Source organism: Leptodactylus fuscus, chromosome 5 (assembly GCF_031893055.1).
Source record: "Leptodactylus fuscus isolate aLepFus1 chromosome 5, aLepFus1.hap2, whole genome shotgun sequence".
In the NCBI taxonomy this organism is placed as follows: domain Eukaryota; kingdom Metazoa; phylum Chordata; class Amphibia; order Anura; family Leptodactylidae; genus Leptodactylus; species Leptodactylus fuscus.
This window is the reverse complement of record NC_134269.1, coordinates 191161288-191305466: the sequence shown is the minus strand read 5'-3', so window position 1 is coordinate 191305466 and position 144179 is coordinate 191161288. Positions and strand designations below refer to the sequence as shown.

General features: G+C 43.5%; 3 protein-coding genes across 3 annotated transcripts in view; 2 read left to right on the top strand and 1 right to left on the bottom strand.

Moving 5' to 3' along the window:
- The first annotated feature begins 42543 nt into the window (after positions 1-42543).
- TNIP1 (TNFAIP3 interacting protein 1) lies at positions 42544-98582 on the top strand. The gene is made up of 18 exons (XM_075274954.1): positions 42544-42667; positions 62793-62921; positions 65144-65281; positions 66278-66378; positions 67956-68024; positions 75681-75875; positions 76925-77019; positions 79825-79948; positions 81799-81888; positions 82216-82281; positions 83597-83728; positions 84603-84731; positions 85917-86045; positions 90217-90342; positions 91030-91095; positions 93660-93830; positions 93908-93995; positions 95254-98582. Exons 2-18 carry the CDS (start codon positions 62822-62824, stop codon positions 95295-95297), a joined length of 1863 nt encoding a protein of 620 aa, XP_075131055.1. The 5' UTR covers positions 42544-42667; positions 62793-62821; the 3' UTR covers positions 95298-98582.
- Positions 98583-98906: 324 nt separating this feature from the next.
- Positions 98907-117387, bottom strand: GPX3 (glutathione peroxidase 3). Its single transcript, XM_075274962.1, has 5 exons — positions 117249-117387; positions 106067-106220; positions 101831-101948; positions 100708-100807; positions 98907-99453 (listed from the first exon to the last, which is right to left on the bottom strand). The coding sequence occupies exons 1-5, from the start codon at positions 117327-117329 to the stop codon at positions 99208-99210; spliced, it is 699 nt and encodes a 232-aa protein (XP_075131063.1). The 5' UTR covers positions 117330-117387; the 3' UTR covers positions 98907-99207.
- A 13161-nt stretch (positions 117388-130548) lies between these two features.
- Positions 130549-144179, top strand: part of LOC142203856 (protein NDNF-like) — a 15232-nt gene continuing 1601 nt past the window's right edge. The window contains exons 1-4 of the mRNA XM_075274944.1: positions 130549-130635; positions 134687-134901; positions 142572-142672; positions 144109-144179. The exon at positions 144109-144179 is cut by the window's right edge and continues 1601 nt beyond it. Coding sequence (XP_075131045.1) covers positions 134726-134901; positions 142572-142672; positions 144109-144179 — 348 coding nt within the window. The 5' untranslated portion in view covers positions 130549-130635; positions 134687-134725. The remainder of the gene's footprint in view (positions 130636-134686; positions 134902-142571; positions 142673-144108) is intronic.

Below are 144179 nucleotides of genomic sequence, written 5' to 3'. Positions count from 1 at the left end.
CCCCGTGGTGGTTGCTCTGGAGCTCTGGGGTTCCACCATGGTGAACAAACGCATTCTTTTTTGGTGTGATAACGAGAGCGCAGTGTCCGCCATTAATAGTTTAACGTCTAGCTCTCTTCCTGTTTTGTCCTTTTTGCGTCGTCTGGTGCTCAGATGTTTACAGTTAAATGTGTTCAAGGCTTGACATGTGCCTGGTGTTGATAATGTGGTGGCTGATTCCCTCTCTCGTTTTCAGTGGGATCGCTTCAGGGATTTCCACGGGGCTGCTAGTGCCCTCCTTCACTGTGGGACATAGTCCGTCAGTGTTGACTCCGCTGCTTAGAGATTCGGTCACGGCTGCGACATGGTCTGCTCATGGTAAGGCGTGGTGTGAGTGGTTATCCTTCGGATCTCCTGAGCGGGTATTGGATTCCGACTATTGTAGAGATCTTACATATGCTTATCTGGCATGCTTGCGATCGGATGGTGTGACGGCGGCTACTGCCACTAAGTGTGTTTCAGGTGTGGCCTTTGGTTTAAAACTGCTGGGCCTTCCAGATGTTACTAAGGAGTTTTCTTTTCAGTTGATACTCCGGGGTTGGAAGAAGGCAGCGAAGAAGGTCGACGTTCGCAGACCCATTTCATTGTTTCAACTCCGGTGTCTGGTTGACGCTGCAGGTTCTGTCTGCTCGTCTAGTTACGAATCGTCGCTCCTGGGTTATGCTTTCGTCTTGGCCTTCTTCGGTGCCTTACGTGTTGGGGAATTGGTTTCGCCCTCCCGGCATACTCCGGGGGGTTTGGCTGCTGCTGGTGTTGTCCTCCTCCAGGACTCCTTTAGCGTTAGAGTTCAGCGTTCTAAAACCGACATTTACAGTCAGGGTTTGTGGTTGTCTGTTTCTCACTTGGAGAGCCCCCTTTGCCCGGTTGAGACGGTGCGTCGTTTTTCATCCATCCGTCCGCCTTCTTCACAGTTTTTTGTTCATAGTGATGGCTCCCTTTTTACAAGGTTTCAGTTCGAGTCCTTGTTCAAACATTGCCTTGAGTTTTCTGGGGTCCCTCCTTCCGCGTTCGGCATGCACTCTTTCCGTATTGGCGCAGCCATGGTTGCCGATGCTGCTGGTTTAACAGAGGCTGAAGTCAAGCGCATAGGTAGGTGGCACTCTAATTGTTACAGGCGCTATGTCAGGCCTGGTTTGCTTACCACATAGTACTTTTCTTTCGCTGTTTTTTTTTTCAGTTGCTGTAGGTTTTTTCTACGCGCAAGTATATTGAATGGAGATAAATATATTTTTTTTAAAAAGTTAATTTTGGTTTGCACTGCTAATGGTTCTTGTTTTTTCCTTCTTGCTTAGGCATGTCTCTGATAGTGTGGATCATTGGCCATTCCTACATTTATTGGGCAGCGTGTCGCGCAGCAGTCAGACCAGGCGGTTTGCAGCTCGGTTTTGAAAATGCTGAACTGCGATGGCACGTAGTGCGCGGACTGAGTTGGTTGCAAGTCTTGCCTTAAGTTGTTTCTATTGGTAGAGCCTCCCAGGCCCCGGTGGTGCTGGTGATTCATGCTGTGGGCAATGACTTGGGGGTTGTACGACTGTCCGAGCTGATTCCGCTGATCAGGTCGGATTTTGACCGTTTTCCATTTTTCTTTACGGACTTCTTGGTTTGGTCGGAGGAACGAGGTACAAAAGTGAAAAGGTCGCAATTTTTTTGTGCAAACTGACAATTTGAAGTACAAGGTAAAGTAAGTGTGCCCCATTGTTATCGATAAGAATGCCATGTAATGCTTCATTTGTCCTGCGGTGACGCTGTAGGGAAGATGAAAGGTTGATGACAGACTGCCAGGCTGATTGTATGTGGACACTACAAGTCCCAGCAGAAGGATACCCTATGATCAAGGCTTATATCAGGGGACCCTTCTCATAATGACAATGGGCTCATAGACAGGTTATTCTGCCTGTGTATAGCTGGCAATAACAATGTTTTATTTCATAAATAAATCATATATATATATATATATATATATATATATATATATATATATATAGTATATATATATATATATATATATATATTTATATATATATATATATATATATATATATATATATACACACACACACACACAAATGTAGCAGAAGTAACCTGAACATCCATAATTGGTTAAAGTGCTGCTGAATGATATCTTATCACAGAAGACAACAAAAACCGATGATGAGTCATATTGGCAAAATATTTTTCGATGACTCTTCATTGGTTTTTGATGTTCTTCTGTAATAAGATATCATGATGCAGCAGTTTAACCAGTTATGGAAATTTAGGTTACCTCTGCTACAGATATGTATATATACAGTATATATATTTATATTGCTGAGTATTTCCCATAGGCTAATTCTCTTGAGTAGTAAAAGAAGAAAAACTTGCTGCTAGACAAACAGGCAAAGCTCCCTTGAAATTACTGTGTCCGGTCAACCTGATATGATAGATGCCGGATTTGGGGTAAGGTTCATGTAACCTAAGGCGTCCTCACCCATTGCTTAGACCTATTCTTTCATCTATTGTATTAGGGTCTCTTTCTCTTCACACAATGTATTTTGGCTCGTAATCTGGCACGTCTACGCCGCAGGAGTTTTTGTGGGCCGTATACGCTCCCATTGATTTCAATGGGAGCCGGGATCGTATACGCGGCGCTATCACGGCCGCAAAATTGCGCCGCGTATACGATCCCGGCTCCCATTGAAATCAATGGGAGCGTATACGGCCCACAAAAACTCCCGTGGCGTAGACGTGCCAGATTACGAGCCAAAATACATCGTGTGAATGCACCCTTACTTGGATTTAGACTTCTATTTCCTTGCTCTTTCTTACCATTGGGCTTATAGCTGTCCTGTCCAGTAGTTCCTGCTCTGTATACTGTACACACCTACATAATGTCATTACCACAATGCTTTCTTATATACTAACTAGATATTTTCACCAGGTTAGGTCTTTTGTTTTAAACCCTTGAAAACGTCAGTAAAAACTTTCCAAAAAGCAAAAAACTTTTACTGTGAAAAAAAATGTTGAAATACTAAAATAATATATATCAGAGAGTATAGAACATTTTGTGTACAATAGATACCGTGTGTGTTATATCATACGCCATGAGTCATTACACGGTGTCTTGCTCATGTGATGGTTGTGTCATAGGAGAATGAGTTTTTACTATAAATACTAGGTCACACGCCTTGTCAGCATAATGTAGAAATTATTTTTATTATTTATAATGAATCATAGACTAAACATACGGCCAGAGCTGACATTTAGTCCTGGCATGTTATCACAAAGGTCGTCTGTGGGGAATGGTAGAATATTTGGGTTGTAACTTATCAGGTGTATATCACATTTACAGAATACAGACTGCTGTTATATGTAGACAAAGCCAGATTAGAACCATGTGGGGTATGAACCTGCCCCCAGAAGGACATCATTAGAATCTGGGATAGAGAACACACTGACAGATGTATGCCTCCTCGTAAGTGAACTGCACTCTCCGCCAGTGGAAGGGATATGAAGACACATTAAGTACAGTTTGCTATATCCTGGGTATTTTTTGAGAATTTTTATCCTTTTTGGGCTGGGGCCCCATATGGCGTAAACACCATAATTTGGCCGCATCGAAAACGCTGCATAAAAAAACGCGGTCATTGCAAGGTGGATGGGATTCTAGAGAATTCCATCGACACCCTGCATAAAAATACGCACAGCGAGTACTCTGCGATTTTCCAAACTGTCATGGTTTGAGAAATCGCAGCATGTCGATTATACCTATGGGAACATCAGCAGTTTCCCCATAGATATAATGGAAGCAGAAAGTCCGCAGAGGAAACATCTGCAGACTTTCGGTGAAAAGCGTTGTGGGAAGAAAGAGATGCATTGCCACCACACTTTTTCCCGTATTGCCACGCACCGTGGGGCCTTAGCTTTAAACTCAACACCAGAACAAATAAGGTCGCTACATTGTCATAATGACAATGACAAACCTTTGCAACGCGCTTTTCTCATGGGGACTTGAGGCACAGGGAGTGTTGCAGAGTAGGGGTGTTAGTGGCTGCCATACTGGTACTCATCCCCAACACCCACAAGGGTCTGGGTTTTTTTCATATGAGGCCAATTTACCTTTTAGTATATTTTGGGCATGTGGGAGGAAACCCTTATAAACGTGGTGAGAACATACAAACTCCTTGTAAATGTTGCCCTTATTCAGAGTCAAACTCAGGCCCCCAGCTCTGCATAGGCATCAGTGCTAATCACTGAGCCACCATGCTGCATACAAAAACACCTCTGTAGAACGGTTGCTTTAAAAAAATGAAAACTATTCACGGTTCACTATGACCATGTTATAATCTTGTGTCTACAGGAATAAAACTTTGAGCTCCAGATACACAACCTGGGAATTTCCTTTGAGTCACACTTCGGTATAATCCGCAGCTCCTGTTGCGAACTTCTTTCCAAATCTCCTCTAATAATGGCTGCAAATGAATGGAGACAGTCACAGGGTGAGGGTCACACTAACCCAATAGCAAAAGTATTAGCATCTAATCCCGTCCTTTCCATACAACTTGCCTTGTATTTACTTCATTTATATATAAATAGTCATAGTCAGCAATAAACTGGAGTTGACTCATTGCGGTCTATGGGATATTCTTCTGGGCATGCTCTGTGTAGGGAGGGAGCTGTGACATACTGTATATTGGCAGAGTGGATGTAACGATTAGCATTATCTGGTATTATCTATAGAAGTGTTAGCTTCTATTGTAATCCTGTATTGCCAGAGATGTAAATGAGGTGACTGCTGCGAAAAAAAAGAAAAAAAACCCCACAAAATTGTCATTTGCCAGTGTATTAGACTTAGTGATCATCATGAATATTCCCCAACATGTTATAAATAGAAGGTACATCTGGCTCTGTAAAAAAAAATACACCTAATACAGGAAATTTTAAAAAGTTGTGAGTGACAGAATATGGTAGGTGACATGGTGGCTCAGTGGTTAGCACTGCAGCCTTGCAGCACGGGGGCCTAGATTCAAATCCTGCCAAGGACAACATCTGCAAGGAGTTTGAATGTTCTCTCCGTGTTTGTGTGGGTTTCCGCCCACAGTCCATAGACATACTGATGGGGGGGGGGGAATATATGGTAACTCCAAGAATTTATTGTTTAAGCTTTGGATTTTTTTAAGGTATTGAAAAAATAACACAAACTAAATAAATCCCAGCCTCTCCCCAGAATGACATCAAAGGCTGAATACAAAATATTTCTCATAGACGGCCCTATTGGAGCGTGTACTGTACCACCATTTACTGACACCCTACCCTTAACATGAACCATGTGATGCCCCAATAATACAGTGCACAGGGCGGTGGTGGTTACATTATAGTAGGGACCCACTATACAGAGGTGGCGGTGAAGTGGCTAGTGGGCTTATACACCGTGATCCATATGTACTGTATACTAAGAACCTTGTGTTTGGTTTTGTAGGTTTTGCTGAGAAGCACAAGATCAATGTACTAGGTTGGGACTTGCAATTCGTGTCTGTTCTCTTGCTAGTTCTGATCCACAGCCGGTTCTGGCTCTTGCATTTCTTTTGTTTTTCCTTGGTACCAGCGCTCCTACTATTCGGCCAAGGCGTTTTTAATTATGGGAGGCGTCTCCTGGTTCAGTCCTCTGTTCACATGATGCGGTTTTCTGACTGAGACCATATAGTAATGTTATTTGTTTGCGATCGGCTGACATGGGGTGGTGCTGTGCAGTGTCTGCCATTGCTGTGGTGCGGTGCCTATGGGGTGATGTGGCCTGGGGGCTTAGCCTGGTAGTGGGGGTGTTGCTGGGCCGCTCTCCCTGTGGGCACAGTGTTGCAGTGGTGGTGGGTGCTGTGCAGTGCTGCCCCAGTAGAGACCACTATACAGAGGTCTCTGTGAAGTGTCCAGTGGGCTTATACACCCAGTTTTGTACATTTTGCTGAGAAGTCATTGTATAAGGTTGGGATGTGCGGCCCCTGTCCTTTTTTATACTTGTTGGACATTTTGGTGCAATAAAGTGCAGATATTATAAAGTGCTCAACAGTCTACTAGACAACACCTGTTACATGCCATTTATACAGATCTTTTATAGCATACGCAACCATTGGGCCTCCATAAGGCAACAGGGCCTTGGTTGAACTGTAACCTCTATATTGCCTATGGCATTGCCAGGCACCTGCCTACATATGTGTCCTATCAATAAACCATGACTAGTGCGGCTGACTGCATAGATTCAGCCATCATGTACATTCGGGGTGCAACCTCCGCCATCAGGGCCAGATGCGCCCCTTTCTCTAGTGATGTGCACAGGTCGCACCTGACTAAAGCCAGTGCACATATATATTTGGGGTGCAAATAAGACAAAGCTTTGCAAGGGCAGACAATAGAAAAGCGTTGAGCCAGCAGCTTCAGCGTTGCAGCCCTGCTTGTGTAAAGCTGCTATTGCTTGTCTAGATATTTGCTTATGTGTGACAGCGTGAACTGGAAATTCCCTCATATGCTTCCTCTTTAACCCTAAACTTCCTGATGCTGGTTATAGATGTAGTGAGAGCTTTGCACGTTCTATTTAGCGCTGACTTTACTGCATGAAACCTACAGCGGTCTGACCGGAGTGTGACTTAGTTCAAATGCTACTAAGCCCTGTAACAATGGAGGGCACATATAGGGGGCGCAGATGTAGCACTGGTATATAGGTACTGGTGCCCCTTTAGCACATATGACATAACTTGTACAATAAATGGCACTTCCTACCGAATTGCATTTGAGACTGTGGCCCCACGTGATGTAAACGCCACAGTATAGCCGCTGCAAAAACGCAGTATTTTGCAGTCCGTGCAAAATAGATGGGATTTTTTTTTATTTTGTGGCCCGCTATGTGAGGCTTTAGCCTAATGGGGTTTTCCAGGCATTGCTACTCATAACTTTATAATTGGTCATCAGTTGAAGCTCTGAGGGGATTTGGCGCACTGTCATCTTCCTAGCAGTATATAATTCCGCCAATGTTAGGGGACATGAAAGGCCCTCTTTAGGATGACTATATGTATACGATATCTGCAGAACCTTGTTAAGATAAGGCTATATTTACGCTGTAGTGTTTACGACCGTTGTTTGGATTTTTCAAAGCATCAGAACAACGGACAGAAAAACTGACATGGCAGAGCACCCTCCATCCATCATTGGTGTCATTAGCAAGGATGTATTACATTGTCCTTGGTTTCAGAAGTTCCTCCCTGTCAGAACTTCCTACTAATATTTTAAATGTGAAAGTTTGGATGTTTGTTCCTCGATCACGCAAAAACGGCTGAACGGATTTGGATGAAATTTGGCACATAGATAGTTTGTAACCTCGATTAACACATAAGCTACTTTTTATCCCAGTAACTGACATGGCTTCACGACTGTTATGAATTTATGTTCACATACTATAATACACTGTTCTTGCAGCAGCCTTATCTCTGCTTCTGATAACACCAGGTCAGTTATTACTCTGTGTAAACACGCACTAACCCTCAGTGGATTGTATACATGCATTTACATATTATCTGATCAGCTCCAGACAGTGCTGACAAACTGACATGGGCAAACACCTTTAATCCAAATTGGCAGTTTGCCAATTTTAAACATGCCTGGAAAAAGAAAATCACATTTGTCGCAAACAATGAGAGCTATGAAGGTAGCCAGAAGTCAACAGAGTTCTCCTCAAGTGGAGCTGAGGGGGATCATCAATGCCAACAACACATGCATTTTATGATGTCCCAGCGAGCTGATGAAATGCCGAAACAATCACAAGCACAGAGCGAGAAACAAGTTCAGGGGGAGGCCAGCTTGAGAGCTACCAAAACGCAACGCTAACAACACGCTCATTAGATGACTTCCCAATGAGCTGCAGAGATACCCGAACAATCACGGGCACAGTGCGAGAAACCAGTTCAGTGGCAGGCCATCTTGACAGCTGTCGAAACACTGGCGCAGGCGGATCATCAACACCAACAACACGCTCATCATATGGCATCCCAGCGAGCTGCTGAGATTCCGGAACAATCACAGGCACGGCGTGAGGAACAAGTTCAGCAGCAGGACAGCTTGAGAGCTGCCAAAATGCCGGGGCAGGCAAACCATTGACGGCAGCAATTTATTGAATATAGGTGGATCATCGACGCTAACAACACGCAGACAGAACAGAGGCTAGTATTATATATCCATGGCAGGGAATGTGCTAAGAGTTTATTCAGACAGCTGTAATATACAGAATATATCTTGGCTGCAAATCCAAGGGATCTATGAGGCTGCAAATTCAGGTCAACTTACTGGTGGTCTAGACAGGGTTTTGTGGCCATAACACCGAATGCATAATACACCCACATTATGGCTGTCTGAATTCAGCCTGAATACATCTGGTTAACTTTTTTTTACGTATATCTCTAGATAAAACTGTCACCGCACATGACAATATTATCTCTGCACATAATACAGTCTCACTCCTACACAAACCTGCTATAACATAAGCTGTCCCATAAGGAAGTAAGAAATCTGCCCCAAAATACCAGAAGTCCCATTATAGAAACACGTTACTGTAGTAAACATTGACTACTGTCCCTAATAAATATATACTGCTGTAGTTCTTCCTGGCAATGGATGATTTATGCAAAGATCAGGACAGAGATGGTATTATTGCATCTCTAGCACTCCGTGCATCAGCGCCTTGAGAATAAGAGGCTTCCTTTACACTCCTATAATGTTAGGGCCCATGGAATCATAAGGAATGGGCCCCATGGTTTCACAGGCCCTGGCACGGTGTCTTAATGATGAATTTATGTTAATCATATGGTATGGTATTTCTGTGTGTTTCTCCCTCCCTATTTTATGTTCACAGTGATTTTACCTTATGGGAGGTCATCTTCGGGTCAGCTGTGCCATGGCATGAGCAGGTTCTAGAAGTTTCTTGAAGTTTGCCCAGCAGCAGGAGCATCAGCTGATTGGACAGCTGGAAGCTGTGGCAGAGGTTTTGATTGGGTCAGCTGTGTCTCTAAGGCATGAGCAGGTTATGAGGGTATTCTGCCTGGTAGCGGATACGGCAGATGATTGGTCCGTTGGTTTCAGTGGCGGGAAAATGGAGCTTTATAAGGAGCAGTTTGTGAGGGATCTGTGGCAGCTTACCCAGGATCCAGATGGAGCAGCACCCGCCCCCCCTCCCTTGAAGATCCTATTTTCCTACCTGTCGCGATGCTTTGTTAGTGGGGAATTGTCCCCCAGCTAATGCTGGGGGGACTGTGTTTAATTAATTGATTTGGTGATCATTAATTGGTTAATATTGATTTTGGTTAATTATTGGTTATTTATTATTTAATAAAATATTTATTTTATAGTTATTTAACTTTTCATGTAACCCCTTAATAAAGGCATCGCGGCCAATTTTTATCCAATGAAGAATTTGGTGTGTTTGTGATTTATTTCAGGTAATTGGTATAAATGGTAAGTAATAAGTTGTGCAAATGGGGGGCGTGGCCTAGGACATGGCGTTGTAAAGACGTGGTCTCCCTGAGCTCCCGGACCCCGTCGGCAACTTACCTCTCTCCACCGGTCCTACCGCTTCTCTGCCTCTTGCCTCACGATGGTCCGACGGGTGGGCCGAAAGACCTCCACTCCGGCCCGCTTGGAACCCCCGATAGCGAGGTTTCTTCTCGCAGCGGCCTCCTCCAGCTCTCCGGCGGGGACATCCAAAATGGCGCCGGCGCGCGCCTCCGACCTGCAGCCTGAAGTTCCGGCTCCCTCCTCGCTCCGTCTGTCAGTGTCGGCTCCAGCTCCGGACCTGTCCGGCTCCTCTCCTGCCTCTGCTCGGCTCTCCCCTGGCATGGGGACTCCTGGGGCTGCTGCTGACAAGGTAGGCCTGGCTCCTGAGACTGTCTGCCCTGACCGCATGGCGGCCCCCCTCCCCCAATCACTCTCCACTGTGCCTGGCCCTGGCTGTCCCTGGACACTCCACGCTGACCCTGTGTCCCAGTGCAGTGGTATGCCTCAGGATCATGGCTCCCCTCTCCCTCTGGACTCTGCTGGACTGCCTCCCCCCCGGGCCCTTTCCTCAGTTTTGGCTCATGACCCAGATGATCCACTGGCCCAGGTGGCCCAGGTTTTGGCCCCCCAGGCCTCCTCCACTCTGCCTGCAGTTCTCCCTCCTGGGACCCCTCCTGGGTCTGTCTCCCTAACTCTGCAATCCTCCCTATCCTCCTGGGCTGACCCCCAAAGGCCTCAGCGACCCCCGGATTGTGATATGGATTTTTCTTCTACTCCGGCAGCCCTCCGGGTCCCTGTGGACTCTGATTCCTCTGGCTCTTCCTCACATGCCTCCCTGTCTCAGGGACGACCTAAACGCCCTAAGTTATCGGATGTCTTGGAATTGCTTCGTGCTATGCCTACTAAACGAGACATCGAGGCTATGGTGCGCAGAGTGGAGGAGAAACAAGACAAGATTCTGTCGGGGTTCAAGGCGGACTTGCACACCCTTTCGTCTTCTGTCACGTCCCAACAGCAACGCACGGATTCTATCGATCAACGTCTCCTTGCAGTGGAGGACTCTCTATCTGCTCAACGCATGTTTAATCGCCATCTTATCCTGCAAGTAGACGATCAGGAGAATCAGGGTCGCCGGAACAACATTAAACTGAGAGGCATCCCCGATGCTGTTGCTTCCAAAGAGCTTCGCTCTATTGCAGTTTCGGTTTTCAACACCGTTCTGTCCCGACCAATGGATACAGAAATCAATATCGATAGGATCCACCGGGTGCTTGGACCTAAAAGAACCTCCTCCTCTGACCCTCGGGATGTCCTATGCCGGGTGCATTTTTATAAAGAGAAAGAGGACATTCTTCAGGCGGCATGGCGCCATGGTCCGGTTCCGTTTCTGGATGGCTCTATTTCCTTACTCCCTGATGTTTCCCGCCGCACTCTGGCGATGCGGCGCCTGCTGAAGCCTACTCTTCGTAAAATCCTGGACTCTGGAGCTACTTATCGCTGGGGTCACCCCTTTCATCTCCTGATCCGCCGAAATGGCGCTAACTTTGCTTTGCATTCCCCTGACCAGGTGGAGGATCTCGCCCATTTTCTGGACATCTCCGATTTAACTTTGCCGGACTGGCTGGAGTTCCCTCTTCCGCCCCCTTCATCTGCTGCTGGCTCTTCCTCACCCCCACTGCCCCGTCAGGGACGCCGTGGGAGGGACCCCTTGGGGGCCCCCCTGGAGAACGTTTCATCTGAGCCGATGGTCTAGACTGTGCTGGGCCCTCCGAGGCCGCCTAACTTCTATTGTTTTATGCTCTTTTGTATTTTTTCGTTAGTGTCTCTATGTCTACCCTGTTATTTGCTCCCTATGTCCGGTTTTGCGCCCTGGGGGTGCAAGGGGTGGATTCCTGTCCCCCCCTTCCCCCTAGCTGTAAGCTGTTTTGCCTGCCTTCCTTCTTGCCCCCCGGCCGACCAGGGTTGCTCCATGTATGCTTTCCCTACGCCGTGGTCTCTGCCTGTTGAGGCTTCGTTGTACGGTGACCTGTTTTGGGAACCCTTATTGTGTTTGCCCTTTCCACGGGGCGCCAGGATTGGCCGGGGGGTGGGCTGTTTGTTCTCCGCAATTGTGGCTGGCCTCTTCAGCTGGCTTTCCATTGCGACCCCCGTTGTTTTCTCAATTGTTGCCGTGTTGCCGATGTGGGAATGGGTGGCTCTGTGTTTTGAGTTACCTCTCCCCCATCTAGTTAGGTTTAGCGGCTCTCTGGGTGCACTCTGCGGCGTGCCCCTGAGACCTGCTCTAGTGGGTTTTTTCCCACCGATTGGTGTTTTCCCGAGCTTGGATTAGCTAAGCTCGGTCTTAGCAGTTGTTTGCTTTTTTGTCCTCTTGTTTCTGTTTGTCTGTCTGCTTTTTTCCCTTGTCTCTCCCAGTTCTTCCTCCCTTTCCCCCTCCCCCTGCCCATTCCTCCCACCCCTCCTCCCTGGTCCCCTCCTCCCTCATCTGCTCCCTCCCTCGCCTTCCTTCCTCTCCCTTCCTCCTGGGGGCGGTCCCGGGCCCCCTGCCATGGATTCTTTAACCTTCTCCTCCATTAATGTGAATGGGCTTAATACTCCTGAAAAGAGGTCCTCCCTTTTGCGATTGCTTTGGAGTAAGAGAACGGCTGTGGCTTTCGTGCAGGAAACACACTTCAGGGAGGGTTCTGTCCCCTCTCTCTCCTCTTTCAGATACCCTGACGTATACCATAGCTGCTTTTCGGAATCCAAGTCTAGGGGAGTTAGCATTTTAGTGGGGCGTTCGGTGGCTTGGAAGTATCGAGCAGCTCTTTCAGAAACTTCGGGTAGGTTCCTGTTTGTTAAGGGGGAGCTGGCGGGAACCTTGTTTACCTTCGCTAATCTTTACCTTCCCAACTCGGATCAGATTGGTTCCCTGGAGCGCATCTTGGATAGGCTTTCCGATTTTGCTGAAGGGACCCTTTTGGTTGGAGGAGATTTCAATCTAGCTTTAGACCCCGCCCTGGATGTCTCTCGTGGTGTGTCGTACATGTCTTCTCGTGCCTTATGCCGGGTCCGTAAGCTTCTTCATTCTCATCAACTGATTGATGCTTGGCGCACGATCCATCCGGATGGTAGGGACTACTCATTTTATTCGCACCCCCGAGATGTCTACTCGAGATTGGACTATTTTTTCGTCCGTCATTCGGATGTCCCATTGCTTCGGGGTTCCGTGATCGACCCTATCACTTTCTCTGATCACGCGATGGTCCATGTTGAATTGTCGTCCCCCTTGAGGAGGCCTAGATCTTGGCAGTGGCGCCTCAATGAGTCGCTTCTGCAGGATGTCCCGACTTCCCTGGCAGTCACTTCTGCTCTGGAACTCTATTTCAAGGAGAATAACACACCTGACACCTCCCCTGTTATGCTTTGGGCGGCTCATAAATGTGTTATCAGAGGGGTGTTGGTCCAACATGGTTCTCGCTTGAAAAAGGAGAGGTCTAGGGATCTTGCTGCTCTGATAGCCGATGTGGTCTCTCTGGAGCAGTCTCATAAGCGCTCGCATGCGCCTGATGTTCGCGCTGCTCTTCTTCTGGCCCGCAGGAAATTGCGTGAGAGACTCGACGTTCGCACCCGTCGCCTCTTAGCTAGGGGGCGCCGACATTTTTATGAGTACGGTAACAAGTGCAGCAGAACGTTAGCCCGTTCCCTTCGGGAACAACGCTCGCGTAACTTTGTCCCCCTCGTCGCTGGGCCCTCGGGTACGCGCCTCACGAATCCGAATCGCATCGCGGAGGAGTTTGCTAACTTCTACCGGCGCCTCTATAATTTATCTCCCCACTCCGAGGTTCCTTCGTGTCCCCCGGTCCTCCCGTTGATTGATAGGTACATACGTGAATCGGGTCTACCTCGTCTTTCGGAGGAAGTGCTGGCGTCCCTGGAAGCCCCTATTTCTGGTGAGGAGGTTGCGCAGGCCCTTGGTTCTATGCAGCCTAGTAAGGCCCCCGGCCCGGATGGCTTCCCCGCCGCTTTCTATAAAAAGTTTGCGCCTTTGCTCTTGGGCCCCCTGACGGGTGCCATTAATGCGGTTTCTGATGGTGCGCCATTACCCCCAGACATGACCAGGGCCCACATCACGGTCATACATAAGGAGGGTAAGGACCCCTCCTTGTGCTCCAGCTATAGACCCATCTCCCTCCTTAATGTTGATCTAAAGGTTTTTTCCAAGGTCCTGGCCACGCGCTTGGCTCCCCTCCTTCTTGACCTAGTGGATTCGGACCAGGTTGGTTTTATCCCCTCTAGAGAGGCCAGAGACAATACTGTTAGGCTGCATTCACACGGAGTAAACGCTGGCGTTTTTTGTGTGTTTTTTGCACATAGCGCCGCGTTTACGCCGCGTAGCGTCGCGTTAACGCCGCGTATACGCCGCGTTAACGCCGCGCTATTTAGCGGTGGCGTTGCCCGGCGTTAACGCAGCGTATACGCGGCGTTAACGCGACGCTACGCGGCGTAAACGCGGCGCTATGTGCAAAAAACACACAAAAAACGCCAGCGTTTACTCCGTGTGAATGCAGCCTTAAGGTCCTTAATGTTGTTCATTTCGCCCGCTCCCGCAATCGCCCGCTATGTCTTCTCTCCACTGATGCGGAGAAGGCATTTGACCGGGTAGGTTGGCCCTTCCTCTTCGCGGTGCTGGACCATATTGGCCTTGGCCCCTCTATGAAGACTTGGATTTCCTCATTGTATACTGACCCCTCCGCTTCCACGAGAGTCAATGGGTTCTTGTCCTCCCCTTTTCCGATCCGAAATGGCACTCGCCAGGGCTGTCCGCTCTCCCCCTTGATTTTTGTCCTCACTCTGGAGCCCCTTCTCCGGACACTCAGAGCTAACCCTGCCTTATTAGGTGTTGAGATGGGGGGCAGACATGTGAAAATAGCGGCTTATGCAGACGATCTTTTGTTCTTTCTGCGCGACCCTTCGGCCTCGCTTCCGGTCCTGATGTCGGAGTTGGAGGTGTTCTCCCGTTTGGCTAATTTTAAAATTAATTTCCAAAAATCGGAGGCGCTTGACGTCTCGCTCCCCCCGGGCCTCAGGGCATCTCTTGCCCTTGCTTTCCCTTTCCGTTGGTCTCACACTGCCATAAAATATCTCGGTGTTTGGATCCCTAGTTCCCTTGACGAACTCTTCTCTCTTAATTATCTGCCGCTTCTTAGGACGGTCCGCCTTGATCTGAAAAAGTGGTCCAGGGGCACTTATACTTGGTTCGGCCGATGTGCCATCTATAAAATGAATGTCATGCCCAGATTTCTGTATTTGCTACAAACCTTGCCCGTCCATATTCCTCCTAGTTTCTTCAAATCGCTCTACTCGGATCTGATTCGGTTTGTTTGGCAGGGTAAGCGTGCCAGGCTGGCGCGTACCATCCTGTCGCTCCCAAAGACTCGGGGCGGCCTGGGTCTTCCGGATCCTCGCCGCTACTATGAGGCTGCCCTTTTGCACAGGGTCCTTGACTGGTGCCGTCACTCTCCCTTCAAGCAGTGGATATCTTTGGAGGGTTCCTTTTCCCATGTCCCGTTGCATCTGCTCCCCTGGCTTGACTCGGTCCCTGCCCCTGCCCTCGCCTCTCACCCCACGATTGGACCTACCCTTCGGGTGTGTCGACTGCTCTTTCGCAAGGACGGCCTTTCTCCCTCTCCTTCCCCCCTCCTTCCTGTTTTGGGCTCTCCGTCTTTCCCTCCGGGGCTTTCTCCAGGCCCTTTTCGATCATGGTTGAGGGCTGGGGTGCAGAGGGTGTTCCATTTCCGGGCCAATGGTCAATGGCGCCCCCTGAGTGACATTCAATTGGACTTGGCTCTCCCTTCTCTGGGGCCCTGGGGAGGCCTGCAGCTTACCCATTTTCTCTCCTCCTTCGCCGACTCGACCTCCTTTGATAGATCTCTTACGATCTTTGAGAAAGCCTGTGTTGGCTCTGGTCTTCAACGCCACTCCCTGTCGGAGTTTTATGCCCTTTTGGTCTCCCCTCCTCCGAACCACAGACCCTCTTTCCTCTCCAAGTGGGAGGCGGATCTTAACCTCTCCTTCTCGGATGCGGACTGCTCTAGAATCTTGGAGCTCGCTCACAAAAGTTCATTGGCCTGCAAATACCAAGAGGCGGGCTACAAGATCCTTACCAGGTGGTACCATGTCCCTTCCCTTCTACATAAATTTTTCTCGTCTGCCTCTCCTCTTTGCTGGCGGTGTGGTTCGGAGGAGGGGACGCTCCTCCATGTTTTCTGGAGCTGCCCAGCTCTGAGGGAGTTCTGGGATGGTGTTCATCGCTTGACTTCCCAGATCTTTCAGATCGACCTGCCTAACTCCCCGGCCTGCTTCCTCCTTCACTTGTCTGGGGTCGCCCGCAAGGCCTACCGGAAGTCAGCTTTTAGGCACCTGATTAACGCAGCTAGGGCCTGCATCCCGGCCTTGTGGAAGTCCCCTCATCCCCCGTCTCTTTGCCATTGGGTTCGCAAGGTGGAGGACCTCCAAGCTATGGAGGATCTCACGGCGTCCTTGCACGATGCCTATGACGCCTTCCTTGGAGCTTGGACTCCTTGGATCCTTTTCCAGGGCTCTGACCAATACAGGTCCATTGTGGGCAGTGGGTGAGGTCTTGGAGTGGGTGTTTCCCGGGACTCCTCCCCTCCCCCCCTCTCTTTTTCTCTTCCCCTTCTTTTCTATTTCTTTCTCCTCTCTGTTGACTTCCCTCTGTTTCTCTTTCCCCTCCCCCCTTCCCCCCCCTTGTCTACCTCTCGTCCCCCCCCCCCCCTCCTCCTCAGGCGGTTTTTCTCCCGCTTTGTTGTCCCCCCCTTTTTTTACTCTCCCTCATTTTTTGTATTGACTCTGTGTTGGCCCCTCCTCCCCCGTATTGTTGGTTGTGGTGAGGTTTGGCCTCTGATTTTGTCGGGCGACCCCGCTTATGGTCGGGTCCCCCGTGTTTTGCTATGTGTTTGTTTTGGATTCATATATCCTTTATTTCCTCTTTTATGTGACCTTGCTTTCATAAATAAAGAATTTATAAAAAAAAAAAAAAGTTGTGCAAATGGGACTTTGTGAAACCATGAGATTCCCAACCAAAACTTTACAAGCCGAGTCCATGGACCAATGGTTTTGTGTTAATGGTCTCTCCTTCAACTATTCTTTTAGGCTAAGGCCCCACAACAGTGTCCCGCAGCAAAAAAAGTAGAGAAAAAATTTGAAGTTGCTCAATATTTGGATGTAGTGCATGGCGTCCCTGGAAGTCGAAGTAGTCAGCCCTGAACAGGATCGGCGATTGGTGAATGAATATCAGAATTGCCTGTAGAATTAATCCAACACGTTACAGCCTAATGTAGGTGCCATAAAAGGGGTCAATGTACCATGTGGGGACTATAAAAGGGAGAGTTATACATACTGTGCCGGAGCCATAAAAGGGGACAATATAGCAGGCAATAGGGGTCAATGTAACATGCAGGGGCCAATTCAAGATAATAGCATATTGTTTTGGGGCCATAAAAGGGGGCAATGTACTGTGTAGTGGACATAAAAGCTGACTATATACTGTGGGGACTTTAAAAGGGGGCAATATAGTGTGTGGGAGTAATATATAGGGGAGCCAGTAAAGAGGACACGAGGGGCCAATAAATGGGTATTTTTAGACCTGCAAATAGGTGGGCCTTGTAAGTGACCTAAACATTTGAGGTGATGAGGCAGCCCCCCAGACATAATTTTGCTTAGAGCCCCTGAAATGACAAACCTATTCTTGGTTACACTGGGTACTATTTCTAGAATAAAGTGGCAGGTGGCACCTATATCACCCTATCACATATAGGTTTAGTCACTGCGTCTTTGTTTTTAGTTGGAAGTTATAAAGTGTTGCAATGTGGCCTTCTCCACCATTAGCCAAGACCTGGTGTAATATTTCACAATGAAGAAACAATTAGAACACACTTAGAAATAAAACCATTTGTTATGTAAATGAATTGTCATTTGTCAGAGCCTTCTGGTGCCAGAAAATCTGACTTATGCCTCCAACTGAAGGCTCAGACGTAAACAGAGACTTATTAGTAAGTGGTCCCCCAAAATGTATTTTACTGGTGGGCCCTAGGCACCCCAGTCTGACCATGGATGTGTCAACCTCTGTAAGCCCTCGTGGGCAGGGCCCTCTATCCCATTGTGCCAGTCGGTCATTGCTAGTATTATATCTACCTGTATATTTTGTGTATTGTATGTAACCCCCAAATGTAAAGCACCATGGAATTAATGGTGCTATATATAATAATAATAATAATAATAACCTTCGAGCTGCTGAAGTGCTGCCGTAATGTGACCCAAAACAGCCCAGCTTTTCATCAGTAAGGGCATTGGAGACACTCAAAAAAGTCCCAAAAGTTGTGCAAAAACAACTTGCACAAAAATTTGCAACTTTACACCAGAAAAATGGCATGGGGAAACCAATTCCCTTTCATATGTTCTGACTATACTCTTATGTCCTTAACAGATGATCTGGGTTCCGTGAATATATGTGTCATGTTTTATCACATACTGAACATACCGTACAGGCAGTCACTTCCTTTTTATCTTGCCAACTATTTTCCCATCAAATTATGAAATGCCTGAAGTGCTATCTCTGAGTTTCCTTCTTGTTTTACTGAATTTCTTTGACAAGGATCACTTGGCTTTACAAGTACAATATGGTTAAGTGTCAATGGCACTGTGTTTAGCAATAAATCTAAAAAAAGATATTTACGGGACTCCCATGGTAAAATATATATACATATACAAAAAGCACCAACTTCCCCATCGCAATAGTGTAATATGGGAATAATGGGAACGCCTGTATTTAATCTCTGATATCAGAGGTATCTCTTGTGTTCTCCTTAAAGAGAATTTGTATGACATTTCAGGCTACGCTATAGAGGAGAAGAATTTCATAGATAGAATCCGAGCTTTGTGACCTATAGTTTCTGAGTAAAAAGCAGAGTATGTCATGACAGCACTCCTTGGAATACAATGAAAGCCCGGATTACTCTGCCCATGCACAGTGGGAGAGCTGTCAATCACTGTGTGTGCGCGGGGTAATTAGGACTCTCATTTTTCCTTCTAGGAGTCCTGTCAGAATTTACTCTGCAATTTACTGAGAAATCCTTCTCCAAATCTTATAAATCTACTGTGTATATATATATATCCTCTATCATATATCCCTATATATCACAGAGCTCAGCTTCTCTATTGCTATAACAACCTGCTTTGAGTGGGCAGCAGAAATTACCTGACAGGTTCACCTTAACCCCTTAAGGACCCGGCCATTTTTTGGTTTCGCATTTTCGTTTTTCCCTCCTCACATTTCAAGAGCCATAACTTTTTCATTTTTCAGTTCATAGAGTCACATGATGGCTTATTGTTTGCGGGACAAATTGTACTTTGTAATGGCATCATTCAATATGCTGTGCAATGTACTGGGAAGCTGGAAAAAAATTCAGAATGAGGCGCAATTGGAGAAAAAATGCATTTGCGCTATTTTCTTATGGGTTTAATTTTTACAGCGTTCACTGTTTGGTACAAATGACATGTTACCTGTGTTCTACGTGTCAGTACGAACGCGGTGATACCAAATTTATATAGTATTTGAAATGTTTTGATACTTTTAAAAAAATGATAAACTTTGCAAAATAGAAAAAAAAATTTGTGTCATCATGTTCTAACACCTGTAACTTTTTCATATTTCCATGTATGGAGCTGGTTTTGGTGTCTTTTTATGCGGGACAAGATGACGTTTCTATTGATACCATTTGGGGAAAGATCTGATGGTTTGATCACTTTTTATTCAATTTTTTATAGGAGGCAAAGTGTTGAAAAAAACGCTTTTTGGCGGTTTTTATTTTTTTTGCCGCTACGCCGTTCGCAGTACGGGATAAATGTTTTAATATTCTAATAGTTCGGGCATTTTGGAGCGCAGGGATACCTAATATGTTTATGTTTAATGTTCTTTAATTACTTTTATAGCTAATCTAGGGAAAGGGGGGTGATTTGAACTTTTATATTTTTTTTATTTAATTCTGCTGTTACATTTATGATCAGACCCCTTAGGTACCTTGAAACCTAGGGGGTCTGATCGCTCATACTATTCACTGCAATACTACAGTACTGCAGTGAATAGCAGAATCGCAGCACTTCTATTAGACGATACCTCTGGCCTCTGGCATCGTCTAATAGATCTAGTGCAGAGACAAGCCTGGAAGCCTTCAATAGGCTTCCGGCTGTCATAGCAACCGATCACCGCCCTCATGTGACGTTCAGGAGGGCGGCGATCGGCGAAACATGCCGCCTGCGCTGTTTACACGCTGCGGTCACATTTGACCGCAGTGTGTAAAGGGTTAACAGCAGCGATCGGCTCGGGCACCGACCGCTGCTGTTAGTGGCAGGTCCTGGCTGTATGATACAGCCGGCATCTGCCGTGTATGGAGCGAGCTCAGCGTGTGAGCTCGCTCCATACATCCCCATGCGACCCATGACGTACAGTTACGTCAAGGGTCGCTAAGGGGTTAAAGTAAATGTTCAACCTTCCTTTTTTTTTTTTCCACCCCAGCTGGTAATGGACCCTATTTATTTACCAATCCTGGCTCCTGCTCATGGACACCTGCGCTACTCCTTCTGCAGAGGCTGTGAGCAGGAGCCTGGATCGGTAAGTAAGGCCGCGGGTCCGCAAATCCCACAAACACCGCAATCATTATACTGGGGGAGGGGGGTCTTTTCAGACCCCTGAGTATAATGATCGGAGGGCTAGGAGAGGTGAGGGAACATAAAATACACTGTTACTCACTTTTCCTGACTCCAGAAGGCTTCGGGCCTACTTGTGTGATGTCTGAGACGTCATGTTGGCCTGGGCTTGCACCATCATGCGTTGCGACGCAAGCCCCTGCTGACGTGACGTTCCTACATCATTAAAGATGGCCGACATCAGTGGGAGTGGTCCGGAGCAAGAGAGAGGTAAGTCAGATGGAGCTATATATACTGTCTCTTTATAATGATTTAAGTTCTAATATACAGCTTCACATGAATATGTCTGAGTTTTCTGGCGTGTTTTTTTACACGTGTAAAAAATGTCATTGAAGTCAATGGGAGTCTTATTTTTACACGTGTATTCTTTACATGTGTATTGTGCCAAAATGAGAGCACGTTTACTCCGTGTGAATGGACCCTTAGCTTTGTTAGCTGTGAATACATGGATCAGCAGTCCTTGGAAACTGCAGGATTATTGGTGACTGGGGCCCCTGTAGCAACATCGAGAAGGCAGATCCTTGGAGGGGGGACAGTGATCGTCTTGCCTGTGTGCCGTGATGTCACCGGTGTACCAAAGAGGTCTAAATAATAAAGCGGTGTAGTTTGTTAAATATTTCACCTAGTGCATGACGTGTGTGGATGGGCTGATTGAAATGCTCTACTTTCTGTATGTAGTACTGTGTCAAGCATGGCTTACACGGAGGGGATAGATAGAGGGGTTTACATTGGCTCAGGTGCCCAAAGGGGAGCGTTCCTACTTCCCTGTGTGAGAATCTGAGCCTGGCAACATGCACTAAACTTGTATTTACAGTATCGGTTTGTACAATGATAGTTCAGGCCATTTCAGTCTTCTCCAATAAATTTTTTTTATAGGAGGAATAGCACCTAAAAATGCTGCTGTAACCACATAAAAGCAGGCCGCTTATTTATAGATAGCAAGGCTTTATATAACAACTACTAAAGTGGTGATTCATAAAGTGAACATACTTAAAGGGGTTGTCCAAGAAATACAGGACTGGGGCAGGATGCTGGGGGAAAAAAAACATACTTGCCTGTCTCTGAGAGCTCCAGTCTCCCCACCACAGGCTGCACATGGGGGCTTGTTCCGGTGGAAGTCCTCGCTGCACGTGACCATTGAGATCAATCAGCGGCCACAGGAAGGGGCCCTTTCCTGTGACTGGTGAGTTCAAGTGTGGCAAAGACTTCTGCCGAAACAAGCCCCTGTGCACCGCTGGCCCAAATAGAGGAAGGGGACGTTAGAGCTTGAGTATGGGGTTTTTATTATGTTTCGCCTTCCCCTGGCCTCCTGCCTCAATTCTGTATTTCTTGGACAACCCCTTTAAGTACAGTAACCTAAGAACAATAGATTTTCTGTCCCAGTCAATTAACACAGGGAACTGATTGGTAATTACTCCAGGACAGGTGAGGTACACACTACTACTGCTTTTTCTACTCCTTCTACTCCTACTACCTTTACTTCTATGGGCTCATTCACATGGAGTTTTTTGGCAGCGGATTTCAGGTGCTGTTCTGGCCTTGGGCAATTTGTCCTAGCTTCATTAAGAGTGATCTAATTGTGAGCCATCAGTCCCTGCTTCCCCATTTCCCCTCATTCCTGAGGCGTTTCGGACACTGGTAGGAGGACTATATCCTGCCTGCTGCTCCAAGATGATATGAGAATGGAGTAGACTTCAGGGAAAAGGTGTAGCGTGATGATGCCAAATTGAGATATCTCTGCATACAGAAGGTGGTGGAGTTCTTTGAAAAGAACCACCGGACGCTGGTATACTGGTTTTTGAGTTTAGATATAGAGTAAAGACTTGCATAGCACATGTTACAGAACAATTCACAAGCATTTCAGTTACCACTACCCAGATCTTCCACATAACAATGTACGTCACTCCTTTGACCACAGACAATACTTCCATTCTCTCTCGTGGACAAGGCTCTTCATGACGCAGTAGCTACTTTCCAGGATAACATGGACCAGAGCACTGGATGGGGCGGTTCCAGCAAAAAACATTTGACGACTCTCATACTACTCAAACCTATCCATATGTGGTCTAACCTCATGGTTACAGAGGGGGGGTTCATGAGTGAAGCCTCAAGAAGACCTATTACAATGTGGAGGGCACAACGAGGCATTACACTATGTGCAGACTACAAGGGAGACATTGTCCTATGTTGAGGCAACAAAGAGGTATTATATTATGTGGGAGCCACAATGGGGCACAATACTTATTGTACTAAACAGTGCAAAGAGCTTCATCTTAAAGAGACACTTCACTTTTGCACAGACTCTTTTGCAAACTTTTGTGTGTTTGGACTGAGCAACTCAGGAGAACCATGACAGCCCCCTAAGTATGCCACAAAACAAACAGTCTTAAAAGAACACTTCAAATCCTAAACCCTCATACATGGATGACTTCAGTGGGACATCTATTTATATTAAGGAGAAATAAAGGCAATGAAGTTTGGGAAATTATGCAAATTTGGAAGAGGAAGGGGCATGTCTGTGTGTCTGTAATAATTTATTTTATTAGGTATGTTTTTTTTCATACTAATTGGTTGGAGAGGGCCTCTAAACTGTTCCATCATTACACCCAGCACACAAAAAAGTGAGAAGTGCCACTAATTTAAAAAAAAACAAACGTGTAAAAGATGCACCTGCTTGGTAACCCATCTCAAATTAGATCACGCTCCCAACACTCACAGACCAAAAGGTACTAAGCAGCCAAGGGCTGCTCTGCTCAGTTTCCACAACCTAATCAGGGCCTCAAAGACCCCACAAGTGCAGGACACACTCTATATTTAAGAATGGGCATCCTCAAAGGTACAACCTCATTGAAAAATTCATTTAACTTAAGGAGAGTTTCAGGCAGTGCATTGTGGGGATTCATGCAAATTAGAATAGATGAAAATCTGTGCATTAGTGAGAAGAGGTGACAAAGCAGAGGCAATGCACTATGAGGCTAGACCACCAACTCCTTCTATAACACAGTCTTTTTGTGCTTAGAGTATTATCATAAAAAGCCTCTTCACTTTAGTTTGCTTGGACTTTTGGACTGACCAACTCAGGAGAACCACCCATTGTGGCCCACTAATCAGACCACAAAACAAGAAGTCTTAAAAGAGGACATCAAAAGCACAATCCTCATAAATGGGGACAGAGGGAAATCTATTTAAATTAAGGAGAGCTAATGGCAATGAATCATGGGAGATTATGCAAATTTGAAGGCAGAAAGGGCATGTCTCTATCGCTATATATATATCTAAAGCTTTACTATAATAATTTTTTTTAGGTATCTTTTTTTTGTGGTATGGTTGGAGAGAAATATACCATCTCGAAGACTTCTCTCGTGCATCCCCCATACTTTGGAACTCCTTACCGAGACACATAAGACTAACCCTGACAATCACAAGCTTCAAGAAGGCCCTGAAGACTCACCTATTCAGGAAGGCCTACAACCTCCAATAACACTACTGTCACCGCACTGCCATCTGAACAGTCTCCCCCCTGACCTTCTGTTTCTACCCATCTACCCTCATAGACTGTAAGCCCTCGCGGGCAGGGCCCTCTATGTCACTGTGCCAGTTGCTCAATGTTAGTATTATATTTGTTTGTATATTTTGTGTACCATATGTAAACCCTCAAATGTAAAGCACCATGGAATTAATGGCGCTATATAAATAAACAATAATAATATATATATTTATTTTTTACACTTTTATTTAGTAATCTATAGGCCAAAGATGAATAGATAGCAACAATTTCTATCACCAGTCCATCACTTATTCAGGACCACAATGAGCCCCACAAGTGCAGAATATACTCTATATTTAAGAACAGGCATCCTCACAGGACAACCTCAGCCTAAAATTCATTTAACTTAAAGGGGTTCTCCCATACCAGCCTTTCAGCCAGGCTGTATGCAGAATCTGCTCCTCACTTCCTGTATTTCTCCCCCTCCCTCCTGCTGAACAGGACACAGAACACTCCTGCAGTAGGGATAATATTCATATTCTTGTACAGAACATACAAAAGTGTTATCTGTGTGTTTACATAGAGAGATAACAGACTGGGATTTATCAGATAACTGCAATTATCTGAACAGATTGTCCTGGTGGCAAGAGCAGTGAGTGATGTCACTTGTTCTATAGATCTGTTGTTATAGCAACACTATGTAAACAATAGGGGGATAAATTTGCATAGCAGGCAAACAAAGCAGTATTTCTAAAGCAATATATTTAAGAAAAGTCTTCAATTTACATAAGCTTCCAGTATAGATAGGATCCTTGAGTTGGGACAACTGCTTTAAGGAGAGTCTCATGTAGTGCAGTGTGGAGATTTATGCAAATTAGAATAGATGGAAATATATGCATATGAGAAGAGGTGACAAAGGAGGGGAGGTGGACAATAAGGCTGAGGCCACCAACTCCTACTATAACACACTGTTCTTGCACTTACTGTACTGAACAGTGTAAAAAGCTTCATCTCAAGGGGCTACTTCACTTTTATAGAGATATGTTGACAAGGTCCACAATCAGTTTTCAACAAGCATACAATGTAATGTGACACAGCACAGGCACAATAAATACTATCATCATACCTGACAGTGTGATATACAGTTCAAGTCACGCTACACTAACATCCATCTACATTCAACATTATACATAAACACTCAACAGTATTCAGACAAGTGACGGAAAGGGTTAGGGAGGGAGGAAATCTCAGGCCCCAAGCTTTATTGGGGGACAACACACAAGAGGAATGAGGGGGAAGGAGAGGGAATTTGCCTTCTTCTTCAACATCTAGGCTGACCAGGATGGAATAGTCCAGTGATGGCTTACCTTTTGAGCAAGGTGTGTAAATAACCTAGTTTAACTTGGGTGGCGTGTCACATCTAGATATATCCATAATTCTGTGATAATTGTAGCTCTTGTAAAAACAGAATTATATTTTTGATATATGTATTTGTATTATGTGTAGTTCTGGCCCATCACACAGAATACGACCTTCTTTTTGTGGCCCAACACACCGTGTATGACCTCCTTTTTTTTTTAGCCCCCCACAAACTATGCCAAAAAAGCAAACTCCAAACAATTATATTATAAAAATAGAAATTTATTGAAAAAAATACATAACAATCACATATGTAGGACCAATCCATCCACAGTAAAAAAGATACACACATAGAGAGACCAAATCACAATTCACAATTTCATACTAATAGTGTATAAAGGAACATAAAAAACAATCACCAAGACCACATGCAAAAAAAAAAAATGCATATAAAGAATATATAATATAATGAAAATGCAAAAAGTTCATATAAAGAGTACATAGAAGATGTGGAAGTAATGAAAATAATATGTAAATAATATGTAATAAATGTAATAAATAATATGGAATATGTAACACTAGCAGGATGCATGTAAAGAAATATAACAAAAAAGGTCTCACCAGTGGGTAACGCATTCCATTGTGCTTTTTACCGTGATGCACAAGGCGTGATGCACTGCCGAACGCGTCTACAAGTCAGAACGCAGGCGCCAGGCCCACACAAAACATCGCGAGACTAACATCACTGCAATGAGCGAGGCCAGCACATGTGTGCAGAGACAGCAAGCGGAGGACATATAAAGACATCACGGACATAAAGCACTGGTGAAAGAGCGCATGTCAAAGCAAATAAGGAATATGTGAGATGTGGCTGAGTAAAAATATAAATGGCCAGCATGATAGAGCGCAAGATCAAAGCGGCATATGCAACAAATGGATGAAGATATCACAGACTAAATGTGAAATATATTAAAGTATATAATATGTTTAGTCACCAATATATAAATATAAAACAACTCAAAACCAATGATATTAAAAAAGAAAGTGTCAATAAACATACACAAAATATATTCACAAATAACAAAAATTAATGAGTGAAAAAACCACATAATAACAATAAATACACATAAAAACGTATAAAAAATGCATCCAAAAACACATCATGTGAATAAGGACTAAATAGTATATACAAAGAAACTATATGTAGACAATAATAGCCAATATGTAGTGTGAATATACAATCAATAAATAGTGAAAAACAAAAAAATCAAAAATATGTTAAACCAGATTAAAAAGTAAATAAATAAATAAAAAGTGCGCAAGTGAGGTGCTCAAAACAAAGAATCACACACGAATAAAGATATATCCAAGGAAGTCCATCATTTTTCATAACTGTAATAAAGATCCGCATATAAGACACAGAAAGGGAGTCCATCATCAAACATAGATAGGAAACCACTAACAGAAAAGAGACCAATGCCATGGAAGTAGCTAAATATGGATGAAAAAAGACAAAGTTACAACCAATTAATAATAAAAAAAAAATAAAAAACAAAGAAAAAATGCTAAGCCAAAATATAAAGCTAAAAAGAAAAACTAAAATAAATAAATAAATAATGAAATAATAATCATCATCATCATCATCATAAGTAAACAATGAGAAGTCTTTAATCAAAGAAAAGGGGCAAAACTTAGTTGTTCATTAAGACCTTTGGGTGGATGGTGTCTAGAGAAAGAAATCCATCTGCTCACTTTCTGGGCGTAACATCCAATTACCTGAACGTGGTCCAACCAAAATTTGATCTATTGTACAAATTCTTAAACCTGAAAAATCTGAATTATGAAAAAAAAAAAATATATATATATATATATATATATATATATATATATACAGTACAGACCAAAAGTTTGGACATATTTTCATGACTATGAAAATCGTGGATTCACACTGAAGGCATCAAGACTATGAATTACACATGTGGAATTATATACTTAACAAAAAAGTGTGAAACAACTGATAATATGTCTTATATTCTCGGTTCTTCAAAGTAGCCACCTTTTGCTTTGATTACTAGTGCACTAGTTCATACTTCAAATTTTTGGACCTGTATGTAACTGAGAGCCAAGAGGTAACATAATTATGTATAGTAGGATCACATGTCAATAAATACCAATATTTTTGTAAGATGTGCTTAGTTTCATATGATCTTGAATTATAAGTTGTAATAAAGCGAACATTGTTTTGCTCTTGTGAAGATCTGTCATGAACTCTGAAGATTTCATTACGATTTGAAGAAAAAGCTCTAACAAAACCCTTTTTTTATCCATTGATCATGGCACCCTAGTTCACGAAAACGATGACTCAGATCGTGTGCTGATTTCTCACAAGAGTCAAATGTAGAACACATTTTGCCGGCCCTCAAAATTTGCTCTTTGGGTGTGCTGTATGGAAATGTAATAATGAATTAGTGTCATTAGCCTTGTGATAGAGATCCGCCTGTATCCTACTATCTGCAGCAACCCGTAATTTGACATCCAGAAAATCCACTTTGGTTGTAATCCAATTGTATATGAGCTTAATGTTTTTCTCATTTTGGTTTAAAATGCTCATAAATCTCTCCAAATCGATGATGGAACCCTGCCAAATTATAAAACATCATCAATAAATCTCCCACAAAACTGTACCTTTTCAAAGGGGGAAATTCTGAAAGAAAAATACAAAAAATTTGCATATGAGGGCGCACATGATGCCCCCATAGCAGTTCCCTGGAGCTGTAGGTAAAAGCATTCTTTAAACATAAAAAATTGTGTGAGAGTGCAAAAGAGAGCCGATTCAAAATAAACTGACCCAAGTCCTCATCCAACTGTGACATAAAGACTGACTCAATGTCATAAGTCACCAAAATCATATCAAGGTCCAAATGTATTTCATCGGTCTTCAGGAGAAAGTCCAAAGTGTCAATGTATGAAGGCAAATTTTACATCTAAAAGCCAATCAGAAGATACGATGTATAGCCCGTGCCATTCAGGAAATGAAAGCTGGATTGTGATTGGAGGGTATGGATAACATGGCCGTTGCTGCTTCGGGAATACAATGTTCTCCTCTTACAATCGATTTCAGGGCTGAGGTCAGATTTTCATTTCTGACCCTTTTTATGAGTAATAGGAGCCTCACCCTGATATCCAGTTCACTCCGATCCCAATAGTGTTGTGGTTCCCCTCAAATACTGCCTGGTCAGGTTTGAGTCATGATAGTACTTATACTACCAGGCTCCATGGTATAACTCATTGCAAAGTTACTTTCGTGTGTGTCACTGTCTTTTATGGAAAATTTGTCATTTCTGTATAAGGTTAGAGAGTCCTCTAAAAGAGAAAGAAAGAAAGATGGAGGTTAATACAGAGATCCCCAAGGGTAGTGATATCTGCTCTGGAGTGAGACTGGAGTGAGTGTGACTCCGCCCATTCTCATTCATTTTCCATGTGCCCCCACACAGTATAATCCTCCTACAGTCACCCATAAATTATATGTCCCCCCTCTATCTCTCCCCCAGTTTCATATACACCCTTCATCTGCCCCCAGTTTCATGTTCCCTCCATCTCTGTCCCAGATTCATGTTCCCATCTCTGCCCACAGTTTCATGCCCCCCATCTCTGCCCCAGATTCATGTCCCTCCATCTCTGCCCCCAGATTCATGTCCCCACATCTCTGCCCCCAGCTGAGCTGTGACAGCTCCTTGCTTTAGTCGCCTATGTATTCAACTCAGATCTGCGTCCTCCAGACGCAGATCTGAGTAGAGATCGGGACATACCTCCCTCCAACCGGGACTGCGGGACACGTCACCGGGACGGTTGGGAGGTATGCTAAAGGCAGTGAAACCCCTTAGTGGCCTCTGTCATATATGCCAGCATAAAATATAATTATTGTAGTGTAGAATATCACTTTATAACTCATCAGTATACTCAGTAGAATACACATCGTAAAGCAAACCGTAAACAACACAGTTAGGCTGGGTTCACATCAGCGCTGGCTCTCCATTGGGGGATTCTGTTCCCTTCACTGCTTGAAAAATGCAGAGAGAAAAGCATTGCACATTTTTCTCCCTTTTCGGGCGGAAACCTAGCAGACCCCATTATAGTATATGGGGTCCGTAGGTTTCCGCGGTAATTACTTTTTTATTTTATTTTAAATTTAGTTTTTATTGAGAAATTTTTTTTCAAATACAGAAAAGGAAAAAGAATGCAGGCAAAATAATAATACGCTCAGTAATTACTTTTTACGCAGATTAGGTTTTCATTTGTGGGGGTCCCCAAGCAGGTGTGAACCTAGCGTTACACAAGCAAAACTTAAGGAAGTCACTTTCTTTTGAGGATGTTGGTGGCTCCATAACACCTCAGCCATCACTAGGTAGATGTCACATTCCTAGCAGGCATATAATTTGACAGAATGGTCATTCAGGATTCTAGGAAAGGTGGGTGTCAGGAGCCATTTAATTGCCCTCAGTGATGGGTTTATAACTAACCTGCAGATTCTCACAAGAATCAGACTGTACCCAGCAAGCAAGTGTGTGCCTCAAAGAATAAAGTGAATAAGGGATAAGTGTGGATGATAGAGAAATTAGATATATTAACTCAGAGCTGAACTTTCCTTGCAAGGGACTAGAGGGTGACACAGATATTGAGTAAGGAAAGAGGGTGACATGGGAGATAAATTATTACTATATTTTACATTCACTGGATTCAATATATTACATTCACTGTACTCAATATACTACATTAACTGTACATAATTATATTACATTCACTGTACTCAATATATCATATTCCACCTAGTTCTGAATTTTTTTCCAGCTTCCCAGTACATTGTACAGAATAATACAGTAGATGGTACCTTTATGGAGAACAATTTATTCTACAAACATTAAGCCCTCACATGGCTCGGGGAGTTGAGGAGTAAAAATTGAAAGAAAAAATGTCATTGGTATGAAAGGGTTAAATGCTGCCATTTGGTGCGGGGAAATAATAGCTGTGTATAGTAATACCGCAGCTTTGTTCCTATTTACTTAAATGGGAGCAGATCTGCAGTACTCTGCAATGTCCAAAGATGTAGCTATATGGGGTGAAGAGGTAGTAGTTACTACAGGGACCTGAACCCTGAGAGGTCCCAAATGTCCCTTTGCTACATAACATATAGCACTATTCTAAATGAGACAAGGTAAGTAGGGGCCCCATTCCAGATTTTGCATTTGGGTACCAAAGCTTCATGTTATACAGCGGACAGAATCTGAGGCTCCTTTCTCCATCCCCTGTGTAGGATCCACCTTTGGAGGCTACGTGGAGCAGCTGATCCGAATGCAGTTTAGGTGTTGGACCAGAATAATAATGTGATACTGATAACCTAACCTTATGTTACGTCATCATTATCAAAATCAGAAAACACTTTCAAAGGGGTTGTACAAAGTTAGAAAAATATGGCTGCTTTCTTCCACAAATAGCATCACACCTGTCCATAGGTTTTGCTTGGTTTTACAGTTGACTTACAAGAAGAGAATACACAGATGTGTCACCGAGTTGCAAGGTATGTTTATAGTGTTGATAAATGTCTCCTGCAAGTCACGATAATTGTCATTGTGTCCTACATTGACACGCAAGCCTAGTGATCCACCACTAAGGCCTTATTCACGCTGTGCAAAACAGTCCGTTTGCCAGATTTACCAGCCTGAACACTACGCGGGGAGATGGACTCCTAGCATTCCACTCTAGCTATATATGACGCTAGGATTCCCTACCTTCCTGCAAAATACTGTCGCATACTGATTGCCGAATCACAGTCAAGACTTGGTCATGTGAATGAGGCCTAAGGGTAAGTTCACACAGGGTTTTTTGGACCGGAACCTGAGGTGGAGGCCGCCTCAGGTTCCAGTCCAAAAGCCGCATAGCCGTGACTGAAAGCCGGTGCACTGCACCAGCATCCATCCACGCACTCCACTCCGGATTAGACCCAATGAATGGGCCTAGTCCGGAGGAGGGAGTGTCTTCAGGCCGAATAGCGACTCGACTCAGCCTGAAGAATGAGCTGCGGCTTCCATTGATTTAAATGAGAGCCGTCTTTTTGGTCAGGATTTTGAGATGGATACGGCCTCAAAATCCTGACCAAAAAACTCCATGTGAGGTGGAGTGGTCATATAGTGCTTGTATCATCAAAAACCCTTATGTGCATTATTAAATGGATTACACAGCAGTATTGGGAGTCTGTCATGTCTATGGCGGGATCCTCACTGATTCTGGAAATGTAGCAGCGTTTTTTCCCCAACATTTCCCATATATATATATATATATATATATATATATATATATATATATATATATATATATATATATATATATATACGATAGACCAAACATACTAGCCTGGCTAAGAAAAAAAACACTAGCTAAAATAAAAATCAATTTTAAGGAAAAACCTCACAAAATTTCTGCTAAAAGAGGTGCAGTTCTTGCTGCTCTGGATCTATCAGTGCCCTAAATTCCCAATTTAACCCTTTCTTCTATGGCAGCTTCTTCATTCCATAAGGTGCCTGCTATGCAAGGTGTCGCCTCCTGGGTGTACAGTACATTACATACATTCCTTTTTATGGACATACCAGGCCAGCAAGTGTCACTCAAAATGAAGAAACTCCATTTCAAGCAGGTTGAGCGTGGATTTCCCCACTGCCTCGGGCAAATATCACAACCAGACAACAAAGCAGCCACCACAGGACAAAAACATCTCCACTGGCTGAGACATTGCCTTCCCTATGTAATATGTCCTATCCAAATAAGTACCATGTTCTATGAAGGAAGACAAAGGCGAAAACTCAAAAGGTTGGCAAGAGTTTGCATAGAAATTTCCAACTTTCTTATATCAACATATTTGACGTCCGTTTTCGCCTCCGTATTCCGTATTCACCTCAAAATCCTGACCAAAAAGACGGCTCCCATTGAAATCATGCCTAATCACGTTCATGTACGTTATTTTACAGGAAGGAGTTAAGAAATCCCCCCACTAACCAGACTTTTTTTTTCTTTATATTTTCTACCTTTAGCCTAAGGCATTGTGTTTTTTCGGCAGCGTTTTTCATTGCATTTTCACTGCGTTTTATTTGTGGGTTTTTTTCTCCTTTATTAAATCTAAGGGGAAAACACTTGTGTTTCCGCCACTAAAATTGATACACTGAGTTTTTCAAAAACACTACTGTTTTGCTGCAGCTATTTTCTTTTGCACTGTATGGTTTTCTGAAAGCACATTTTAAAAAAACACACAACAGAAACAACTTTTTAAGAAGAAAATGGTGATTTTAGCTTTTTGTTACTTGCAAAGTCATAAGTGTGACCTCCACTAAGCATAACCCTGTCTCAGAAAAGTGGCAGACTAAGGCTAAGTTCACACAGAATTTTTTTTATTTTTTTTAAATGTAGATTGTGAGCCTGCATAGAGCTCACAATGTATATTTTTTCCCTATCAGTATGTCTTTGGAATATGGGATGGAAATCCATGCGAACACGGGGAGAACATACAAACTCTTTGCAGATGTTTTTTTGCCCTTGGCGGGATTTGAACACCAGGTCTTCAGCGCTGCAAGGCTGCAGTGCTAACCACTGAGCCACCGTGTGGCCCCCATACACAGAATTTTTTGGTCAGGATTTTGAGGCCGTATTCGCCTCAAAATCCTGACCAAAAAGACGGCTCCCATACAAGTGAGGTGCTCATTCTTCAGGCGGAGTCGCCTCGCGATTCGGCCTGAAGACACTCCCCTCCTCCGGACTAGGACCATTCATTGGGCCTAATCCGGAGCGGAGTGCGCGGCTGGATGCCGGAGCAGTGCAGTGCTTCGGCTTTCATTCGCGGATACCCAGTTTTTGGTCCGGAACCTGAGAAGGCCTCCGCCTCAGGTTCCGGACCAAAAAACCCTGTCTGAACTTACCCTAAAGATGAGAGCTGACTATAATATGCTTTAGGAGATGTAGAAGAATCTTGGTATATGGCTGGAACTCCTTTATCAAGATGTTCTCCATGTGGATAGTGTCTACTTAAGAAGATCACAAAGTATCCCTCAGCCGAAATCCTCACCTGTAATCACCGATCAAACATGGAAGAAAGTGTGCAAATTTTCCTATAGTGCCACCTCAGGGAAAATGAAGCATTACACAGTGTCAGTCAAATCAATAAGAAATTCATGCACTGCAGGACATGACAGATCCTCCAGAATGAAAGAAGCTATTCACTCTGCCCAAGAGATGGGGATACTAAACAGCCCCCTCCTCTTATAGGATATAAGAAGATATAAGAAGATATTTCTTTTTAAGTGGACTTTTACCATGTATTCTCAACGTATCCATTGTTTTCTTTTATAGTAACATAGTTGAAATTCTATGTCTTGGGGAAATTTTCTCCCGTTCATCAGATCACATCTCAGGCATGATGGGATGACCATGTTATGTGTCACAAGGGACAATTTTATGGGGTTGTCTGCGAACTGGGTAAGAACCACAAAGTCATCAATGGGGTTTTCCTTCTGCATGAAAATAGCTTCGGTTTCCAAAGAGTCACAACTGCTTTCTGATCATGTTCACATAGATATGCACAGCTGAAAGTGACTTGCAAAAAATGTCTAACACTAGGGTCACACTAGCGTTCGGGTTTCCGTACTCCGGAAACCCTATCTGTTTAAAAAGCAGTGACTCACGGCAAAATGCAGACCCCATAAACTATAATGGGGTCCACCTAGTTTGCTCCCAGAACTTTTCTCTCTGCCAATTTAAGTGGAATGGGGGAAGGAGTCGCCAAATGCTAGTGTGGACCTTGCTTAACGTAAGTCACATCTATGGTGTTATGGGAAAGGAAAATACATATAAAGAATAGATAATATATTAAAATAAATAGCTAGATAATATATTACTCCTATATGTGTATTGTCTGGCTCTAAGGGTGTGATTTTTAATTTTGGTGGAGATTTATGAAGTCTGGCATTATGAAAGCCAGTTTTCATATTTCCAGCACTGGTGGAGGTTGCACCCTATTTATGACGTGGTGCACGTGGATTGAAATCTACCCTCCCCTTTTTTGGACAGTTGCAAGGGTGGCACAGAAACACTTCTTGCAGTAGTTTATGCTGCAACTGGCATTTAGAAAAGTACAATCCTGAAGTTTCTAGAAATCTGGCATCAAGTGATATTAAATCTGCACCAGTACAGTACTTAAAGAGAGTCTGTCACCAGAGCCCCGCAGATAAATAGGTTAGGATCACCTGAATCTAAAGGTTTCGCCCCTTGGGTGCCTCTGTCGCTGGCATATGTCTGTTCTTGTTGATATGTAAATAAGCTCTTGGAGCAAAGAAAACATCTTAATTGTTCCATAAGGCTTATTTGCATATTGACAAAAACAGTATATCAGCAATGGAAGCGGCGAATAACAAAAATACCATTTAATTCAGGTGACCCTAACCTATCTATCTGCTGGGCTATGGCTAATAGACTGGACTCTAGTGGCATACTCCCTTTGAGCACATTGTTTTACCAATCTAATATCTTGATCAATTTTATCTAGCTGGAAAACCCCTTTAACAAAAAAAAAAAAAAAAAACCATTAAATTTGACCTTATAAGTGGATTTTGAGCTGATAGAAAGACGTCCTCTCGCTCTCGACCATTACCTATTCGCTAACATGAAGAACAACTAAAAATAGGGTCTCTCACCCTGTAGGACTTACATTACGTACATTACACAATCATCCCTTTTTATTCAATGAGAAATGTGTAATCCTTCATTTAGCCTGTGGGGGTGCTGCAGGGAAATAAAATACTTACTTGGTATATTATAGATAACTGATTGCAACCCACCTGATAACAGGACACCCTGTGTTTGACTTGTTGTCAGGGGACACTTAACAAAATGACACCAGACTACCCCTTAATGTCTCAGGGAAAATCCCAGATGTCATGCTTTGTTTACTATAGCAAATGATAGTGGCACCTTGCATATCTTGTAAGACTGGTTGTCTAGGTTCAGTGTAAACAGGTTTACTGAACTTCATCAGGCGGTGAAATTCATTTTATAATGCTATAAATCTGTAAATGTTCTTCAGATGTAGCAGAGCTGAGTATAATGCTGTGCTACATCTTAGGTGCTATGAGTTAGCAAGCAGCAAATCCAAAACGGAGCTTTGTGCACTCTTTCTGACATTTTTAGATTTTTTTTACACTGACCCATTGGCGACACTGTCATGACAAGTCTTCAGCTTTTTTGTTCCAGATTTTGCTTCGGTTTTTGAGCCAAAGCCAAGAGTAGCTTCAAAAGGAATTGGAAACATATAGGAAGTTTTTATGTTCTTGCCTTGTTTGCTGGCTTTGGCTCAGAAGACTGCAGTAAAATCTGCGACAAAAAGGAGCTTTTTTGCACCATAGAGCCTGGCTCTTATCTGCGTTTGGGTTTCCATTCGGGGAGTCCGCTTGGGGGACCTCCCGAACGGAAACCTATATGCATAGAAAAGCAGGTAGCTTGGAAAACACACGGACCCCATAGACTGTAATGGGGTCCATATGGTTTCCGTACAAAACATGCGAGGAGAAAAGTCCTGCAAACAACACTTTTATCTCCGCATGTTTCGTGCGGAAACCAAACAGACCCCATTATAGTCTATGGGGTCCGCATGTTTTCCCAGGTAAGCACTTTTCACTCCTGTGAGCGCCATTTTCCCAGCAGCGTATGGGTGCCGCCATTTTGACGGTGATCGCCGGCGCCTGGAGCAAGCTCCAGGGCCGACATCACGTTTCCATGACAGCTGGGAGTCTTGTAAAGGCTCTCCGGCTTGTCTTCAGTGATTTTCTTTTGCAGGCTGGTCTATGCAGCCTGCAAAAGAAATAATGATTTTTTTGTAATGCATTGCAATAGTGATCAGACCCCCTGGGGTTCAAGACCCCTAGGGGGTCTTATAAATGCAAAAAATAATAATAAAAAAAAAAAAGTAAAAAAATATAATTTTTTAAAAAAAGTATTAAAAATTCAAATCACCCCCCTTTCCCTATAACACATGTAAAAGTAGTCCAAAATCGCTCGTTCTACAAATTTATAAAAATATTTTTCCTGTACGGTGAACACCATAGCGGGAAAAATAATCAAAAGTGCCAAACTGACGTTTTTTCACTGTTTCAATTCTGATAAAAATTTGAATAAAAAGTGATCAAAGCAAAAGCATTTCCCCGAAAATGGTAGAAATAAAAAGTACACCCGGCCCCGCCAAAAAAGACGTCCTATGCATCCCCGTACACGAACGTATAAAAAAGTTACGGCTGTCAGAATATGGAGACTTTTATAAAAAAAAAAATTTTTAACACAGTTTTGGATTTTTTTTAAGGGGTTAAAATGTAAATAAAACCATATTAATTTGGTATCCCCGGAATCATACCAAAACACAGAATACAGGGGACATGTCATTTTGGCTGCACGGTGAACGACGCAAAACCAAAGCCCGTAAGAATGTTGCAGAAATGCATTTTTTCTTCAAATTCACCCCATTCTGAATTTTTTTCCAGCTTCCCAGTACATTATACGGAATAATTAATGGTGGCATCATGAAGAAAAATTTGTCCCGCAAAGATTAAGACCTCATATGGAGCGGAGAAATAAAAAAGTTATGGGGTTTAGGAGGGGAGTCAAAAGCGAAAAATGAAAATCAAAAAATGCCATGGGCGGGAAGGGGTTAAAGAGGTATTTTGGGATTACAACATTGATGACCTGTCCTTAGCAGATCCATATAGTTGGTATATCTACCTGTCAGGATGAGGTCCCAGTTTTTAATTTCCATTAGAAATGGATCAAACTTATTTCAACCTGAATTTTCCAAAAATTTCAGGCTCAACCCAAGCCCGAAACTTTGAGAATTTGTCACACACGAACAACTTTACTCTGGGGTCACTTCATGACGCTTGCATTAAACCATCATGATGTCAGTGTTCCACATTGAACAGTGAGACCCATTCACAAGCCTCAGTGGTCCCCAGGATGTGTGACATCACTCAGGTGGCAGGAAGACGCCATAAGCAGACCCTGAAGGAGCACTGTGTGCCGCAAGGATGGAAGGGGGAAGGTGAGTATAACTGGGGTTTTTTTTTGTGCTACCTACATACTCCACATACTCCAGGGTCTGAACCAGTGGTTCTTAACCGGGGTTCGATCGAACCCTAGGCTCTATGCACGGTTCATTTTGTGTACCAGTAAAAAAAAAACCCCATATACCTATGTCTTGAATTTGGGAAAAAAATCATATTTGATTTATCACTAAAGACGGGTTCGGTGAATGTGCATATGAAACTGGTGGGTTTGGTACCTCAAACAAGGTTAAGGACTACTGGTCTAAACAGACAGTGCTAGAGTGCCCTGGTTTATAGGTCATCAGTGTCCCCATTTATGGCCAGTGACAGGCAGTAAATGCCCCATAAATTGTACCTCTACCCGAACCATTTTTACAGTAACCCTATACATTGTATCATCACTCATGAGGCTGGTGTTTCATATGTGTATTGTGTTTTATTATTTTCATTGCTTTAATATTATCTGCCAATTTGAAATCTATTTTTCTATTTTTTTTTCTTACAGTTTTGTTTTCACTTTAGCAGAGCACATTAATATTGTATATGAGGGATGATCCTTTTACATAAGAGTAACTGGATGTAGTCACCCTTAAACCGGGTTCACACGATGTCTTTTGGCACGTAATGTGGCACATAGACGCCGCGGGAGCTTTTGCGGGCCATATACGCTCCCATTGATTTCAATGGGAGCAGGGACTGTATACGCGGCGCTACTTTGCGGCCGCCGCAAAATTACGGCTGCAAAATAGCGCTGCGTATACGATCCACTCTCCCATTGAAATCAATGGGAGCGTCTACGGCCCACAAAAGCTCCCGCGGCGTCTATGTGCCACATTACGTGCCAAAAGACATTGTGTGAATCCGTCCTTATGTGTTGATTGTATTGAGATTTGACGCTTCTCATGTTGGTCAGCAGGTGGCAGTATTTTTTGTTAGTTTGGATAATGAATTGAGTACTTTGGCCATGGAAAGCAAACTACACCCGACTGTGTGCATTAAAAGTGGAGCCATATTGTACACACAATTGTAGTACATTATACACTGTCTACCAATAAGTATTTGGACACCGGAATAGAAAAACAACATTTACTTATATTCAATAGTTGGTAGAACCCGCAGATGCTTTCTTACGGATGGTATTGATTGACACAATACTCCGGGATGCCTGGTAAAACTCCTGGTGTATGTGAGCCATCATTCTCTATTTCCAAATTTCGGGGCACGTTCCGACAATGACCGTTCACCTTCCACTTCGTAATCACATAGGTCACTGTCGATTTGGGGTAATTCAGTTCGCTTGCTATATCCCTTAAGGATCGACCATTTCTGTGGTACCCAACAATTAAAGGGGCTCTATCAGCAAAATCATGCTGATAGAGCCCCACATATGCGTGAATAGCCTTTAAAAAGGCTATTCAGGCACCATAAAAGTTATATTAAACTACCGCCCGTTTTAAAATAATACCCTAAAACAGAATCTGATCTACTTACCCATCGTGCACGCTGGGCGGGCATTCAGGGTCCGCCGTCTTCTTCATCCACGCCTCTTCTTCCTCCGATGTCCTCGGGTCCCGTCCTCCTCCGGCACTCGCAAACTGACACTGATAAAAAAAAAAAAATGGCCTGGGCGCATGAGCAGTAGCATGCGGCTTCTACTACGGCTACTGCGCATGCGCCCAGGCCATTTTTTTTTTTATCAATGTCAGTTCGCGAGCGCCGGAGGAGGACGGGACCCGAGGACATCGGAGGAAGAGGAGGCGTGGATGAAGAAGAAGACACACCCTGAATGCCCGCCCATCGTGCACGATGCGTAAGTAGATCAGATTCTGTTTTAGGGTATTATTTTAAAACCGAGGGGGGGGGGGGTAGTTTAATATAACATTTATGGTGCCTGAATAGCCTATATTCACACATATGTGGGGCTCTATCAGCATGATTTTGCTGATAGAGCCCCTTTGACCCTTTCTCGGAATTGGACACCTCTGCACTTATTGGCATCTTGCATGTGACTTAGGGGGTGTTCACACTACCGTCGGTGTCCGACATGTAGTGTCCGCTCCTAGTGTCCGCTCAAAATCTGTCACGGACACTAGGAGCGGACACTAGATGTGTCCGTGACACCTGTCATTCACTTGAATGGGCATCGGGTGCGTTCTTTTGCACTCCGTGCCCGTCCTTCCCTGTCCGCAAGAGAAGATGTCCGACTTCTAAAGCGGACAGAAAAACCCTGCATGCAGGGTTCTTCTGTCCACTTGGGAAGTCGGACATCTTCTCTTGCGGACAGGAAAGGACGGGCACGGAGTGCAAAAGAACGCACCCGATGCCCATTCAAGAGAATGACAGGTGTCACGGACACATCTAGTGTCCGCTCCTAGTGTCCGTGACAGATTTTGAGCGGACACTAGGAGCGGACACTACATGTCGGACACCGACGGTAGTGTGAACGCTCCCTAATGCCAATGCTGTCTCCTATTTAACTAAGGAAGGCATGACCTACATCACGACCGCAGATATCTTCATTTGCATAGGTGTCCAAATACTTATCGGTAGACAGTGTATTCTGTATTGTGTGCACTGTATTGTATACTGTACACTGCTTCAAGGAAAGAATATGGTTCAGTATACGTGATTGGCCAAGATTTGTTAATATGGCCAATATGGTAATTTTGCTTGCTATCAAACATTGATGGTTAAGGAATGATGGTTAAGGGCTAGCGGTTCTCTGTCCTATTAGGACACACTACTACATATAGCTGAGCTTGTGTCTTACTGATCAGTTTCATGGTTGCATGCCACTTTCTGCAATAGATATCAATACAAGTTTTGTGCCAAATCACTCCTGTGAGTTACATAGTTGCCAAGTCTCCCAAGTTTGTTGATACAGTCCTGAATTTTCAGAAACAATGACAAATTTGGGCAAGTCCCTGGTTAAAAGCAGTTCATCCCAATTTCCTTCCAGGCAGGAATTAAACATCTCTACAGGAAGTGACAATACATTGCGAAAAACCTTTTTGTGACTTTCTCTCTGTGACTTTTGAGAGCTGCGACTTGGCTGTAAAAAACCCCAAACCAAATGCAAGTCACAGTCACACGTGACATCTATGGTGGTAAAAATACATGAGTGACCATGGCAGTCACAGAAAATCCAAACTTTCTAGTCAGTAACCTGATCCTATAGGCCAGGGCTAAATGGCGACGCGTGTCGCGTGTCAAAAAGCCACACAGAAGTCACATAACTAAAACAGTTGAGTAAACTGTCTGTGATTTAGGCTCCATGGACACGACTAATTGTGCCATCCGGGGGGAGGGGGGGGAGCTTTCGATGCGTCGTTCTGATGATTATCTAATGTCATCCTGTTCTGTGACATTGGAACGAAAGCTCTTTCCATGAGATGGCACTTGGATGTCGCTATAAAATCACCCCCCTTATGACCTGCACACTTGGTGGTGTGCGTGAAGCCTCTGTGTAGTTCCTGCCTAAAGCACCCTGCGACCCCTTCACCAAAGTAAGAGATTAGAGTCACATTGCCACTCCAACCTCCAGTTACAAAGAAATCCAGCAATGCTGAATCTTTTTGAGACTAGAGGTTGCAATTGCAGCATTTTTGGGGTCACAATGTCGCAGCCACTGCATAGCCTTAATGTGAGTATAGGCTAGGACCACACAGCGACTTAGGCCATGAGCCCTGACATGGGATTAAGGATGGGCAAGACTCTGAAGATTTGTTTTGTCCAGTGTTCGGACAAAGCGATCGTCTGTCTTGTTGTGAGCTAATTCGTCCAACGCTACATGGGACCAAAGATCACCGTATCGCTAACGTTAGTGAATGGAGTCACATGGCGACCCCAACTTCTAGTTGCAAAAAAGTGAAGAAATATCTGATCTTACTGCGACTAGGAGTCGCAGCCCCCTTGGGGTCACAAAGCAACTCCATTCACTAACAGGCCTTTGGTCTCATGATGGTATTTGTGGCCAAAAATCACCACTTAGCTTTGGCAACTTTGGCTGCGACTCTCAAAAGCTGCCATGTTGCCCTCCGTCACTCATGTTAGTGAATAGTCAATTTGCAACCCGGAGAGTGCTACGATTGCTTAAATTGTTTGCGACGGTCACATCATCTTCAGGGTCACAATGCGATTCCATTCACTAATAGGAGTGAAAAAGCTGCAGGGCGACATCTATACTAACTCGCCCCCTTCCACTCCAGAAAGTCACTGATACTAGCCTACCCCCCTCCACTCCATCAATACCTGTCTTCCGGTCTGGACCTTCTAGGCATGGGACGTCACTTCTTCTGGGCGGCCCGCACCTCCTTTTCTTGGTGTCTGCAGCCACCCCTGTCTGTGCTATAGAGCCAGAGTGCCAGCATGCGCAGTAACCCTGAAGAAGTAACATTCCGTTCAAGAAGAGCTGGACCAGAAGACAGGTAAGTATGATGGGGTGGGAGGTAGTTGAGTTAGTTAGGAAGGGCTGTTAGTGGCCAATCTTGCTGGGGAAACAGGGAGGGGGTGTGAGTGAGAAAGGGTAAGCAGTGAGAGAGGGAGTGAGTGAGTAAGGGTGAGCAGTGAGTGAGTGAGTAAGGGTGAGCAGTGAGAGTGGGAGGGAGTGTGAATGAGCTCAAGGCATCCTGGGTAGTAGGAAAACACAGATCAGGAAGCTGCACCAAGTAAACCAATACAGAAGATGCCAGGAGCTCCCAGAGAAAGACAGAAATCATTCAAAACACTGCTAAAGGTATTTGCATGCACTTATTAACCCATTAATACCCTAACAGACATTTTTAGAAAAATTATTTTATGCCCGGGAAACCCCCTTTAGGCAGAGGCCCTAGATTGCAGAAACGCAGCATTTTTTGTTGCAGATTTTGCTGCGTTTTTTTAAGCCAAAGCCAAGAATAGCTACGAAAGAAATGGGGAAATATATAGGAAGTTCTTATACTTCTACCTTTTGCTCAATCCATTCCTGGCTTTGGCTCAAAAAAGCGCAACAAAATTTGCTGCGTTTCTGCAATGTGGGGCCTCAGCCTTAATGTTGTGCCGTGCATGTCTGGGGTGGGGAGGAAGGGGTTAATAATCTCTCCTTCCAGTCTCACTTTGCAGACACTTGAGCACATGCGGCCTCTGTTATCACCAGCAGCGTCTGTTATCATAGGCGTCTACTGATGTGTGCACTGACATGAGGCTTCAGCCTGCAGAGTGAGGGGCGGTCCTAGAGGCGGGGCTCCGGGCGGTCCTAGGGGCGGGGCTCTGGGCGGGCGGTGAATCATTGGCTGTGACGGGCTGTGGGGAATTCCAGGAGGAAGTGGTGACTGCTGGTGGTCGTAGTGCAGCTATTCATGGACCGGGGAGCCCGCACGGCAGACGGACACAGCAGCGGCGGCACCAGGTACGGCGGGATGGCTACCGACTGTGCTAGGGGTTGTGGGGGTTCGTGGTGTTACACACAATGCTGCTCCATCTGTACAGTGTGACGTTTGGTTGTCTGTGGGTCAGGCTGGTGTCAGGAGTTGATGGAATTGCTATTCTAGTATATACAGTGAGCTATTATGTGAGGAGAGTGGTGACCTGCGCCAAAAGTGAAGCAACTGTGTCCTAGAGGCGTATTCACACTGAAAGAGTGTGCTGCGGCTTCTATACAGAATTGCTGGAATTATAGTAAAGCATCTTGTGGTGTTTATAGTGTAGTAGCGGGGCCGGTGGCGAAAAACGCGACAAGAACGTCCGACTGGATTGGATTAGGGTATGCAGGATGAAAAGCGGAGTGGAAACGGCTCACTGGTGTGTGACGGTAAGGACGCGGGGTGCGAAAAACGCAAAATAGTGGGCGCATGCCGCAATACAGCAAGAAAGCGGTGTGAATACAGTACTCGGAGTATGTGTGTGTAAATATTTAGATGTGCGCATATATATGTGTGTGTGTATATATAGAATATAATAGAATATATAACTCTATACATACATACACAGAAGTATCTATTTATATGTTTAAGCATACACACTCTATACACTATACAGTGTGTGTATATAGATGGATATATTTATACTTAGGTGAGTACGGTATCTATGTGTATAAATATATCTGTGTGTGACTATATGACGGCTGAGAACCTATAACTGTACACGGATTACGGCATCACCTATACTTGCCATGGTTTCTAGGTATATACCGGTGGGGCACAGAAGTAAGCAGTAATAACCCAGGTCTGCCGCAGTATATACAGGCTATGTATATATAGATATATATGTACATATATATATATATATATATATATATATACATACATTTCCCATGTATAAATATATATATATATATATATATATATATATATATATATATACACCCCTAGAACATATTGAACAATTGAGCACGTCATATTTCTAGGACCCTCACCTGTCTGTAGGAGATAGATCCTCAACCACATTGCACTTGTCAAGGTGGAGAATGGAGAGAGAGATGGCCGGAGATGTCTCAATTCACTTCTGTCGGAATTAGTTGGACTAGCATGCATTTGCCTATAAAAGTGAACAAAGAGACACATCTCTGGACTTAGGAGCGGTGGCTAGTAGCCCCTCACTAGGTGGGTCGGGGTAGGGGCCCTGAGGTGCAGGTTTAAAGGATATACCATGAATGTTTCCGATATCCCTTTAATCGGAAGTTGGTTATCAAGGGGGTTTATCTACATCACTGGAGCTGAAGTCCCATCCTTATGGTCCCCGGGTGTTGATGTGGGACCACTTTTGACATATGTCATATCTTCAGTTTCTGCGATGAGTCATGAAAGTTATATTAGTTAGCCATGTAGTTATATTATGGTTTTTTTTTTTTTGCTCAGTTACTATACATTACCTATATTGGTAGAGCTGGCACAGATCGGGCAGAAGTGATGACTTTTTCCATTTGTACACACAGAGGAAAAATCATTGGGACAAATTTCTTTGTATCGGCTTATTCCCACTGCCAAGCTTTATCCGTGAGACTCTGTCCATGTCTGGGCTGGATTTAGCAGGGGAGACGGACTCCTTGTTCTATAGTTATAATGTTAGGAGTCCCTGTCTCTCCACTCCTTACTGTAAATCACTCCCAGACAGTTTTTTGTGGGGTGACAGAGACTCCTTGTATCATAGATGACTATACTGCTCGGAGTACTGCTACTGTTCAGGCCGAGACATCTGGAGAACGCAACCACCAAGTTGTCAGGAGTAGACGGAATAGTAAATTCCCCCAATGTGTGGAGATGTCCCCGTGCTTTGTACTAGAGAAGACTTTTCTGAACTCTTGGTGTGATCTTAAAGGGGTTGTTCAACAGGTCAACAATTCTTGTTAATGGCAGAATTGATGTAAAAGCAAAAAAACAAAACAAAAACACTTCACTGCTTGCACAACGCTTCCCTGGTTACTTGTGGCGTCTCAGAGTGACCGCTGAGATGAAGTGGACATTTCCCATGTATCAAAATAGGGCCAGGAGTAAAAGACCAGTGGGCATGGCAGCAGCGGACAATTGGTGAGCAATTATTATTATTTTTTAACCCATTTATAATGGGGGCAGCACTCCAAATCCGTGAATAAATCAGGTTAGATTTATTCCAACTGTGACGTTTCGGTCCAATAAGTCTAGGACCTTTCTCAGTGAGTTTTGTCCACAAATTTGTAGTGCTGTCTGAGGCTGGGGCCCCACTATATGTAAACACTGCGGGGAAAAAACGTGGCGTTTTACAGTCACTGCGAGGATCCCATCTACACCTTGTGGAAAATTACTCTCAGCAGACACGCGTCGATTTCCAAAACAATTGGAAACCTCTGCTGACTTTTTGTGAAAATCTCTGTGGGAAAATCTAGGTTCACACCTGCATTTGGGTTTCCATTTGAGAACCCCTTCCCAAATGGAAACCTAATCTGTTTAAAAAAGTGATAGTCCATAGAATATATTGGGGTCCGCCGATTTTCCGCCCGAAAAGGTCGAAAAATGCGTCAAAAAAGCTCTACATGCAGCGCTTTTCTCTCTGCATTTTTCAAGCATAATAGGGAGCGGAATACTCAGTCAGACAGCAGGCACAGGTGTGAACCGAGCCTTAGATCCAGGGTAGAGTTTTGAACATTTTTTATGTATATAAAATATAAATATATATACTTCCTCTGCGTGATCTTACCCCTAGGCTGAGGCAAAAGGAATGGGAAATATAAAAGAAGTCCTCCCTTCTGCTCAATCCACTCCTGGCTTTGGTTTAAAAAAAAATCTGCAACAAATAAAGCAGCATTTCCGCAATGTGGGGCATCAGCCCTAGGCTAGTTTTGCACAAGCATTTGGTTGTTCATGCAGAAAAACAAGCTTTTAAAAACACTGGCTTTTGATTAAAAAAAAAAAAAATACACTGCTCAAAAAAATATAAGGAACACTCAAATAACACATCCTAGATCTGAATGAATGAAATCTTCTCATTTTTTATTCTGTACAAAGTTGAATATGATGACAACAAAATCACACAAAAATCATCAATGGAAATCAAATTTATTAACCAATGGAGGCCTGGATTTGTAGTCACCCCAAAAATTAAATTGGAAAAACACACTGGAGTCCGATGAAACTCATCTGTAGGTAAATATAAAGGTTTTGGGTTGTTTTGTTTTTTTTTTCTTTTTTTGCAGATACAGATTTATTTAAAACAGAGCGATTGAAGGACCTGTGATTGGTTTAGTGTCCCAAATCGACCCGGTTCCTTTAGGCCGGGATCACACGGGGTACTTTGGTCAGGATTTTGAGGCCTTATCCGCTTCAAAATCCTGACCAAAAAGACGGCTCCCAGAAAAAAGAAAAGACATGTTCATTCTTCAGGTGGAGTTGCCGCGCGACATCTACCTGAAAATACCTCCCTCCCAACTAGGCCCATTCATTTGGGCCTAATCTGGAGCGGAGTGCGCGACTGGATGCTGGTGCAGTGCACTGGCATCCAGTCGTGGCTACCCATATTTTAGACCAGAACCTGAGTGTGAGCCTCCTCCTCCTCAGGTTCCAGTCCAAAATACCCCGTGTGAACCCTGCCTTAAAGGGATCCTACCATTCAGACATGGTTTTCTCTAAGTACCACGTCGGAATAGCCTTAAGAAATGCTATTCGTCTTCTACCTTTCGTCGTCTTCTCCGCGCCGCCGTTCGCCTACAATCCCGGTTCTTGTCGGTATGCTAATGAGCTCTCTCGCAGCACTGGGGGCATCCCCAATGCTGCAAGAGAACTCTCTCCAGCGCCGCCTCCTCTTCTTCAGCAGCGTCATCTTCAGCCTCTTCTTCCGGCGGTGGCTTGTAACTACTAGGCCTCCGGCCTTGGGCAGAGCAGACTGCGCATGCCCACAGGCCACAAGAAAATGGCCACTTCCAATACTGTGCAAGCGGCCATTTTCTCATGGCCTGTGGGCATGCGCAGTCTGCTCTGCCCAAGGCCTTAGAAGTTACAAGCCACCGCCAGAAGAAGAGGCTGAAGATGACGCTGCTGAAGAAGAGAAGGCGGCGCTGGAGAGCGTTCTCTCGCAGCATTGGGGACGCCCCCAGTGCTGTCTGAGCACTGGGGCCCTCCCCCAGTGCTGTGAAAGAACTCATTTACATACCGACAAGAACCGTGATTGTAGGCGAACGGCGGCGCATAGAAGATGACGAAAATTAGGAAATGAATAGACTTTCTTAAGGCTATTCCGATGTGGTACTTAGAAAAAATCAGGCCTGAGTGATAGGATCCCTTTAAAGGTGTTGCACAGATTTACAAAAACATGGCAGCTTTCTGAGTTGTATCTGCTATTGAAGCTGTGGGGGCAAATAGCTGCCATACCATATACTACCTGTGGGACAGGTGTGGCATTGTTCCTTGAAGGAAGCAGCCATGTTATTTAATTCTAAGTATACCTTGCATTTTTTACATACTGTGGAAACAGCTGCACAGCCATGTGTTACAGCGACCACTGCAGGGGAATTGTAGAATTACATGTATTACAGGCAGATCTATAGCTGTCTATGTAAAGCCTATAGGGCTATATAATACTCTACAATCTGGTTCATAGACTGGGGTCACAGACCGACCCAGTCCATAACACCGACCATCAAACATCTCTTGGTGTCTCGGCTTCCTGGATCTTTTTTAAGCTTTTGAGGTGTATTTCTGGGTAGAAATAGTTTCTTTTCACTTTGTGCAGAGTGACGTGTTCTGCGTATACCGAGCTGTGGCTTTGGTCTGGGTATATTTTTTGATATACCTGTTTTGCTGTGTGGTTTGCAGTAAGAATACTGATAGGGATCTCTTCACACGATGTGGTGAGTGTAACTACGTGAGTGCGCGTGACACGGACGTCATACAGCTCCTGGCACCGTGTTCTTCAGGTACTGTAGAAACCATGATACTGTTATTGTACCATTGTTTGTGACATCTGATCTCTAAGATACACTTACCAGTAAGTAAAGAAGTCTTAAAGAGACTTTTCATGATTTGTAAGTGAGCCCAAAGAGAGAAAACAAAGCAATTGACCTTACTGCACAGTTCCTGCACCATCGGTTCTTTCCACCATGTCACATGATCATGGCGCCCAATCACAACCATATGATGATGCCATCATGGAAAGAAGCGGCGGCCTAAGTTTCCGTATAAACTTGGAGAATTGTTCATTATCGAGACTGATCAATCTGCTGTCAAGCAGCAATTTATGGAAATATGTGTGTCCTGCTCAGGGCAATGGAGTCAGAGTTTGGGTGGTTGGGTCAGAAAATGTTACCAATGATTTTTTTTATGGTATTATAAAATGATTATTCGATGTATAGTGTTACATATTTACTTATATAGGAATCAGTCACTGGCTTACTAGTCAGTTAGAGGATCTTTACTTCTTCTGACTGACCGTGTCGGCCATTTATGAAGGATTTGGAGTTGGTGGTTTGGCCTACTGACTCCACAACCATGGTTCTGCTGGAGGTTAGTGCATGGAAAACTCATTTCCATAAAAAGCACGATTGGTAAGGGCTCCATAGGATATTCTATACCATCACTTCTCTATACCATCACTTCTCTATACCATCACTTCTCTATACCATCACTTCTCTATACCATCACGTCTCTATACAATCACTTCTCTATACCATCACGTCTCTATACAATCACTTCTCTATACCATCACTTCTCAGCCACTCCATTGTGGCACTGCTGAAGCTGCTTTTTAGGAATTTTAAGGGGATTTTCCCAATCTCAAAAGTGATGGAGTATGACTACTATACTCCTTCAGTTTATCTATAGGTTTTCTACCAATCCTGAGAATGGAATGGCCTATGCTTGGTGTAGCCCTATTCCTCCTACTCTCTATGGCCCCATTCAGGTGACTAGAGTCTGCAGTACTTGAGGTCAGTTTTTGGATTTTTCTTGATTTACATTTTATGGGCGTTTAAAAAGTACTAGGTCTGAAAAGCAGAAATGACAAACCTCATTGACCTATATCGCACTCTGAGCATTCTGGTGTTCTGTTTATCCAAATCTGTTCGGCAATTCCATAGATATAAGCCCTATAGAGTTTATCAGAGTATACCAGTTATGTGGGGTGGATGATGGATGTCATTGGGCTTTTCAGAACTGGTGATGGATCCTCTTGAACACCATTCAATTAAAGGGGCATTCCACCTATATTATTTAATACTGTTGCTGAGGTGCCCTAAACATAAGACATCATTACTTGTCTCTCTCTGGACCTTCGTTTCCTGCGGTGCCATGTTTGTCCGCATACGGTTCCCCCGGGTGTCGTCGTCATCAGTGACATCTCATTTGTTCTAGGAGGCCAATGCAGATAATCACAGGCCTCAGCAGTCGCCTCTTCACAAATGGCACGTGACTACTGTGACCGGCTACAATACCAAATATAGCCTTCTGACAGAAGTGGCGCAGTTTTGTTTCTTTTCTCTTCCAATATAACCATTATATCTTTGAGATGTTGCAATGGTTGTTGAAATACTTTGTAGCTATATTTGTTTCTGGGAAAGTACATTGATAGCCAATATAGCTGTCGTAATGGTTCACACAGGGGATGACTTCCATTTCCCCTGAATCGCAGATCTGTCACTTTATACAGAGCGTAAACATTCACTTACCATCCTTAGCACTTCTATCGCACTGTGATTGATGACGGGCCTCGCCGTTCCTATGTACAGATTTCCACTTAGGTTATCCATTACGTATACTAAGAGATGGAATTTAGAAGGACTTGGCAGTACACTGGGCAAAAACCGCCTTCTAGGAATGGTTTCCGCTCCTATGGTGGACCTCCGTGTGGGTTTTGGATCCATATAAGGGAGCTGTTAGCCCTTCAAATTTTACAGAAATTTTTTTTTTTTTTTGTACACCTATTTTTTTTATTTTTTATGTTTTGGTGAAACTGTGAAAAATATCTTTGACCTGTCGCAGAGTTCATAGCGGACGCTAGTCACAGTAAGGTGATATTTTCTGTTCTCTAGGATAGAAGACGGTTCCAGATTTCTGGAATTGATTAATCTCCGAACGCTCCTGCTTTGATCCTGTCTTTCTTATTCATGATGAGATTCGATATCATATAGCAAGCTAATATTTGTAGTTCTCCAGCATTCAGATCAAAATTTTCTTATCAAAAAACATGACATGTCTGTCATGCGAAATACCAAAAAAACTACACGTATGCCTTTAGTGTCTGCTGCCAGCTTGGTACATTACCTGCATATTATACCAGCCAAAGGGTAGTAGAGTCTCCCCACTTCTACTTACTTTTGGTGCCAGTTACTTTGCTTTGCAGATATAATACAACCAGGGGGGTGTACAGGGTGCAGTTGGAACGGGGCCCATAAGCACTGACATTAGTATTGAGATTGCAGCTTCCATCTGGCCCATAAGCCAAGGAGACCCTCAGATTACCCTCCTTAGTATCTTTAACCATCACTATCAAGAATTCGCTGTAGAGATGAGATAGGGGGCTGCGGACAAAAGATTGGATCGGGGCCCACAAGACTCAGGTGACGCCACTGAATACTACCTAACCTGTTAATGTAACTGGTGTACTAGTGACACCGCATTAAACTGCAGTCACATGACCTTTTGGTTTAGCCTCATCTTGACTGAGATGGTTCCAAAATAAAATTACCATGTACTATGCACAACATTTCTGCAGTGGAAAACTGAAGAAATTGGAGTACAATTGAGCTGGTGCCCTGTAGTAGAAGAGTAATATCCATATTCATGTCCACTCATAACTCACTGGGGGAGATTTATTATATTTTATAAAAGTGTGTTTACCCTGACCTATCGGGTATTTATGGCCTATCCGGAGCATAGGCCATAAAAAAAGAGTAATGCTTTGCAATACTGTTTTTATACCACTGCCAAACAACCCATGAGGCCTTGCTGTCATGCTATAATAGTGCCATCTAAAGAGTCGAAGTAAAAAAAACGTTGCATGATGCCCTTAAGGGGGCATTCACGCGATGTAACGCGGCGTTTATTCTGACACATAAACTCGTGTCAGAATCAGCGCTGCAAAACAGAATCCCATTTGATGGGACTTTGATGGGTTCCGGTTAGCGCGCGTAACAAATTGAAGTCAATGGGAGGCTTTTTAACCCATTGATTTCAATGTGTTGCTCGCACTCAACGAAACCCAATGAAGTCAATGGGATTATGTTTTGTAGCGCTGATTCTGACACGAGTTTACGTGTCGGAATCAACACCACGTTACATCATGTGAATGCCCCCTACCTTTGTTGATCGGGTGCTATTATATACAGCGTTAAAAGTAGGTGTCTCTGGAATTATCCCTGTAGTCCCAATATATGTGGCACCAAGCTTGAAAGTAGAAGGTGGAATTGGACTGGTCTGTCTGGGGCTGGGAGGCAGCTTGCTACAGCTCAAATCTTCCACCTTCTGCTCTAATTGGTATAAAGACCAATAAAACCTAAACTCATTTTACTTAGCTGGTTTCCAGACAATTTTTTTTAAGGGACCCATGTTTTGTTTAACCAAATTTCTGCAAATTGTCAAAATCTTGCTGGCGGAAGACAAAAATGTTTTTGTTTTGTAATGTTTTATTGCAAAAAATAATACCTTATTAGTGCTTGTATGTTGTAACTACACATAGGAAACTAAGATCATTTCTTAGCGGGTGGAGCCTGTGAAATCCCCAGCATTTTTGGAATACTGAACCTCATGCGGCTCATGTTCTCAGAAAAACAAGGGAAGGAGACCACACATTTGGCATCATTATGATACGTGAAAGTCCCAGTGTTAGCTGTAGTTGGGATTCACATAGTTACATTGGTGAAGTGAAAATGCAGCTTGATATGGGGTGGTGTGGTCCCTTAAAGAGGACCTTTCACCATATCTGGGCACAGGCAGTGTTATATACTGCCAGAAAGCTGACAGTGCGCTGAATTCAGCGCACTGTCGGCTTTCCCGATCCGTGCCCGGTGTAAAGCGCTATCGGTCCCGGTACCGTAGCGCTTTACAGTCAGAAGGGCGTTTCTGACCATTAGCCAGGAACGTCCTTCTGCCTCGCGGCGCCTATCGCGCTGTGCTGTGGAGCCGGGAGGAACGCCCCCTCCTGCTCCTGATAATACTCGTCTATGGACAAGCTGTGTGAGCAGAGGGAGGGGGAGTTCCTCCCGGCTCCACAGCACAGCGCGATTGGCGCCGCGAGGCAGAAGGACGTTCCTGGCTAATGGTCAGAAACGCCCTTCTGACCATAGAAGAGCTACGGTACCGGGCCGTAAGCTCTTCACACCGGGCACAGATCGGGAAAGCCGACAGTGCGCTGAATTCAGCGCACTGTCAGCTTTCTGGCAGTATATAGAACTGCCTGTGCCCAAAAGTGGTGAAAGGTCCTCTTTAAGTCATTCTTAGAAGGACTATCTACATAGAACTTCCTCTTCTGCCATGAAATAATAATAGTTCAGTATTGGAGATTCCTCGCACTTTGAAGAAGCTTATACAGCCTTCTCTGGAGGACTCGGCACTACCGGGAATTCTATGGGCAGTCCTATTGATTCAAAGAGAACGGTGTAGTTCCTAATTTCTCCTGTGGTGGTGCTGCAGGGCAAATGGACACTCTGTGATTACCGTTGATCGCTGGGAGTCTAAACACTGTCCATTCAGTTTATTGAGGAGTAGACCAATGTAAATAAGACATGGACAGACTATGTAAATAATAAAATAACTTCTTGTTAATAGATTGATCGGTCTATGAATATCACATTTGACATTAAAAGCTCCCAATTACTTTTCTAGTGTGGATGTGGTTATCATGTTTGGCCACAGTTACAAACCTACACACTAGTTTCCCACCAAAGTCCACGAACTCTGATGAACAGTGGTATATAAATATATACTGTAATATATATACTAGTGTCTGTTATCCATATAAGGGGACTATAAGTTTGACGCTGCTGACAATTCCGCCAGTCTTCTCTATTGTTCTGAATACGGGTTGCCAATAGTATCAAAGGGGGGGAATCTCTACATGTTAGAGGGTTCCATTGGCAAAAAACAGATGAGATGGTGTCACTCCTCTGGAACATCTAGCGATCAGATGTAATCTGTGAGAAAATCTGGCAAAAAGTGTAATTTCCCTGCAGCGCCACCTCTGGAGAGATTAAGTATTGCACAGACCTCATTCAGATCAATGTGCTGGATAGAAATTGTAGGACAGGACAGCTCTTCCAACATAGAAGACGCTCTTTGTAATTTGTTCCATGTTCTCCAAAGTATGAAGATACAGAGGACCCCAGTAGTACATCAAAAATTTTTTTAATAGGGTGTATGAAGATGGATTTTCTTAACCATGTCATGGCTGTCACCTGTAGAGGGACCTTTTTGTTAAAAGGCCCTTTATAGAACCCAACAGATCAGCTGCAATGGATAGAAGAACCCAGCAGCAGGTGTTCATTTTCTTCACAGTGCCACCACAGGGTGAAATAGAGTATTGCACAAATCACATTGAAATATTTAGGTGGACCATGTAATGCATTGGGCTTATGTGGAATTCCCCTCTACCTCAGATATCCTTGCATGGTTTCCTAAGGATTGCCTGTACGCTCAATGACATCAGATAGAGATTTCTTTCCTTGTAATTCCAACCCTTTGTCATCTTTAATGGCTTCTAGGTTAGCCCTATTAAAAATAGTCATAAATTTGGGAATTCCCAGCGTCCTGTAGGCCCAGCGCCTCCGTTCTGTTATCAGTGATCCTTGACAGTTTACCACTAATCTGTCTTGTGTACCGAGGGCAGGAGACAGACATTAATGATCTTCTTACCTTTTGCCTGCTGACTATGATCACAGGGGAGAATCCCACCTAAAAAAAGACCTTCTGTGTAGAAGTGAAACTCTTCTTCTTCTTGTCGTCATCGTCTTACGATTTGCCATTACTGTACTCTAGAATAGGGGAATCTACCATGTTCTACCGTGCCTAAAAGGAAAAACACATGAAGTACATTTAAGTTTCTCTATGAAAAGCTTCCAGTAAGTGTCGTAAATGTGAGTGTAGAAAACTTTTTGGAAATTTTCACACATTCACGAAAATATTTTAGTAGTAATAATGTACTAAAGAGGACTGTTGTTCATCACTTATATCTACTCGAGCTCTTCACATCATTTAATGGTCAATGCTCCACAGATTTTGGCACAGTTGGTATTTTCTCTCTAGCCCCCACCATTCCTGAGCAATCAATGCTGTTAGTTTTGGTGCCTGATATACTAAGTAGACTCTAATAATAGTAAGTGGCTGGTGTCAGGCAGGAGCAGGCAAGGGGGTGTGCCTCTAATTGGAGCTCTGAGTGACGCCCCTGTGCCTGCCTGACACCACCCACTTGACATTATAGGGTCTAGTTAGTGTATCAGGCACCAAAAATCACAGCACTGATTGCTCAGGAATGGTGGGGGCTAGAGGAAAAATTCCAACTGCCTCAGAATCAGTGGAGTGGCACCTCTTAAATGGGTTTTCTGGCCACTAAATGATTTTTTTTTTTCATACTGATGACCTATCCACATCAGTATGCGATCTGTGGGGGTTCAACACCAAGACCCTGCACAGGTCAGATTTTACAGCAGTCTCCAGATGTCAGGAAGATGCCAGTGGATGGAGAGCAGGTTCACAACCACTTTTAGGGTCAGTTCACATGTGAACCATCCGCGCGGGTTTTGACACAGAGAGAGATGCGGCGAGCCGCATCTCTCTCTGGTCAAAACCCGCCTGCCGCGACCATCAAGGTCGCGGCTTTCCCCTCCTATGTCGGCTGAAATGAATGAGCCGATATAGGAGGGTGCTGCCACTAGGCAGAAGCCGCGGACCAGCGCGCCGCGGCTTCCGCCTGAAGATAGGACATGTCGCTTCTTTTCTCCGCTAGCATCAGTCCGCCGCTAGCGGAAAAAAGAAGCCCGGCGGTCTGCATAGACCACCATTGTAAAGGGGCGGATTTTGAAGCGAAATCCGCTGTCAAAATCCACCCCTTTGCCCACGTGTGAACTAGCCCTTACTCAAATTGGTGGAGGTGGTGAAAGGTCCGCTTTAAAGATAACCTATTACCATAAATAAGGGGGGACACGTAGTACCTTGTAGATTTTAGGGTCTGCATTACAGTGTATGAAATAAGATCAGTCACACTGACGGCTTCCTATAGGACACAGTACAGACTGTGGTTCCCCCTTAGGCAGACTCTCTGACTATTACACGTGTGAACAGCTTGTTGGCAAATACTGAATATACCAATTCTTCGATTAGATGTACGGAAGTGACCTGTGCGGGGGTGATGGGAAGGAGAACAGCTAAGCTTTACTATACAAGATTGTGTTCTTTCTGCCCCCAGCAAGATTCTCTAAAAAATGTCATGTCTGATTTCAGTTAGGAAATACCCGTTTCCAAAACTTTGCACAGCTCGGGTGGGGGGAGGGGTCTTCAATGGATGTGTGAGGATACTGTATGCAGGGGATCCCTTTTCCTTAAGGGTCTACCTGGTTTTCAAGAGGTTGTATAGGACCGGGCTCCATCCTTTAAACGATGCATAGAGATCAATGTAAAAAAAAGACAGGATAGAACCTGTTCTGTAATTATTGGAAGGGAACAGAACATCGGATTTCCCCTTTGGAAGAGCCTCGGCCTGCACACTCGGTCATGTCCACGAGGCCTTATCAGATTCCCATCTATAAGCATATGATCTTCTAGACCAGGAGTAGGCAACCTTCAGCACTCCAGCTGTCGTAAAACTACAACTCCCAGCATGCATACTCGCTCTGCTGTTCTTGGACTTCCCATGGAAGTGAGTGGAGCCTGTTGGGAGTTGCAGTTTCACAGCAGCTGGAGAGACGAAGGTTGGTGACCTTGGTTTTAGTCGGTTGTATAAAAAAACCAAAAAAAAAAAACCTTGTGACAGGTCCTATATATTTTTTGGTTTGGGATCACTAAATGAAATGAATGGAACCACAGGCGGCACATGGATGTCATTTACGTGCTGTCCATGTATTTTATACGTAGCCCCAACACTTGCACATGGTGTGCGTATACCCTTATGTATGGGGCCATAGAAGTGGATGGGTCCGTATAGTATCTGCAATTACAAAAGCCTCAGATTGTGATTTTCGCTCTTTTATGTGGTGATATATAGGCTTTTATATTAATATAACTATATACAGGGTAGCTCAGCGGTTAGTAATGTCTTCTTGCTACACTGGGGTCCGGATCTCGAACCGGAGCACAACTTCTCAGTAGACTGTATATTTTTCCTCTTGTTGCTTTGCTTTCCTGAGGGTTCTGTAAGTTCCTTTCCAACTCCACAAAACATACTGATAGGTTAGTTAATTTCCTAAGAAATTGACCCTAATATTTGTGTCGGAGGTAGAGACGATAACTACAGGATACGTGCACAACTTGTCTTATAGGGTTACTTTCAACTAAAGGGGGAGAATTTTTACGATTGATATCTCATATGCCGTCTTAAACTTACCATAAGTGCTGTGTAGTAAAATGTGCCAAAATTTATGGAAAGGTGAAGTAGAGATCATTCCCAATTCAGTAAAGACCCTCCCTCTCCCCGTTGAGTAGAGACCCCCTCCCTCTCCCCGTTGAGTAGAGACCCCCTCCTCTCCCCGTTGAGTAGAGACCCCCTCCTCTCCCCGTTGAGTAGAGACCCTCTCCTCTCCCCGTTGAGTAGAGACCCCCTCCTTTCCCCGTTGAGTAGAGACCCCCTCCTTTCCCCGTTGAATAGAGACCCCCTCCTTTCCCCGTTGAGTAGAGACCCCCTCCTTTCCCCGTTGAGTAGAGACCCCCTCCTTTCCCCGTTGAGTAGAGACCCCCTCCTTTCCCCGTTGAGTAGAGACCCCCTCCTTTTCCCGTTGAGTAGAGACCCCCTCCTTTTCCCGTTGAGTAGAGACCCCCTCCTTTTCCCGTTGAGTAGAGACCCCCTCCTTTTCCCGTTGAGTAGAGACCCCCTCCTTTTCCCGTTGAGTAGAGACCCCCTCCTTTTCCCGTTGAGTAGAGACCCCCTCCTTTTCCCGTTGAGTAGAGACCCCCTCCTTTTCCCGTTGAGTAGAGACCCCCTCCTTTTCCCGTTGAGTAGAGACCCCCTCCTTTTCCCGTTGAGTAGAGACCCCCTCCTTTTCCCGTTGAGTAGAGACCCCCTCCTTTTCCCGTTGAGTAGAGACCCCCTCCTTTCCCCGTTGAGTAGAGACCCCCCTCCATTCAGTTTCCCTGCTTGTGTTTTAACATCACCTTTTTTCCTCATGTTGGCCAGGATCTGGCTGTGTATTGCATCCTCCAGTCGATAGGAAAGACATGATGACCCCGGAGTGCACTCTTTGTATGTTACTCAGGAGTCACTCAGGAGTTTGTGGTTCTTGCTGTGTGTCACACTATTTTGGATGACGAGATCAGATCTAGACTTCTCCTTCCAAAGTGCATTAGTCATTTCTAGGATTCTTGGAGGATTTCCTTCAGACTAGTCACTGACGTTTCTTACCGGTCTGAGGGGGTTTACATTTTGCCTGGGCCCCAGACTATATATCAGTGATGCAGCAGTTTGTCCATTGGTGCCTATAGAATTCAGTGTATGCTGTGATGTGATACTATCATTGTAGGCCCAAAGGCCAAAACTCCTTGCCGAGGTTGGATGAGGATAAGGATCAGTGGAAAATTGAATTGCTGGCCAATACATTGTAAAGCGGGCCCCTGGTGTTTTCTTTCGCAGTCTAGTAGCCAAGAGGCATCACCACAGTGAAGGCAGAAAGAGATGTCACTATGTCAAATGCCCTGCAACATGTTTCTTGGTTAAAGGGGTTTTCTGGGTAAAAACTTCACATCAGTCAGGGTATAACACATGGGACCCCCACGGATCAGCTATTTGTAGTAGCTGCTATACAGAGAGTAGAGCCAAGGCGGACAGGAGCTGCTGTAACTCAGCTCAGCCACTACACATGGCTATGTGCTTCCAGCTCTGTTCACTGTATAGCGGCTACTGAAAGCAGCTGATCAATGGCGGCCTGTGTGTCATCAGTATTGTTTGCTTGGAAAACCCCTTTAAGCGAGGGATCCTTCATTTTGGACCCTTTTCAGAGTGGAGAGTGGCTAGAGAGAGATCCTCTTTTTTTCTCTTCCTCTTTAGGGCCCTCTACATCCATGGAGAATTGACTTAAAGGGAGTGTGTCACCAGAACTCAGCATATCAACCCAGCCCTGCAGATACAGTCCTATGAAAAAGTTTGGGCACCCCTATTAATCTTAATCATTTTTTGTTCTAAATATTTTGGTGTTTGCAACAGCCATTTCAATTTGATATATCTAATAACTGATGGACACAGTAATATTTCAGGATTGAAATGAGGTTTATTGTACTAATAGAAAATGTGCAATATGCATTAAACCAAAATTTGACTGGTGCAAAAGTATGGGCACCCTTATCATTTTATTGATTTGAATTCCCCTAACTACTTTTTACTGACTTACTGAAGCACAAAATTGGTTTTGTAACCTCAGTGAGCTTTGAACTTCATAGCCAGATGTATCCAATCATAAGAAAAGGTATTTAAGGTGGCCAATTGCAAGTTGATCTCCTATTTGAATCTCCTCTGAAGAGTGGCATCATGGGCTACTCAAAACAACTCTCAAATGATCTGAAAACAAAGATTGTTCAACATAGTTGTTCAGGGGAAGGATACAAAAAGTTGTCTCAGAGATTTAACCTGTCAGTTTCCACTGTGAGGAACATAGTAAGGAAATGGAAGACCACAGGGACAGTTCTTGTTAAGCCCAGAAGTGGCAGGCCAAGAAAAATATCAGAAAGGCAGAGAAGAAGAATGGTGAGAACAGTCAAGGACAATCCACAGACCACCTCCAAAGAGCTGCAGCATCATCTTGCTGCAGATGGTGTCACTGTGCATCGGTCAACTATACAGCGCACTTTGCACAAATAGAAGCTGTATGGGAGAGTGATGAGAAAGAAGCCGTTTCTGCACGTACGCCACAAATAGAGTTGCCTGAGGTATGAAAAAGCACATTTGGACAAGGCAGCTTCATTTTGGAAACAAAAATTGAGTTGTTTGGTTATAAAAAAAAGGCGTTATGCATGGCGTCCAAAAAGAAACAGCATTCCAAGAAAAACACATGCTACCCACTGTAAAATTTGGTGGAGGTTCCATCATGCTTTGGGGCTGTGTGGCCAATGCCGACATCGGGAATCTTGTTAAAGTTGAGGGTCGCATGGATTCCACTCAGTATCAGCAGATTCTTGAGAATAATGTTCAAGAATCAGTGACGAAGTTGAAGTTACGCCGGGGATGGATATTTCAGCAAGACAATGATCCAAAACACCGCTCTAAATCCTCAGGCATTCATGCAGAGGAACAATTACAATGTTCTGGAATGGCCATCCCAGTCCCCAGACCTGAATATCATTGAACATCTGTGGGATGATTTGAAGCGGACTGTCCATGCTCGGCGACCATCTAACTTAACTGAACTTGAATTGTTTGTCCAAAATACCTTCATCCAGGATCCAGGAACTGATTAAAAGCTACAGGAAGCAACTAGAGGATGTTATCTTTGCAAAAGGAGGATGTACTAAATATTAATGTCACTTTTCTGTTGAGGTGCCCATACTTTTGCACCGGTCAAATTTTGGTTTAATGCATATTGCGCATTTTCTGTTAGTACAATAAACCTCATTTCAATCCTGAAATATTACTGTGTCCATCAGTTATTAGATATATCAAACTGAAATGGCTGTTGCAAATACCAAAATATTTAGAACTAAAAATGATTAAGATTAATAGGGGTGCCCAAACTTTTTCATAGGACTGTAGATAGATAGATAGATTAGGGTCATCAGAATAAAATGAGGACGCTTGGAGCAATGAGGACGTTGTTGTTGCTCCAGAGAGCTCATTTGTATATTGATAAAACCATAGAAGGACACCCTGTGATTACATATTGTCCAACATAGACAGACCCCTAAGGAATTGGATCATTACACTCTGTTGCTTCTTAGCTATATCTACTTCTAAGAGCTGACCCTGAAGCTGAGATCTCTGATCCGCTGCCATCTATCCCCACCATAGTCATACTATATGAGCGCTATTCTGTGATACTAGAATAATATCCACTATATCCTGTAATATACTCCTATAGTTCACGGATATCTACTATGTTCATAACCAGCAGGGGACGTTTCTTCATGATAACATATACAGTCCTATGAAAAAGTTTGGGCACCCCTATTAATCTTAATCATTTTTTGTTCTAAATATTTTGGTGTTTGCAACAGCCATTTCAGTTTGATATATCTAATAACTGATGGACACAGTAATATTTCAGGATTGAAATGAGGTTTATTGTACTAACAGAAAATGTGCAATATGCATTAAACCAAAATTTGACTGGTGCAAAAGTATGGGCACCTCAACAGAAAAGTGACATTAATATTTAGTAGATTCTCCTTTTGCAAAGATAACAGCCTCTAGTCGCCTCCTGTAGCTTTTAATCAGTTCCTGGATAAAGGTATTTTGGACCATTCCTCTTTACAAAACAATTCAAGTTCAGTTAAGTTTGATGGTGGCCGAGCATGGACAGCCCGCTTCAAATCATCCCTCAGATGTTCAATGATATTCAGGTCTGGGGACTGGGATGGCCATTCCAGAACATTGTAATTGTTCCTCTGCATGAATTCCTGAGTCGATTTGGAGCGGTGTTTTGGATCATTGTCTTGCTGAAATATCCATCCCCGGGGTAACTTCAACTTCGTCACTGATTCTTGAACATTATTCTCAAGAATCTGCTGATACTGAGTGGAATCCATGCGACCCTCAACTTTAACAAGATTCCCGGTGCCGGCATTGGCCACACAGCCCCAAAGCATGATGGAACCTCCACCAAATTTTACAGTGGGTAGCATGTGTTTTTCTTGTAATGCTGTTTTTTTTGGACGCCATGCATAATGCCTTTTTGTATGACCAAACAACTCAATCTTTGTTTCATCAGTCCACAGGAACTTCTTCCAAAATGAAGCTGGCTTGTCCAAATGTGCTTCTGCATACCTCAGGCGACTCTGTTTGTGGTGTGCTTGCAGAAATGGCTTCTTTCTCATCACTCTCCCATACAGCTTCTCCTTGTGCAAAGTGCGCTGTATTTTTGACCGATGCACAGTGACACCATCTGCAGCAAGATGATGCTGCAGCTCTTTGGAGGTGGTCTGTGGATTGTCCTTGACTGTTCTCACCATTCTTCTTCTCTGCCTTTCTGATATTTTTCTTGGCCTGCCACTTCTGGGCTTAACAAGAACTGTCCCTGTGGTCTTCCATTTCCTTACTATGTTCCTCACAGTGGAAACTGACAGGTTAAATCTCTGAGACAACTTTTTGTATCCTTCCCCTGAATAACTATGTTGGACAATCTTTGTTTTCAGATCATTTGAGAGTTGTTTTGAGTAGCCCATGATGCCACTCTTCAGAGGAGATTCAAATAGGAGAACAACTTGCAATTGGCCACCTTAAATACCTTTTCTCATGATTGGATACACCTGGCTATGAAATTCAAAGCTCAGTGAGGTTACAAAACCAATTTTGTGCTTCAGTAAGTCAGTAAAAAGTAGTTAGGAGTATTCAAATCAATAAAATAAGGGTGCCCATACTTTTGCACCAGTCAAATTTTGGTTTAATGCATATTGCACATTTTCTGTTAGTACAATAAACCTCATTTCAATCCTGAAATATTACTGTGTCCATCAGTTATTAGATATATCAAACTGAAATGGCTGCTGCAAACACCAAAATATTTAGAACTAAAAATGATTAAGATTAATAGGGGTGCCCAAACTTTTTCATAGGACTGTATTTGACATGTTACATCATATAGCGGATTGTTTGTCCCTTCACTTCTGCTTTTATTCCATACTAGCATCTGCCCGCGACTTTGTCCGCGGGTTGGCGGCACCCCCCGCGGTGCCCACTCCCGTGCCCCCCCCTTTCCCGCGGCAGCCCAGCCTGACAGTGCGTTCCTTTTCCGTGCCACCATCTCCCGCCGTAACCATGGCCCCCATTCCCAACTTCCGCGGCTCCCCTGGCACTCTCTACCTCGACTCCGCACACTTATCTCTCCCCAGGACCCCCATTCATGTGGAATGAGAGAGTGGGAGGGTGGAGGAGGGTACTTTAGAAATGATAGTTATAGACCTATAGACGAAATCTCCTGTACCCCAAGCAGACCAGGCAAGATGTCTGCCTCAGCTGCTGGCAGCCACCACCCCTTGTATTGGTATTTATATTGCTCCTACTGACAGGAGTGCAGCGGCAGTAGTCACATAAAATATACTACTATACTAAGTGGCACAATGAAAGGGCCCATCACAGATTTTGCATTCGGGCTCAGGAGCTTCAAGTTATGTCTCTGCCTACTGACTTCATTGGAAGTTGTATAAATTTGTATGCAGTGAGCTCCACCCAGTGGTGGCTGCCGACAGCTTGAGTTTTGCATTAAAGGGATTGTTTACGGTTTATGATATATCATTAGGATGGGTTATCATTTGTCAATCTGTGGGGAATCCAACACTCAGGAACTCATGGAACAACTGATTGAAGCCGCAGCAACATAGTGTCACATGGTCTGATCGCAGCTCAGGCCCTATTCAAGTGAAGGGGCTGAACTGCCATACCAAGCTCAGCCTTTGCACAGATGTATGGTGCAATGCTTGGCGAAAGTCTGAATTACTCATGTAGACACTGCAGCCCCTTCAAAGAGCTGATCAGCTTGGGGCCTAGTTGCCAGATCCCTGCAGATCTTTGATGGCTAATCCTATGGATAGGTCATTGATTATGTAGCTTGGAGAACCCCTTTACACTGCACAGGTAAAGCAAAACAGATCTGGGTTCTGATACTTAATAGTAGGCAAGTTATATTTTTGTTGTTTATTTGCCATGTTTTCTAAAAATGTAAGATTTTCTTCTTGACATCTGTTCTTTGCTGACATGGAAATAATTGATGTGTTTTCTCTTCTCCCCCCTAGAGATGTAAGATTGGATGTGTAGCTGATTAATGGAAGGCAGAAGTCCCTACAGAATATATGATCCAGGTGGCAGCGCCCCCAAATTCTCTGATGAAAAGAAGGAACGCATGGCAGGATTCCCAAGGCTTGGTAAATTACAATATAGGCATACCTCATATTATAAGGGTTTCCATCCAGCTTTCCCAGAGTCCCGAATAATAAAACAAGCCTGGTTATACAGAATACATCTGTCCCATATATTTTAATATTAGAACCTTGGAAGCTTGGGACAGACTGCAGGGTCTGCCATGTCTATTATTACCCAGCTTTCCCAGAAACAGATTTACTGCTTATTGAAGCATTGATTGACTGTAATGCTTAAAGAGGATTTTTAGCGGTATTATATATTGCTGGAAACTAACAGTGCTCCGGTCGCAGAGGTATATGCACCATAAGTTTCTGTACCAATATCACTGTACTGTCAGGGAGGGATGGCATCTCTGGGTGGCGAGGAACAACCTCCCCCCTTCCCTACTCAGTACAAATCTATGGAAGTATCATCAGCGGATGCTCCTCATTGTCCAGCAGTGGTGCTGAGCTGTGCGGCCGCTCCCTCTGATGCAATACTTAGAAACAAAATGATGCTTTTATACCAGCTGAACAGACATGTTAAGTCTACAGACAACTGTTCTACCCCATCTTTGTGTGTTCAGTTCAGCTGTGTGTGCATATGTTTCAAATGGGGGAAAGGAGGGTAAGTAGATGTTGGATATTTCCAATGGGAGGTTGTTTTCTCTGAGAGTAAAGGATTGGGTAGGAAGATTCAACCCACTCAGTCTATGTTTCCCCATACATCATATAACTGGGTAGGGTACAGTCAGGAGACCACCTCTTGTATAAAGGACTCTGCCGTCCCACCTAAAGCTCCAGCCTCTGCCATCTTTTCCCTTGTATGCGGGGGCCTTTACACTTAGTAGATATAGCATATAGACGTTATAACTAAAATACTGAATAATATATATGTGTATATATATATATATATATATATATATATATATATATATATATATATATATATATAGTCCTTTTAAAATGGGATACATAGCGGGCAAGATGGCAGCTGCCATTGAACTTTTTGCCTATCCATTTTCCCTCGTCTTCAAAATCACGTGGTGGATGGTCAGAGCACCAGCTATATGTGAGCGCTAAGGCGTGGTGACACCCTCATACAGTACACATAATTTTCCAATACTATAGAATGACTTAATTAACGATTTAATTAATGTTTAATGAACTAAAGTTGCTTGAGACCTGGGCAAAAAGGAAACTGATGAACTATACACAGGAAAGGTCCTCCGTGTCGGGCCAGTTGAACCGATCAGTTTTTTTTGCTGCTGAAAGCTGTGTGATGTATACGGCTGCTCCTATTCAAGTGAATCGGAACAGAGCTGCAGTTCCCAGCTCCAATGTCTGAAGCTGTATACTGTGTACACAGATCTATACACTATAACAAGGTCGCTGGGATATTTTAGCTCTGCCCCCATTGTTTTAAATAGCTGCTTCTGGTCATATCCCTTTTATTAGGCTTCCAGCAACCGAAGCAGAATCTGCTGGTCAAGGGTCAGACCCCGCGAAATCTCATACTGATATCCTTTCCTGTGGAGAGATCACTAGTATTCATTTTGACTAGGTCTCGAGACTTCTTTTAATCTGGGTCAAACCTTTTCATGGATATGGAATAGTCGGGTGTTGTGTAATAGTAATATAATGTTACAGGGGCTCCTGTATCTGTTCAGCTCCCCGTAACTAGCAGAAGAGGTTCCGTATTTAGAGATGAGCGAGTACTGTTTGGATCAGCCGATCCGAACAGCACGCTCGCATAGAAATGAATGGACGTAGCCGGCACGCGGGGGGTTAAGCGGCCAGCCGACGTCAAAGCGGAAGTACCAGGTGCATCCATTCATTTCTATGGAGCGTGCTGTTCGGATCGGCTGATCCAAACAGTACTTGCTCATCTCTATGGAATCCTTATCAGCCGTACCCTGTTATCCTATATGGCCATATATGAAGAAGCTGTCCTAAATCACCTCTGGATAATCTCCGTCATATTCCCTACTAGGGCATATGGACATCACAGCTGGGGATCCAGCATAGACCTCCCCTCTATGAGTCAGATATGTGACACATTTGTCAGCCACATGTAATACATCTTACTATAAATAATTCCCTTCTAGACCATAGAATATTTTGTCCTTATCTGCTGACCATTGGTTTCCTTTCTCATCTTGCACTTTCTCTTTCCATTCTCCTGTATGTGCACTTCTGACCATCCTCCTCCTCCCTCATTGGAACACTCTTTACCCCCGTCACAGGTGAACTGCTGGAGGAGTCACAGAACGTAGCCCATAATCTCCGTCAGAAAGCAGAAGCCCTAATAAAAGACACCCGGGATCTACACTTGTCTTCTACAGCAAACCTTCATGCTCCATTCTCTGGAAAGATGAGCGCAGGTGAGTGCCATAGAAGGGAATTGATGGGAATTTATTTTTATGTCATTTAATATCACAATGTGCTTAATATACAGTATATATTTATATATGTGATTTTTTTTTTTTTTTTTACTTTTTTTTTTTTTTTTTTTTTTTAATAGCCTTTCTGCATCCATAAGGTCATAATAGACTTTTTTTTTTTTTTTTTTTGGGGGGGGGGGGGGGGATGTTAAATTTTTTTTTTTTTTTTCTTCTGCTGATATTCTTTGTAATCGGGGCTGAGGGACTAGCTTCAATTGCAGGAGGAATACAATTGAGAGCCGACCTGGGTCCTATAAGACCCTAGCAGCTCCTGCAGTTCCTGGCCCCCAGCAGTTCACTTGAGTACTGGGCATGGGGTAAGCTGAATCATGGAGGCTCCCAGAGCTGTATATACAACTCTCTTTGATCACTGTGTATACAAAATAGCCATAACTGCCTTCTCTTCAAGATACCGGCTCCTCACTCCTGCAACTTCTAATTCTGCAAGGATATATACAGGTCCTTGCACAAAATTTTGGCACAGGATTACATCCTTTTGAAAGAGTTAAACACATCCACTCTTGTTGAAATATTCCCTTCTATAATAAAACAATTGCCTAGAAAATGTAAATCCTTGAATGGTCCCTTTATCTGTTTTCTGGAAAGATGGGTGCCACACAGATTGCATTCTCAGACCTGGTCACACATTGCTGTCACCCAGCTTTTCCAGGGTCATAAAGAGGGATATTCCTAGCTGTGTACTCTCAGATTCTCCACTCCAAACAACGGATAGAACATTGATGACTCTAGGAAAGCTGGGTGACAAAACCAGAATACTTTGTGGAAGCCATATTGACTGTAAATGTAATATAAATGAATACCCTCAGGTCAAACATGAAAATGGGGTTATGGTAAGGAATAAGTACATGACTTCTTTGACTTTCCTTTATTTCGGCTGGTTTGCGTTGTATTTACACGTATATATTTGCTTTCCAGTGCAGGAACAAGCAGAAGATTTCTTGCACGTTGAGCTGTCTGATGTGAAGGACACACAGTCTGATGTGCGGACCGCAGTCTCTCCCAAAAACCCAGAAAGTGTAAGTAGTAGCGTTGTTTTTACAGTGTAAGGTTTGACTTTCCTCCTTTAACTCTTTCCTGCTATATGTAACTCTGCATCCCCATGTACTTGATAGTGGACACATGAGTGGGACAGAGAGATCCAGTCCCAAAACGCTATCTCTTTCTGTCAGTAGGAAGAAGAGTTAAATGTCTGGGGCACTGTAGTGTTCTCTATCAACAACGTGACCATATCGCCACCATCATCTGTTTACTGGACCGGCAATTGTTAACTGACAGACTGCGAGTCCACTGTGAGATTCCCACTGATGTGATATTGATTACCTAAGGATAGGTTATCAAAACCAGAAAACCCCTTTAATGCGAGTCTGTCACCAGAACCAGCATATCAGTCCAGCCCTGCAGATAGGTTAGTGTCACCTGAACCAAATAGTATGCTCATCTTGTGAATCACCGCTTCCATGGGCAAGATATCCTCTCCTTTTTCTTCAATAGGCTAATGAGCGCTTTGGAGGAATAAGGGTGTTGCTATTTCTCCAGAGATGTAAGCAGCAACGCCCAGAGAGCTCTAAAGAGTTAATTTACATATTGACAAAAATAGGTTCTTGGCAACCGATTCACAAGGGGAAAATACTGTTTGATTCAGGTGACCCTAACTTTTCTGCCTCCAGGGGTTCTGATGACAGACTCTGTTTAGTGCAAACATGGGTTTGGTCTATAAGGCATTAAAGGGTAACTCTAATGCTACTCTGTAGCCAGGTTCAGAACTGCGCATGTAACATGTAGTTCTGTGTACATTCTGTCAGATGCCACACAGAGGTATGCTATTTGTCTACCTCTGGTCTTGCCATTATGATCTGTAGATACTGTCAGGGTCTGGGGTTGCTAGGTGGGGTGGCATAGACACACAAGTCCAGTTTCTTTAGTCCAAAACAAAGGAGAGTTTTATTTTCACTCAAAAAGGTAGTGCAGCAACAAAAGGAAACAATACAAAAATAATTACCTGCCCGGCTAGGCTCTAACTAAACATAGAATAGGTTACCTCATCTAGAATAACAGAAATCCAAAAGCCAGTACAATCATTCAGGACACAGCTCCAAAAATATGACCTCTCTGTCAGCTCTCCAGCCAAACTCTGTCACAGTCTGCTGCTGCAGCTGGCTTCTTAAGCCTCCTTGATGAGTAGAGTCTCTGCAGCTGAGTCGCTGCAGGAACAAGCGCAAATTACGGACTGGAGGGGGGTGGACTGACAGGTCCCACTACCAACCTACCTGCCATTCCTAAAAATCCAGCCCAGTACTGAGTATTTACCAAAATGCTCAGCAGACGAAAGTTGTCTGCTGAGAACTAACATTCCTTCAGGAGTTTTCTCATCTCACCCACCTGAGTAGTCTGGGTGAGATGTACACCCCCTCCATTACCTGACCAGCCATCGGTTTACAATACGTATAAGGGGAAGCCTATAGTTTAATGACTGATGCTACAGGAAGCTTGAAATTCCCCTATAGATAGGGGAACTTAGAATATACTTTTCATTAGACTGGTCATTCATCTACCCTTTAATAGGAAATTTCCCTAATAAAGTTTTCTCTTTCAGGGATCCTCATCTGAATTTGACATTCTGGACCGCAGTGAGAAAAGAAAATCTCCGGAATCCAGACCCTCGGTGAGTGTTTCAGTACTGTACGGATTGACCGGATAACTACCCTGCTGCTCCAGCACATATACTCCATAAGTCCACCACTGCTCACTAGTGATCTTGCACATGACTCCACTGGCCTCATTGGCCATATGCTGTACCATGGGCATCATTGCCTGGCACTGTTACCAGTTGGTATGGCACAAAACGGCTACAACCACTCATTGTCTGGCACTTGGTAAACTAAGACCATTTCTTAAACATTTTGGGATTGGGTGATTAATGTATTGTAACGTATTATGATTTTACTTGTGTGTTTTTTAATTTATTTAGTTTATTTTTATTATTTCATACTTTTTTAAAAAAAAAAATATATATATATATATATATATATATATATATATATATCTTTAGTATAATCATGTGTATGTAATGCTACGTTGCTTATGTATTGCAATGTATTGTACTGTCTGTGACATTCTGACTGACATCCCATTAGGTCATACATTTGGCTCTGCCTAATAGGATCATACAGATGGCAGCCATGTGGGCTGTCATTAGGCCATGTGAAGGCATCGGACTCCTGCAGTCTGGTTCACAGGGGTGCTGATGCCCCAATGTTGTGGTCGCCATTGACCGCAGCATCTAAAGGTTTAAATGTCTGAGCTTGGCAAACCATTGATCTTGGTGTTTAACTTGTTAGAGGCAGCGTGATATTATGGTGCAATTGGAGTAGAAAGTCTATATGTCTGTCACTAATAGGGTATAGGCTATTCCTCCCATCACAAACCTGTTTTTTTAATGTCTAAATTGAAAAATGAAGGAACGTTGCAAATAGTCTTAATAAGAGAGCTCTCGTTTTGTGTGTACGGCTCCTCCTGTGCCTCCTTGGCAATAAAGTCCTATTTCCTTCCTTCTGTCTTCTACTTCTTAGGGTCCATTCACACGGAGAAAAATGGTGAGGAATTTGGTGTGGAATTTCAGCGCTGAAAAAAAAAAAAGGCTTCCATTGAGTTCCTTTTTCTCTTAGCAATGGGAGTCAGTGGGAGACTTTTTTTTCAGCACTGAAATTCCACACCAAATTCCTCACCATTTTCTTCCGTGTGAATGGCCTCTTACTTTTAGTAGTTTGGCAAGCTAGCAGTACAACTGCAGGATCAGACTACGCAGGGTTTGTTTGAAGTCTGTTACCATGGAAACCTGTGAGCCCCTTGTAGTGTTTAGGAGCCTTAAACACAAAACAGTCTCTCTGCATAGTTATAGCTTATTTGTTATCCTGAATGAATTGAAACATTACAAATACATATAGGGGATAATGGATAAATGCTACATTACTGGGGTCCGACTGCTGCAGAATGGGGGTCTGAAAGTGCTGTGTTACTCCTCCATATGAATGAAGCTGCAATGCAGTGCATAGGGGATAGGCCTGTGTTGTGTTTGTCATAGTCAGGTCATATTTTTCCCCATTGATGTCAATGGGGGAAAACCAAAGACATGTCAAAACTCCCTTTACTGACACTGAGTTTTCCATAGAGAGTTCTGAGAAGGAGTACGTCTTTAAGATGAAGTCATGTGTGTGCGAACTCGCAGCTTTTCCCATTGTATATTGCACTGCAGGTTCTTTTGACCTAATGTGTCGACCACGATGCAGCTCATATGAGATTACATGAACATTTTGTTCCCAAGTGGTTATTGTTTCCTTTTATTGCTCGCCGTTGCATTGTGTAAGTCAGCCATCCAGGCCACATTTCCTCGTTGTGCAATTTTGTAGTTTTTTTGCACTTGCATTTGGTCTGATTTGTGTCACTGACTCATAGTGATGGTTTGTAGTGTTGTAGTGAGTCAGTTTGATGTGGGGTGTTCTAACGTTAGGTGGTGCTGTAAGGCCAGGTATAGCAGGACGGTGAGTAATGCCGAGAACCTAATATAACAATAGCTTGGTCATCGAGGAATAAGTCGTGTGCATACAGACAAGATGAGCCAGCTAGAGTACACCTTGTATTTCTTGGCGCGGGTGACAAGCTGTTCAGTAACAATATAGTCTTGTATAGTGTATGTTTACTTGAATGGAGGGATTATAAATAGGTTCCTTGCAGGGTAGACATCCTATAATATTGGGACATCTGCTAGATCCTTCCCTGCTTTCAGTATAATAGGCATATTATGGCACGGCTACATGGTCTTACAGCATCCTCTGCTTGAATCTGACTATGGTCACATCTGTATGGAGATTGTAGATTTTCTGGACATGTGTGGCAGAATATAGAAGGAACATACTACTACAGGAGCTTATTCAGAATCACATCTGCGTAAGTGTTAGATTTCTATGATCTCTATTTGCGGTCATTGGATGGAAACACTCCTCGTGGAAACCTTATCTAGTGCTAGTACTTTGCACAGCTGAGAATTTGCTACACTTGCATCCAGTCTAGACAGCCGAACATACTACATATTCTAGATGGGACAGAGATTTGTATTGCTGATGTGTTTAGCACATATAAGGAAATGGATGATAAAAGGGCATTAAAAAGTGATCTTGTACCTTGGTGTCAGGTAAAGCTCCCATGCACATGACTGTTAGAGAGCCGTGTGATAAGGTCACGGGGTATGGCCCAAATCTAAAAGATCTAACTAAAACTGAACCATTGATGTATAGGGACTATTACAATAGGGAATGGTGTCCGATGCTAACGTCCGAGCAAAATCTTGCACGGACATTAGCATCGGACACTAGCTGTCGGACACCGACGCTAGTGTGAACCCTGCTTAAGGAGTTGTTTAAAATGCTGCCACCTGCAGGTAACATCGGGTAAATTTTTGTTGTCAACTGTTTTTATGACACTTTTCAATACATAACCATATATTTCACAATCTCCATATTGCTTGTGGTCTGAGACGTACAGGTCACTAAAGTGTTAAGCTATGATACTCAGGTAGTCCAGGTAGAAATGTCCAGGCATCTTCAAGGAGTCTGACTGGTTGTATAGGCGGGGGGGCATCTGGACGGACCAACAGAAAATCCACACTGTATGGCTCCATACACACAACCACAGATTTGGTCAGTGTGGAATACATTTATAATAGATGGTACACTGACCCATTCTTTTCTATGGCCCCATACTTATGTTTTTTCACGGGTCCATAGTGGGGATTTGGGGGGATGGTGTCTCACATAAAACTTAGGACAGGTCTGGGCTTATTCATTGAAGTGTATAGGTCCATATACTGAGCACAGATCCCATCCATGTCACCCCTATTCAATTTTTTACAGATCCATCCAACTGTCATATTTGGGTTATTAATGAAATATTTCCAACTTTCCACAAGGGGGTGCTGTATTCAGTTCAGTTCTGGATTTGGTTTCACAGATGTGTTTGTTTTTCTGTAACTGTTTCCTTCCAAGTCTTGTGTAATATAGTTCTAGGACTTGTGTTATTATTATTGTGTCTTACGTTTTTCCATCTGTTTGTCGGACCTTACATAACATGAGCTGACTTTCTGCCATCGACCTTTGTGATGTTATCTCAGTGGATTTTATTATTTAAAAATTCAATGAAAGAGGGTCGTACTGAGAGGAATAACTTTTTTTTATTTTTTAGACAAACCTACAAAGTGAAGGTTCATTGGTGCCATGACTGGGGGGAAGAGGTGAAATAAAGAATTTGGGAAGGGGGCGATCACATGATTCACTGGTTAGAGGTTCTAAGTCGTCATGGAAAGAGTCACATGATGTGAACTAATCATAAGGGAGAGGGGGTGACCTGACAAAACCGACCAGCAGTGGATATCTTGTGGACCCTCAGACGCTTTAGAGGTAGCTGAACGAGGGCGCTAAATGGAATATTTTTTTTGGGACTCACTACAGAGGGAGGGGATGTGTCTGTAATTCTTTTTAAATGAATTAAAAAGTCATCTCTCGTGACTTGTTTCTTTGCCTGTGTTCCCCATAACTTAACAATTCTGGAACATCTTTTTATTACAGCTCTGCTTTGTGTTGTTCCTCTGCTATTCCTCCTGGAAACAGAGGAATAAATCGGCAAGCATTTTGTCTATAGTAAGTGTCCCTACATAGACTGAAACAGATCGGTAGGATCTGGCTCTCTGCATAAAACCATATGCTTTGTCAGTGTGCTGGCCATGTTTGTAACTATTGTTTTCTTACGGCCCCATACACACAACCTTGTTTTAGCCCCGTGTTTGCATGGATTTCCATCCCATCCTCCAAAAAAGACATACTGATAGGGAAAAATGTACATTGTGAGCTCTATGTGGGGCTCACAATCTACATTTAAAAAAAAAAAACAACCACCTTGTTTTAGCATGAGTCCGTGTGGGGTGCTCATGAGCCCAGAGGCAAAACTCAGGACAGGTTTGGTTCTTGTCCGTTTTGCAATTCAGACTTTAGATTGTGTAAAAAACGCGCTACACTGACAAAAGAAGCTGTAACATCCCATTGCCAGTTTATTCGTACATTTCCAGGAGGAATAAGAGAGGAATTCCCCAATGCAGAGTTCAAGGACGAGATGTTCCAGAATTGCTATTTCATTGGGAATACAAGTATTTACTAGACCAGCCGCCATTTTTTCATCTGGTGTATTGTTGCGGCCCCCTCTCTGTCGGGGTATGGGTTTTTCCACAGTTTCGCAACTGTAAAGCGTGCAACTTTTTGTTTCTGTTCTGTATTTCTTATTTAATTTCTCATGGTTTATATCTCTCTCCAGAATATATCAGTCACAGAAACTTCTGACACTAAACAGTGATAGATTATTCACAGTTACTCATTTATAATCGCTCAGTGCCATAAATGTGATATGTTGGCCTATAAAATCATGGAAAAGGATTATCTAAACTTTTATCTAGTTAAAGTGATAGTCTATGTTAAAACAGCATAGCTTTGTTCTTCTGCAAACAACGCCACCCTTGTCATTAGGCTGTCTCTGGTATTGCAGCTCAACCCCATTAACTTTAAAGGATTTAACGGCAATTGAAGAATTAGACAGAGTTTTAACCTTGTCCGGTCATGTGAGATAATCTGTTCCCGTTGTGTCCAGCAGCCACTTATCTGCCTGTCCCCATTAAAATAAGCCTTTATTCTGTGTACATGTACTGTAAGGACAAGGAGGTAGGACACAAATGGTAGTCACAGTCACAAAGGATGGAATTATACCCATCATGTGTAACAGTAAAAGAAATACGTGCTAATATTAAAGAAAGTGCTTAGGTTACGTTCACATCTGTGTTGAAGAGAGACTGGTGCCGTGTCCGCCTGAAAATAAGGCAAGAAAAAAGTCCTGCACAGAAGATACTTTCCTTCACCGCTTTCAGTTTTAAACGGATGGACACCTGACAGACCCCCAGTATAGTCAATGGATGCTATTTTAGTGGTCCACCTGTCAGTTGTTCTGTTCCAACGACTGACCAGAGCAATGGAGATACAGCACTAGTGTAGATGCTGACTTCCTGCGGCCACCACTAGGTGGAGCATGGAAAGTTACTGCACACTGTGAGCCTTTATGCAGTGAGCCCCCTCTAGTGGAGGTTGCAGGTGGCCAGCAGTTAGTAATGTTATCAGAATTCAAGGACTTAATTATTGATGAACTTTCCTTAGGATAGATAATCAATATTAGATCGGTGTTGACCCAATTCCTGGCCCCCTGCCACACACTTGTACGTTAGTCTCACAGCCTTTCTGGAGCTCAGTAACATTCTAGTGAATGGGATTGAGCTGCAGCACCACACACAACCACTACACAATGTTTGGTGCTCACCAAATTGTACCTCCTTCAAACAGCTGATAGTGGGGTGATGGAAGTTGGATCCCACTAACTTAAAGAGGACCTTTCATCAGATCGGGCACATGCAGTTTTATATACTGCTGGAAAGCTGACAGTGCGCTGAATTCAGATTTCCCGATCTGTGCCCGGTGTAAGGCGCTATCGGTCCCGGTACCGTAGGGCTTTACAGTCAGAAGGGCGTTTATGACACTTAGCCAGGAACGCGGCGCCTATCGCGCTGTACTGTGGAGCGGGGAGGAACGCCCATAGACGAGCATTATCAGGAGAGGGAGGGGGCGTTCCTCCCGGCTCTCACAGTACAGCGCGATAGGCGCCGTGAGGCAGAAGGACGTTCCTAGCTAAGTGTCAGAAACGCCCTTCTGACTGTAAAGCCCTACGGTACCGGGACCGATAGCGCTTTACACCGGGCTCAGATCGGGAAAGCCGACAGTGCGCTGAATTCAGCACACTGGCAGCTTTCCAGCAGTATATAACACTGCATGTGCCCGATCTGATGAAAGGTCCTCATCTTAGATAGCTCATTGGTATTTAAAGGGATCCTATCATTTAAACACTTTTTTTTCTAGCCGACACGTCAGAATAGCCTTAAGAAAGGGTATTCTCCTACCTCTATCAGTTGCCTCCGGCCCACCGTTCGGTAGAAATCTTCATCAGCAACCGCCTCTTCTGAGTCTTTTTCCGGCTGGGGTCACACTCTGGCACCTGCGCAGTCAGCTCTGCCATCAGAACGCAGGCAAGAGCCGATTGCACAAGCCAGCCGGTGGCCGTTTTTTTTGTAGGCCGCTACACGCTCATACGCAGTACGCTCCTGTTCTCCATAGAACTACAGGAGCACGTAGTGGCCTACAAAAAAAAAATGGCCACCGGCTGGCCTGTGCACTCGGCTCTTGCCTGCGTCTCGATGGCAGAGCCGACTGCGCAGGCACCGGAGTGTGACCCCAGCCGGAAGAAGTCGCAAAAGAGGCAGTTGCTGATGAAGATGGAGGCGTCGCTGGAGAGCGTTATCTGTCAGCGTTGGGGATGCCCCCAGTGCTGTCTGAGTGCTGGGGCCCACCCCCCAGTGCTGCGAAGGAACTCATTTGCATACCGGTAAAAAACAGTATTTCTACCAAACGGCGGGGAGGAGGCGACTGATAGAGGTAGGAGCCTTTCTTAAGGCTATTCTGACGTGTCAGCTAGAAAAAAAAGTGTTTAAATGATAGGATCCTTTTAAGTCCCCAAAAAAACCCTCTTGTCTATATCAATGCAGGGGATTTGGAGCTCTAAAAATACAAAGGTTTCTGCAAAGATATATTGAGAAATAATTCAAAGCTAAATATTGAACCTTGAATAGGCCATCAGTATGAGTTTCTTGGGGTCCACACAGATCAGCTGATCTGGCAGCCTCCAGGCGTAGTAGAGGGTGGGGAGCCAAAGCAACTTTGATCTTATTCAAGTAATAGGAGCAGACCTGGAGTCTCCGGCACCACCGCTATAGAGTAGACCGGCTGCAGCTCTGATCTTTTTGTGTGTAATAGGAGAAGAGCTACCTCTGTTCCTTGTCCACTGTTGCTGCTTCTGGTACCTGGAGGTACCTGGAGGTTCAGCTGATCGGTGCAGGGTCCAGGTGTGGGACCACCACAGAACTCATACTGATGGCCTATCCTTTGAATAAGCCATCAGTATGGACTATATATTTGGGACTAGACAACCCCTTTAAAAGATGGATCAACTTGAAAAAGATTGTCCAGGGTTGTGCCTGGTATTGCAGCTCACCTACATTGATTTGAATGGTTTGGAGCTGCAATACCAGATCCAGCCTGTGACGAGGTGTGGAGCTGTATTTAATAGAAAGAAGCCATGTCTTTGTGACCCTGTACAAGCCCTCTGACCTGCTCCTTTTTTGCAGAATCCTGGATCCACTTCTCAGATAGACGATGACAATCTACACTATCACCTACAACGGATGGAGAACTCCCTCAGTATGTTTGCTGAGGAATCTGACCGGAACAGACTTCTCAATCACATGAGTCGCCTGGTCCTAGAGTTTAACCGGCTGGCAAATAAGGTGCACAAGAATGAGCAGCGGACGTCGGTATTACAGGTACAGGAGAGTGTGAGTTGTGGTTATTTCTGTGTCTGGGTGAAGTGTTCCAATGTCCTGTTCAGCTGGGTTAGAGGCACAGTGTACTGCTTATATATGTGGGAGCTTTTTTTGTGAACATTGTAGCACCCACTTCTTTTGTAAGTTTGTTACAGATACTCTTAGTCACCTGCCTTTCCATGTGTCTCACAGTTGTTTATACACTCTAACATGGCATCTCATGTCAGCAACTTTAGGGTATCTGCACACAGAAAGGATGCGTTGAAGATTTTCCACCTAGTAAAGTCCACAGCATGTCTCTAGCAGGAGTCTGACTTTCTCATTGACCAGCTGGTCTCAGCAGATAATGGAGCAGGAAGCAGACAGCGCCCTTCTCCATGTAGTGGCTGAACCAAGTGACTACAGGTGACTTCAAGTGAATGGGAGCCGGTCTGCAGTAACCTGGTTTGGCCACTACACAGAGAACAGCGCCATCTACTTCCTGCTCTATTCATTGCGTATCTGATGCTGAGAACAATGGCCGCTGATTCGCTTTTGATGACCTAGCCTTAGGATTGGTAATCACTATTTTTAGCCTGGCAAACCCCTTTAAGCAGTGGTTATTGAGGCGCAGTGTGGATGTGAATGTCTTCCCAGCGTATGGATGAGATTTGTGTACTGTAAATACTGCATTATTTTGCTCTTTGCCATTTTACAGGCAGTTAACCGGCCTCATATACGTCCAATCTAAACAGACCCCAAGAATACAATCTTACATGCAATTTTTGATGCAGTTTGAAGTGCAGATTTAATGCAGTTTTTTTTGCACCAAAGCCAGAAGTATGTCGAGCAGGAAGAAGCCCAAGTCCTTCCTTTATATTCCCCAATCCTTCTGAATCCACTCCTGGCTTTGGCTCAGAAAACTGCATTAAAAACTGTGTGATTCCAGCCTTATAGTGATCCATTGAATTTAGATATATCATAGCAGGCCCTCCCAAGGATTATTGTACCCATGTTGGTGAGTGTACTGTATAATGGAGAAGGTGTCTGATATTCTTATTCATGTACAGACCTTGTGTGAGCAGCTGAGGAAGGAGAATGAGGATCTACGAGCTAAACTGGAGGTGGACTGGAATCAGAGGAACCAGACGGAGCAAGACTTGAGGTGAGAGATGCGTCACGATTGTCTAATACACTGAGATTTCTCACGGTTTTACATATCATCCTATCAGTATGAAACCTGTATAATCAGAATATGATCCTGTAAAACGGGTTAGAAGTCATGTACAGAACTCAGTTTAGTAACCGGCCAAACGTTACATTCTGGAAGGAATAAGGAGATGGTGTTCTAAGTTACAAATACTGTAAAATAATAGAGTGTAATAGAAATTATCTTGTTGTGTTACCCTAAGGTGACCACTAGGGGGAAGCATGACATTGCAAAATGCTTCTGAAGCCTACACTGTGTTCCAAATTATTATGCAAATAATATTTTCACATACGGTATATGAATTGCAGTCATTGTAATTTTCCAGTCATCAACTATTAGAGTACAATTGAAAGGTTTTTGAACAAACTGCCTGGATGATGCTCCAGAGGTTCTCAATGGGGTTGAGGTCAGGGGAGCATGGGGGCCACACCATAAGGTTGTCCCCTTTCATGCCCATAGCAGCCAGAGATGCAGATGTGTTATTTGCAGCATGAGACATTGGTGCATTATTATGCATAAAAATGATCTTGCTGCGGACTGCACGGTTCTTCTTCTTAAACCATGGCAGGAAGTGCTGTTTGAGAAACTCCACATACTTTATGGAGTTCATCTTTACCTCTTCAGGGATTATTTATTTTTTTTTTAAATCAGCTAATTTTTATTAACAAATTTTTCTTAACATAAAATCAAACAATCGACAAAACAACAGCAACACAATAACAATTCAAAGTAAATATGGAGACACAATCCGACACATAAAGAGGGAGGGGGGGAAGTCCATTAGGACCCCCCGCTAAATCTCCCGAACCTCCTTTGATTTCCATGTAAAGAATAGCATTCAGGGGATCAAGGAAACAGAGAAAGTTGAAGTGAGAGATCTGTTCCTAATCAGAGAAGGGGAGGGAAGGCCAGGTGTGTCCAACCATGATCCCCAAATTTTTTCAAATTTAGTTTGGGCCTTTCTCTGTATATATACTCCCCTCTCCAGCCTAATAGTATTATTAACTCTAGATATCAATTCCACTAGAGAAGGAGGACTCGGGTCCAACCAATGATAAGCAATCAATTTTCTTGCCTGGTATAAAACCCTGGACAACCCTATAAAATCCGGGCTTTCCGTGTCCACACCCTCCCCCAAAAGACCTAGGAGGCAAACTAATAGTGATTACAGAAGTGCAATAGAATACACCCGGCCAAGCAAGGACAGTACCTGACTCCAGTAATTGGCTAACTCCCGACACTCCCACATCATATGCAGGAGATGTGCGGGTTCCATACTACAGCGGGGGCATTCCCTTCAGGGATTCTAAAGGAGCCGACAATCTCTCTCCCCATGATTCCAGCCCAAAACATTACTCCACCTCCTCCTTGTTGGCGCCGTAACCGTATTTGCATGAGGTGTCCATCAACCAGCCATCCTCCACTTCATCCATCTGGACCATCGAGCATTGCACAGCACTCATCGGTGAACAGAACAGTTTTGAAGTCAGTCTTGATGTATTGTTTGGCCCACTGGAGCTGTTTCTGCTTGTGTGCAGTGGATAGAGGAGGTCCACTGGATGGCTTACACACAGCTACAAACCATTGAAGGACCCTGCATCATGTTGCTCGGGGGACGTTGGAGGAACCAGCAGCTTCAAAAACGTGTCTGCTGCTATGACAAGGCATTTTTGCAGTTGCTCTTTTAACCTGACGTAATTGTCTGTTGGAAAGAGACCTTAATTTTCCCTTATAAGCACGCACACATGTGTGCTGTGAATCAGCTACATACTTCTTGATTGTGCGATGATCACGATGAAGTGTCTTGGCAATGTTGATTGTAGTCATTCCTTGACCTTAAGGGTGCATTCACACTGAGTAAACGCTAGCTTATTCTGAACGTAAAACACGTTCAGAATAAGCGGCGTCTAAAGCAGCTCCATTCATTTCTATGGGAGCGGGGATACGAGCGCTCCCCATAGAAATGAATGGGCTGCTTCTTTCACTCCGTGCAGTCCCATTGAAGTGAATGGGGAGTGCCGGCGTGTACGCTCCGGCATGAGCAGAGCTTGCCGTATACGCCGGCACTCCCCATTCACTTCAATGGGACTGCACGGAGTGAAAGAAGCAGCCCATTCATTTCTATGGGGAGCGCTCGTATCCCCGCTCCCATAGAAATGAATGGAGCTGCTTTAGACGCCGCTTATTCTGAACGTGTTTTACGTTCAGAATAAGCTAGCGTTTACTCAGTGTGAATGCACCCTAATACTCCACAATTTGTTTCTTCTCAACAGCCGACACACCTTTTTTCTTTCCCATTTTGGCAGAAAATGTAGGCTGCTTAATAATTTGGGACAGCCTTCTTAAGTAGTCTGGCCTTTAATTGGACACACCTGCCAAACTAATTAGCACAGGCGTCTGCAATAGCTTTCAGTGATATAAAGAGCCCTGACACACATCACCATCAATGAGTTTAACTGACAAACAAAGAAACTTCTTACCTTATCACTCCTAAACACTTTTTGCATAATAATGTGGAACACCGTGTAGTGTCTCTGTTTTTAGCCTCTAAGCACACAGCTGAAGTTAGTTGCCGCATATTATCGGATCCATTCCGTTCTATGGCCCCATACACACATACCAATTTGTGTGCTATCCATTTATTTTTTACTGACTCATACACTGCGTATTGGCAGATTTTGAAGCATTATGGGTAAATCTCAGTCCGTGCCTGGTCACATTCTAAACCTGCTTTTTTTTCTTTTTGGCTTATGTCTGAAGGTTTGAAAATCTGGAGTTGAAGAAGTTGCTTTTGGATAGAAGTAAGGCATCAGCAGCCTCAAATGGCAGTACTCCAGCAGCGGGGGAGAACGCAGCCGGCGTGGAGAACGAAACACCTCAGCAGGTAAGTAAACTTCATGATTCTGTCATGCTGTAATGAATCCTAGATGAAACCACTTTCTGCACTGACAGAAAAATCTCCCTTTATATACCCAGTGTAGTGTTATAGGATATTAGCTGGTTGCTATGGCTTCAGGAACCCCCAACAAGCAAATTTAAAGGGGTTATCCGGCTTCTAAAGATTAACTCCAAATACATTCACAGCAGTGCAAAATACTCTCTGTACTCTTAGTTTGTGCACCCTTTGGTTGGCTTCATTTTACTTGCTGCTCCTTGTATCTGTGGACAAACTACATTTCCCATGATTCATCTGCCTGTCCTCACTCTGTACCTCTCCCCTGTGCAAATTCCCTCTCTGCTACAGGGTTTATTTTGTGTCACAGTGTCTGTCTTGTCTCACTTCTTCAGTCCATGCAGCATCGATCTCCTCCACATATCTGACCCGGCAATAAATCATTCCCATGATTGGCTTCAGGGGGCAAAGAGGTCAGATGCTGCTCTGACGTTTTGTTTGCTGGCTAAACTGCTCCAGGGAGGGGTAGTGAGCATGAAAATAGAACATCACAACTGTAGTTAATGACCTCAAAATAAATCACATAAATGGTGCCAAAATGAAACGGGATGTGTATTAGGAAGTGTTTTGTATTGATGCATCTTATTATTTCACCCATATCTTTTAAAAATGGATAACTTCTTTAAGTGCTATGGAAGGCTGCACAGGACAAACATCACATCACATTATGATAAATGTCGGACAGGGTTTGGTCTGTTATAGCTAGAGTACTTGTGTTTGGTAGGTGAAAGAGGGTGGGGGTCCTGAGCCAGGGAATCTATTTGCTCTCCCGATTCCCCTTTTGTCATGTCCTTATATCCTAAGTGGTTGCATTACTTATCAAATTTCAGTCAGTCTTCAAATTACAAAAAAAAAATAGTTTTTTTTTTTTTTTTTTGAAGCTGTAATATCCCATCAAGCAGTTCTTTGTTATTGTATATCCCTGGTTCTATCTGCTGATAAATCTGCTCCAATAACAACTGGGACAGGACAAGTATAAAAGACTATTTATTATATGGGACGCATTCGGGAAATTCTAGACCACATCACATGGATTTCTATATAAATCTGACATAAAACCTTTGTTATATTGAAGTGCAGTTTTATCTGGGTGTAAAATGCAGAACAAGTGTTATCTGTTAATTCCATCCTGTGTGGATTTAGAAAATTTAAAGGGATTGTCCAGCCAGAATTAAAAAAATAAAAATAAATAAAAAAAAAAAACCAGAACAGAAGTGCTACATACATCTGCTTTCCTATTTTTATTTTTTATTTGGGCATCCTGCTATTTGGCCCATAAAATTGGTGGTCAGGGTCTTGGCACCCCATCTAGCACCTACTTTGACGATACCAAGACTGATTTAAATAGCAAATCCCTCTTCATTGGTTTCTTCAGGGCAAGTGGTATGGGGCAAAGTCAGGGAATTATTTCTCAGTTTCCTATACAGTGGGCAGAACTAAGGTGACTAAAGCACCAAATACGATATCCATCCATTACCGGCTATGGAGGCAGAGCAGGGACTGATCACTAGTCAGTACTGTTGAGCGAATAGTATTCGTTGAATACCTCGCTCCCATAGGAATGTGTGTAAGCCGATCACGAAGGAGTTAAGTGCAGTGAATATTTGACGGCCGCTTACACGCATTTCTATGGGAGCGAGGTATTCGACGAATACTATTCACTCAACACTACTAGTCAGTGACGCTTCAGACTTGGCAGATCATGGATTTGTTCCGCTTTTCTCTTTGTTCTGTTCCATAAAATACCTGCTTAATATTCGGATCTTCTCTTCTGATTCCAGGCAGCCAAATTACTGGAAAAACCTTCCAATAAAGACCACGTGGGGTCCCTGTTAAAGAAGGTGAAAATTCTAGAACATCAGAGAACGGAGGTGAATATTAAAAACATCACATACATGTATTTAAAAACTGCTGCATTGCATTCTGGGACAGTTCTCCTTACTACAGATTTCTGACTGGTATAGAGAAACTTTTCCCAAGTATTTATTCTCCCTCCATAGCATAGAGAGAGACCCCAATCGATTCTGAGAACAAGGGAATAGATTATGTCCATGGTGGATAGCCACTAAGCGGAATAGCTGGTAGTCTTACAGACTTGGCACGACTGTGTATTAGATGGTCACCCATTTATTTGGCCATCTGTAGGTTTTCAGCAGACGTTCTATATGACTTTGAGTTTTCTGTATCTTTCTCTGCAGCTCCTGGAGGTGAATAAGCAGTGGGATCAGCAATTCCGCTCGATGAAACATCAGTATGAAGAGAAGGTGAGTGTGTTATTTTATATACCTGGGGTCTCTGATAATATCTAATCATAAATTATAGATTTTTATTATAAATATTTTATGTATAACATCTTGTTAAAATGTAGCCTGCTTAAACATTTATGTTAAAGAAAATGTTTTTTGTTGGACATGTCTGATATGGGCACATATTATCAGAGGAGGAGCTGAGCAAATTGATATATGGTTTTGATTGAAATCCCTACACCCCTCAGAATTGAGGAGTCTTGTAGACTTAGTAGGACCCCCCGGACTCTTAAAGAGGACCTTTCCTGCCCTCACAGATTGGCGGTATTATATACCATTAGAAAGTGCACTGAATTCAGTGTACTGTAAGCTTGGCCAGTATGTGCCAAGGATATTGGTGCCATTAGTTTCAGCATTGATATCCGTCCACTCTTCCATAGCATTGTACTGTCATAGGGGCGTTCATCTAAGCTCAACGATGACCTGGGCGTGTACTGCCAAAGAGGACAGTGTGCTGAATTCAGTGCACTCTCCGCTATCTATTGGTATATAATACCGCCAACCTGCGAGGACATGAAAGATCTTTAAATACATAACATACAGGTTGTACTGAATGTGCTGTCATTCATGTATAGATAAAGCCATATAATTATACCCCCTAGTGTGACCGCATCCGGTGCTTAGTATAATCACGGACCATGAGGCTTCTGGTCTCAATACTTCATGGTAAAAACCTGTTTCTTCATAAGAAGGATCCTGCATATGGTTCAGTACAAAATGGTCTGTCGTCCTACATGACGTATCTTTCCTTGGAGCTGCTATTACCCATTTCAACTAGTATTACTCACTAACTGCCCATCAAGTGTTCACCAAAGGAGGATGTGCTCCTGCAAGCAGCGCTTTTCTTTTTTTTTTTTTTTTTTTAAATGTAGATTGTGAGCCCCACATAGAGCTCACAATGTACATTTTTCCCTATCAGTATGTCTTTTTTGGAATATGGGATGGAAATCCATGCAAACACGGGGGAACATACAAACTCCTTGCAGATGGTTTTTTGCCCTTGGTGGGATTTGAACACCAGGACCCAGCGCTGCAAGGCTGCAGTGCTAACCACTGAGCCACCGTGTGGCCCCAAGCAGCGCTTTTCTCTCCACATTTTTTTGCCCTTTTCGGGTGGAAACTGGGCGGTAACCAGATGGACCACAATGGAAACCCAAATGCAGATGTTAACCTAGCATGACACTTACAAGTTGCTCGATGTTGGATCTTGACATAGATGAATTCTCCTTCTCACTGACCCATGTTTAAAATGTCTCTATACTAATCCACACAGATCACATCTCTACGTCAGAAGATCTCACAAGCTGCCAAATATGAGACTGAACAGGAGGCCGAAAGAGATAGAAAGCAGAGAGACTTCGACCGCAAACTTCTTCTGGCCCGAGACAAAATCGAAGAAAAGGAGGTAACGCATCTGGTGTCTGAAGGGTGTGAACAGAGCTGCATACTGTCTTATATAGTCATACAAAAGCAAAGCAGTATATAGGACACTGTATACTGTAGTCCCTGCCAGTGTCAGCTTCACATTGAAGTTAGAGCCAAAAAGTTTTTAAAAACATGTATGATAAAGGACCTGTCCCTATTCCTGACTTCTCTATGTTAATAAGTATTAGAACTTCCCATAAATAACAATTCTGAAACTTCTTTTATTAGAATTGAACTGGCTGTTACCACTTGCAGGTGTGTCTGTACCCCGCCAGTCTCTGCCCAGTCAGTGCCGGGTGTAACAGATTGTAAGGACACACCCCTTTGACAAGGGGAATGGTAACATCCAGTTGTCAATGTATTCATAAATGTTCAGGTGGAATAACAGAGGACGGCAGGATGCAAAACTATGAGAAAAGATGCTTTAAAATTGCTATTTCATGGGGAATACAAGAATTCACTGAGATGTGTCAGCAGAGGCAACAGATTCTTATTAAAAGGGGTTTTGCCATTGTAATAAGTTGTGGTATATGGAGTGCTGGGACCCCCACCAGTTTTGCCCTCCCAGTAGCACTCCTGGCTGCTAAGTACAGCACAGCCCCAATTTCTTTCTCCATTGCTTGGACCCCCACCAATACTGACAGTGCAAGGGACTGTTTGTGATAAGAAAACCCCATAATAGTTTCAGGGTGATGTTTTGATGAGAACTTTGATGCATTTCTATGTATTTGTGCTTTTTGCCAGATCCAATCTTTTCTTAGGGACCTTATTTGGATCCAGATCACCAATGGTTTTGAGGCTGTGCCCTGAGGACCCTGTATCTCCTTTTAATGCCCCTTTTTATTACATTACAGTCACAAATTGAGAAAATGGAGTCTGAGATAAGGGATCTGAAGCAAAAGAACAAGTTCCTTCATGACCAGATCAACTCCACCAGCAGACAGCGGGAATACCAGGAGCGCGAGATCAGCCGACTGAATAAAGTAATTCTTAGCAGTTGTATTAAGGACATGTTATGTTGCTCACCTCTCCTCTGAAAAAGAAAAAAAAAAAAGTTCTCACCTTTAACCAGGTCTGACTTTATCCATGCACACCCCTTCCATTGTATGTGTGATTGCTTTTATATGGTCCTGACAAAGGTTGGGACTCCCCATTATGCACAGGACTGTATATCCTCCCTATGACTGGTGGTCAGATATCTAGTAGTTACACATCCCCATGTCCACAGCTGAATTATGAGCCGGTCACAACAGCCATTTCTTATTGGTAGATGTGAAGCTTCCTGATGGGACTTACTTCTGACTTGGGATGTTCTAGGCATGCGGGGAGTATTACAGACCGTTATCATTGGGGCTGCCCACAATTTCAGATATTCCGGGAGGGGACACAAATCTTACTATGCACAAACACTAGTCATCATCTGACAGTCACTCCATCTAGGCTATTTTTGGTCACATTCCTATGCAGGATCTTCGTATCCCTGTATAGCATAGATGACTCCTCTGCTGTGTTTCAGCAGCAGCTCTCGGCACTAACATTTCACCCATCACCTCTTTTTAGAGAACCTTATCTTTTTGCTGTAAATGGATTGGGTGGATGTTTCACAACAGAAGGAGACTTGTGTCTAGACGTTTTTTGACATGTGCAGTCTTTTGCCTACTACCAGGCCACATTAAACAAAGAATACAAGACTATTTCTTATCCGCTACATCTAGGGCAAAATCTCCCGTGGTCAACCTTATGCATATTTAACCCTTTGTAGGCTGTGAGATTGACCCATACCACCTGGAGGAAAGCTACTATCCTTTTATTATACGTGGCCATAAATTAGGGCTGAGCAATTTTACCAAAAAATACAATTTCTTTGCGGTGAATACGGAGATGCGCGCCTCACTTCGATAGGCACACTGGACAAGTGCTGTACTTCATCTATTTCCGGCGCTTCTATTAAAGTAAATGGGGGCTGGTGTGCGTCTGTGTTCACTGCATGATACGTTCACAATGGTGGTAAAGCACCTCCTGTTCCCAGGATCATTGGGAGTCTCACCTTCACCTCTTGGAAAGAGGATAAATATTTTTGATACTTTGAAAACTTTTTTTCTTGCATTTTAAACATTTTTTTCTTTTTTAAATAACTTATTTTTCAGTCTCTCCCTCTGTTTTCACAGGCATTAGAAGAAGCTCTGAAGCTGCAGGGGTCGGCTCCACGTTCTCCATCTTTCACCACCTCTGCAGAGGACATCGGGAACCTTCAGCGCCAAGAACTTATTACTCAGGTTGATCTGCTCAAACAACAGGTAATGTCTTCTTTGTCCTCCAAAAAACTGATGATAAATAAGATGCAATGAATCCAATGACTGTGCGCTAGAGTATCTTTTCAGTAATGGTACATTCACAATGTGTTTGCAATATGTATATTTAAAGTCTTATTCAACTTATTTTTTTATTACTTAATACTGCTGACAGTAAGGCCATATACACAAAACATCTAGCACACACCTCTGTAATGGCCTCCGTTGCAAATGGCAGCTGCTCCGTTTGTCTGTATAAAGGTCCCCAAGCTGTTTCGGTGAGAGGACAACAGCAGCCAGCAGTGACCTCTTCACAAATAGGCTGTGATGTGCTGTTTGTGAAGGGGTCACCACTGAGGGCTGTGATTGGCTACAGTGGTCATCTGACACAAACAGCTGGGGAACCTGTATACAGGCGAATGGAGCTATCACCAGCACTTGAACGAGAGGTCTGGGGAGAGGCGAGTTTCTGTTTGTGGCCCCAATAACAATCAGAGTCAGACAATCCCTTTTAAAGTATACAGTAGGAATCCACCCCCCAAAAATGTATAGCACGCATTGTTTTGTTTTTAATATGGAAATCTATGGACAACTATACAATGCCAGTTGTGAACACACCCTAAGATTTTAGAAGAGCAGTTAAGAAACCAAGGAATATGTTTAAAGAGAACATGGCGCAGGTCTAGGTTGGACTAGATTTTGGATAGTGTAAGCTGATCACTGCGGAGATCTGCTGATATTGGCCCCTTGGATTCCTCTGCCACCTATGAGATGGTTTGGAGCAACTAAACCAACAAAGTGCTATACAGATGGCGTTTAGGGTCCCCAATCCACAGCCGCCAATCTCCATAACTCAGTAATATCACCCCAGCAGGTGAGTCACATCAGCACCTGACCAATCTATATGTATGTGCCAATGTGGATTCCTGGGTTTAGGATGGGGGGGGGGGGCTGTCATATACTCAGGTTTGGTACTCTAAACCCCAAATGTATACCAATATGCTGACTGCTTATAGGACCCAAACCACCTGGCAGGTTCCATTTAGAGTGAATGTCCCCCTTTCAACCCCAGTTCCTAATATCCCTTTTGTGGTGGTTGCAGACAGAACTGTATCATTTATAGTAGTTTACCACCACCAAAATCGCTTTTCTGTATGAGAAAAACAGAACTCCATCTGTTCTCTAGTTATCTTAAAGGGGATGTGCAGGATTATTAAAACATGGCTATGTCTGAAAACTGGATCAGTTCTGGACTCAGATGTTGTCTGGTATTGTGGTCCTATCTAATTCACTTCAGTAGAGCTGAGCTGCAATACCAGACACAATCTGTGGGGAGCAGACTCTCATTTATTACATCTTTGTATTTCCTCCACTGTGTTTAATATAATGTCCTGGCACGAGGTTATGGAAGGTTCTCTTGTATGTATGATGCAAGCAATTTCTGGGGATGAATCTGCTGGCAGGCGGACATGCCATCTGCTTCACTAGTAATAATTCCCATCCTGACAAGCAAATTTATCATGTACATCCTGTTTAGTAGTCAATGATCTGATTATTTTGGGGTCCCATCTGAATGATCTATTTATTTCTATGAATCTGATGTGACGACTGTATTTTATCTTTTAATTCTGGCTGTATGAAGGAAAAAAAAGACTCTGTATCCTTTTGAAAGAGCGAACGTCTTATTTTCCATAAACCATTGCAGTTTTAGGCTATGTTCACACTACAGTTATTAATATCTGTTACTGTCATCCGTCGTAGGACATTAACTGTAGCAACGTAACGAATACGGTTAAGGCCCCTTCACCTGTGTCCACTCCCATTGACTCTAATGTATGATGCTACCTTCTGTCCTGTTTGTTTATTTTGTGACAGAAGAAAAATTTCTGCTTGCATGACTTTCTCTTCTGTCAGAAAAACAAACAAAAAAAAACCGGATGGAATGTTTTTACATTGGGGTGAATGCAGACAGAGTGGGCTTCGTCTGTATCTGCCATTTAATGTCCATGGCTCTCATTCTGTAATGGACATTAGCTAACAGTAGTGTGAACCCTGCCTTACCCATTAAATGAAGGGACTGCAGCACCATACACAGCCCAAGGACATGAGTGGCGCCATTTTATAGGGGAAAAGGCCCTTATTAGAACTCTACTGTTTGAGATAGGATTGTGTAACTATAGTTAGACACAAGTACTCTCCGTTGTATGCCAAAGACATGTTTTGTGTATCTATGACTTTCTGATGAATCAGTGAGAGGTGCAGTACCATTCTTGGCCACTGCTCTATGTACGGAGCTGTGCTGGTTCTCTAGCGCCTTGGCCCATAAAAGCCCTTTAATCCTGTTATCAAGCACTTTACCAGGGTGTTTGCTTTCTTTATGAAAGTAATAGAAGGATAATCCCCTGGTCTAGAAAGCACAGGAAGGTCTCATTGTTGGACACACCGTCGATGAACCTTTAGATTACATGTACAATACATCATTAACCTCTCGTGAAATCCCTTGTACATTATATTCCACTGGGAAGTGATGCTTTGTGTTATCTTTCCCTTTGTTATGACTTGTGTTATCTTAATCGCATGGATTTTTTTTCCCGGTAATTTCAGATTTGTAGATATGAATGGCTCGTATCATTTACCTTAGTGTAGATGTATCCTGTATGGTCATAATCTAAGGCCTTGTATATCTCTGGAGTTTACCTTAATCCTCTTGTTGAATGAGTGGTCCAGTATTTTAAGTCTCCGGGGTTACAAGATATATTGGTTCCTGAATCTGTAGACAAAAACATCCTTCATTCGGGGCCAGAATATTCTAATGACTGTACAATTGGATCATACTTTGTTGTTTTCTACACCATGCTCTCTCCATTAAAGCCTGTAGGAATAAGGAGACAACCAGTGCACTAACTTGACACTTCTTATGTCTCCCGTTAAGTCATTGTACATGCAGGTACACCCGGCCTTCTGATCAGCAGTCATACCACCGCTATGGAGATTTATAATGTGTCCCTCCAACTATAAACATATTTCATTTTTATGGTCCAAAATTTTTTACTATTGCAAAATCTTTATAGAGTTTCAAGCAAGCAGCCATAGAGTTAAAGGGAATGTGTTGTTTAAACCAGTTTTTAAGTTTAAACGTATTTTTTACGAATTTTGGTGTTTTTAATTTTCTAAATGAATGTCTATATTTAAAAAAGAAAAGAAAAAAAAATCCTGAAAATCTTAGCCAGTTTGACAATCTTCACAACTGGGCAATATGGTAGCGGGGGCCCATTTTGGACAGTGTGCCAGTCCTACATTTGCTGTCCAGGGGAGCGGGTACGACACCAATGAGTTGAAGCCAGTGATGAGTAGGTAGCCGTCCGCTCCCTGGGTCACCACTCAGCAGCTGTCTTTGCTTCTGGTGTCCGGGGAGCAGGAGGCGCCATGTACTGATGTCACGTACATCACACCTGTTACTCCTTAAAGACTCCGGGACCAGGTGGAATGAACGGGGAAAGGTGAGTATTAAGGTTTGTTTTTTTACTTTGATTATATACAGGGGGGGGGACATTAGAATTCGAGGGGGCATTAGAATTTGTTCAGGTCAGGTATTTCTGGGTGGCAGTGATGGGGGGAGGGGGGGTCACTTTTGAAACACTTGCACAGGGCCCACCAATGTATTAAAACATCCCTCCATAGCACCATTGGCTATAGAGATAATAGATTGGAGCAGACCCTACTTAGTTGTGTGGGAGAGTTGTCTAGGCCGGCTCTGTGATCTGGGCAGAGGTCATTGTGAGAGAGGGGTGTGAAATCCTCTATTATTGCTGTCTTCTGCGTCTTCTCGCCCTTTAATCATACAATTCTGGATGCCTGCAGTCACCACTAGAGAGAGATGCCAAAGTCAGATGTTATTTTGTTTTTTTTTTTTCTAGGCTCAGTGTGAGCTGTATGCTAGTATAAGATTCAGAAGTGGTGTCCGAAAACTAAGCTTGGACATGAAGATAAATCAATGTTAAAAGTACTTTCTTATCGTAGCCATTTGTTGTAAATTAAGCTGACGTTACATGATCAATACAGATGTGGTGTAACATATAGAGGCGATCACACACTAATGTATTCTTACATAGACCTCTAAGTATTTACATGTAGGTATTAAAAAAATATTTCAACCTCATTCGTATATTGTACATAGGTGGCCATCTTTGAAGAAGACTTTAAGAGGGAACGTAGTGATCGAGAGCGCATGAATGAGGAAAAGGAAGACCTGAAGCGAGAGATGGAGCAGCTTCAAACACAGCTGGCCCAGGCCAACACCAAGGTGAATACTCTGTCCAAATCCAGTCTGGTGCGAGCGCTCCAGTCCTGGGGGGTTATAGAACAATGCCTCCTGTACTATCGCATTAGTAGCTCTGATTAGAAAAAAGGTTTTTTTAAAAAGCCGTCACTGTTGACTAAATGGAATGAAAAGATTTCATTCATAGATGGAAGAAGCTGAGCATTGTACTGCGCTAACTCCACCAGCCCTATAGATTTCCACTGTGATAGGAATATAACTGGGGGACATGGGGTGGGGGGATCATTCTTATGACCATTTGTGGTCCCAGTGGTGGGAAAACCCTTTTGGGTCGTTGACCAGTAAATGATGTATAGGAGAATTGTAAGATTGAAATGCACTGAGAATAGAGCTTTAAGGTTATGGCCACCATGTCTCCATGGTAACAGACTACAAAGAAATCCTGCGTAGTCTGATCACTTCCCTCTATGTATTTCCTAATTACTTCAATCTTACTAAATGACTTCCAGAATGAAAAGATTTTATTACTAGAAATCGAACACAGCCTTCTTAGCCAGATGACTTTGACTTAAAGACGTCTTCTCAGGGCATTGAACCCTGTTTGCCCCCATTGACAGCACTAGTTGCTTAGACAAGTTCGACCTGCCTATGTGATATAGTCACAGTATAATCTTTATGGTTATTACTTTACTGTGGCCATCTCCGTTCTAGCTGCAGGCTTGTCAAGACGATTTGCGAAGAGAGAGAGAAAATGGCCGTGAACTGTCAAGATCACAGGTATTGTGTGAACACTTTACAAACCCATAGTGCATGCAGCGGGTGGCATCAATGGTCAATGCGGGCATCACATAGACAGGCCTTGTAATTACACCGCCATAAATCTGCATTTCCAGATCTGCTCTTGTTTTGCTAAGAACTAATGAACCCGTGTTCTGCTGATTTGGTGCGTCGTTGCCCTCTGCAACACATGATAGATGATTCAATGTAGTTTATGACAGTCCCAGTGCGACGCTTCATTTCCTGGCGGTTAATGTTTGCTGGCTTGTGCTGTGAGCCATAACCCCATTAACCAGTTGTTTGGATGGTTAGGTAAATGATTGTTAATGCTTGTTAACACCACACCATGTGAACGTACGCTCGCGTTACAAGTGTCCACTTAACTGTAAGCCGATCATAAAATTAACCCTGTGGCAGGATCCCCAGTGACCAGGTGTAATCTATAGGGAAACCTAACAATAAGGGGGAGTTCACACGGTGTAACGTGCCGCGTAATGTGGCACGTTTACGCCGCGGGACCCTTTGCGTGCCGTACACGCTCCCATTGATTTCAATGGGAGCGGGGATCGTATGCCCTGCGCTAGTTTGCGGCCGTGAATAAATGCACAGCCGCAAACTAGCGCGGCGCATACGATCCCCGCTCCCATTGAAATCAATGGGAGCGTGTACGGTACGCAAAGGGTCCCTCGGCGTACACGTGCCACATCACGCGGCACGTTACACCGTGTGAACTCCCCCTAAGACTAAGGTTCACACAGCAGATTTCGCCCCTGTTAAGGACCCGCATCTGCGAAAAATTGTTACATCTACATCTGTGTCTTACATCACACAGTTAATTTCAGTGTGCACTGTGCACCACTTAAAGGGGTATTTTCTCATATAAGACACTCAATATCAGTCTCCTACAAATGAATCGGAACTTTCTTTCACATTTAAGCTGCAGTGTGAATTGGGAAGTCTGAGGGTCGGTCACGTGACATAGCCAGAAGACAAAACTACTTGAGTAAAGCAAACGGTTTTCTAAGCTACGTATCAGAAAACCGCCACGACTACTGATGGGGACTGGAAGAAAGAAATGGTGGGAGTGCCCCTTTAAGTTGCAGATTGTGGGAATCCTCTCCTCACCAGTCATGAGAACAGGCGTTCCTTGTACTCCATTGTGGTTCTGCTGCTCCATTCAATTCGGGGACTGCGGAGCTAGACAAGTACTGTACTGTGCTCGGCAGTAATGTGCCCGTGTCTGCCACACAGGGGTAAAAGGGACGCCTGTTCTTGTGATCTATTGCCAGACCAGTCTACTCCTTGTCCCTTATCCTGTAGTTATTCATATATTCTTTATTGTAACCTTCCACGGCCCCTCTAATCCCCTTTCTCTGCAGTTCTCCTCTCCATAGACTTTCTTGACAACCATTATTGTGGGGCACCGTCTTTAATGGTCCGAAAAATGTTGCAAGAGGGGATGTATGGCAAAAGTCCTTCAAATGGTTTTAGAGCATTTCCGATGGATGTAAAATCTCCACTAGCTATTCCACAAGACCATATTGATTGTGCCAGTGAGTCAGCGGCCTGCGTCATGTACCGCATTAATGCCATTAATATCTTGTTCCGCTACAATGACATTCTTCATTGCAGGACATTAATTGCTTCTCCGTCCTCCCGTCCATGTCTGCTTAATAGCCCCACTGCTGAGTGTTTGTCCACGGGTTTATTATGTCAGCCCTGCTGCTCCGTCTCTGGAGAGGAGACAAGTGAAACCACTTCTACTGTGTAAATATACAAAGGAGACTCAAGTATTTTATTTAATCTGTAATAACCCAGAGTACATTCACCCCCCCAAAAAAAAAAAAAAAATGAGAATAGGAATATACACTGGGATATTTCCAGTATCCTGAGCCAGGTCATAGTGTACACTGATAAAGTATGTAAAGACCCAATCCATCTTCACCAGTTGGGTTGTGTTGCTTGTCTACTAGTTGGAGAATCAGATAGCCTTGACAAAAAAAAAAACCTGTGTTTTGTACAGTTCCAAAGCAGACCGATGTGTTTCCATAGTAACAGACTACAAATAAACCTTGTGTGGTCTGATCCCACAGTCCTATGTCTTTCTATGATTCTGGTGGAATGGCAGGCCTCATGTTAGAAACTCCACATAATGGTCATTGGGGTCTGTACATTGGATCTGGCCCTGGTACAGATGAGATGTTCTGCTCCTATGATGTAGCTAAATAATGGAAATGGCAATGAAGATGTGAACAATGCCTTACAGGGCTTTTCCATCTCCAAACCGACACCTGGACACCACACTGATCAGTTGTTTTTGGGTGCTGGACCACCATTATGTGGGCATAATATGGAATAGCTGTGTTGCTCCTTGTACTTGAATAGGAGAGGTGTTGCATCTGTTCCAGCATCCGGAGGCTTGTGATGGTTTCCGGGTGTCGGACCCTGACAGACCTTATACTGATCACCTATTTAAATTCCATAGCTATGTATTAAGAATAACTGTCAGGTTACAATTGTCATATTACTAATGTCTCCATGATGCTTACATTCATGTATTACAGGCTAAAGGAGATCGATACATCATTAACCATCACATGGGACCTCCATACCAGTATCCCTACAGCCCTCCTGCCATGATGTATCCAGGATATGAGGACTGGGCAATCTGTTATCCACCACCAGTGGTTGGTCCAGAGCACAGCCAGGTTCAGGATGTCCCAAGTGCTCCGCCTGTGAGTTGCGAGCAGGTTTCTTGTTTCCTCTTTTTAGTTTTATTACATGGATTTGTTCTAATGATCTCTCTCTACAGCCGGCGTATCAGTGGAGAGCCAACGTCCCTCCGAGGCCTCACAATCCAAAAGGAACAGAGATTCCCAAATCTAGAAAGAAGGATGCCGGTAAGTACTACATGTCAGTCAGTTTGGAATAATGGAGTATTAACCCTTTGCATCGCATTACTAATAATATATAAAATTCTGTGGGACCACGCTGCACTTTTATATGGCTTTCTTTACATACAAAGGCTCGTATGGAATCTGTGAGAAATAAATTGTGCCATGTTTCATCAGATGCCGTACTATGGATGTACAGTGTGGTGAAACACGGAGCAGTTGTTTTTAGTGCTGTTTCACTATGTGCATAGGCATATGGCGGAAGATCTTTTTTTTTCTTTTTAATGTAGGGCTCACAATGTACAATCTTCCTATCAGTATGTTTTTGGATTATGGGAGGAAATCCAGGAAAACACAGAGAGAACATAAAACTCCTTGCAGATGTTGTTCCTGGTAGGATTTGAACCAAGGACTCCAGCGCTGCAAGGCTACAGTGCTAAGCACTGAGCTACTGTGTTGCCCCATATGGCGGGAGATTTGTTGGCGGAGGGTGAGCCTTATTTATGACCAGGAGCACAGCTCCTCATAAATCAGACGCACAATCTGCCGGGCCGTGTTCCTTGGCTGAAAGTTATGTCTGCCCATAGCTGGCATAGATTTCAGGCATCAATTTGCTACAGTGCTACAGTATGGTTGTTGTCCCTACCCATACTCTACTCCTCTTTAAGGAAAGTGATGAGGACGGCCTAAAATAGAAAAAAAGTTTTAAAAAAATATTAGCAACTTTTTCATACATTGCACTACAAATATCTGGCGAACAAAGCATAATCTTTCTCCCCAAATAGAGCTAAATAAGGAGATCTTATTGAATGGTGTACTGTTGATGAATTTCAAGGGATTTTCAGCAAAAATGAGGCCGGAGGAGCTGCAATAAATTGAGAAGACCTATTATTGATCTGGTCATTCCCCAGCTGTTTCTCACAGTCTATTTACTTGGCTACAGCAATGGCAATCGTTACCAATGTGATCAATGAAACCGATCACTCACTAAAGAAGTAAACCACACAATCACATGTATAGACAAGATGTCATCCTAACAGCCAACTAGTCCAAGTCTCGTATGGAGCAGTAGTGATGGGACAGCGCCTTCTCTGCCACAGGTTTGCTGATCTTGAAAACCCCTTTAATATATTTAAGTAAAGTGTACACCTCGCAGCTCCCCCTAGTGGTTTACATTGATAATCCATAGCATTGGTAATGTCTTTATCTCTTGTTCTTCACAATGAGAGCCTCCGAATCATTCACAATGTTATTTTGCTTGTAGATGGCCCAAAGAAAGGAGCCCAGAATTCTCAGAGGCCAACCTGAGGATCTCCAGGAAAGACGCCGATATTCACTGATGCTCATACTTTACCTGACCAGATGTCGGGCCATTGCACACAGCCATAGATCCCTAAAGCATATGAATGAAGAGAAGGAGCAGGTCGGGCATGACCAGGCGAGGACAGAGGGCACCTGGATGGCCATGATTGGTGCCTTATCCGGATATATGGAGTATACATACCACTAGCCCATCCTTACATGGGCCGCACACTTGTTTATATGTTTCATTAAATAAGATGTAATATTCTGTGTAGCTATTAGACTGTATCTAAATACAAGAAATGGTGTAAATGTATCCAATGTACTAAAATCCTTTCTACCTGTTCTCCTTCCCCTTACTTCTCCTGTCTATCTCCTTTAACCCCATTTACCTTCCTTCTTTTCCTTTCCTCTCCTTTCTCTCTTCTTTTATTTTCCCCTGGTTGTGTTTTTTCCCCCAATCTTTAAATATTTCTGTTTTTCCTCCATTCCTTCCCCCTTCCCTCCTATCGCTTTTTCCTTCTCCATCTCTCCAGTCCCTCATATCGGGGCCAATAATTAGGCCTAAGATTATATATATAAATATATTACAGATAGCGGATAAGCCCCAGTATATTCCTGCCGCTGCTACAGTAGCCATACTATATGATGAATATATAATAGCAATAAATAATACAGGTTTATATTAAATTATTTCCCCTCGATTTACCAACATGATTCATAGAGAGCTGACTCACATTCGGCTTTTGCTCAGAACCATTGGTGAAGTGCGTCTAAACGTCTCGGCAGGTGGGCCCAGAAGAAAATAACGCGTTTGTACTGTTCCTGCTGCTTGCCAGGCCTTTCTATAGCGCTGCAGAGATGACTGCTGTGCGCCTGTAATGCCTACATATTCACCCTGCTCTCTGTGTGCCGGATCAGCATGTACAATGGAATAATCCCCTTACAATATAGTTAGTCAAAAGGAAAGTTCTGTAGGTTAAAGCATAAAGGAAAAACATTGATGTTTATTATGTCGACTATAGTGTCTGTAATGGGACCTATAGGGAGGTGGTGATCAGGGCACTTGGTGTAGGAGACTTATTGATCTGTAAAACTTGTAAATTCTCTGTAGAAAATGTCATTTTACCTATATCAGAGGCTACAGTCAAGGGAGATATCAGTTTAGTGGATACATATATATATTGTTTGTATCCTGCATTATTTTGCATGTTGGCTGCGTACTGTAAGCAGACAATTGGTAGACCATCCAAGAATAGAGTCTCCATATCTTGGATGCATAGGGATCGCAATGTCTTCAAAACCTTATGACACAGAGTTGGAAGGTGCAAGTTCATTTGCTGGTGCCCATCATATATATGGACCATGCAGGCTTTAAGGCCTTGGAGATGAGATGGTGGGTCACCAGTTACACCAGTGATTCACTTTATTGTTGAGCTTAGCACATGGTGAGGGCCTTGTTAGAGGGTTTGCATTGGGACCTGACGTTTCTGCATACAGTAGCCATTTTGTGCCGTTTTGGTAGGGCTTAGTTGGGAGAGGTCACTTGATCGGATAGGATGTTGTTTCAGAAAGTGTGTTGTAAAGTGATAAGCCATGAATGATACCCGAGGTGGTTGTATGGAAGGTGTGGACTACTTCTACTGCTCCATACTGGTGTTTTGTCTGACTGGACAGGTCAGGAGATTCCTTAGTTAGAGCAATAAAGAATTTGAGATGGCATTTTTGATCCCAACGTTTTCCCATTTGTGTCCCATCCAGTTTGTAGTTCCATGAAGATGATCTAAAACATCTCACAAATTACAATGATGAAATAGAAAGTTGTTAGCCTGTGAAGGAATCTTTTATTCCTATAAGGATATGAGTGTGCAGCAGGATCACTTCAATATACCAAAAGTGAACCCCAAACGTAAAATGTGTCCCAGTGGCAGGCTAGACACGGCCCAAGTGGTTCAATTTACTTATCTTCACATAGCTCAGAATAGAGAACAGCTCATTATGACTGGCCTCATACTGCAGATGAAGAAGTGGTGGGGGGCAGCTGCTACAGCCAGTTGCCTTACAGCCAGGTCAATCTTTGTCATGTTAAAAGGAAAAATAGCTAATCTGATGGGACACAATAGAACTTTTTAGTATAGGTTGGACAGTCTTGGTGATCCCAAACGTCTTCCAGTAAACCCAGGCAGTATAAAACCTATTGATACACTCCTTGTTTACCTGTTCATTGATCCTAGGGGACATTGGATGTGTGGGAACACAAATTGACGTCCAGTTCACTTCTATAGTAGATTGTTGCTCAGCATTATCCTAATAGTGTTCAGAAATTGCAATAAGTATAAAAAAGGAATATATAGTTCTAGCTTATCTTCAGGTCTAGAATACCCCAACAGGGCATGACTTCAGGTTGTGTTATGAGATCTATGAAATCCTAACCTGCTGAAAGATTGGGAACGAAAAACACTGATATACAGCAGTGTTCACATGAAGCTCTGTTACTGCTTGATGAATAGTCTGCTCTTCAGGTTGTAGACATTTTTCCAAATCCGACAGAAGCAAAATAGACTCCAGAAAAATCAATAAACCCATAAGGCCTTCATGGCACGGCTCGCATCTATCAAAGTCTTGTGACCAATAATAAATGTTCCTGTATTAGTTCATGTGGCTTTAAGGTCTATATTTAAAGGGGTTGTCCAGGTTCACTAAAGAAATGTTATTGTCTGTATAATGAAAAATTCTACAATTTCCCCATATACTTTCTGTGCCAATTCCTTACAGTTTTCTAGATCTTGTGCTATATTCAGTCTACTTGTTGTGGACAAAAATCAGTCCATGGTCATGTGATATATTGTCCATGGTCATGTGATGCACACACAGGTGCACAGCTCCTTACCAAGCAGATGTCTGATTATTGTGACTGTAACAAGATGTGCACCTGTATGGGTATCACATGACCATGGACCGTCCATCACATGACCATGGACCGTCCATCACATGACCATGGACCGTCCATCACATGACCATGGACCGATTTTCATCCACTGAGGAATTGATACAGAAAGTATATTGGAAAATTGTACAACTTTTTTCTTTATACAAACTATAACACTTATTTGCTGAAACTGTATAACGCCTTTTAAAGGGACGGTCCAGGATAACAAAAAGAACCTACACTTTTTCTAGGAACTGCCCCACCCTTCTCCATGGACTTTCGTTTGGTATTACAGCTTCATAGAATAGAACTGCAATACCAGACACATCCTATGAACAGATGTGGCGCTGTGTTTGGATAAAGTATCAGATTCTTTTTTTTTTACTTGTACTGTCATTGAGAAGACACGTAGGATTGTGTGTGAACGCTGTAAGAATGTGTGTTAAATGACTGTATATTACACCATATTGGAACTGATAACAATGTGTTTAATTACTTGTAAATTTCTCATAGGCCTCTGTTATATAATATTTTTATAATATACAACTAGATTGTCACATTCCATATATGTTTAATAAAAATTTTTAAGGGAACGTGTTTTTTTCCTATGTGTAGTGAGTAGTTGTCTTTCTTACCACCCCATTCCCACCAATCCATGCAAGAGCTTGAGACGTTGTGTATGAACAGACAATATTTATTGGGTACTGGCACAGATAAAGCTTCACCATTGAGCTCAAGCAGGAAGAAGACGTCCAGTTCAACCAGAGAGCCCATCCCAGACTGGCAGAGTTGCCGGAATGCACTGAACAGCAATCTACCAAAATTCTGGTTTCTAGATAGGTCCCACACGTGGTGCTTTCTGACCTATCCTTCATACAGATGGCATCTCTAGAAGTACCTTCTGTCTCCTATCAACTGCTCAAAGACTTGGCACAAAAAGAGCACAAAAATAGATATCTATCTCGGTAACATTAAGCGTGGTCGTGTCTACTCCTCCTCCTTCCCTCTCATCATCAGAATCCTTTGTAGACCCGACTGTGATTTCATGAAGTTCCTCACATATTCTTTGACGGTCCCGACTGGTGTTCGGGGATGCCAACGTTTTACGGCACGACCATCGGGTCCGATAAGGAATTTCTCAAAGTTCCACTTGATGTCATTGACATTGATGTTATCCCAGAAGAGGCGATTTAATGGGTTGCCAAAGTTTTCACCAACAGGGGGGCAGGAGTTCTGAAAACAATAGACCAGGAGCAGGTCAGGACTTTTATTACATTTTACTTAGTTTAGTTCTGGGACTTACTGTCAGACAGACATGGAAGAGTTAATTCCCTAGAAATCTTACTTGGACTCTATTACACAAGTGTATTTTAGGTTCTTTCAGGGCACAGCTCTGGTTGATCCCATATCCTCTGCTATTGTGTAGTGAGCAGGACTCCCTGACAATGTTCAGCACCCCTGAGTTTTTTATTTTTACCAAGAACCTCAAATTGTATAAATAAGTAACTGAATAACCTAACCAATCCGCGGCCTCTTCCAGAGTCTGTTTCATTGCCCCCAGTGATGATGTTCACCTGGACATGTAATGTAGCGGTGACCTTAGGGGTGACGGCGACATCAGTCACATGTCAGTATCTATAGGTCATTGTTGGAGGCCAGGATACAGAGATTGGCAGGGGACCTAGAAAATAGATTGGCTGTTGCCGCCATGTGTCCACATTGAAAAGTCATTGCTGAAGGTCAGAATGCAATGACCGATGGAGAATCTTGGAAATGGTAGCATGGGGGGCAGGTAAGGTATTTTTCAGTGTCTTCTTTGTTACCACTGATATTTTTCCAAATGCTTAGAGTCTGCTGCAGAAATTGGTGGAGAGCAAAGTCCGGCATGGACACCACTACTTGGCCATACTCGTTCAACCAAGCTACTTAGCCGAGTGTGAAGAAACAATAAGCTGTGGCCATGCCCAATATTTATCTTCTTAAACTTCTGAGGTGAAGGAATAGTCAGGACCCCCCTCCCCCCTATACACATTAGACAGTTGTCCACTTTTGCAAAATTACATCTAATGTGTATGGGAACCTCAAAAGAGGCCACAGACATAAGGTGTCATCATGGTTATTTGACAACTATAATGCCCAACTATGCAGACATGTACCAGGAGAATTACCATAGGGACGGGGGAAAGTAATTGCTAAACACCTTAAAGTGATGTCTAGTAACAAGCCGTGCACTTGTGTCCATCACATAACTACAGACCGTAAATCACATGACCATGGACTGACTTTTATCCACTAGAAGTAACAGAATGAATGACAGCAAGCAGAGATCTAGAACATTTTGAGGAATTGATACAGAAAATCTATTGGAAAATTGTACAACTTTGTATTATACAGCCAACAGCATTGGTCTCTCAATATTGGTCTGAAAGTGGCCAGCCCCTTTAATAATTATAGTTAAAGATACTGAAGATGGAAAGTTCTAGATACCTTCAAGAAGGTAAATACTTTCTGCTCTTTCTTTCCATTGACATCTCCTTTTTCAAACATCTGGAAATTTGGAGTGAAGCCATTACCAGGACGAACATGTCTGTAAAAAAAACAAATATTGGTGTAAATTTTACTTTCAAGGTACACAGTCCAACTTTTGGCATTTCCTAAGACTAGTAGTTCTAAATCTATGCCTCTACAGTTGCTAGAAAATTATAACTCCCAACTAGAGGCTGCCAAGCCATGCTCGGAGTTGTAGCCTCCCAAAAACTCCAGAGCCACAGCTTGGAGACTACACCTTACGTCCCAGAGCCACAGCTTGGAGACCACACCTTACGTCCCAGAGCCACAGCTTGGAGACCACACCTTATGTCTTAGAGCCACAGCTTGGAAACCATTACCTTACGTCCCAGAGCCACAGCTGGGAGACCACACCTTACGTCCCAGAGCCACAGCTTGGAAATCACACCTTATGTTCCAGAACCACAGATTGGAAACAACACCTTATGTTCCAGAACCACAGCTTGGAGACAACACCTTACGTTCCAGAGCCACAGCTTGGAAATCACACCTTATGTTCCATAACCACAGCTTGGAGACCACACCTTACGTCCCAGAGCCACAGCTTGGAAATCACACCTTACGTTCCAGAACCACACCTTAGAGACAACACCTTACGTTCCAGAACCACAGCTTGGAGACAACACCTTATGTTCTAGAGCAGGGGTAGGGAACCTTCAGCTCTCCAGCTGCTGTGAAACTACAACTCCCATCATGCTCCATTCACTTCCATGGGAGTTCCAAGAACAGCAGAGCCAGTATGCATGCTGGGAGTTGTAGTTTTGTAACAGCTGGAGAGCTGTACGTTCCCTACCCCTGTTCTAGAGCCACAGCTTGGAAATCACACCTTACGTTCCAGAACCATAGCTTGGAGACAACACCTTAAGTTCCAGAACCACAGCTTGGAGACAACACCTTACGCTCCAGAGCCACAACTTGGAAACCATTACCTTACAGCCCAGAGCCACAGTTTGGAAACCACTATCTTAGGTTTATCACTTGCTCTAGGTTACAGACTTCTACACAGGTTTCTATAATACCATTTGCATTATTTGTTACTTACTTTAATCCTAGAAGAATTTCTTCATTGCTTCCAGGTTCTTGTAGACCAAACTGGTTGCAAGGAAAGCCCAATATGACCAACCCATTGGATCTCAGTTCATCTTGTAGTGCATTCAGTTCTGAAAATTACAACAAGCATATGGGTATTATCTGACCCTGAAAGAGGTTTCTTTTATATACAGCCCTATCATTACCTGCAGGGAAAAGAAAAGGAAAACTGTCCCGATCCTTCTTTTCCTCCTTTACGTGATTTTACATATAAGGTAAATAGCCAGTCCTATCAAAATTGGTAGGTGCCGCGACATTTCTGTAATGCCTAAACAGGCTTGTCATCAGAAACATCACAGACTTATCCCAGGGTCAGGGGATAATCATACACATTAGGGAGAGTGTGTGCCTACATAGGTGTACGGAGATTTACAAGTCATTCCTGCTCCGCTAGGGATTCTGGGTAAAAAATATGCAAATCTATGGCAGAGTATCAAAGTGCCAAATCAGTATCCCTGCGCTATGCTGAGGAGGTACAAAAGACCGAAACAGTGCTGTCCATAGCAGGGAATCTGTTCCTTTTGGAATAGAAATACTAATTTGGCAATTAAATCCGCAACATGTTAGTAGGCTTATTAACTGAGTCATGCATGATGTTAAGGAGGCTGTCCTCTAGAGGGCGGCATACAGAGTGCACTGTTCTCCTAATTACATCCTGGAGAATAGATTTGCATATTTTTTACCCAGACTAATCCCAGTAATGTGTAATGCTCTTTACACACCTGTTGCCCAGATGGGTGTCCATTATTTTTTACAGTCTATACAGCTTGACTTGCAGGAATTTTCCATCTTGGATTTCTGCACAAGGCTCTGAATGGAGTATCCGATGGAAATGTGAATGTAGCATTAGTTGAGCTTTCCTGTGCTGAATGCTACATGGATGTGTTTTGTCCCTGGTTCACATTTGATCAGGTTTATCCTCATAGTCTTTGTGTTAACAGTAGTTACATCAGTCCATTAGTAGAACAGACAAAAGGCTTTACCACAATCACCTACCCGAATCCTATTGACACAGCCCGCTCCAATATTACCTTGTTAAACACGTCTAATCTTTAGAACACAATGTGATTAAACTAAAATCTAAGTGATGCCAACTTTACACTAGCGCCACCTCTCTGTTCATGTCAGTCAGAGGACCAGGACAATGGAGACCACTAAAACAGCGGATACACAGAGTCCAAAGAACCCCATTCACTACAATGGGGTGTATTGGGTGTCTGTCTTTTTAGAACTGAAACCGGCAGAGGAAATAATCCTCCATGTAGAATCCGACGTGGATATGAACTTAGCCTGAAAGTAACATCATAACTGAACCAATATGGAGGCGTCGTATAGGACGTTCATTTAAAGGGGCTCTCCACAGTGGACAAGGTACTTGTGAGAAGTTCACACAGCAGAATTTTGCTTTGATGTTCAGTCAGATTCTGCCTCACAATAAATTTCAAATTCACTTCTATCAATGGGAAGCAGAGACTGAAGCAGGACGCTGAAAAAAATAAGCATCGTGTCGCAGAATCCCCAGCACGAGCCAGTACAGAGGAGTTGGAGGAGGAAGGTCACCCGAAATTACTCTTCCATTTCCACTATATGAATGTACCCTCCTTGTGGAAATCTAAGATTACATTCAGATGAGTGAGGTGCAAAATGGCCATGAAGAACGCCATCTTGCACATGAGGGGTGGTCGTTTCCATGTATACATTACGGTGTATGGAGGGATTCATGAAAATGGACAAAAATAGGACATGAACTACATTTTGTCGGCCCATTTACAATGGACCATGAAATTGACGGTCATGTGAATAGCCCCCATTCACTGACACTGAATTTAAAGGGGCTCTTTCAACAAAATTATGCTGTATGAGCGCCACATATGCGCGAATAGCCTTTAAAAAGGCTATTCAGGCACCGCTAATGTTATTTTAACCCCCCTGTCCCCGTTTTAAAATAAAACCATAAAAACATATATGCAAATTATACCTATCATGCACAGTGAGCGGTGATGCACGGTCCGACGTCATCTTCTGGCACGCCTTCCTTTTCGTTGACGTCCTCTGGTCCTGGCTCTTCCTTGGCTTCATTGTCCTCTTCTTCCGGCGGGATTGGTTCAAATCCGGCGCTTGCGCAGTAGTGCTCCCTCGTGTCCTTGAGGCAAGTGATACTGCGCGCGCAATGGATTTGAACCAATCTCGCCGGAAGAAGAGGACGATGAAGCCGGGGAAGAGCCAGGACCGGAGGGCGTCGCCGAAAGAAGAGGAAGGCGTGCCAGAAGATGACGTCGGATTGTGCATCACCGCCCAGCGTGCACGATAGGTATGATTTACATATATGTTTTTATGGTTTTATTTTAAAATGAGGGGGGGGGGGGAATAACATTAGCGGTGCCTTAATAGCCTTTTTAAAGGTTATTGAGGCATATGTGGGGCTCATACGGCATAATTTTGCTGATAGAGCCCCTTTAAAGCTGCCGTGTGACACCATTAAAAAAACTAACAAAAAAAAAAAAAAAAGGACTTCACGCTTATACCATTATTCACTGGCATGCAAATGTTGCTTAAGGCTGAGTTCACACTGAGTTTTTTGGTCAGGAATCCATCTCAAAATCAGCTTCCAAAAAAGTCTCCTAATAGAACTCCATTGGGAGGCTTTTTTGGAGGGTGATTTTGAGGCGGATTCCTGATCAAATTCCTGACCAAAAAACTCTGTGTGAACTCAGCCTAAGGGTATGTTCACATGCTGAATAGGAAGCAGATTCCACCTTAGGCTGCATTCATACAGAGTTTTTTGGTCAGGAAATTGACTCAAATTCCTCAAAAAAAACGCCTAACTATACAGTCCTATGGTGAGGCGTTTTTAGGAGGAGGAATTTGAGTTAGTTTCCTGACCAAATTCCTGACCAAAAAAACTCTGTGTGAACGCAGCCTTACAACTCAGCTTCAAATTCCACTTGATCTCTGCCTTCATTCATTTCAATGGTAGACGGATGCTGATTTTTTCAGTTGGTCTTTTTGGCTTGGACTTCAGACCATTTCATCGGATAATTCACATTGAAGTGAATGGGAGGCAGAAAAATACCACCTGCAAATTCCGTAGCAGATTCCTGAAGCTGAATTTTTCAGTTTTTACAAATTCCACAGTGCGAAAATACTCTAACAGTGCATGATCTGTTTCCCTGCAGCACCTCCAGAGGGGAAATTAAGTATTACATCCATTAACTACAAAGAACCCAAACTTAAAAAGGTTCTTTGTGCAGAAGCCTGGGGAAGCAGGGTGACAACCTCTGTGGGAGCTCTGTTGGGGCATAAGTCATCATAGAGTAGAGTCTCCATCTCCAGTGTCCTCCCACCACAGTCCGGTCCTGCTGCTCAGCTGTCTTCTTGTAATGAAATTCCTCGCCAGCTGTGACATCCCTTGTCCTTTGCTGAGGTCACTGATTCGCCTTAGCAGTCACATGACGGCGGGGACTTCCACCAGAAGACAACAACAGACCGGCAGAGTATTTTTTTATATATATATATTTTATTTATTTTTTCATCTCCCCCACCCATTTAAAAACTAGATTTTTTGTCAGGACAGCCCACTTAAACCCTATCTCCGACTATGCCAGATTCAGTGGGACAACAACGGATTTCATGTGTTATCCTGCTGTCCCAGGCGACATGTTCCAATTTCTACTCTATCTGCATCCTCAGGATGTAGAAAGAGTTGATCACACTGGTAAACCAAGGGGCCGTAAGCTCCTCGCGCTCTCCTTCCCCTCCTTCCCCAACTACTTCATGGAAGAAGCTCCAAGTCCCTGAGAGAGCTGAGACTGCAGTGGACCTGTAGACCACTCCAGGGGAACAGGACAAGGTGAATATTACTACTTTTCTTAGTATTTAACTGTGTAGGGACCTAAAGAATTAAATTTTGCTCCAGGCAACATGGGGACCATTATACTGTGAGGAGCACTGAATGGGGATTATATTGTGTGTGGAAACTATAGGGACATTATACTCCATGGGGGCACTAAGGGGGTATTATACTGTGATATCCTCTTCTGCTATGAGTTTGATGATACGGTGTATGAGCCGGACCTATCCTTTGTGGACACAGAGTTGTGCATCAGAGGCTTATTCCACGTTCCCCATACTGAGTCGACCATCCATTCCCCAGTTATGCAATCCATCAGCCACCATTTTCCCATCTTACCTAAGTACTGCATGGTGAGCCCTCAGTACGTAGCCACATTCACAACCAGGAGCGTCTTCCCCTCGAACTGCTTAAAGGGGAGATATTCACTCCCACCAAGAGTGAATGCTCCGTAGTCATAGATTGTTCCAGTGACAGTATTGTAGCAGTCAACCTATGACCAAAAAAAAGACATAAGTATTACATATATCATAACCAGAAGTTGTCTCATCCTAGTCACTGTATATACCGCATATACTTTGTCTTTAAACCCATCGCCATATTCAAGATCTCTACTTGTACAATTGAAGGCAGACCAAATATTTCTCACGTCAGTGTATTTGTGCCTACCCTATAGTACTGGGGCCATTTCTGCTTCAGGACCAGATACATTATTGAGTTTTTTTGTATGTGCGGTTCTGAGGGCTGTAACATTTTTATCATTTGGATTATTCAACTAATTTCTGCGTCCTTTTTCGGTGACATATAGGGCTATATAATAACACAAACTGCTATTAAACAAACTTATTAAAATAGTTTTTCCGCTGCATTACGGTCATTTTTATTTTGTATGGTGTCGTTAGGGGTGAGGCTATAACCTATAATAAGGGGGCATTGACATATTTTATTTATTTTTTTTAATTCTTTTACTTTAATTTTTTTTTTTTTTTACTTTTCTACTGTTTTCTTTTTCACATTGTGTCCCCATAAGGTCATAATAGACCTTTGGGGACGTCGGATCACTTTTTTTTTTTTTTTTTTTTTGGGGGGGGGGGAGCTGATACATTTAGCCCCAGTTACAGCAGGAATCCAGCCTCCTGCCCATTACTATAGAGCTGATCTGGGTCCTGTAGGACCCAGCAGCTCTAAAAGGCTGATCATGGCGGATCAGAGGGGAGCCACATCATGCCGGCATTCATGGCTGTGTATACAGTACTCATTGAACATTGTGTACACAGCGATTGGGAAGGCAGGCGCAGTAATAAACCTTCCCTGCCTTCTCTATGGGAGCTCCAGAACTGCAAGGACGTACTTGTATATCTTTGCAGAACAAGAGGGGATAGACGCACTTAGTCTATGGTGGTCCGGAAGAAGTTAATGAATATTTGTCACCACTACGGTTTGGTCTCTTTTGGTAGATGGAGCAACATGGTGGCACTCAGATTGTAGTATTTCCACATCAACTCACAAGGTGTTTCGCTAGTGGGATTCAGTGCTTGGCAAAGGGGGTGGTGCCAGCACAAAGAATGGGTAGTGGGGGCCATCTTGGCATGCAGAAGATGCAGATTGCAGTATTTGCACAACAGCCTAAAGATGGATTCTCATTTGTGTTGGAGTCTCCATAGGAGACGTCGCTGCATAATCTGCTTAAAATCGGCAGAGAGAAGTCTTGCCAGGAGAACTTTACACAGATTTTATACTGAAACTGGCGGAGAGAAAAGTCCTCCTGGCAAGACTTTTCTCACCACCGATTTTAAGATGACAGAATTATAGTCTAGAGGGTCCATGGGTTACGCATGTAACCCCTTCTAGGTGGACAAGGTCTCCATCTTTTGTGTCCTCATGTATACCCAAAGGAAAGTAACACGGAACAAAGGGAACTAAGAAATAATCCCAAAAAACTGATGTAGTGGAAATACATGTATATGTCAGCAATGTGTTACATGTATACAGTCTTACAATTACAACCATCCCTGATGCCCCCCCCCCCCCCCAGCTCTAGTCAGTCAGGTGTGTAAATGTGACACTGACAGCGCTCTATGGAAAATGTCAGAGTGTTAATAAGTGTTAAGCAATGGGAATTGTAACACTCAGTTTTCATAGAGTTATACATTTCTAGGAGGAATAACAGAGGGCAGCTTAATGAAGTGTTTTAATGAAAGATGCTCCAGAATCATTATTACATGGGAAATGCAAATATTTGCTGAAGGAGATGTGCCAGGAGCGCGGAGCGGTGTTGTGTAACTCACATGCCACATGTATAGGGCAAACTGAACAAAAAGCAAGACGAGGTCGGTCTCTGAACCTTCCATAATTTTCCTTTTTTCATTAATTTTAGGCACAAAAGCCACATCAAGGGCACAATGGAGGTTACGAGTACAGCGCACTTCACATCGTGCCGAGCTGTTCACATGGGAACGGAGGAAAATCCTTAATATGTTCCAAGAGAATGAGCTACCTTTTGTGTTGCCTTATGGTTCCTACGGCATAGAATAATAAAATATTTCATTTATTTTCCACCTACGCAGCTTCCCAATGGTGATAGGTGGAGTCACGCGCCGCTCTTGCTACTTACCAAAAAAAAAAAAAAAAAATTAAAGGAACTCTCCAGGCAAGACTTCCAGTACACTGTGCAGGACCTAGGTCTGAAGGAGGCGGGGCTTGACACTGGGATGTTCCTTTAAAAGCAAATTCTAATACTAAAGATTGGTTTTCCATTACCATCTGTATACAGAGTTGACTTGATCTTTGTATACTACATAAACCATTGCATTATGTTTTGGCTTTGTTCACACCGAAAAACTGTTTGAGTATTACATCCATGTGATCCCCTGCTATGTCTCACTGTCTTATTAGCGGAAATACATGTGGAGAATGAACAATGACGTGTCTACTCTATGATTTTTTTGGGTTGACATATAATACCATCATCACTTCTGTGATATGTTCTGCCAAGGAGATGAATCTTCTCTTTCAGGCCGAACGATCCATCAGCTGCATCCCCCCCCCCCCCCCCATGTCTGTCTTCTGCTAAATTGGATTTTTAAAGTTTAGATGGATTTTTTGTGACTTAATATGTACAGAATGCCTGCAGGTAATGTGATGTCGCTTCCCCAATATTATTTTATATACCTCCATAGTGCTAACACTCGCATGTAATACTGATGTATAAAAACAAGTTATAGAGATATGTTTGCCATAAAGTCAACCTGTCAGGTGGTTTCACTCTATAGGACAGGAGCGCAGAATGTGGCAGAGGGAGAGAAGCTGAGCTCTGTGATATATAGGGTTATATGATAGAAGGAGAGAAGCTGAGCTCTGTGATATATAGGGTTATATGATAGACGAGAGAAGCAGCTTCTCTCCTCTATCATATAGACCTATATAGCACAGAGCTCAGCTTCTCTCCTCTATCATATAGACCTATATAGCACAGAGCTCAGCTTCTTTCCTCTATCATATAACCCTATATATCACAGAGCTCAGCTTCTCTCCTCTATCATATATCCTTATATATCACAGAGCTCAGCTTCTCTCCATCTATCATATAACCCTATATATCACAGAGCTCAGCTTCTATCCCTTTGTCATATCCTACTGTCACAAAGGACAGGTGACAGGTTGGGTTTAAGCAGCCGTTACCTGCCCTGTAATATACATATGACTGAGATTGGTGCTGCTGGAGTTTTACTATTCAGATGAAGCTATGGTTGAATATTAATGTCTTCTGGATGAGTGTAACCACATACACACAGTACTTTTCCATTAGACCAAATGTGACTGCCAGGTACATCCAGTCCCGGCTGCTGTCTGATATGTAGGTGACATGTAGGTGATATCAGTAGGTCCTGACACTTGGCACTGATCAGTAATGTCAATGGACAAAATGCAGATATGGCAGGATGGCAAATATGGAGAATAAAATGTTAAAACTGTATATGAACTTTCCTGCACATTGTATATACTTCCAGATTGCCATCACTGATCATGTCACAAGATATAAGCAGCCAGCACGTGTTACTACATGTATGTATATATTCTATTCATTTTTTAAGAAGTAAAATATATTGGGATGTGTTAATATTATTGTTATACCTACTCCATATGGAGGCACAGTCTCAATGTGAACAGCAACCTATTATACTTGCAATACTTCAGCAATGTCTCCTTAGGGAGATGTGTCCTCTCTCCCTCCCCAGGCTGGGGGAGATGTCCAGAACACCTTTATTCAGGAGTCTCCTCGGCCGATACCTAATGAAGTTTATTAAGTAGACCAAACCTCGGACCGCCCTTCTAGAGGGAGGGGAACCTTCTCTTTTCTTTCCACTCCAACATATCAGCCATTTTCCAGGTTTTCCAGGGAAAAAGTCCTTATGAAAACTTTCTCTTATTTTCACATTTTCACTAGAAACCTTCCCTTAGACAGCTTCATTGCCGCAGCAGTTTCTGCCTTTGTAGGCTACATCACAAATTCTCAGTTTTCCTTATGCTAGTGAATGGAGACTAGCTTTTATAATGTCTCCCATAGACAGCGGAGGGAGTAACCAGGAGATTCTGCTCAGTATGGAGAAGGTAACATGGAGGAAACTTCCACAGATTCTGCCTCCCATTGTTTTCAAAGGGAAGGAGAAATCGCAGCAGGATACTGAAAACGTAAGCCCTGCATCAGCTTCCCATTGCGGCTAGACGGTGTCTGGAAACCAGTGGTGAAAAATGAAGAGGAATCCTTCTACATTTTCCATTGTGTGAACTTGTGTATAACTTTTCACTCACTCCACGCTTGGGGTGAGATAGAACACTTACTATTACATGCTGCAGCGTATGTGTGTTGTTTTCTCTCACTCCTCTCCTCCCCTCTCAACAGACTTTTATGGACAAATGTAATTCTATATATGTATGAGGTTACAGTCTGTCTTGGGAGGCTAAGAAGAATTCAGCAAGAATTCAGTAAGAAAAAACTTTAGGAGGGAGGGGAAGGAGATAGAATCTGAAAGGTAGAAAAAAAAGTTGTTTTTTTTATCTGATAAGGTATATTACAGTTTCCTATATTTGCTTGTACTATTAATTTATCTAAAGTTTGCTGAAACGTTAGTGACCAATCTAAATTCTGTCTTCCTGCACCTACCACTAGGGGAGCTAATTATAAGGAGTATTACCCCCAAAGACAACTGTATCAATCTGCAAGCAGTTAGCGCCCCCTACTGGTGGTTGTAGGCAAATAGACTGAGTGTGTACAGGACCCAAGGCAAACAATTCAGTGCTAAACCCTACAGGTACAGGAGGTTTGTGGTCAGCCTCTATGGTAGGTATGCCACTGGCCAAGCAGGTACATGAGCGTCACTTTGGGGGAACGAGTTTTCCCTTTAGCAATGTGCCATATGTCATGACCATATACAGTAGGAGGATGAAAATGGGTAAAATGGCGTTCCCTTCTTCCATGATGCTGAACATTTACTGGATATGGACCATGGCACTGGAGCAGACAAACAAGGGCAGGGTCACTTTAAATGTGAAAAACCTATGTGAACACTGAAAGTGGCTTATAATACTGGACGGGGTGAAAATGTGCTGAAGCGAAGTATTCACAGGATGATAATAATAATAATTGTTCTGCTCTGTAGAGTAAATTCACTGAAAAAATATCTAGAACAGAAAGATAAAATTTCTGCTCTGTAGAAAAGCAATTAACTGGAAAATGTAATGAGGGATTTGTGCACAGAAACCTCCACCTCCGACCTGTGACAAACACTGCGAGCGCAGCCTGCTGATCTCTATAGAGAGCTCCAGAGAGTGAGACCACCTCTCTGACAACCACCGTGCTGATCTCTATAGAGAGCTCCAGAGACCACCACTCTGACAACCACCGTGCTGATCTCTATAGAGAGCTCCAGAGACCACCACTCTGACAACCACCGTGCTGATCTCTATAGAGAGCTCCAGAGACCACCACTCTGACAACCACCGTGCTGATCTCTATAGAGAGCTCCAGAGACCACCACTCTGACAACCACCGTGCTGATCTCTATAGAGACCTCCAGAGACCACCACTCTGACAACTACTGTGCTAATCTCTATAGGGAGCTCCAGAGACCACCACTCTGACAACCACCGTGCTGATCTCTATAGAGAGCTCCAGAAACCACCTCTCTGACAACCACCGTGCTGATCTCTATAGGGAGCTCCAGAGACCATCTCTCTGACAACTACTGTGCTAATCTCTATAGAGAGCTCAAGAGACCACCTCTCTGACAACTACTGTGCTAATCTCTATAGAGAGCTCCAGAGACCACCGCTCTGACAACTACTGTGCTGATCTCTATAGAGAGCTCCAGAAACCACCTCTCTGACAACTACTGTGCTAATCTCTATAGAGAGCTCCAGAGACCACCGCTCTGACAACTACTGTGCTAATCTCTATACAGAGCTCCAGAGACCACCGCTCTGACAACTACTGTACTGATCTCTATAGAGAGCTCCAGAGACCACCGCTCTGACAACTACTGTGCTGATCTCTATAGAGTGCTCCAGAGACCACCACTATGACAACTACTGTGCTAATCTCTATACAGAGCTCCAGAGACCACCGCTCTGACAACTACTGTACTGATCTCTATAGAGAGCTCCAGAGACCACTTCTCTGACTACTGTGCTGATCTCTATACAAAGCTCCAGAGACCACTGCTCTGACAACTACTGTGCTAATCTCTATAGAGAGCTCCAGAAACCACCTCTCTGACTACTGTGCTAATCTCTATAGAGAGCTCCAGAGACCACTGCTCTGACAACTACTGTGCTGATCTCTATAGAGAGCTCCAGAGACCACTTCTCTGACTACTGTGCTGATCTCTATACAAAGCTCCAGAGACCACTGCTCTGACAACTACTGTGCTAATCTCTATAGAGAGCTCCAGAGACCACCACTCTGACAACTACTGTGCTAATCTCTATACAGAGCTCCAGAGACCACCGCTCTGACAACTACTGTGCTAATCTCTATAGAGAGCTCCAGAGACCACTGCTCTGACAACTACTGTGCTGATCTCTATAGAGAGCTCCAGAGACCACCGCTCTGACAACTACTGTGCTGATCTCTATAGAGAGCTCCAGAGACCACTGCTCTGACAACTACTGTACTGATCTCTATAGAGAGCTCCAGAGACCACTGCTCTGACAACTACTGTGCTGATCTCTATAGAGAGCTCCAGAGACCACTTCTCTGACTACTGTGCTGATCTCTATACAAAGCTCCAGAGACCACTGCTCTGACAACTACTGTGCTGATCTCTATAGAGAGCTCCAGAGACCACCGCTCTGACAACTACTGTGCTGATCTCTATAGAGAGCTCCAGAGACCACCGCTCTGACAACTACTGTACTGATCTCTATAGAGAGCTCCAGAGACCACCACTCTGACAACTACTGTGCTAATCTCTATACAGAGCTCCAGAGACCACCGCTCTGACAACTACTGTACTGATCTCTATAGAGAGCTCCAGAGACCACCGCTCTGACAACTACTGTGCTGATCTCTATAGAGAGCTCCAGAAACCACCTCTCTGACTACTGTGCTAATCTCTATAGAGAGCTCCAGAGACCACTGCTCTGACAACTACTGTGCTGATCTCTATAGAGAGCTCCAGAGACCACCGCTCTGACAACTACTGTGCTGATCTCTATAGAGAGCTCCAGAGACCACTTCTCTGACTACTGTGCTGATCTCTATACAAAGCTCCAGAGACCACTGCTCTGACAACTACTGTGCTAATCTCTATAGAGAGCTCCAGAGACCACCACTCTGACAACTACTGTGCTAATCTCTATACAGAGCTCCAGAGACCACCGCTCTGACAACTACTGTGCTAATCTCTATAGAGAGCTCCAGAGACCACTGCTCTGACAACTACTGTGCTGATCTCTATAGAGAGCTCCAGAGACCACTGCTCTGACAACTACTGTACTGATCTCTATAGAGAGCTCCAGAGACCACTGCTCTGACAACTACTGTACTGATCTCTATAGAGAGCTCCAGAGACCACCGCTCTGACAACTACTGTGCTGATCTCTATAGAGAGCTCCAGAGACCACTGCTCTGACAACTACTGTACTGATCTCTATAGAGAGCTCCAGAGACCACTGCTCTGACAACTACTGTACTGATCTCTATAGAGAGCTCCAGAGACCACCGCTCTGACAACTACTGTGCTGATCTCTATAGAGAGCTCCAGAGACCACTGCTCTGACAACTACTGTACTGATCTCTATAGAGAGCTCCAGAGACCACTGCTCTGACAACTACTGTGCTGATCTCTATAGAGAGCTCCAGAGACCACTTCTCTGACTACTGTGCTGATCTCTATACAAAGCTCCAGAGACCACTGCTCTGACAACTACTGTACTGATCTCTATAGAGAGCTCCAGAGACCACCGCTCTGACAACTACTGTGCTGATCTCTATAGAGAGCTCCAGAGACCACCGCTCTGACAACTACTGTACTGATCTCTATAGAGAGCTCCAGAGACCACCACTCTGACACCTACTTTACTGATCTCTATAGAGAGCTCCAGAGACCACCACTCTGACAACTACTGTGCTAATCTCTATAGAGAGCTCCAGAGACCACCGCTCTGACAACTACTGTACTGATCTCTATAGAGAGCTCCAGAAACCACCTCTCTGACAACTACTGTGCTAATCTCTATAGAGAGCTCCAGAGACCACTGCTCTGACAACTACTGTGCTGATCTCTATAGAGAGCTCCAGAGACCACTTCTCTGACTACTGTGCTGATCTCTATACAAAGCTCCAGAGAGTGAGACCACTGCTCTGACAACTACTGTGCTGATCTCTATAGAGAGCTCCAGAGACCACCGCTCTGACAACTACTGTGCTGATCTCTATACAAAGCTCCAGAGACCACCGCTCTGACAACTACTGTGCTAATCTCTATAGAGTGCTCCAGAGACCACCACTCTGACACCTACTGTGCTGATCTCTATAGAGTGCTCCAGAGACCACCACTCTGACACCTACTTTACTGATCTCTATAGAGAGCTCCAGAGACCACCACTCTGACAACTACTGTGCTAATCTCTATAGAGAGCTCCAGAGACCACCGCTCTGACAACTACTGTGCTGATCTCTATAGAGTGCTCCAGAGACCACCTCTCTGACAACCACCGTGCTGATCTCTATACAAAACTCCAGAGACCAGAATCACGGCTCAAGGTACAAGTGTGAACATCGCGTTACAATGTGTTTTAGCTTTGTCACACTACATTTTATTCCCCCTAGGGGGCTTGAGCTTGTGATCCTATAATTGTATGTACAATACATTGTACTACCTATGGAGTGCAATGTATTATATCATCTGAATCTGACAGGTCTAATACCGATATCCTGAGGGCAGACCTGCCGGTCTTCATTAGGCCCCAGGCTGTCATGTCTGTGATTTGCAGGGGTCACGATGCCTGAAGTTCCCTCCTACCAAACATTTAAATGCTGTGATGTCCAAAGCCAACGGAAAATTGCAGCCCCCTGACATTACGAGCAGGTGCCCGGTCATGAGTACCCAGCCAGGTACCTGATTCACACTGCAGGGGGTGCACCCTCATTCAATGTAACTCATGTGGTTTATAGGTCAGTCATGGGTTAACAGAGTGATGTTTATAAGTCAGTCACATAGGTTATAGACATTGTAGGGGCCCCATATCAAAGCAGAAAAATGGCCTTCGCTACTCTTGTTGGTATCCACTATCCTCCTGCTCTCTTATTGACCTCCATGGCAAAGAAACAAATGCCCCTACTTGTGGTTATTATGGTATTTAAAGGGGTTGTCCCACTATGGACACTGATCCCCTTATCCACAGTCGCCTATCACTGGGGTCTAAGTGATCAGGAGGACGGGACTGAAAGTACCCCAAAGGTATTCCTATTAATGGAGTATCAGTTTACTTGTATGACCAGCGCTCCATTGTCTTCTATAGTACTGTGGGCGCTGCCGGAGATTAGTCTTGGAAGCCCCATAGAAGGAAAGGATCGGTGGTCTTGTAAGCACACGGACACTCCATTCACATAGAGGCCTTAGGGTGACTCCTCCTGATCACTCTGGCCCCCAGTGATTGACCCGTCCTGCAAATAGGGGGTAAGTATCCATAATGGCACAACCCCCTTCATGTCTATGGTGAACTTGCAGGGCAATGTGATGGGATGGCACCACAACCTTGCCATGTATGATGGGTCCATTGCTCTCTATAGTGGACTTTGACGTATCAACACCATGGAGACCTGTTATATGAGCCCTATTGGAATAAAGAATCTTTGGGAGTTGTCTCATCTCAGCAATGCCTTTCCTTGTCCTATTAACACATATGGACATCTATAAGTATCGGCATAACTACAGGGGGTACAGAGTCTAAGGGGGTCCAAAGGCTTCTCTACAACATATAGTAAATGGGGGCCCTGGTACAGATTCTGTATTGGGGCGCTTTAGGTTATGCCTGTATCTATATATCATAGTAGATTGGTGCTCCACTAGGGGCTCTAGTACTGGGGGGCCATGGTAGCCAGACCTGTGCTGATCAGCTATGGCATCTCATATTTAATGGTGCTGTAGCTTGTTGCTTATGTGTTGCAGAGTCCGTGACACCCACAGGGGGCGCAAGGCTGTAATAGTGTGTCATGTATAAATAATCCCATCAATATTTGGTATGTCCTTTGCCCTTTGGGGGAAGTGATGACGTGACCCCCACACAACCCTGATATCACCATCATCCAGTCTGTCTGGGATGACATGAAAACACAGAAGGATTGGGACAAGTCTACATCTACAGAAGATCTAGGCTTAGTTCTCCAAGATAGCGGGAACAACCTCCCTGCTGAGTTCCTTCAAAACCTGCAAGTACCGAGAAGAACAGATGGAAGGCAAAGGTCACACCAAGAACTTCTTCATTGACTTTATTTTTGTCAATTACTAAAATGAACTATTAACACTTTGATTTCTGAAAGCATTCTTACATACAGTATTTTCCCCACACCTTCACATGTGTGTGTGAGAGGGCGCACATATAGATGTGTAATATATACATTTCCAATCATTTGGATTAACCCCTTGGCTGACATGGTCAATAGCGACTGTGGGATTGAAGTCATTAGAGCGGGAGGGGAACAAAAACTCAAGTAATAGTATTTGTAAGATTAGATGCGTAAAGGCTGAAACGATAACTTGGTTTAACCTTCAGACAGTAACATACACAGATATAGCAGAGCTGAATGTGTTGTATGTGACATTTACCCTTTGTGCACTGTGATCTTTCACAGTACTAAGCTCACACATTAGATTTATCTGCAGCCCTATAGAAAACCCCATATAACACCTATTATATAAAATATCCAATAATAGAACCAAATCACAACCTCAGCTCTGCTACATCTTTACATAAAGCCTTCAGTAAGAGGAATATAAGGAGAATCTGAAATGCTTACCGACTTGTAGTCTTGTTGTGCCTGGACTAGAGAGGCCAGGACACAAGGCAGAAGCCACGACAGTCCAGATTTGGTCCCCATCTTGGGGGAGCACAGTAGCCCCAGCAGCAGAGGCTCCGCTCAGGGCTGGCAGAGCTGCTTGTCTGTACTCAGGAATAATGACACATTCCAGGGATCACACAATATAACACCAAGGCAGAGCCAATGGCAGCCAATAGGAGAGCAGGAATAAGATAGCGAGAACCTGTTAACCCTGTAAATGGCTGTGTTGTGACAGGCAATACATCCTGGAGAAATAATAGACCTCACACATTATACGGATTATGTATCCAGATGTAGACACAAACATGCACACGGTCTACAGGTGAATGTGCTTTATTAGCTTTTATCCATGTGATTCTGTGCTAACCATGATATATGTTTATTTACCCAGGTTACACAGGCGTACGCTCCTCATACGTTATATATATATACATGTTCCTTACATATACTATTAATGCACACTATACCCAATACACAAGTGGATACATGCCATACAGGCAGACCATGCAACTACTATGGGACTCTTAGAGAGAAGGTGCCCAATTCCTGTTGGTCCCATCCCCTTGTTATTGGAAGATCTGGGCTTAGTTCTCCAAGATGGCGGGAAGAACCACCCTGCCAAGTTCCCTCAAAAACTGTATGCAAGTACTGAGAAGAACTGATGGAAGGCAAAGGGCAAAGGTCACATCAAATATTGATGGAATTTACATTTCTAATTTTATTAATTCACCTCATTTTGTTTGACAAAAATAAACTATTAACCCTTCTATTCCTGAAAGTATTCTAACTATTTAGCATTTTTTCCACTCCTGCCTAAAACTCCTAGTTGTTACAATAAAAAGTGTATATTAGCGAATGACAGGAGGGTTTTGACACCATAGTATTGACACCATATTGGACTCCCACTGATCCTTACAATAAAGGGGGTGATGGTTCTAGTTGAGCATTTTGGTTCCATAACAAATCTTCCCCCCACATCGCAGGCTGCCTGGATCCAATCTGTACAATACACAATGTGCTCTGGGTGTATCTATGAGATAAGCTCGGCTACGTCTGTACCTTGTCCTGCAGTTCTTTGGGTTCAGCTTTATCTTGTTGGAGAGAATATACCAGCCCGTATACTCTAGTGATGGATTCAATGGATGTTATATATTAACACTTTGTGTCTATTTGCATTGTGACTGTAGCGTGCGTGTATATTACATAACATTATATTGCGGTCTTACAACTAGTAATATGATCTTAGGAGGAAAGACGCCCCCGGAGCCAGGGTCAGACTGGGGTGTCTAGGGCCCACCAGTGGAACTGTTTCTAGGGGCCCACCACCAGGACCCTGCAGACCAGCGATACCGAGACAGGGCAGCTAAAGGTAATACCATCTCGGGAGCCATGCTGCTCACCTGCCATACAATGTGCAACAACATACTACCTAAACCTACTACTACACGCTGTATGGAAAGTGAACAGCACAGCTCCGAGAAATGTTACTATTACCTGTAGCCGCGCTGTCCTGGAAGAGCTGATCTGCAGAGTTCCTGGCTGCTGTATCATCACAGATGTAATATTGATGGCCTATCCTAAGGACAGACCATCAATATTATAAAGATGGATAAATCCTTTAAAGATTTGTCCAGGAATTGGAGCAACCCATGTGCCTGGCGGGAGGTGTAAAATAAAAAATTTTTTTTTAAAAAAAGCGCCTTCACCTGTCCCCATTGCTCCGTTGTCCGCCAGTGTCCATTTAGCCTCGTGCCGGCGCCTCCTTGCTGAGAGTCCTGCACCTCATGGGACCACTGAAACCAATTAGATACAGGATTTCCAGAAATAAGGCCATGAGACCGAACAGACACAGGCAGGAGGATAACGGGGCGCTGGGGACAAAAGCTCAATGAAAAACACTGCGTCTCACTGTTGTGCCTAATCCTTAAAGAGGACCTTTCACCATTTGGGGCACATGTGGTTTAATACACCGCTAGAAAGCTGACAGTGCGCTGAATTCAGTGCAGCTTTCCCGTTCTGTGCCCCAGGTGAAGAGCTATCGGTGCCGGTACCATAGCTCTTCACTGTCAGAAGGGCGTTTCTGACAGTCAGTCAGTAACGCCCTTCCTCACAGTAGTCTATTACGCTGTACTGTGTGAGGGGTGTTGCTTACCGCCTAGTGATGACGCTGAGCGGTGAGGAACCCCACCTCCCCCCAGTACTCGTCTATGGACGAGCATTATCAGGAGGGGAGGGATCTCACAGTACAGCGCAATAGGCACTGCTGTGAAGAAGGCCATTCCTGACAGACTGTCAGAAACACCCTTCTAACAGTGAAGAGCTACGGTACCAGCACCGGCTGCAGAGAGATCTCCTCATAAAATGGCAGGGATTGCTGCTGCCCCTGGTGTGCTCCCGATATATACTTTCCCTATATTAATAGGGAAAGTATCCCACTGGCAGGAGGCCCCTGTGTAAGTGTCGGAGCCCTGGGAAACTGCCGGCAGCTGGGCATCTTTAGTCATTACAGCGCTTCCAGCAGCCTGGGGCCCTGAGTTTACAGATCTGGCCTCTGCCACTAGCAGTGCTCAGTTTGTCAATGCAAATGCACTGACAAGGGGTCTGAACCAGCCCCTGACATCCCGATCGGGCCCCTGACCAATGCTTCTTCATTGGGGAAATGAGGACTGACATGAGGACTGACAGTCAAGGCTCGGGGCCCCCGTTTGGCCAGTCCGACCCTGCCCGGAACCATCAGCAAAGGGGAACATGACTTTGGGATGAGGAACCAATAACTCCGGTATTTATTTCAAAGTCAATATCTACAGTAGTTTGGGTAGTTTTAGGAAGGAGTGAGGGTCCATCCCATATGCAAAAGTCAAGGATTTATTGGCCAACTATCTAGCACGGTTTGTCATAAGGGGGTCACCTAAAGGCAGTATATACACTTCCGACGGACATCATTATAGTCAATTGGGTCCACTGGGCTCCTTGTGTAACCACTATTACAGCGGTCCACCTGTCCATTGTTAGGGTCCTCCAATGGAGACTCCATTGAAGAGAAAGCCAAAAACCAGTGGAGAAAAAATCCTGCACAGAGGATTTTTTTTCTCTGCCGCTTTCAGTTTGGAAACAGGACCACATTACAGTCAATGGGGTCTGCCAGTGTCCGTGTGTAACCGCTAATGTAGAGGTTCAGGTTCCCCAACAGACCTGGAGAGCCTGGCGCTAGTAACCTGACGACCTCTCCTGCTGGTGGTATCATAAGAGTAGCTGTAGGGAATCTGAATTCCCCACAGCTGTCCTGCTTTATTACCCAAGTCAGTTACCATTGTGAGTGTTGGATACATTTGGGGGTTGCAGATAATGTCATTTCCTGACATAATATTGTGTAATTTGCTAAAATAACAACGAATTACAAGTACAGGAAAGAGCGAGAAGAGCAACCACTGGCAGAATGAAGTCCCGTAAATCTGCTTTATTGACTGAGTAAACAGCGGTTTCATCAGCTGCGGGAAGCAAAGATCAAGTTTTTTGTTATTTTGTTATTTGTTATTTTTGTACAGTTTGCTGCCATTTTTGTTTGGGATTAGTAAAGTGTGTCCCACGTGAGCTGCCCACGCTATAGAAAACACTACCCGGGTCATGGACTTGGGTCAGGAATAATCCAAGGCTGTAAAATCTGCTCTGGAGTCCCCAACCATCATTTCCCATTTATAGTACAGGGAATATAAAATGGTAGTTCATTATAGGATCCCCTACAGAAAAAATATCCTACAGCAATAAGGTTTTTATGGTAAGGGGTATGAAGATGTGGAATAGACCTCTCCAGGAGCTGGTTGGTGAAGTCACAGTTACTCACTTCAGGAATGGCTTAAAGTAGCAACACTTCTCTGGCTGGCTGTTATTCCTCCCGACATCCCCCATAGACTTACATGCTCAGCTTAGCCAAGTGTGAATGTGTTTTCAATGGGAAAAGGGGAAAATCCCTCCTCTAAGAACAAGAAATCGGGTGTGATGAAATCCAGTGTTCCTTTTTTCTCCAATGGTGGAGGGTCAGGAATCATCCCCTTCCCCATACACATCAGATCAGGCTCAATAATGTTGGTGGGTTTGTCCCATTTATTTTGCAATATGCTTGGAAACTGCTAGGCGTCTTCTTGTAGATTCAAGATAGGGTCTGATCACCATGCTTGACCGGTCAGGAAGGATTTGATTTCCCTCTTTCAAGACAAATGTCCAATTCATTAAGGCTGCATTCACACAGAGTAACGCCAGGCGTTTTTTGTGTGTTTTTTGCACATAGCGCCGCGTTTACGCCGCGTAGCGCCGCGTTAACGCCGCGCTATTTAGCGGGGCGTTGCCCGGCGTTAACGCGGCGTATACGCGGCGCTACGCGGCGTAAACGCGGCGCTATGTGCAAAAAACACACAAAAAACGCCTGGCGTTACTCTGTGTGAATGCAGCCTAAGGCTTTTTGCCTCCTTGTAGATCAGCAAAGTGCGGAAGCCGTTTGTCATGGTGGCCTATGATTTTTTGAACAGGACCTGACATAAAATTGCTTTATAACACCTGATATCTGTCGCCACAGAGCTACAACGTGTAAGACCAGAGCGCCATTGTTCCCTTATTGCTGATGGGTGGCTTCGGGGGACTTGCAGGGATTGTTGTCTAAAGACAGGCCAGACATGTTGGCTACAGAAGAGAGAGGTGTTGACACATTACCACCATTTTGATACTGGTGAATGCCCACCAGAGCCTGGGTTATACCATCTAACTGTGTATGTATAGATGTGTGTACGTGTAGAATAAATATATATTGCAATGTACTATTCACATACTGTGTCCAGATCAGTTTCATAAAATGACAAACTAAAAACTGTGCAGGACAGGAGAACCAGATGTAGAGAACCTGAATAAGGGGAGAACTGACTGGGTATATAAAGATCTCTGGAGAACCCCAGTTGTGGAGGGTGAGGGTACAGGGATTGGGGTGCACCTGGACCTGTCACAGAATTTGTATTGGTGCTTCCAGTTACACTGCTGTACTACCCAGTTATTTGACCAGTGTGACCCCGGGTGACGTGTGTCTGGATAGTAATGGGACAGAAGTTGTTGACTGTGTGATACAGTATCATGGCAGCAGAGGAATGAGCAGAGTATGGGAGATAACACAGGTCACTTAGCTCCGGATCCTATTGCCAGGTCTGTATAGAAGGGAATATGAGAGATTGCCGACCAAGACAGATAGGGCAAAATAAAAGGTCATATGGAGCTGGTACACGGAGGTCCTGGTCACTGTACACCCTAGAACACACTGACCACTACGGATTCCAAACCGGAAGCCATCTATATGAAGTCCTGTCTGGATGCTCTTCTAGAATTTTCCTGTTTTGTTATCTTTTTTATTATTATTAGAGATGAGCGAACAGTGTTCTATCGAACACATGTTCGATCGGATATCAGGGTGTTCGTCATGTTCGAATCGAATCGAACACCGCGTGGTAAAGTGCGCCAAAATTCGATTCCCCTCCCACCTTCCCTGGCGCCTTTTTTGCACCAATAACAGCGCAGGGGAGGTGGGACAGGAACTACGACACCGGGGGCATTGAAAAAAATTGGAAAAAGTCATTGGCTGCCGAAATCAGGTGACCTCCATTTTAGACGAATAGTGGATTTCAAATCCGGGTCATATGAGAATGTGAACTTTGTGACTATGAGACAGGGATAGCTGTACAGGCAGGGATAGCTAGGGAGAACCTTTATTTAGGGGGGAATGTTATTAAAAATAACTTTTTGGGGCTCTATCGGGTGTGTAATTGTGATTTTTGTGAGATAAACTTTTTCCCATAGGGATGCATTGGCCAGCGCTGATTGGCCGAATTCCGTACTCTGGCCAATCAGCGCTGGCCAATGCATTCTATTAGCTTGATGAAGCAGAGTGTGCACAAGGGTTCAAGCGCACCCTCGGCTCTGATGTAGCAGAGCCGAGGCTGCACAAGGGTTCAAGCGCACCCTCGGCTCTGATGTAGGAGAGCCGAGGGTGCACTTGAATGCATTGGCCAGCGCTGATTGGCCAGAGTACGGAATTCGGCCAATCAGCGCTGGCTCTGCTGGAGGAGGCAAAATGTTCGGCACCTGTTCTTTTGACATGGGCACAGAATGTGTTGACTGTTCCCCATTTTCGGACGTGACTGTCACATATAAAAGAGTTGTTTATAGGAGTCTCGGAGGTCACTTTTTTGGGGGGAGATGATAGTTGACAATGAGTTAAATATAGTATGACCATGGGTGTAATTTGAGGCTCCTGGGCCCCACTGCAAAATGTGTAATTGGGCCCCTGCACACCTTGTAGACTTAGTGCTATATGTTGTGAGGCTGGGTCCAGGGCTCTATCTCTGCACCCCCTATAGCTACTCCCCTGTCTGTTACCACTCCTCACATATTAAGTTTTTAGTAAAAGATGGTGCTCCTTGTAACATTCTGGGGCATCTTTTCTCTACATTGGTTCGCTCCTCTGTTATTTCTCCATGAAATGCATGAATAGGCGTTGGCGAATAGCGGTAGCACTTCTCCATGTCAGAGGGATATGTCCATACAATTTCTGGCACTGGCAGCGCTTGTTGTGTCAGTCTGTAGAGACACAACCAGTAAATGTATCTAATAATTTGTAGGAGGAATAACAGAGGAACAGCACAAAGCCGAGTTATAAGAAAAAATTCCCCAGAATTATTTCTTGGGGCGGACAATAGATATGTTAAACTATCTAAAAGGTCTTCCCTTTAACTGATACAATTCTATCTGTCTATAGCGACCACCAGGGGGAGCTCACAGTATCTGTTTTTATGCTGCACCAATATGGCGGAATTATTAAGACAGGCATCAGTCTTAATAAAAGGCCAGACGGGTGCAAAGTACAACTGAGTTATCAAGAGGCTTCGCATCTTTGGTCCAAGAATGAGCTTTGTGCCACATTATCGCCCATCTACACCAGAAAACTAGCATAAATGGGGTAAAAAATTCAGCCCAATCTGTAAGCAGTAAGCGCCTCCTACTGGTGGTTGCAAGGAACTTCACCTGTATGATGAATATGGACCTATTATAATCAGAGCTGACCATGCCCCTGGCATTAGCATGGAGTTGGCGCTCATACTGCATTGTTACAGCCTTCACTCTTCACCGTGGGGTTTTACAGTCTCTAGCGAATCCCATCCACACCTTGCGGAAAAATACACACTAAGATTTCCAAAGCCATTGCAGTTATGGAAATCACAGCATGTCAATTATACCTGCACATACGCTGTGAAAAGCGCTGCGGGTAAAAACTGCGATGTGCTACTACCGCAGCTTTTCTTGCAGCGCTTTTTTCTGCAGCCCACTATGTGGGGTCTTGATGCTGTTTTGGACACTAGAACTGGAATGGAAGCGACTATACTACATTTATACTAATACTTTTCCATTTGGCTAAAAATATTTGCAGTAACCATCCATGTATGTGGCCAAAAGCGAAATAAAATCTGAAATGGCAAAACCAAAGCGATGGATAAAGTCTGATGTCGCCCACAGCAAACAAAGATGTTCTACAACGTTCTACAAATACACAAGGATTAGATAATCTCAGCAATCATTGACTTTCACTGGCACAAACACTATTTTCTGCTGTTTGTAAACCTTATTGCCGCTGCGCCGCTCACCACGGTATCAGTTGCGACCGGTTTGATTTCTAATACGATCATTTATCATGATAAATTTCTTGTCAAATCTGTTAGCGCCCTCTGCTGTCCATCTATGGAAATGGTTGACAGCCCAAAGCAAATGTAGAACGTTCTTCTACTCCATCTATATGTGACATGTCTGCTGAACGTGACAAAATTGTCTAAATTTATGGAAGACCAAAGACGGTCAAACGTCATTTCCAGCTTTATGTAAATAAAGTGTAACCATTGTATAATAAAAGATAACAAACTTTCTGATGTACTTTGGCCCTCTATATATACGTTACACTTACTAAGCAGTTTACACAAGTTTTTATGCAAACCATAAAATGCTGCAAATCACAAAATCTATACCAAGAATTTCAATGTTTTAAAACTAGCAAAGTGGTTAGGAAAGTGGGAGTGGTCTCAACTTAGTGGGAGTGATCTCCGGTTAGTGGGAGTGGTTTTCAAATACTCATAGTAGGCATAGATTTTATTTTACATTTAAGTGACTAGCGTCATTTCTCCATTGACCGGGTGTGTCGGTGGATCTGAAAAATGGGGAGGTGAACCAATAAAACAGTGGCTACACACTGAACCCGGCAGACCCCATTGACTATAATGGGTCCATCGAGTATCCATCATTGTTTAAAATGAAACCAGCATGCATTTTTGGAGGACACTGTGACGGGGTCTCCAACAGAGACTCTGGTGCAGATGTGAACGCAGCCTTTGTTCCACTCCAATTGACCTCACAGTATAAAGTCCCTCTTCTGGTGCACACATTGTATGGTTTATGTGGACATAATTCCCCTCTTCAGCTACCCCCAAAGTTTAATGCCCTCCTGCAGTTGCTTTCTCAATATTATGTTCCTCTTCTGGTACAAAAAAAAAAACATAAAAAAAACATACTCTCCTCTCCCCCTTCACCTTCTGTTCTTCTGTCTCTGATCCTGGACTCTTCAGGGATGTGACATCATCACATCGCGCCTACAGCTCCCTGCAGCAGAGATAGGGTCAGAATGGTAAAGCAGGGAGCTTATAAACTGTTTTGTGCAGACATTTATCTACTAATACATAACAACTTATAGATTTTGGTTGGAAGTCATCTTTAAGTGTTTCCAAACTACTTAACTTTCAGCCAGCAAAGTAATCTTGTGATATCTCCTAGATACATGAGAGGTCTCCATTGAGAACTTATAGGAAGAGGAACAGATACTGATGACCTAATCACAGGATACAGATCGGTGGGAGTCCGATGCCTAAACCGACTGCACCGATCAGCTGACTAAGCCACCAGAAGACATATAGGAATATAGCTAAAAGCAGAACTGTTATTAAAATGAATAGGCGCAAAGCTGCAGATCCCCCATTATCACTGCTACAGTCTACTACGGCTCCGAAGCGGTGGCGCCAAGGAACCGCAGCTCTACTCCAATTCACTTGACTAGGGGCAGAGCTGCTTCTGGTTGAATACTTTTATATATACCTTTCAGCAGCCAAATCACCTGGCTGGTGCGGAGTCTGATTGTTGGTGTTGTGTTTACGGACTACACTTACCCCAGTTCCACAAACCCACTGCCTTGGGATAACCTATGACTCTGACCTTACCTTCAAGCCAAACATCTAAACCAATAATATCTCCTGCCACCTCCAACTCAAGAACCTCCATCGGCTCCTTCCTCACCCCTGAAACTAAAAAAATGCTAGTCCACACCCTCATGATCTCCCATTTAGACTACTGTAACACACTTCTCCATGGCCTCCCAGCAAATACTCCCACCCCGCCTCCAGTGCACTTTAAACTGTTCTGCTCGCTTAATCCACCTCTTTCCCTCCACACGTCATTGGCTCCTCCCCTCTGACAATCCCTTCCCTGGCTACTCATCACCCAGCTAATAGAGGTCACAATACTAAGGCTAACATACAAAGTCATCCACAACCTGCCCTCTCTATAGATCTCTGACCTAATCTCCCTTTACCTGCCCACACGTAACCTCAGATCCTCCAAAGACCTCCTACTCTGCTCTTATCCGCTCCTCATACAACCGTCTCCAAGATTTCTCCCGTGCATCCCCCATACTCTGGAACTCCTTACCAAGGCACATAAGACTGACCCCCCCCCCAATCACAACCTTCAAGAAGACCTAAACGACTCACCTTGCATCTTAGACCCCCACTTTAATCCCTCTTGAGATACATGGTGTATACAACACATTGATCTGAATGATCCTTTGCTTAGAACGTTGTCTGGTTTCCAGTAATACAAACCTCTGGGCAGTGCCAAAGGGTTCTCTGACATCAAAGACTTCACTACTGTCATCTCCTACCATGTAACTATGACTATTTTAAGTGGACTTTCCCTTTAAAGTAGATCTCCTCCCAAAACATAAAACATCAGATTTGGCCGATTCCCAGTCTTTATTACTGCCTGTGTAAAACAGCGACAGGTTCTTCTAGTAGATCCTGAAGGCGGTTACATAAGTGTGATACAGCCATGTGCGCTGCGCGGAGGGCCATTAGATTTAGGACAAGCTCCATGTCTTCCAGCGCCTTCATGCTGTCAAACATTCCTTTACAGAACAGCAGAGCATATTTATAGTCGTCATTCTTGAAATATGTGACATTTTCAACTAGTACATGTGAATTCTGCTTTAGGCGTCCTGAACGCCAGCATTTTATTACTGGTAAATAAAGATGTCACCTCATTGTATGGTTTATGTGGACAGGTCGCAGGCATGAGGACAGACGTGATGCCACTACAGTACGCCTGTCAGGGCGCACACAAACCATGCCACAGATATAGTGTGGAGGAGACATTCTGGTATAATCTTCATGGTGTGCCAGGCTGGGCGGGTGCCGCACATCAAGTCATTGCTTAAACTGGCAGGGAATCTTTATCCGAGTAAGAAATCACTTGGCATCCAATTGATTCTTGGTGTCGCTGTCAGTCAGGCAAGCAGGCGTATATAGCCATGACAGTCAAGTGCCAGGCAGCTGTCACATTAGCTGATTTGTTACAGTAACTGAGCGCCTCCTTCAATTTATGATATCAACTGATGCAACAGCTACCTGACAGCATCTGACTACCATAGTATTCTGCAGGGCTGGCACTACCGCCATAGATTTACCTTAAACATGTAGCCCACATACATGTCCCCCTACAAACTATACCTCTGAGTTCCCAAGGCACTTCTGCCACAGGAGCGCCATACGACAGGTAGGGGCATGCTTGCCATCTGTGCCAAAATGTCCTGTAGGCTCCTGAAAAGACTTGTGACCAGCACATTTCATACCCATGTCGCAAGAAAGGGGGTATAACCCTGGCCATAGTGGGTATAACCATGGCCGAGCATTGAATGTGTCGTTCTCAGGGTGTCATCTGACATTTTGGCAAGTATGAGTTGGATACAGATTGGTTACAGAATTTGTATTGGGTTTATTACTATTCAATGCTAAAAGGGAACCTTTCAAGTGAATTTGGGACACTAAACCTTGAGCAGGTCCTTATGGGTTTGGTGTTCAGTGTGACACAGGTCTATAGTATGACTATCTGTCCCTGGGGTTGCTTAATAAAACACTCCGATACTAACCCAGAAATTCACTGAACCTCCTCATCGTACAGATCTCTGGTGCTTCCGGCACATGCACATTTCTTAGATTAAAGTCTTAAGACTGAAACCTTGAGTCGTCCTCTGGAGAACCTGTGTGCAAAAGAAATGTGACATTACATGGACATGGTGTTAAATGAAGGGACATCTAATACATGAGATGCTGCAAAGAGCAACCTTCACTTTGGCAAACCGAGGAGAATACTGAGCAGGAGACATCTTGTACATCCCTATGACCTTTAGTTGGACAAGCCCTTTAAGCTCTGTTACAAATATCACCTATTATAATAACAAGACATTTTCCAGTTAATAATCATCTAATGGACTGTCAGATATCTAATGTCGGAGGTGTTATAGAGGAAAAGGTTTATAGAACAGGAGGATGAGCGGGAACAGCAGCAAGATGGATGGATGGATCAACAGAAGTCATAGCTAGAAGATACTCCACAGATGGGAAAGTCAACCTAGAACATTGACTAATAATATTAATAATTTTAGAAACCTCATATCCCATTGGTCTGTGCTTCACTGCAATATCTATAGAAGTGAAAACGAAGTTCTCTGTCCACATTTTTCATCCAGGTATAAGCCCACCAGCTACTTCATGGATTTTTCTGTATAGTGGTTCCTTACTCTATTGGGGGAGTCCATTGACGCTGCCACAACCCCCCTGTGGATGGTCTGGCCCAGAGCCGGGGAGCTTTGTATGGCAGCAGGGATGGTGTTGGGCTGTTGGGTTGCTCCCCCTGCAGCACTGCACCCAATAGAGTAGAGACCCATATTATCAATGCGGTTTCACAGTGGAGCATCTTATATGTGAACATCTAGACCTCTAACCCAGACAGCCATAAGGGGCAACAATCCCCCTCTCCTTTTTGGAGGATTTATTATGGTTTGGCTATTATTCCCAGACTATGCCCTTAGATTTCTCTGAAAACCATGCATTAATCTATAGGGAGGCACTATAGTTAATTCCTCTTTTTCCAGCAATGAGATCTTATTTGGATATTCCTTACCCAGAATCCTTAGCAGGACATGCACATTCTAATAAGTCCATATACCATCTACCATCTTTCCATAATGAGACACTTTACCCCTTCTGATCTATGTGAACTGAGACCTAAACCTCAACATGTTGGACTTTATTGAATAGTGGAGGTTTATGTAGGAAAAGGAACATGAAAATAAGTTCTTGCTGAAAAAGGAAAAACTGCTCTAGCACCACCTTTTGGAAGGTAGATTCCTATCAATCAATGCCTGGTTTTCTAAAAAACACTGCAAAAGGGGAAGTTTCCCTAAGGAGACATGGTACAGCTTGTGGCTCTGCAGACATTGTGACATATGGTACCTTACAGGACTACTTGTAATTATCTTTCCGTCTTGTAAGGATCGTTATAAGATCTTTCACTCTATTATATCCACACGTGTGTGGGCGCCTTTAGGCCAATGCCACTTCTTCCCCATTCTTTCTGTATATACTACAGCACAAGCGCTCGCTTTCTTCAGCTCTTCATCTTTTATGCCCTCAAGCATTTACTAAACTAGTTTTAACTCCAGTCTTTAAACATAACTTTTACAACCATTTAATACATATACATCAAACACATACTTTAACCCAATGGTGCTCAGTAGCTGCGCCGCCGACTCTTATTGTCCTTGACCAACCACGTAATTATCAGCCAGTTCTACCACCGGACCCTGTGATATGGCCATAGGATACGGCACCAGAAAGGTGCACTGGGGAGTTACCTTAATACCCCAGGACAGGCTTTGAGTCTGGGCCGGATGTGACTTACTATACATGGGTTAAATCTCTCCCAGGTACACTACATACTTATTATACAGGCCAGCATTCCTGTTTTTATCATATGTAGATTTGCACTGATTGCATGCAAACCTGCAGGTGTGTCTGTACGGGGCGCGGTCGCGTCGGGAGAACATTGCTACATTTCTGTGTGTGCACTGATACCTGGAACAGGTAAACAGCAGAGCACAATACTCATTGGACACATCGGTGCGGTGCAGGTTGTAAGGCCGCTGGACATCAGACCCTCTCAGGTAAGACAAAAAGTTTCTTGTTTCTTAGACTACTTTTAAGATGTCACTTTAAGAACCCTTCACTTGTATTGGAATACAATGCAATGGGTGAAATACGCAGCCAATCCACTGCAAATCTGCATCGAAATCCGCATCAATATCTCTATGCAGAATTGGATCAGAATTGCCCGTGGCATAAATTTTGTTACTTGTTACAGCTCAATGGCCGCTTCACGGGTTTAGTTTTTATTTTCTATGATTTTGTACATAATTTTTTTTGTGGCACGTCCTATAGAAAAAAGCTTTACAGAAACACCATAACCAGAGCAGGCTGCATGTTTAATAACAATGTTACAAAAATGGCACAAAACAAAATATTTTGTATTTACTTATTGTGGGGTTTTTTTCTCACTATATAATCTAAAATAATATCTGTTTTAGGTTAAGGCCCCACATAGTGAGCTGCAGCAACAAAGCGCTGCGGGAAAAACGTAGCGACAACACATCATGGTTTTTCCCGCAGCGCTTTTCACAGAAAATTCACAGAGGTTTTTATATTTCCTTCCATACTTCTATAGGGACACTGCCAACATTTCCGTAGATATAATTGACATGCTGCGATTTCCAAAATCGCATTGGTTTTGGAAATCGTAGAATGTCTTCTGCGTGTATTTTTCCGCGCTATGTGGGTGGGATTTGCCAAGGTTTGGCCACGTGGGGACACGGACTTAAACAGTAAACAATAGGAAAAAACTATGGCAAATGCCACAAAAACAGGGCACTGGTGAGACCAATAAGTGGCCTCAGTGACAGGAGAGGGACATGTGACATATCATGGCTCCTCTTCAGCAACTGATGAGGCCACTGATTGGTCTGGGCAGTGACATGGGGCACATGGCGGGTGACGAAACAGACTGCGGCAGCTGAAAATGGAACGACAAGGACAGGTGAGAATGTGTTTTTGGTTTTTTTATGCCTACACCTGCCCAGGTCCCTCTGTAGTTTGTCCAATTCCTGGGTAACCCCTTTAACAGGAAGTCTCAGATGTAGCTAAGTGTGTATGCCAGGCCCAAAGGTGGCAAGGACTCAGATGCCGTGAAAAAATATTTGATCTTTAAAAATGGATTTTTCACCTCCTGCACCAAGTCTCTGCATCCTTCAATAGGCACTTTTCTATTGAATCTGGTGCAGCTGAGTTTCAGCACACATTATGCTAATTAGGTTTTTAACTGCCATGTGGGTGGTCCTTGGCTGGAACAGACAGACATGGACTGCCCACATGACAATAGAGTCTAATTACCATATTGGATTCTAAAAATAACAAATGATTGCTCAGAAATGGTGGTGGCTAGAGAAAAAAAAAATCAGTGGAGTGGGACTTATTGAATGATGGAGGAGTTGGAGTTGGTGGAGGTGGTGAAAGGTTCTCTTTAAGATTCCATGATCTAATTTTACAATGCGGTCTCTTATAAGGCTTCCTTAGAACACTTATACTTATAGAATGTATCTGCATAATAAGTTGAGTAACAATGTCCTTTATTATCTAGGACTGATCCTAGGTTACTGTAAAATAGTCCAAGGCTGCATTCACAGGTTTTCAGGCTTTAAAAAGTCTCTAATTTCCTTACTGATCCTGGGTCCTGCTCACGGCCACCAGAGCTTCCTCTTCTGCTGAGGCCCCTGTGAACAGGAGTTAGGATTGGTAAGTGAGGCCACAGGTCCGCTTACCCCACAAACTCCACTATCATTATACCTAGGGAAGGGGGAAAGGGTCTTTTCAGACCCTCAAGTATAATGATTCGAGGCCCAGGAGAGGTGAGGTTAACATAAAAAAAACCACTTTTACTTATCTCTCCTGGCACCGGAAGGCCTACTTGTGTGATGTCCAAGAGGTGACGTGAGCCGGGCCTGCATCCTTATGCATCGCAACATAAGCCCCAGCTCAATAACTAACTCTTTCGTCATTGAAGATGGCCAACATCAGCCAGGAATGCACTGGAGCCCAGGAGAGGTAAGTAACAGTGTTTTTTATGTTTTTATCCTCCCCTGGGTCTCGATTATTATACTCTGGGGTCCCCAGACTGTAATAATTGTTCATGGGTGGTCCTCAGTGGGGCATAATACTGTGTGAAGGGGCAACTATGGGGCATTATACTGTGTGCAGGGGCGACTATGTGACATAATAGTGCATGTGGGGGAGGGGGGAGATGGGTTGGTCAGTCGGGGTCTTCAGGGGAAAAGTCAGGAAGGGGGGCATGTCAAAAATTCGTCACAGGGCTCTGACATTCCTAGTTACGTGACTGAATAATTCCATATACATATCTTATTTCAGGACATGAAGTCTATAAATGTTACAATGTACAGTAATCCAATGTAGAGGAAAACCGATCCAAAACAACATTAGCTAAGCAGGGGTGTGTCTGTCATCAAACATGTCGACTGTTTCTAACAGATAGCAGCAGAATTGTGAATGCAGCTCTGGACAATAATAAAATGTAATATATTTTTACCATTACTCAGCTTTTTATGTAGATGCGTCATTCAAAGATGAACACAAACAAATTTTTAGAGTAAAAGCTCAGGTGTTTCACAATGAACAATCCTACTCATGTGAATATATTCCTATCAAAATGCACTGATCTTTCAATTTTATCTGTAATAAACCTACTCATGCAAGCTCCGACAGGGCCATTGAAAGTGTTAGAGGCCCTGGGTGCGGCTAGAAATTGGCAGGGTGCCCCCTGTCACACCTGAGCGTCTTAATAAAAATATATCACAAAAAGCACAATCAGGGCTGAAAGTCTGAACAGAGGCGTGAATGTCTAGCCGCAGAAATGACTTTCCTTTTCTTATCAGGAGCCTTTTGTTACATTGCTGACTAAAGAGATGGGCTTCTGATTATCTCAGTTTCCATGGCAACTGTAACAGTACAAAGGGAGCAAATAATATCACTCATCAAATTCTTAGTAAATGGCAGGACCAATAAAGCTAGACATAGAAATGATACGTTATAATGCACACAATAGCGGTAATCGTTCTCACATGTATTGCTGCAAGTATACCCTTTCAAAGGTGACATTTACGATAATGAAATAAAGCTTGAAAAGGAGTATTTAGGTCTAAAATATCTTTTAAACTAATAATCACGCCACGCTAATGTGGCGAAAAGTCCATGAAGTGATGAAGAGAGAATCATCTATATACAGATCACTATGCAAGTGTAATGGGAAAGATTTGACAGACACAGCAACACAACACCGGCAAATGTCAATCATAGCAGCCATAAGGCCATAATTTTAGATGTTTCCCAGTTGATTGACAAACAATAGACCTGTGGTTCTCCCATATAACTACATAACTAGGTTCATTTGCCCATAAAGGACATTTGAAATGACAGACTCGGACAGAGAATCATTTTGGCCATATTGGATGATAATTTTCTAAATAGGACTTTATTAACAATGTGTTAAAAGCTCGGGACATCAATTAGGGAGGACCTGTCACCAGGTCTGAAAAGGCCAATGACATATATCATCAGTTTTTAGTGTTTTTTTTTTTTTTTTTTTTTTTTTAATACAAATCTGTACAGCCATTCCCAAAATATATTATAATATAATATAAATTGACCAAGTGGGCACTAACACTACATGAAATACAGCTCAGAGACTCCGCCACCATTGGTGAGAATCCATTGTGTTACCGCTTGTCGGTCTTGAGGCCCCCAGCAGAGGAAGCGCTTCATTCATGATGATCTCACGCCTTCCTTATGAATCGGGCGCATCTTCCCGGTGCCTTTATGTTTATGCCAACCCTTGATTTTGCCATGATTTATGCCAGTTTTGTGATGGAAATTATGATATATAAGGCACAGGTGGTAGACCCAACCACTTTAAGAAAAGTGGCGAGGCCAGAGCAAAAATATCACTTTATTTGCGACTCATCAGAAATTGGCGATTTGTAACTATTTAACACTATTTTATGCCAGAACATTGGTACATTGATTGAGATGAATCCTCCACAAAGTATTTTTCCATAGACTTCTATAGCTAACATATGTTCTATTTCATTTTAGGGCAAACTGGCTTATGTGACTGCTTAATACCTAAAAATAATGGAGAAGGTTATTCTGATCCTGATTCTCTCCATGTACTCTTCAGACTATGGTCTTGTGGGTTATATGGCTCATGCATTGTCTCCAGTGCACTCTAACCACATGGGAGATATAAGGAGGCCTCTTCCCATGGGGCAGAGAGTGGATGGATTTCTACCCTTGGACACACCAGTCAGGTAAGCATTGCAGGCAAACACTCATATAATCTTGTCTGGGGTTCTCGGATGAGTCAGTAAATGCCAGACATAAGATGAATATGATCCTAGTTACTCCAGACAGAAAGAATTACCTCCATATTTACTGTAAGGTTTTATGATCCAATAATAACATAGTGGAGACCAACAGAATTGACAGTGGGCACGATGTAAGGTGATGAAGCAGTAAAGATGTTACCAACAATGTCTACTAGTTAATGTATTATCTCATGAGCTGGAGAACTGTGCTTGCTTGAAGTCATTGGGGAAACTGATAACATGTCTATGAGGAGAGGTAGTCACCAACAGGACAAGACCTCATTGTGGTTCGGATTGATTGGATCTCATTTTTTCTTGGTATGTAAATGAGTTCTTTTGCAGCACTGGGGGCGGGCCCCAGCACTCAAACAGCAAAGGGGGTGGCCCCAATGCTGCCAGAGAACTCTCCAGCGTCAGTTCCATCTTCTTCTGGAGAAAAAAAGTGATTGAATGATAGGATCCCTTTAAGTCCTATATTGTTTTTGACTTGGCGAGAGAGTTAGGGACTGAAATGTCCTATTTTCTTCATGTGTTGTCTATGGGAGACATCATAGTAGTTAATCTCCACCCCCTACCCCAGAGACAACTGAGAATTAGAGAGCCTGCAGAAGAGAAAACTGCTCACAAGGCAGAATGGCCAGAAATAATGTTACTATGTGGTTACTACATAATGCACACACGTGGCAACTTATCCATTAAAGTTATCCAAAAAGTTAGATCTGCTTTAAACTGAACCTCAAATTATAACAACGTTTCATAATGAATGAATAGCACATGTGACTATAAGAAACTTTGTGACATTTCTTATTATAGAAAAATGCTTTCTTCTCCAGTTATCAGGCTTTCTCCTCTTTTATTTTTGGACAGAAAAATACTTCTTAATTATTGGATTTCACACAATGCTCAATCTTTGTCTACATGGAAAGCCTGTGTTACTCATTATTTATAGTTGGGGCATTGGTCCATTAGAAGAGCTTGTTTATCCCAATCTAGTAAGAAAAAGGAGATATGGCTCAGAACTTCTGTGTTTTTTGGGGTTGTTTTTTTTTTTGTTTGTTTGTTTAATTTATTTATTTTTTACTTCTTGCCTTGTGTGGTTTCCTAATCACTTCTTCTCCAGGAGAGGTGGGAATTGGGGTTGGGGTATTTTTTATTTTTTGTACAGTGGAAGTCTTGAGGAATACAGGTTGTAACCAGGATGATGACTTGTACCAGAGGAGGATTTGTTTAGGAGTTAGTTTGGTAGGGTATGGCATTCACTGCCTCTTGTTTGGTACAGATATATTTGGTTTGAAGATGGGATTTTTTTTTTGAGGGTTTAGAATAGTGGATTAGTTCAATCTGTGTTTTGTCAGGTATAGATACGGCATCTGTGGTCAGCCTGTGTCTTCCTTCTTGGTTGAGGGATGGTTGTTTTCCACCGTCAGGAGCCAAGCTAGCCTGTCTTATATAGATCACTCCAGGGAGAGAATTGTTATATCTTCCATATTTTCCATCTCGTGTATTAGAAATTCTGCCCATATTTTGATGTTTGAATGGAGTGTTGGTACTTTATGGGCAGTGTCGGACTTCTCCAGTTTTGGACTTCTCAGGTAGATCCGGGCTCTAATATAATAATCTTCCATTATAAGTACTATGGTCTCTTTCCTACAGGTTGTGAAGGTTTATCTCCTGGGGCCAAAGAACCTCAGTCCAACACTATTTATGTGGCACTGCACTCGGGGTTAGATGGTGTAACGTAAAGAAGGGGCCATTCCTCTCGTCCATTATAGGATGAAGGCAACGGACATTAATTAGTAGTAGAGTGACAGGCGCAGACCGAGCCCCCTCCGGCTGCTCCATCTGTGACTATTCCCATTGACGCTATTGAGAAAAACATGGCAGAAGCAGAAGAAAAACTCAAAAACTCTTGCATGTAGGACTATTTCTTCTGTCAGAAAAGTTAAAGACTTGATGGAAAAAATCTTACAACGTTTTTGTTGAGGCTGAATGCTGCTGGACTTCGGACAGAGGGGGCACCATCTGCATAAGTCACTTAAAATCCATTACTCTTATCCTGTGATAGAATTCTGTGAACCCACCCTATGTTGTAAATATCCTATTGTGGAGTTCAAGATTATTTTCAGATCCTGGTGAACTGAATTACTTTCTCTGCTTTTGCTTACAATATTTTTTGTTAAAAAAAGATAAAAAAAAAGGGTTTCTTCTAACATTGAAGTCTATGGAAATGGGATGGAGCATAGGCTACTGGAAAAGATACATACATAGTGCAGCTGCTACATTTAGCCATAGTTAGTAATTAAGATTGCTAACTCTATTACTAACACAGCCTCCTCTCCTTCCCCTCTCCATAGACTTATACATAAACCAATGCTTTTTTTCTATCTAGTAATAAAAGAGAAATAGTTTGAACTGGGCAGCCAGAATTAAACCCTCGATCACTGGTGGTGATGTAGCTACCGATATAAAGGTTGTAGTTTCACGTCAGACTTGTAGCCTGAGTAACAGTCCCCAAGACATTAGGAGTACTAGAAATGATGTGTGATATTTAAGGGGCCTTTGTAAGGCTAAGGAACTTTACATTACACTTCTATTACGATAATGTGCAGTATTTATTGGGGCCCCACAAAATGCCTATGAAGGCAATGAAAGGTTTTACCTGCAATGAACCTCTTAGCACTGGGGTGAATGTGTCTCACAGCTGCAGGAGGATTGTCCTTATATCACCTTCCACTGAATAGGGAGGATGTAATGAGTAATAGCTATAAGACTGTACTGTCTCCCCATATAGATGGTTATCAACACTTCACTTTGTTACTCACATCTCTTTGATTTGCCTTATTCATTTCCTTTGATATTTGGTGGATAATTTGCTTGAGGTTTTCCTGATCTCTCTGCATGGCACAATTGTTCTAGAAAAAAACTTCCAAAAAAGTTGTATGGAGCTTTTTTTCAGTACTAGCCTATGGAGAAGAAAAAAGAAAAATGTTGTTGAAAATGAGAACCCTTTAGCGAGATTCAGCGCAGCAAAAAACGCCATGTTTTACAGTATCTGAAAAGTGGATGGGACTCTGGCTAATCCTATCCACAGACTGTAGAAAAATAGCCACAGCAGAAATGCCGCGATTTCAAAAAGCATTGCGTTTTTGTAAATCGCAGCATGGAACACCCCTTTAAGGCCTTATTAGGCCTGGTCGTTAAGTGGTTAAAGCAGAATGAGCCGATCTCTGCTACCCAAATAAACACTGATGTAACTCTGTGACCATAACCAAGAATGTGACAAGACCTTGATACAAAGTTCATAGTGGATTGAGACATATTTGACATGTTTCCACAGATTTCTATGTGTATTTGTATATATTTTTGCACCTTCCAGATGCCATTTCCAGGATTAGATACTTTTTATTTTTAACCGCGAAAGCTGAAGAAAATCTCTGGAAGTTTTGCCAAGTCGTATACAGCACGTTCGCGGCTCCCATTGCGGTGCCCCATGTTACACACAGGGGCGATGTTTTCTTGTGATAAAGAGTTCACTGTCAGGGCTGTGTCAGGACAAAGTTTACTAACTTGTTCCCAGTAACCGAATGCAAACAAATAGGAGAAAAATAGCCAAGTCCGCATTAACTGTTTGGTTTCCTTTCTCTGCACCTTGTTTATTTTTCCATTGCGGAGGAATGTGTGCGGATTCCTTCATGTGCCGATAGAAATGACAGCTCTTATTGAGGTCTATGAATGCCTTGGCTTCACTATACAATTTCTTCAAAGTATTAGAAGGAGTGTTCTCACCCTGTAGGACATGTCCTGCCCCCGATTGATTTAGAGGGACATTTTGTAATGCTTAAAGAGGACCTTTCATCAGATTGGGCAGGCAGTTCTATATACTGCTGGAAAGCTGACAATGCGCTGAATTCAGCGCACTGTCGGCTTTCCCGATCTGTGCCCCGGGTAAAGCGCTATCGATCCCGGTACCATAGCACTTTAGTGTCAGATGGGCGTTTCTGACACTTAGCCAGGGACGCCCTTCTGCCTCGCGGCGCCTATCGCGCTGTACTGTGGAGCGGGGAGGAACGCCCCCTCCCCTCCTGATAATACTCGTCTATGGACGAACTGTATGAGCAGAGGGAGGGGGTGTTCCTCTCCGCTCACACTGTACAGCGCGATAGACGCCGCTGGGCAGAAGGGTGTCCCTGGCTAACTGTCAGAAACACCCTTCTGACTGTAAAGCGCTACAGTATCGGGACCGATAGCGCTTTACCCGGGGCACAGATCGGGAAAGCCGACAGTGCGCTGAAATCAGCAGTTCTATATACTGCAGGAAAGCCGACAGTGCGCTGAATTCAGCGCACTGTCAGCTTTCCTGCAGTATATAGAACTGCCTGTGCCCAAATTGGTGAAAGGTCCTCTTTAAGGCTAGGGCCCCATGTGGTATAAATGCTGCAATTTTGCCATGGTGGAAATTACATGCCAAAAACTGTTGCATCCCGGTTAATCCCATCCATACGTTGCAGAAAATAATCCACAGTGGAAATAATGCAATTTGAAAAAGGTTTTTTTTTGTAAATTGCAACACGTCCATTATACCCACAGATATGCTGGTGGTTTCCATATAGGTATAAAAGTAGAAAGTTGGTAGAGGAAAACTGTGAAAAGCAATGTGGGGGGAAAAGCACAATGCCATGGTTTTTCCTGCGGCGCTTTTTGGCTGCAGCCCACTACATGGGGCCTTAGCCTAAAGGAGTTTTCCCTCAATTCAATACTGATGACATATCCTGGTAGGCCAATGACATCAAGGTTTATTCATCACTTACTGTAATCGGTTTACAGCTCAGTCCCATTCAAGTGATATAGAGCTGAACTGCAATACTATGCACAGCCACTAGGCAATATACACCAATGTGCTGGGTATTCAGTGAATGGGCTGCAGTTCTTGCAGCTTCATTGTGAGTCTCCTGGGAGACAGAATGCCACCAATCCCATATTGAAGAGATATTGTAAGGTTGCGCCCAAGGATGTATCTTTAAGGGGGTGCAGAAGGTGCAGTCGTACCGGGGCTCGGAGCCTTAGGGGGCCCATAAGCACTGGCATCAGTACTGAGATTGCAGCTTCCAAAATGCTCATAAACCAGATTACCCTAACTACACTAAGGTTGAATAAACTCCTTAGCACCAGTAACAATCACTATCAAGAATTCACTGTAGGAATGAGTTAGGGGGCCCCGGACAAAAGATTGCACCCGGACCCACAAGACTGTAGTTACGCCACTGGTTACGCCTTTACCCTGTGACGGTGCTGCATGGTAACTGCACAATGAAGCTAGGTATCCTAACAAACCACAGAAAAATGAGTATGGGTCCCTGCATATTTTCTGGTCAGCTTATTGTAGAGAGACCCCTCTAACAAGTAAGAATTGTCCATGATGGAGAGGCAGAGAAAGCTCAATGTGGACCTGTACAAGGATGAGCAAAGATAAAGTTACTTATACAAAGTAACCACAAAGAATGTTGGTGTTTTCCTTCTGTACGAAATGCATAAAAACATACAAACAGCAATACTAGGAACAAAAAGTGACAACCCCTCTGCTAACGCTAATGTGCTCCAAATCTCTCGAGTTCTTTTTGCCACTTGGTTTCCAAAACCTACTTGAAGACTTTCTCAGAGGATCTTGGCCAACTACTATGAATCCTTCTGTGTAGGTGCACTAAGTAAGTCATACATATTGACGTCTTTGCTCTGTCCTGTTTCAGGACAGCGTCAGACAATTACCTGTGATTTGGGTGAAGGTGTCTTGAACATTCTTTTTATGTACTGAATGCAAGTGTGTACAACGCCTGAGGCTGACCAAGACATTTGTCATGTCATTGCTGCTTTTTCGTCCTTCTGGTTTGCAACTTTTTCTTAGTGGTTATTGATCTAATTCTGGAAATGAAATCCTGGAGGCTGCTGGTCAAGTACTAGAAACATTATATCCCAGCAATGTGCTACCGCCCAGTATGAGCTACCACGTTAGATGACCTTTCACCACCTCCACCAACTTGTCTAACTTTTGTCCAACTTTTCTAACTGCCACCATTCTGGAGCAAACAGTTCAGTTAGTTTTGGTGCCTGATGTACTAACTAGAGTCTCTAACGTCAAGTGGGCGGTGTCAGGTAGGAACAGGCAAGGGGGCGTGACTCAGAGCTCTTATATTATCTGGCAGATCAAGCAGAGATCTAGAAAACTGTGCAGAACTGATACAGAAAATATATTGGAAAATTGTACAACTTTTTATTACACAACAATAATATTTATTTTCTATAACTGGACAACCCTGGTAACCACTTCCAGACCACCTATTGGGTTATTACGTCTGGAAGGTGGTTGCCTTGTTCTGCAAGGACGTACCAGTACATCCAAGCAGATTTCAGCAGCTGCACAAAATCGTGCATCTGCTGAAACGGGAAATTGGCTGTAACTTCATCCGGAGCTCCCAGAGAGAAGGCAGGGAAGGTTTATTACCTTCCCTGCCTTCCCGATCGCTGTGCATACACAGCTATGGGCATCTCCATGATGCGGCAGACCTCTGACCCAGTTGTCAAGTGATCCTCCAGCATTAGCATGTGTTAGAGCTGCTGGATCCTACAGGATCCAGATCAGCTCTATTGTAACATGTAGGAAGCTGTATTCCTCCTGCAAATGGGGCTTAATGTACCAACCCCAGTTCCCGGAAAAATCAGCTTTCCCCTCCTACCCAAGCAAAAACTGATCAGATGTGTCCCATAAGGTCTATTATGACCTTATGAGACATAATTTGAAAAAAAAAAATTAAATAAAATAATTTTAAAAAATAATTAAAATGACAATAAAATGCCCAACTACACCATACAAAATAAACATTACCATAATCAAGAGTACAAACTATTTTAAAAAGTTTTTTTTAGAAGCACTTTGTGTTATAAAAAAAAAGTGAAAAACAGGCACGATTTCCATCCTTTTCTTTATATTTTCCCGGATATAAAAAAAAAAAATCAAAATACATGCAAAAATAACTACATCCAGGACAACTGTGAGATATATAGTACAATTTTACAATGTGAAGGTGTATGCTACAAATGACTCAAAATTTGGGAAGCAAATGGTTAAGAAATGTGGTGAGACATTATTTTGGAGAAAAATTAAGTAGAAAAAAAGATAAAAAAAAATGTGGGCATATATGAATGTGGGCACCAAAACCAATACTTCAAACTCTACCTTGTATCTAAATGCCCTATGGCTTTTGGTGGCTCACTGGCACTGAGCACAGGGAACCTGCACCCACCTAACCCACCCCCAGATATACCCATAACCAAGAGTTTTAAACTGGACGATACCTAGACATTTGTAATATGTAACATGGGGGCTCAGTTACCGTCATGTCGACGAGAAGGAAACTAAGATGCAAATATACAACTAAGTCGTTCCACCGATTTTGTTTGACTATCTTCACTGTACTGCAGTGAGATGATTTTGTGTGTGTGTGTGGGGAGGGGTGGATTGCTTAAATTTCAAAGTTTTTGTAATGTTTAAAAATATTTTTTTTTTAAAGATTTCACTCCTTAAAGGGTCTGGTGTCATCCATCTTGCTTTCCTTCTACAGGTACTACTTTACAGTGAACAAAAGTCAGAGTGCTGTAACTATACGAGTGACTCCGTGCGAATCGCCCATCGTGTGGACACTGTCTGTCCTCTCTACTCAGGGTATGATGTGACAACTATTAATAATGTCATTTATATACGCCATATTAGCATTTGCCAGTATGTGATGGTGTGTGCATGCTAAAATCAGGGGCAATGTTCTTTATCCATACACTGTGTATGTGGTAAACCATGAGGAAAACCTACTCCAAGCACAATCCAGGCCCAAAGAGTCTGCATGTTTTTCCAGAAACAGTGCCACTCTTGCGCAATGGCTGTGTCTGGTAGTGCAATTAATTTAATTGAAACTATTGAAATGCAACACCAGCACATCCCATTGACAAAAGTGTTGCTGTTTCTGGAAAATGGATGCATGAAAACCACAGAACATCAAGTACTAAGCCATTCTCTACCTAGATCATTCAGGTCATGGGTATTAAAGGGATGTGCCCGCTCTCCACACCTTTCTCCTATCCAATCAGGAACCCTCCCAAGTTCGCTGTGTGGATGGAGATGTAGTACACATTCATCGCCACCTCTCCATTCATTTCTATAGAACAGAGCAGTCAAAACCCCAAGCAATGGTGTTGACTAGAAAATGTTCTATTTCTCCATTACCCTAGACCACCAAGGAAGCAAACATTAGTCCGTCCACTAACATAGTCCACAAAGAAGGCATTATCTTTTTTATGAATTGATAAAGACCACTAAGAAACAATTGACCCCTCCACCACCCTGGACCACTACCAGGGATGATAATATTAACCTCTACTCTGTTCTGAACCACCAGAGGTATAGACATTAACTTCTTACCACCTTAGACTACTAGGGAAGCTAGCATTAACTGTTTCACCACCCTTGATCATGCAGTTAGCAATTAGCATTTAGCATTACAGCGGTTATCTTGGACTATATTGATGACCTACCCTTAGAATAGGTCATCAATATCAGTTTATTGTTGGTCTGGCAACCATTGCCCTCACTGATCAGCTGTTTGTATTGGTTGTGGAGCTTGGAAAATTTCACTTCTTACCAAGCACAGCGCTCTACATTGTATAGTGGCTGTGCTTGGTATTGCAGCTCAATCCTATATTTTTGTATGGGACTGAGCTGCAGCTTGGCCATGTGACCAACGGACATGATGTCACTGGCTTTAGAATAGGAAGTGGCGACGGCCTGAACTTTATGGCACTTCAAACAGCCGATTGGTGGGGCAACAATGAGGTGTACCCCTACCAATTACTTTTGATGACCTATCCAAAGTCATCAAAAACCTTCTTCTGTGCTAGTCCATTGCAAAAGCTGGCAATAACCTCTTCTTCACTGCTTCAAACTTTCAGGGAAAACTGAAATGTGGGTCTACCATATAGTCTGAAAGAATATTACATTCTTTTGCTTGTTTGTTTTTGGTATAGAAAATTTTTGAAATAGGTTTTTTTAAAAAATGCACCTAAATATTACATATGAAAAATAATTAATTACGTGTTATTATTTTCTAGATTATTCTGAGCACCTCATTCCTCAAAAAAAGTATCGTCACATAGGCCCTCAGAGAATATTTTCTTTCAAA

Bases quoted from the DNA above. Each gene is read 5' to 3' on its own strand.
- TNIP1 (XM_075274954.1), top strand. From the start codon at position 62,822: ATGGAAGGCAGAAGTCCCTACAGAATATATGATCCAGGTGGCAGCGCC. The intron at 86,046-90,216 runs GTAATGTCTTCT...TATTGTACATAG, and splicing joins TTGATCTGCTCAAACAACAG to GTGGCCATCTTTGAAGAAGA. The intron at 93,996-95,253 runs GTAAGTACTACA...TTTTGCTTGTAG, and splicing joins ATCTAGAAAGAAGGATGCCG to ATGGCCCAAAGAAAGGAGCC.